Here is a 139,775-nt window from a genome sequence, read left to right on the forward strand (position 1 = left end):
CTGATGGCAGCCAGGCTGTTGAACCCCACTTGCTGGCTTGCTGCCCCATCCTCTCTCTGCTGCTGATGTCTCTTCCTGGGCATGGGTTTGATCTCAGCGCAGGTTTGATCTCGGCGGTGAGCCGCCCGACCATCCACGCTCTGTCTGTGCGAGTTCCTGAGAAATGAGGTATTTCGTGTTTGCCTGCTGAGCCCCCACTAAGCAGCAGCACGCTGAAGCTCAACCTGCACTATGACCCCCCACGCACCCCGCACTTCCCCTTTTCCAAGGGGTTTGTTTTCAGGGATGGCCAAATATTAAATGAGCCACGGGGCTGGGAGGCAGCGAGCCCATGCCCGAGCACCTGCGCATCACTCACCTGCACCGGGAATGCAGCCGTTCCCCTACCCGGGCTCCTGGGCCTGCGCCCGCAGCCCCTTGTGCCAGGCAGCCCCGGGGCAGCAGGGCCGGGGCTCGCTGCCCTCGGCCGGCCCCTGCTCTGCCGCAGCGCTTACGTGGGATCAAACAGCGCCCGTATGCCCCTGCAAAAGCCAAGGAGTGTTTGTATGTGTGAAGCTGGAAGCAGCTCGGTGTCCAGCTCCAGGGGGGTTACTGTAAATAAGGAGTGAAGCTGATTTGAGAAGGGATGCCAGCTCCCCGGGCCAGGTTCCAGAGCAGCTGGAGCAGCTGCGAGCAGGACTGGAGGGCCATCGATGGCTTCACTGGGTTTGTGCATGTCATTCCCTGGCCCCGGTAGGGTGGCACAGACTCCTGCAGCCCCACCACCTACAGGGCCCCGACTGCAGGCTCCTATGGAGATGTGGTCCCCTGGGGATGTCACGGATCTCCTTCTTCCCTGGGGTGACCCAGCATCTCCAGGGAGGAGGAATCCACTTGCGCCCCGAGAAAGCGTGCTCCGGGGTCGCCTGCTCTAGCTTTAAGCACTGCCCGGGCTCTCTGCTGCTTTGTTTATGGCTTTGTTTATGGCGTTGATAATTTTCTCGTGTCAGGTTTAGGCACAAGCATTCTTTCCACTGCTGCATAAGAAAGTAATTAGGTGAGGATGGAAAGGACATTCCTCTTCCTCAGAACAAAGAAACGAGCCATGGCTCTTATCGGGCACTGTTCACGGCATCCAGGGCCATGCAAGCTCCTGCCCAAGCCGTGGCTCTGCCCCGGCGGGGCGGGTGGGCAAGCTGATCGCGTCCCAGGAAGCACCACATCACCCGCTGGTATTTCCTCTGATGCTATGGCTCCCTAAGCCGGCTGCCAGCACCAAGGTCAAAGCCCAAACCCACTCAGCCCCGTCGCACTTGCTCACCTGCCAAGTTACCTTCCCTCTCCCTCGCTTGCAAGACCGCAGCCGGAGGGGATGTGCTGGGTCCTGCTCCGCTCCAGACCCAGCGTGCTTTCAGGGAATGCGTTCCCTGTGCTTCTGCTCCTTCCCCAGATCCTCTGCACCCCGGAGGGCACGCAGCAGTGCCCCAATGGGGTGGTGGCTGTAGTCCAAGAGGGTCTAAAAGTCAAAGGGCAGTGGGAAGAAGGGAGTTGGAGCCACTGGTTTCAAATGGGAGAGGCTTTAGGAGCACAACTACTGGAGGCTGGAGAGGAGGCACTAGGGGAGCTGGACCCCTCTGCCATGAAGCTTTTGGTAAGCGGATGGCTTGGTGAGGGCCAGGGGAGGTGGCACCTGCACTGGGAGAGCCTGGAGGGAGAGGAGCATCAGCGGGACAGGGTACTGTGAGGTGCTGTGGGAGCAGTGGGCATGGGAGGAGAGCAGCGCCGCATTAAAAGGGACGAAAGGAATTAGATAAATTCACAGGCTGATATGACAATTTGCCTTTTAAACGCAGCTGCTGAGCTGCAGCATCTGGCTGAAGGAACCCTTACCACACGGGCTGCTGGAAGATGTGAGGGTACATCCAAAGGATTGCCCTGTGTGCACGCAGAGCGCCTCGTGTTCTCCCGCAGGCATCCAGACGCAGCACCCAGGGTCGGGATGTCGAGTGAGGTGCACCTTTCGTCTGCCTGGGTTGGTATCACTGGCCACAGGACCTACTGCAGGGACCCACGCCAGCGAGCATCTCCTTCCCATGAGCAGTGCCTTCCTCTGCCTCCTTGCACCTAGAGACGTAGTGAGAGGTCTGTAACTACCCACCAAGTTCACAGCCACTGCTGTGGGCCAGAATAAGCCCACCCCAAATATTCTTTGTTGCTGGGCTGTGAGTGAGCCTGCACTCCTCTGGGAGGATTCGCTCCCTGCCTGAGATGGCCAAGGGCAGCAGAGATGTGGCAGAGGACAAGGCCAAGCTGATGTGTGTGGCTGAAAGGCGGTTTCTGTCCCCCTCTTCTCTCTCCTCCTACTCTCCCCAGTCTTTCTCAGTGCATACAAAGCAGTCATTTCAAGTCGTCCCTTGACCTCCAGGTGCCCACGCAGAGACAGATGGGGAGAGGGACAGACACCTACTCTAAGCTGGTGGGATACGTCTCCTGGAAGACCTCTCTTAGCTGAAAGACCTGGAGCTTTTAGGTGAGTGCTGTTCTAGCCTAGACCTATGCAAGTAAGAGTATAAAGCCCTGGGTTGGGTTTGAAGCCCTGAGTTGGGTTTGAGGAGATCCGAGAGCCCTGTAGCCAGGGTGGGATGGCAAGCAAGGCTCTCCCCATTGCCATGCCTTTCTCCTGGGAGATGTGATCAAGAGCATCAAGAGGGCTGATGCTGCTGACGCAGCTCCAGCCGTCCCCAGCTGCTGGGGGGTGGCGGTGTATTCCTCCGGCATCCGTGCCGCCGGCTCCCTGCGCCCCACACCCGCGCGGCTCCAGCCTCCCCGGGTGCTTCCAGCTGCGGCGGGGGCCGGCGGCCCGCTGCGGGCCGAGCGGCGGGGAGCGCTCCGGGGGCTGCACGTCGGCTCCCAGGCAGGCGGCGGATGGGTCTCCCCGGCCAGGCAGGGGTTAAGGCGTCTCTGTTGTAGTTTGTTTCCCTTTGCCAAAGTGGGTGTTGCTGGAATGTCTCCTCTCCTAAGGAGGGGGGCCGAGCCGTGTCCTCTGGAGAGGGGGGAATGTCAGCATCAAAAAGACACAAAAGGGGGAGGTTTCCAAAAATAAAACCCTCCATCCCCTCCAGGCGCTGCCAGTGCCAGAGGCAGGCGCGAAGGTGCTCGGAGCTGCCTGCGGAGCGCGGCAGCTCTCGCTGGCAGCCCGGCGAGCGGGGCCGGCCGCCTTCCTCCTCCTGCGGGAGCCGCTCGGCAGCCCGCGCCCCTGCCTCAGCCCCGCTGTCTGCGCCCCCGGCCCTGGTGGGCGGCAGGTCCCGGCGGAGCCCCGGAGTGGGATGGGGCGGTGAGCGGAGGGCGGAGAGCCGGCGGTCCCCGCTGCCCACCGGAGGATGCCGGCCGGGCGCTGAGCGCTCCGCGCCGCCCGCCTCCCCCCCGTCGCCACCGGCTGACACCATGCGGGCCGCCGCCGTCCGCCTCCTCCCGCTCACCTTTGCCGTCCTCCTGGGCTTCGCCGACTGCCGGCCGGACCCCGCGGCCAGGCCGGAGCCGGGGAGCGAGGGGGCGGCGCGGCCGCGGGGCCGAGGGGCTGCCCCAGGGGCGGCGGGCACGGCGCACAGCCTGTCCCCGGCGCCCGGACCCCCCCCACCGGCACGGCCCCTCCCCGCCGCCCTCCACGTGGACGGCGGCTCCGTGGGGAACCCGAGCGGCGGCGATGGCCGGAGGCAGCGGCCCGACAGCGGGCTGCCCGCGCCCCGGGGCCAGGCGGGCGATGCCGGACTCGGTCCCGGCCCCGGCCCGGGACAGAGGAACAGGCTGGAGCCCTCCCGCCAGCGGCAGGGCAGCGGGCTGAAAGCCCGGGTCGTGCCCCGGGCGAAGGAGCCCAGCGGCAGAGGGAGAATGGCGGGGTAAGTGCTGCGGCCGGCGAGGGGCCTTGCTGGGGGTGCGTACCGTGAGCCCGTGTGGTCCTGGGGGCCGGGGAGCCCCGGGCGGAGGGGCCGGATCCCGTCCCGAGTCCCGATGCGTCCCCCGCTTCCACCACCACGGGCGCCCCGGGCGCTGCCCCACCCGCGGCGGGACGCCGGCTGCCAGTGCCCGGGGGCGGTCGTGGAGGTGACGCGCGGGGGCCCGGCCGGGGCCGTGCTGCCCCTCGGCGGGCCCGGACCCCGGAGCAGCGCAGGAGCCCGCTCCGTGCTCACTCTCGTGCCGCGCGTCTGTCCCGCACGTGCGGCGGGCCGTTCGTGTCGACGCACGGTGGCCCACGCCACCCGTCGGCGTGTGCCCGTGTGCACGCGCGCGAGTGCGGGGCGGGCGGGCGGCGGCGCCGGGGCGCGTGTCCCAGGCGCGCGCGGGACGCGGTACCCGCCCGCCGTGCAGCGGTGCGACCCGCCGCTCCCCGCGGCGGCCCGCGGTGGGGGAGAGGCAGCGCGGCCACGGTACGTGGGCGGCGGGAGAGGCTCGCTTGGCTCGGCCGGCCGGAGCCGGGCTGCCGCCGCCCTTGCTGCAGGTACCTGGCCTCTTGGCTCCTTCCTCCCGTAACGGGCCCCTTGTAAGCGCTCCGCGCCGCCGCTTCCCATGGCTTCGGCTGGCTCAGCCGGGGGAGGCTTCCTCTGCCGTGCCTGGCAGGGTCGCTTCCAGCTCCAGTCTCTGGCTACAGCCCTGTGGAGGTGGAGAGGAGATCGTATGGCAAGTCCAGCTGCTCCGCTGGCAGGGGAGCCTGCAAGCGGGACGGGCCCAGCGCTGATGTACCCTTCAGGCCCGGGCCCCCTCCGCTGCAGCCCCCCCTCTGCTGCCCCATGGCCGATGCCCCTCGTTGACGGGCTGGGGAGGGCTGCTGGAGCTGTGGCGCAGGCAGCGTGACTGACCCATGTGGCAGCATGTGCCCGCACTCCGTGCCGCGGGGACACGGAGGGCAGGCGCTGGGCTTACTGCCCTCTGATGTGGGCAGAAACTTTTTCTGCTGACATCAGGTGGGGAGCTTCACTGGAATACAAAACGCATCTTAATCCCTGAGATTTTGTCTCTCCCGTACTTGCCTCCCTGCAAAATGTAAAGGCACAGATGTCTGCTCTGTGTGGTTTCCTACAACAAATTCTGCAGAAGCAGTAAACCCAGACTTGTTCTTCTTCCTGTTATGTTTGATACGGAAAGTATTTATCGCTAGAGGCTAGTCAGTGGCAGGTAGGTCTTGAGCAGTTTTGGCTTACCCAGTCCGTTAGCCTTGGTTTGTCGGCTGCCCAGAGGGAGAGTCTTGGGAAGATCCAGTCCTGCTCAGTCAGGTTTGGGCTTTTTTGGGCTCAGGAGGATTTTACCCTTTCTGCAGCCAGAGTGTTGTCAGCATTGCTTTGGGATCATGTGGCAGTTCAGTTGGATTTGAGTCATCTGAGATTTAGCCCGTTTCTTTTCAATGACCACCCTGAACATTCTCCACCAGGTTTTCAGGCTGCAGCTGCTTCTGGTGACAACAGCCGGCCCGCACCGCCGTCAGAAGTGGGTGGGTGGGCAGCCCCAAGGTTCCTGCTGTGTTCAGAAGAGCGCTGAAGCTCTTTGCAAGTAGCTTCCTTTTGTTCCTTAATCAAGGATGTAAGTGGGGATGGTTGGTCCAGCACTTTGACTCTGTTGACCTGTTATCAGCTAGATTTGGCTTCCTGGGGTGTGGGAGAGTGCTGTTGCCTCCAAGCTTAGAGGAAGAGCTGTGTTCCAGCACCAGAGCCTTGGTGCCGTGTTCCCTGTGTAGGCTGTGCTGCGCTCTCCACGTCCACTCTGCCCTGGAAGACAAGAGCTGGGGTTATGGGGCTTGCTCTGACTCCCAAGAACTTGAACTCCGGAATGTGCATGTAATGGCTTGTTGTCAGTAGCTTTCCGTTGTTCTGGAGTCCAAATCGGCACTTTTTAAACTTCTCTATGACCTACTGTCTTCGGAGCTTATGAGAAAGCCTAACTGAAATAACTGTCCGTGAGTAACCACATGGTGTTACTCCTGATGGAAAGCTAGCTGCTGCTGCCTCCAGCCATTCGGTGAGACTCTGTCCTTCCACCTCATCCATCTTCTTACGTCCCTTGCTGCACCGGACATGTTTCCATCCAGGAAACTCAGGGCCCCTAAAAACCATCATTTCATGATGTTTCATTTTTTTGCCAGGTGGGATATTTTCTGTTCTTCTATTTACACTGAACTCCCACTACTCTCTAATATGACAACCTTCATTTTCCTTAACTCAGGTAGCTCTGCGGGCTGCATTAAACCGCAGCGCTACTTATTTATACAGTTACTTTGGCTTAAAAAGCTCAACTCCTCGGTGGGTTGCCTTTCCTGATTCCCCAGTCAGAATCCTCTGCGGGTACCTCCAGGGGCCTCGCATAGTCCTGTGGTTGAAAAACCCATTTATTAGCACTGTATCCTTTTCTGGATAATTATTTTCTCACTTTGTTTGATAGCAGCATACCCAAAATTGACTTTTTTTCTTGGAAACCATTTGGATGTGTCTGCCACCCTGCTCACATCTGACCTTGTTGCAGGTGGGACCTGCTCACACCCTTCCATGAGTATGTCCAACCGCAAGTCTTGCAGGAGCTGGGTTCTTGTGTTTTCTCCTTGTGGCTCATTGTGAGGTGACCTTTGACACCACAGCAAATATTGCAGAAGATTACTGTGTCCTAACACTGAGTGAGAAAAACAGTCCAGACCCCAAAGCATCTCTGCTTTGCTGTGCTCTGCTTAACCTGCCTGTTTCCCCAGCCTCCCCAACCAGTTTGCAGACACACACCAGTCCCTGCTGCTGCAGATGAGGTATTTCTACCCAGTACCATGGGGCAGGTGACCTCCCAGTCCAGTCTGTTCAGTTTGATGTTTAAAGTGTTTATAGGTTTGTCATTGCAGCTTCTGGTCTGTGGAAAGATCTTCCTTCTGAGTGTCATGGGTAGGGAGCTCCCAAGCCCTGATGCATGCCAGCTCTGGCTGTACTCATGTGCTGGATGCATCTCTACTTTGTGTCCCCCATGATGTGACCCCCCCCTTGTTCCTCTGCCCCGTGCCTGGGAGGGTGGGTCCCAGTGATGATCCTCAGGTGATGTACACAAAATCAGAAGAAGGTGGGTAACAGGGCAGTGGTCTGGGGAAGCCTCCACTTCTGGGTACTTGCCTGGGCAATTTTCAGGGGCGTGTGAGGCTCCCCAGGTTACAGGCTGGGAGTCCCCCACTTTCTCCTTCTCCCTTCCACTTTCTTTTTGTGCATTCTGCAGCCCAGTTCTTGTTTAAATGCTGTTGTAGATACTGTCTGTGGCTATATAGTCCTGCTTTACCCAGGCTTTGTGGGATATAGGTTCTCACTGCAGCATGTGTATAGGACTGCTCAGGAGCGGAGGCAGTTAACGCTGATGTGGACTTGGCAGAAGATTTTCAGTGGCTCATCAGTGCCAGCAGCCTTTTGCTAATGTTCTTCATTGGGTCTGACTGCAAGTATTTCATATGCAGTTGGATGAAGTTCACTGTCCCGCAGTAGAAAGGCAGACCTGATGATCTAATGGTCCCCCTGGCCTTCTGCGAGGATGCTGTAAATGACCTGAATGGAGTCAGCATATCTGGCAGCCCAGAGTGGTGCATAAAGTTGAAAGATGATGCATAGATTGCTGTTAAAATAAATGGTGAAAAAAATGGTTCTACTGAATGCTTCAGGAAGAGTATGTTATCATCGCTGAGGCTGTGCACATGCTGAAACTATGGGAAGCCATGATCTTACTACTGTTTTCTTGTTTACCTTCCCCCTAGTGCTGGTTGCAGTTGCTTGTCTCTGGTTTCATATAACACTGCAAGATCTTGCAGGCTTGTATCATCCTGGGTACCACGTTGCACAGCGGGGGCCTGATCCTGACGGTGGCCTCTGGCTGCTGCAGCAAACCAGGTGGTGAAGGATGGTCTTGCTTGCAGCCCAAGTGGCAGGTTGTGCCAGTGCACCCGGTCAGGGCCGTGAATGGTACTTCTGGATGTAGGGAGGCTTCGTGGCACTGGCTTCAGCTCTGTGAGGGGTGTCAGGGAGATGCCTGTCCCAGAAAAGGAGCAGGCTAGTGAGTAGTACCTGACACCTCCTGTGCACCAAGCTCTCAGAACGTGCCAGCGACTATATCTGGGCACGGATGGTGCATGCTCGCTGAGGAGTGAGGAGCAAGCTTGGTTTGCAGTTGCTTGCTGCTGCCTGTGCTGTTTGGAGACCTCAGGGCATACCTGGCACTTGAGGCAGGGGCTGAGATGTGGATCCAGTGCCTTACCCTGCATTTTGCCAGAAAGGCAAACCCAGAGGCCTGTGTCTGCACTAGTGAGCTATGCCTTAGGGCTTTCTCTGGCACTGTGGCTATTCAGCTGTCTGAGCTGTTCAACCCCCTTTCTCTCCAAAAAGGGGAAACTGGCTATTGGAAGTGGTTGCTGTCTGCTCTGGTCTGAGCTGGTCTGGGAACTATTTTGGAAGGTGCTAAGTGGCCCATGAGCCCTGTAGCAGTCCAGTGTTACAGGCAATCAAGTCCCAGCGCCTGGGAACTTCCCCAGCAATGTTTCATTTCCTAGGAAAGACTGTGCTAGCTGACCTGGCTCTTGGGAAGATAAATACGTTAATTAACCTATTCCACTGGTAAGGAGACAAAGATAGGGAAGACAGATCATTTACCCAAAGCTTGTTTTGGCATCAACGGCAGGGCTGGGAATAGGGCATTGCTGTGCAGTATGTCCTGGTGTGAGCGTTCAGTGGGACTTCAGCTTGGGAGACCTGTGTGAGGACGTGTCTTCTGTTCTGCTCAGATCTGGGTCCCATGCGGCAAAGCCCCCATAGCTATTTTCCCACCGCTGCTTCCCTTGCTCACCTGACGCCCCATGCTATGTGAGGTCCTGCTTACTGGGCTTTCATTGGGAAATAATTGTGGTCCTTCTCTGCCCTCCAGTACTACCCACATGTTGCTCCTTTCAAGCGCTCACTTCCAGTCCTGGAGGTCCTCTCTACCTCCATCTCTGCCCATCCTCTCATCCAGGAAGTTGTAGAAGGTAGGGACATTTCTGTCCGAGTACTCCCTCTGCCCCTGCCTCTGAGGGCATCCTTGCCAGGTTGCTCCCCTCTGTGCTGGGATGTCCTCCCTCAAGGAGCATCGCCCGAGTGCTAGCATCTATGTTAATGAGAGGTTTGTGCTGAACCCAACAGGGGTTTCATGCCTTCAAGAGTGATCTTGTCTGCTCAGGCTTGGGTCCCTGTCTGTTTTAGTCTCATACCTTTCTTCCTACAGCATTTGGCTTGCTGTTGGCATTGAGAGCAGCTAGCAGCATGCTCCCTCCACAGCATGTGTGTGGGAGATGTAGATAAAACTTGAACTTTAATCCCATGAAGAACTAATAGCGTGATTCAAGGCCAAAACAGCTTCTCTGGAGAAGGTAGTTATTGTGCCTACAAGAAACAACCTCTGATGATGTCAGTAAGTTGAGGTAGGACAGACGGCTGAGTATGACTTGCAAGGTGTGTTTCAGCTGTGCCAAGGGAAGAATGGGAGCTGAGCCTTAGTAAAGATGCTTATGCTGCTACTTGGGGTGGAGTCGCTCAGCAGACCTTAATTACCTAAAGACCTAATCCAGTTCAGTGGTTTTCTCTCTTTACTGACCTGGACATCTTTAAAAAGTTTCAGGCCTTTTGTGGGGCCTTATGCAGTTAAGTAAAGGAAAGTTTGCTTTCCTTGGATTCTTTCTGGGGATGTCTTAAAGAAGAAACCGATAGATCTCTTTGGGTTGACAGACAAGGAGCTGTAAATCAGTGCTTTAGCCCAGCCAGAGCAGATGTGAGTGAATGAAAGAATTACTTTGGCTTGTTCTGTCTGCAGGAAGTCACACCAAGGGAATTTAAGTGCTTTCTCCCTGTAAAAATCTACCCAGGTTAATAAAATGTTGATCCTGAAGGGCTGGATAACACTTTACAAATGATGTGGCTTCTCAGACCACTTCCCCTTCCCATGTGGAGTGATTGTATCTCCACAGGCAGCTTCATTCATGAACAGCAGAACAATCCTTGGCATGCCTGCTACCCACCGTCTTTGGCTATCCTAAAACGTGAGCGCCACAGCTTGAGCTCTGGCACTTCTGGAGTCTCATCTCATGCCATGTGGATGCAGGAGTCATGAGGATGCCGGTTCAGAGCAGGATCATCTTCTGACCCCGCTGTGTTCATGTGAAAGTCAATCCAGAAGACAAACATGATTCCGTGGTTCCTGTAAATTCTGTCAGCAGCTCTGACTGCCTTGTCCAGCGTTAGAAATAAACCATGCTCCCTGCTCTGTTTCCACAGCTGTCAGGCTGCCTATTTCTATTTTTTTTATCTTTTGATGACTGTGCTCTCCCATCTACCTGCAGAAGAAGTTTACATATTCCCAAAACCTTCCATCCATGAGTAGATATGCTTGGAGAGCAATCTGCAACTTGTTGTTCTTTCTCCTGGTAGATGTGTAAATACGAGATGTGACCAGAGGAAGCAGGATTAGCTGCCTGCTTGGGCATTGCAGAGCACCTCTTGGAGGCACAGTGCTGTCTCTGATTGATAGCTGTATGTTGGCAGTGATCATTACCTGAAAACACATAATTAGGGAGAGATGGGGAGGACGTCGTTTATGCAAAGGCAGTCAAAAAGTTGTTGCAGCAAAGTGCTGGAATTAACCACCGTGGAAACGACGAGAGCATCCTGGAGTTAGTCTAGCACCGTGCATGTCAAGCAGGCATAAATCTCATAGCACCGGGGAGTCCCCAGCCCCCGGGGCTGCTGCACCAGAGGCAGGTAACAAGTGCGGGACTGGGGTGCTCGCGAAGGGAGAGCAAGCCGGGGAGCGGCCGACGCGGCTGCTGGCATGCCGTCCCTCCCGGGGTGGGGTTGAGCAATGAACAGCAACAGGCGGCAGCAGTAAGGCGGAGAATGATGCGTTGTCTTCGGCCGAAGCAGCTCAGGACACTTGCGGAGGCGAGATGCTATGACCAAAGTTGGAGTTGGGCCCGATTTACACCCCAGTACCACGAAGTGCTGTGAGATCTTTAATGATCGCAGGCTGCTGGCCTCCAATTGCTCTCAGGAGGAAAATGGTTCCTCTGAGCGCTCTGCCAGGAACCCAGCATAATGCCAGTTCAAAAGGGAGATACTCCCTGAGGGATCGCTCACACTGCAGCATTCACATAGTCCTTGGGGCTTTCTTTTCCAAGCACTTAAACAACTCAGCCCTTGTCCCATTGGTTTTGATCTCAGCTGCCGGTCCATCTGGAAGGAAATATCAGATGCTGCAGGAAATAATTTTACGGGTGACTCAGAGGTGCTGGCTGCAGAGAGACCTCAGCTTCCCCTCTCCTAACCGCGCTGCTTTGTCTCTCTGCTTAGGCCAAATGTCTGCGGCAGACAGTGTTGCCCAGGATGGACCACGGCTCCCAGCACAAACCGGTGCATCAAACGTGAGTATGACAGTCTCAGCCTGCGCAGGTCTCGCGATGCACCCCTAAAAAAGCGCTTGAGTGCTGCTGTGACCCCGCACACCCGCCCTGCGCTGTGCCAGGGCAGGAGATGGACCGTAGGGTCCCCGGAGGCAGCGCCGCAGCCTCCCCCTGGGACTGTGGGGCTGTGGGTCAGCTCTCCCCGCCTGCTGGAAGAAGTCTGAGCACGCTGAGCAATTGTGGCTTTACTTTATTATCGCTGTTGGTGCCCATCCTGAGCAGGGTCTTGTTGGGGCAGGGCGTTGCAACGGCGCATTTATGGGCGAGTTTCGAGCCCTGGGCTCTCATCGTCCTGCTTGGAGCAAAAGGCAGGTCTGTGAAAGTCCCAGCAGGTGGGAGCTGGCAGAGTGGGGCTGTGCTCACGTGGGCAAGCGTTGCTGATGCTGAGGGGGAAGTCAGGGCTGCAAATTATCTGAGTTTTATTAAGGAAAGCAATTAATGGAGTTGGCACAACGGCTGGGACGGGTGGGGCTGGAGCGTGGTGTAGCATGTGGGACATGTGAAGTGGCGGGGGGCTGCAAGGGCGCTTCTGCAGTGTGGAAACAGCCTGGCCAGGGCCATCCTGCCTGCCCGCAGCGGGGTTAATAAGGGCTCTGCTCCTCCAGATGGCCCTGACACAGCCCTGGAGGCTGAGATCATGTTGGGCTCCCCCACACAGCGCTGGAAGGGAAAGGGTTTGGGCAGGCACCAGTGCGACCCACGCCAGAGGCAGCTGCACTGTCATCTCCATCCCCAATAACTCTGCAACGACAGCCCAGCCCCTGCCGCGATCCCTGTCCCTAAACAGTGGGGCTACACCACCCAGCCCACCCATGGGCCTTCCCCGGGGACCGCCTGCCCCGTGCACCTGCCCGGTCCCAGGGAGGTGAGGGGCTGCCCGCAGCGCCCGGGCAGCCGGGAGGGCAGGGAGCACGCAGGCACCGGGCAGGCTTTCCGGGTGGGAACACCCTGCCCAGAATAGCCGAGAGCATCTGCCTTCACGCAGGTGGCAGCAGCTGCCCAGATGTTTAGCGGGGAAAGAGGCTCAGCGTTGTTTGCCGCGGGATCTCATGGCACTTGGGCCGCGCTGGGGTAATTGCATTAGCGATCGCTGTTTGGGAGCAAGGGGCCAAGGGCTGACTCACCTCCCTTCTCCCTCTCCCCCCCGCCGACAGAAGCCAAACGGTAGAGAGCGTGCTGTGCTGCCAGACAGCGCCTGTAAACACAGCGCGGGGCCAGCCATGGCAGCATCTTTCTCTCATTAGGGGTTTTTGTCGGAGCAGTAGATCTGGGCTCGCAGCCACGCGGGCTGTCTAGCGATTGCTCAGGTGCTGGGCCCTTGTTCTCAAGGTTTCATTAAAAGATACTGTCAACGTCATCGGGCCTGGTAGTATCCCCCTGACCGGGGATGGTAAATCTCAGGTCTTAGGTGGAGACCAGTGATGTGTAAACATAATTTCGTTCCCAGCTACCTCCCTTGCTGGGCTTTTCTGCTGGAGTTCAAGCTGCTGGGGAAGTTCAGCTGCTTTTAAGGCTGCCAAGGCAAGCTGGACAGTCCGTCCCAGTTAGTTTCTGCGCTGTAATACTGTTTAATGTCTGATCCTGTGGTCTCTGATGTGGGGCGTATCAGGGAAGTTAGCGGAGTAGAAATGCAGACAGAGGGAACCTCTTAGTGCAATGAAGCAGGGAAGAAATTGGCATTTGGGTCTTGGACAGGACCTTGGTTTTGATGGGTCTGGGTGCAGTAGAGAGGATAGGCCGAATTGTTGCCTTCATCTACTCCCTATCACCTACTGAGCATGGTGATTTCTCCCTTCTCCACCTATGCTTTTCCAGGGACTTTCCTCCTGCAATATCTCTGCATATGACATAACTCAAGCCATGGGCAGGCTTCTGTAGACTTTTGGTTTGTTCCAGCTTCGAGGACCAAAGCGCAGTGAGGACTTGGGGAGTTTTCAGAGAGTTAGTGACTGGGAAGATGAAAAGAGAAATCTCTCTCTTCAGGACACTGATGTTTCCTGGGAAAGTGGAAGTGAGCTAACGGAGTTTAGGTGGAAGATCTTGCCAGCTTGCAATGGGCTTGGTTTCTACCCACATGCTGCCAGGTCACCACACTGAACTGCATACAGGGCATCCTGTGGGGCTCCAGAGGTCTTCCTGCAGGAGGGGTTGTTAGGGATAATGAGCTACATCTGAACTTGGGCCTGATGAGTTCATCCAACCTCCTGCCTGTTTAACTTCATCCTGGGGTGAGACTCGGGGCTTTTATGTCCTCAGTTCAGTGAAGAAGAAACCTGTACACATAAGCTGGCCAGAAGCCCCCTTGCACTGCTCATATTTCAGGGGCTGCAGTGTGAACTTGTCAATAATTTAGCTGCTGCCTGTTAGCTCATCATCCTTCCCCTCTGCTTCAGAGCAGGGGAATCCTCTGGCTCAGCCTCCGTTCATCAATGTCTACTTTCATCAGCATTATTTGCCATGGCTCTCTGCTGCTTCCTAAGATAGGAGCCCCGGCTGGGCTGGTAATTCAGGGTGAGCTTTTTTCCTAACATGGATATTTTAAAGCTTAAAAGAAACATTTTTAATCAGCATGTTGGGAAGGGCTAAATAAATTCATGCACTTTCTAATCTCGTACAGATGGTCTTGCGGTTAAGATACTGGATGAAGGCGCAGGGATTCCAGGATGAGTTGCTGGCTCTACTGTGGTCTCACAGTGTGTTGTCAGACAGTCGCATTAGCACCTGGGGCTTTTCCACATCTGCAAAATGGAGATGACATTCATATGCTCTCTCCTTTTGTCTCTCTTCTGTACAGTGACTGTAGGGTTTTCTGAGCCTAGACTATTTTTCACTGATGTTCCCATTTTCCTCCCTGTTATTCCTGCGTTGTTGTTGATTTCCCTGCCTGTCAGCCTGCACAGATCTCTTACTTGTGTTAAATTGTCCGTTCCTTTCTGGCTTTGCTTACACAGTCAGACCTTTAAGTTAGAATGGAGATTACATATTGCTCAGCATCCATAAGCAAACTTTTCCAGGAGAAAGTGGACTAAATCACTCCAGTGGTACAAGTCCTTCAGCATCTTCCCAGTTTTCCTCTGGATGGACAGGTTCCCCCACATTTCAATGGGACTGAGCAGGAGCTGCTTACAGTGAGGCCTACACCACTCTTCTAGACCTAGGGCACACGCAGAGCAGCAGAGACACAGTAATTGAATGTCACCTTGCAATGTCATTGCTCAGTCCTGGGCCAGGCATGCCTGCAAAGCGATGGGAGGTTGGACTTGGTGACCTTCCCCTCTGACAGTCCTGCCAGCCTGGCCTAGGTGGGTGGTCAGAGTCATGCCGCCATCGTCCCTGCAGTGTGATCTTGCAGGGAGGGCTTACGTCATGCACTGAAGACCAGACAGCACCAGACTTGATCTGTGAGCGCACTGCTAGATGCTCTTGAACAAACTAGCATTGCTACTAATGATACTTCAGCAGTGCTCCAAACCTCATCCTTTTATTAAGAGTTTGGAGATGACTCTTTTTGCTATTTTGATTCCAAATATACTTTTTTTTTTTTTTAACTTTCTTGTTTCTTCTGTCAGTGTTATGGTTTTGGGGGCCTGATTCGTGATTTCACACACTTGGCGTTGGCAGTACTTCTACTGAATGCTCTGCTCTCCCTACATTGCATAGCTGGACTGAGTGAAAGCCAGTGACTTTTTAAAGCTCTTTCAACTTCTTCCTGAGTCTGCAAACGCAACCGGGAAGGGGCTTAATCCTAGAGCTGGAATATTTCAGCGAGGGCAGCTCCCCACTCACCCTGCACGAAGGGACCAGAAGACTAATCCCATTCCCTTCTTCCTCTTCTCTATATCAGCTGCCTTAGGGGCTTTTTAGAGTGCCTGGTCGCTTATCACTGCTTTCCTGCTGAAGGACACAGTCTAACGTGACTATGAACATTATTAGTGGGAAAGGTTGTGAGAACCATTGTGATGCCAGGTCCCGGCGTCGTGGCTCTGCAGTATTTCAGCACGTGAAGTGGTTGTTTTCAATGGCAGGCTTCCTGGTCTGGTGGTGTTTGTTAGAACAGGCATTTGTTGGGAGATAACAGTGGGGACTGGCAACCTATTTAAATCACAGCTGAGTTTTATATTATAAATTACATCAACTTTTGGAGTGCCAGACTTCCCAGAGATGGCTAATTCCTGCCTGACTAGGACCCTGTCTCTGTTCCAGAGTCTGCAGTGGTGGCTGATTTATTTTACTGCGGGATTTCATGAAACCCTGTGGCTTTAACCTATACAGTCCTGCGTGACTTGGGTTCTCCCTTTCCTTGAGGTTTCCCTCTCTTCCTGGGTGTTAACATGGTAATAAAGGTCAAAGGAAGCATTCCAGCCAACATATCCCTGATCTAGTTAGGAAAAGCTGATGGCAGTCCAGTTTTGGGGTGAGGGAAGGGTTGTGGGGGCTTATACTGCTGTGAAAGGACATCAGAACCTGTACAAGGACGATCCTCACTTGGCAACAGAGGGATGATGTGTGGATGGCACATGAGGCTAGAGCTCTCTGTGTGTTTGCTGCCCAGAAGCAGCATTTCTCACAGGCGTGCTTGGATCTTACAGGGATGGAGAGCACACCCAGAGGGGGAGGGATGTGCTTATGAAACCCCAGCAGCTGTGTGTGAAGGTGGTGGGATGTCAGATGCTCCTGCAGCCTGGGGCAGTCCTGGGGAAGGGGCCCTCAGCAGAAGTGGTGGCTGCATGTTTCAGCCCATCCACAGGGTTCCCGTGTGGCTGGAGTTTAATGTCCACCTTGTGTTGTCCAATGAGGTTTCATTACCCTTTGGCCAGCCGGCTCTTTCTTTGAGGGAGGGCACTGTTTTCCAGTGCCTTTTCAATTACTCTTGCTCAGAACAACGAACCCGGTCCTACCTGAGCAAGCTGTGGTTTCCTGGCTCTTGCTGACTGGGCTATAAACCCAATTTGGCATTTGTTGACTTGGGAAGTGTTAGGGTCCGGCATATAATTAATAGCACTTTCCTCCCGGGGCGCAAACTGAAGCTGATGTGTTGTAATTAGGAACACACACAGGCTCAGAGGGTGATTTGGGCATGAAGTTAATGAACTGTAAGTCCCTGTAACTGCGGAGGAATTTGAGTGCAGTGACTCCAAAATCAGCTGCGGAGGAAGAACTGGAAAGCTCTGGCGGGGACATCTGAGGGGACCATGCAAATCAGGCCCCGAAACGGTCTAAAGCAGGAAAGTAACACTCTCGTAAAGTAACAAAACTACTCCCAAGAAGCTGCAGTAGTGCATGGTTGTCTGTCTTCTCGTCTCCCCTTGCTCTGGGATTGAGGTCCTACTCCTGCTTGGAGAGCTATGGGCAGTGCTGGAGGCTGTATGCTCTCTGCAGACCTTGCTCTCATTTTTGAGCTTTCTGAAGTGAGTGTTCACAGAATCACAGAATCACTAAGGTTGGAAAGGACCATCAAGATCATCAAGTCCAACCATTAATCCAGCGCCACCATGTTCCCTAAACCATGTCCTGAAGCGCCACATCCACATGTTTTTTGAACACTTCCAGAGATGGCAACTCCACCACCTCCCTGGGCAGCCTGTTCCAATGCTTGACCACCCTCTCAGTAAAGAAATTTTTCCTAATATCCAATCTAAACCTCCCCTGGTGCAACTTGAGGCCGTTTCCTCTCGTCCTATCGCTGGTTACTTGGGAGAAGAGACCAACACCCTCGTGGCCACAGCCCCCTTTCAGGTAGTTGTAGAGAGCAATAAGGTCTCCCCTCAGCCTCCTCTTCTCTAGACTAAACAACCCCAGTTCCCTCAGCTGCTCCCCATAAGACTTGTGCTCCAGACCCCTCACCAGCTTTGTTGCCCTTCTCTGGACACACTCAAGCACCTCAGCATCCTTCTTGTAGTGAGGGGCCCAAAACTGAACACAGGATTCAAGGTGTGGCCTCACCAGTGCTGAGTACAGGGGTACAATCACTTCCCTACTCCTGCTGGCCACACTATTTATGATACAGGCCAGGATGCTGTTGGCCTTCTCGGCCACCTGGGCACACTGCCGGCTCATATTCAGCCGGCTGTCAACCAGCACCCCCAGGTCCTTTTCTGACGGGCAGCTCTCCAGCCACTCCTCCCCAAGCCTGTAGCGTTGCATGGGGTTGTTGTGGCCTCAGTGCAGGACCCTGCACTTGGCCTCATTAAACCTCATACAGTTGACCTCTGCCCATCGATCCAGCCTGTCCAGATCCCTCTGCAGAGCCCTCCTACCCTCCAGCAGATCAACACTCCCACCCAACTTGGTGTCATCTGCAAACTTACTGAGGGAGCACTCGATTCCCTCATCCAGATCATCAATAAAGATATTGAACAAGACCGGCCCCAGAACTGAGCCCTGGGGAACACTGTTTGTGACCGGCTGCCAGCTGGATTTAATGCCATTCACCATGACTCTCTGAGCTTGGCCGTCCAGCCAGTTCTTCACCCAGCGAAGAGTAAACCTGTCCAAGCCACGAGCCGCCAGTTTCTCCAGGAGAATGCTGTGGGAGACGCTGTCAAAGGCTTTACTAAAGTCCAGGTAGACAATGTCCACAGCCTTTCCCTCATCCACTAAGCATGTCACCTGGTCATAGAAGGGGATCAGGTTGGTCAAGCAGGACCTGCCTTTCATGAACCCATGCTGGCTGGGCCTGATCCCTTGGTTGTCCTGCACATGCCCTGTGAGCACTCTCAAGAAGAACCGCTCTGTGATCTTCCCCAGTACGGAGGTCAGGCTGACAGGCCTGTAGTTCCCAGGATCCTCCTTCCAGCCTTTCTTGTAGGTGAGCGTCACATTGGCAAACGTCCAGTCTTCTGGGACCTCCCCTGTGAACCAGGACTGCTGATAAATGATGGAGAGTGGCTTGGCAAGCTCCTCTGCCAGCTCCCTCAGTACTCTTGGGTGGATCCCATCAGGCCCCATAGCCTTGTGGGTGTCCAGGTTGCTTAGCAGGTCCTTAACTGCTTCGTCCTGGATTATGGGTGGGTTATTGTGCTCTCCATCCCCATCTTCCAGCTCAGGGGGCTGAATACCCTGTGGATACCTGGACTGGCTATTAAAGACTGAGGCAAAGAAGGCATTAAGTACCTCAACCTTGTCCTCCTCCTTGGAGACAATGTTCCCCGCCATATCCAGTAAGGGATGGAGATTCTCCTTGCCTCTCTTTTTGTTGTTAATATATTTGTGTTACTGGAGAAGAGCTCTCCAGAGACCAGTGGGGAGAAGTGGGAACAGAAACAAGTCTCTGATGGCAGTGACCTTATGTTAGGGACCCACAGCAGCAGTAACACTGAGACTTTGAAGGCCACATGCTCACAGAGGAGACATGGTGCTGCTTCGGTTGTGCTGTCCCAGCCATCTGCCACCAGTGTGGGTCTGAGAACGCTGCCAGGACCCCCGTGTCCACTAACCACCTTTCTGTGTCTCCCCAGCTGTCTGTGACCCACCGTGCCAGAACAAGGGCTCCTGCAGCCGTCCCCAGGTCTGTACCTGTCGCTCGGGCTTCCAGGGCTCCCGCTGCGAAGAAATTGTTCCTGAGCAGGAGTACCACCCACCTGGTGCCGCCGCCGCCTTCCAGCCCCCCACAAGCTCCCTCTGGAGGAGGACCAGCATGGCAGGGCGAGACACCTCCCTGCGAGGGGCTCAGGCGCCTGTCCCACGGCACCTCCCGGCTGTGTAAGTCAAACCTGGTTCCCAACAGCTAACGCCACGCTCGGTCGGGCCGCAGTCTTCATGAGACCGGGCAGCTCGGCTCCCGGTGGAGGCTCCTGCCCAGGCTGTGGGAGCTGACGGAAAGGGGTCGGGCTCTGCTGTCCCTCCAAGAGGCTCGGTTTTGCCCCAGCACTGTGTCATGGTCCCCAGGCGCATGCAGGAATGGGACGGGCTAGTGGCGGTCCCATGGTGAGGGAGGACTGTGAAGCTCAGCAGTTTGCCCTTGTCAAGTGGACGAGCCGTGTTAGCGGTAGAAGCAGGGTGGGTCGAGAAATGGGAGTTAAACCTCTTTCCCAAGAGGGCGTGTTTAGAGCAGTATGTCCAGGTAGTCCATGGGAGGGTACATAGATATGAGGCGTACTGATATGAGCAAAGTGCTGATACTTGGAGATATCTCCTGGCAGACTCTAGCCATTATTGGGCCTTTTGTTCCATATTTCTGTGTCACCCTGCTGTGGTGTGGGTCATTTTGGTACCCAGGCAGGCACCTGTATATTGGGTAAGGAAGCAAAGATGCAGCTGTTGGAGCTCACAGAGGTCCGTGCAGGAGAGACTCTTAACTCGTGTTAAGCTCAGACTGACAACTGTGGCATCATCTGGTCCTTTTGGGTGAGGAAGACCTTACGGCTTCAGCCCACCTGCCTCAGGTCAGTGCTGAGGTGCTCTTGTACCCGAGCTGCCACTCCTCCACAGTTCGTGTTTCGTGAAGTCCCTCTGGAGCTGTGGGTTTTCTGTTGAAGGAGGCAGTGAAGGTGGGAAAGGTGCCTTCCCTGACAAGCACCTCTGCGGTGCTGGCAGCTCAGCGGCAATGGAGCGGTGGGAATGGTGCCTGCTTGCTGTACAACCACCCACATGTTCGTTTCTTTTTTAAAAACCACCTCTACTTCTCTGTAAGAAAGAGCCCATGGACACGGGAGCAAAGTGTTAGACTGCACTATCCCTAAAGGCCCATGGTGTTCTTGCTGCTACTCACCCAGCTGCTGGGCCAGAAAGACTGGTTTTGTTGGTAGCCACCACAGCATGTGGCTACCAGCAGAAATCCCTCAGTTTCAAGAAGACATTGCAGCAAATTACAGGTGCCTAACCAGGAGGTAACTTCTGTTTCTCTTTTTCTTCTCTGAACTGTTTTGACTTTCTCTGTCAGCATCACTTAGAGCTGCCTGAGGAGAGGGCAGGTTGGCCTTTGTTTTTCTCTATTTCTGCAGGTTGTTTTTAAAGTGTTTGTTGCACTTAAGTAGCTGTTGCCTTTTTATCTCTTCTGAAGCAGAGGCAATGCAGGGGCTGGAGACGTTTCTTACTTACTCTTGGCCATCTGCAGTTTTGGAAGGGCTCAAATGACTGGTGAGAAATTGACTGAGACATGAAGTAGTTCACTGAAGCTGGCATATCTTGGTGTCCAAATGAAAGGCTATCTGATGGGAACCAAATTCAGGCAAGGCAGAGGTGATGCTGGCAGGTAGAAGTGGCCAAGCCCCTGTCGTCTCCCCCAAGAGAGGCTTGGTGCCCAAGCAAGCACGCAGCCCTTGCACGTGCCTGCAATCCTGGTCATTGCTGACAAGTTTCCCCACAGCGATGACTTCCTCCTATCCCTCCGTGCCACCGCTTAGCGCACAAGGACTGGAGGGGAGAGCAGTGCCCTTGGAGATACAGCACCTGTTGAAGGCTTTCCCAGTAAGGAAGATGACCTCAGGCTCTGTGCAGAGGACAGGGGCTGTGCAGGCACCGGCAGTGCATTCCTGTCCAGGCCGTCAGACACAGCGTCTAGCGATCACTGAGCTGGGATTGCTGAATGCCCAGCTGCCTGCTGTACCTTAAATCCCCTGGCGCTGTCCCAAGGAAATAGGACTCCATTAAGGACCGTGCCATGCCTTTCCTCCTTCCCTCCCCACCAAGGCTGTAGGACGTCACCTTATCCCACAAGATTTGGCAAGAGTATCTGACGTTCATCCTTTGTGATGGCCGCAGGTAGGACCCCAGGACACGGCCACCATTGAGTGCCTTCTGGAGCTGTCCTGTGCTGTGCCTTTCCTGCCCGGGCGCTGTGCAGCAGTGCTGTGCAGGCAGGTGTGGGGCTGCCTGCACCCTGGCATTGGTCTGCACTGAAACACCTCACTTCAGAAATGTATGGCATTTCCCCATACAATTCAGTTGCTTGTGTTTTGTCCGTGGAACATATAACATATGGCAGACAACTGGCATGACCTAAGAGTCTTGCTGCTGTTAGATGGATTGTTTCCCAAATATCTTTGAGTGTCCCCTTCAGCCTGACAACTTCTGGGCTAGCCGTGGAGCCTGTAAGAATGAATGTCTGCAGCCAAAGGCTCACTGCTGCTGCTGTTGCACCCGGCCGTGCCCTTCCACTGCTTCCCTTGCACTGGCATTGGTGCTCCTCTGGGTAAGCTGTCTCAACAGAAAACTAACACAGCAAAATTAAAGATAATTTGCTGCCACTTCAGTGGACTAAATTGATTTATTGAAAGATTACGTGAGGACTAGAAGGATTGGACAGAATTGCCAGGCTGGGATTGCAGGGAGAGGAAACGGGTGGGCTCCCCTTTTGGTGGAAGCCACTTAATAGGCTGGTCATTTGTCTCATGAAACCATGCTCTCTGGCTTGTCTGAACTTGGAGCCTGCTGCTTGCAGTTACAACATCATCTCTTTCTGCGCTACTGCTAAGTAGCAGTAGCACAGACTGCTTTACTTACTGCTAAATTTACTTACTGCTACATTACTTACTGTTAAAGTAATTTCTGTGCTTCTGCATCAGACTTTCTCCATATGATTGGACTATAGCAGCAAGAGCAAGAAGCATATTGGCCTTTGCAGAACTAGGTAGATCTTGCTTATATTTGCAAGTATGAGGATTGGTTCTTAGGCACTGCAAATTTGGGGTCACTTTCACTGAAGTTCAGTTCACTGTAAAGTCTGAGAGCAACCACTTGGGTGTTCCAGTCCTTGGTCTCTTCTTGGATAAGGATGCGTTGTGCTGGTGGGATGCCAACTTTTTCTAGTGAGCCCGACACAGCAGCTGGCTTGCTTGTCTGATCTGTTGATAAGGAAGATGTAGAAGAAGCTGTTGGGTTTCTCAGTGGAAAGAGGACACTGGTGGTTCCCGGTCAGTGGTTGGTTGTGAGAAGACTGTGGGATCCAGGACATACTACCAGTCCACAACCTTTTGCACATTTGCATTGCTAACAAGGAGTTGCACAAGAGCGGGAACTTATAGACTTCTAAGCCTCATCTTGCTATGCCAAGACAGGAAATCAATCCTCACAAGTGAATTTGCTTTCTCCTCTAGTTTATTTGTGTGTATATTGGCTTTATTTGTATTTGTTTGTATGGAGGTAGCAATCAAAAGCTCTGAAGTCATGCACTAGAACAATCCTGTATTAGGTGCTGTATAAATATGCAACAAAACCAATGAATCCTCCCCTGAGACCTGCTCGCTAAGCAGAGATGGGGTTGGTTTTGATTTCAGTGTGTTCTGAAGTGAGTCTTCAGGGAGAGATAGGAGAGCAGCCTCCTAGGTTATTCAGGAACTGCCTAGACCAAATATTCCCCACTTGGCTGAGTGGTAGGGCTGCTTTAAAATGATTTCTTATCCTCAGCTAGTTGGACTTGCTGCTTATGATAACCAACACCTTGCTGTGGAGAGTAGCCTGCTCTGGAGGTAGGAAGTCTTTGGGAGTCTGGAGGAGCCTATAAAACCTTGGCAAAAAGCATGATGAGGCAGCTGCCTGTTTTCATGGCCCTGTTTGAGAGATGTGCTCAGGATGTCAGAGTTCGTGCCTGGAAGCAGAAGCAGCAATGCCTTCTGCGGCTTCCCTGCCAGGAGAGCCCAGGAAGCATGACTGTGACAGCAGGAGGTAAGTTACCTTGGTGAGAAGTAGCAGCTCCTTGACCAACAAGGTTGCACCAGTCATATGCAACTGGTTGTGCTGATTGGTTTGTATTTGCACTCTGCAGATGTGAAGGTTAGCAAATGATTCTGTGGGTGTTTGCAGTGGAGCTGTCATAGATCCATTTCTGGGTGTGCTGGCAGTCCTTGGAAGATGGGGATGTGGATGTCAGCCAGGGCATTATGCTGAGTACAGGTGTCAGTGCTGCCATGTTACACGTAGCCATTGGTGCCTGTGTTTGGAGGGGTACCGAGGAAGAATCACAGCATCCTTGGCTTGCCCATATGGTGCACATTATCTCTTCTTCCTGGGACTAAAGACAACAACATACCCAGCCTTATCTAAGCTCAGCCCTTGCCCAGGGGAAGTCATGGCTAGGAGAAGGGCAGCTCTGGGTTTACTTTGCTGACACCAGAGCTGGGGATGCTTTCATCCCTTAAAATACAGGCTGAGCAATCACTTCCCAAGTCTCTTTGGCAGGCCATGGCTCCGCAGAGGTTTAGAGCCGGGCATCTGAGCGAGTCTGTGGGGACTTGCTAGCTGCTGCAGAAGCCGGGATGCCCCAGCGCTGTGCTCCTTGGAACAGGGAGTGCTCTGGAGAGCAAAATCCTGGGGGTGTTAGAGGCCTCCCCGGCATGGACTAGCTGCAAATCCTCCCTCTTCTTGATCTCAGCCTGAATCTCTGCCCGGAGAAGCAAAGCCCCGACGGATGATTGTGCGGGTGGAGCTGCACCTCAGCCCAGAAGCCAAGTTAAATGGAAACAGCTTTGTTTTCCTAAGGCTGGAGTATCAGCAGAATTCCTGTTTATTTAGCAGGGAGTGGAAAGGCCTTGTGCCCCTGCCCCTCGCCCTTGGGGTGGATAGCTAGCTGCCTCTGACTCCGGGCAGCGTGCGAGGGGGGTCATGCCACTGCCACCTGAGAAGGTTCCTCCTGCGGGAGTGCCGGGCATAAATCTGTAACCAGCATCCGTGCAAGGGAGCCATGCTGCCCAGATGGGGGGGAAGTGCTAGATGAGGCCTGCCTGGGAAGTAAGGCATCCCTCCTCTTCAAAGAAAAGAAGTGACTGGGACCTGCAAAGCATTTTCGGAGCAACGCAGGCAAGGGAGAAGGATGCAGCTGTGGTATAAGGTGCTGAGACACTGTGCAGAAGACAGCTTAATGCAGCTAAGCTCTTGAAGGCAGGGAGCTTCCTCTGAGAGGGCTCTGTTCAGGCAAGGCAGTTGCTGGGAGCTGCCTGGTGTTTTCAGGATGGAAAAGGAAGAAGGCTTAGTTGTGACATGCCTGCCCCACTGACGACTCATCCCAGAGACTCCTCTCCGGCACCCTGGAGGAGAGACCTCCTCTACCTGACGAGAGGAAGGGCTATGTGCAGCCCTTGAGGAACTGTGGCAAGTTCTCCTGGCCTGGGAACACCGAGAACCTGATGCCAGCAGGGAGGCTCTGCCAGGATCTCTGTTCTCTCTCCTGGAAGCAAAGGATGAGAACAGCAGGGAGCAAGCAGAAGGCAGGATCTTGGATGTGCGGCAGACGTTGCTGGATGGGGAAAGTGTACTCCCCCCTTTTGAAAATTGGCTGAAACCAGCTCCTGTTCTGGTGGCAGTCAAATGTCTAGCATGGTCCTTTGCAGAGGAGAGCGGAGCCCCTGGGTGGATGTAAAGCTCTCCACCCTGGGGTGGCCACTCAAAACATGTGGCTTGGCGAAATCAGCTTGATTAGCTTGTTGTCATTGAGGACTAGCAGATAAAACTTCATTGCAAGATCACTTGATTTTTCAAGATGCTGCTCCAAACAGAGACTGATTTGCCTTAATTGCTAAAGCAGGATCTGGAGCCTCCTGTCTTGCCAGCTTTGAACTTTCCACGTTTATGAGGAAAAGGGGAGCTTTCTTACTACTCTACTTGGGTTGCTGCTGGGTGTCCAGGACTGTTTGTGCACATATGGTGCTAGCCACGCATCTACTGATCACACCTCCTGCTCGCTTATGACGCTCACTCACTTTACGTTTACAAGGGTTACAATTTATTAATACCCAAATAGCAGAGAAAATAAAAGCTGACCCTGGCTGAGAAGCCCTTCTACCTAAGTGCATTCCCATGCCATGGGCTGTGGCAGGTTTCCTACTTTGCTTAGCATGGGACCAGCCCAGGAGTTCCATAGTGTGTGACGCTGAATTCCTGGGGTAAAACACTGGTGCCAACCTTGCCTTCCGCCACCGCAGCATGTTTATACATATTTTCCCAATGCAGATAAGTCCTAATTGCGTCTTTCTAAGGTGCTTCCCTTTGGCAATATAGTTTTCACAAGGTGGCCAAGCATTTACGTTCCTTGATCCAGAGCCAACGTTAGTAGATATCTGAGACCTTGTTAAAAAATTGAAACTAAAAAACCAGTGCCAGTCCGTGTGAGAATATGTGAAAAGAGATTCCACTCAGGGCAATGAGATCTCCATAAGCTCCAGATCTCGGCCCCTCTCCTGCTTTGACATAGCTGAAAGCCCTTGGCAAGCTGGCTGGGAAGGCTAAAGGAAAAACTCAAGCTACCCAAGAGGAGTGTAAATGTCATTTTTCTTATATAAAAATACTTCTATTTTTAAATTACACGATATACCTTCTCTAGCCTGGCACCAGATACAGTTGCTCTACTTTCTAGTGTTTTAAAGCTGTCAGCACCATTCTGGTTTATGTGTTTTATGTATTTACTTTCTAGGGGGTTGCATATGCTTCAGAGCAGCAGGAGGATAGCTGGCTTTTCAGGCTCCTTTTAAACTCCAAATATGGTCTTTGCATTAGGCCTGGTTCTTCTGCACCTCCTTGGGAGCCATTCCTATACCTTAATTGAGCCTCTAGGCTTTGGGAGAAATTGTTCAAATGCACTTTTCTTTCTAACTGAAAGAAAAATGCTGCTACTGTCAGCTTAGTCTGAGACTACATGCAAGGGTGCAGGGCAAATGAATTGTACATGTGGTAGGTGAGGTAGTACAGAAAATCCAGTTTATAGTCTATTTTATATACTATGCATATATCATTTGGGACATTTATGGCGATACAATTTATACAGCAGTTGTATAAAAAAGAAAGATGTTAGAAGAGTTCTAAGGCCACCTGATCCAACGCTGCAGAGTTTTTCCCTAATGCCTGAATTAGGATTGTCATCCAGCTTGCTTTCAGCTCCCTTGTGCATATGGATTATGCTGCAGTTTCTCATACCTGATCGTCTGCTGCCTTATTTGGTTTAAGCTGGTACTTAAGCAAAATCAAAGCTGTTCTCTTTGGTTTTGAGTGTTTTCTCTAAATCACCAAGTGCTGACAGGACACAAGGGATGAATTGAAGGTGATTTGGTACAAGGAGTGGTTGATATGAAGATGTAGAGGACTCCATATAAAACATGCTCGTTCTCCGTTCCTTTCTTCAGAAGTACCCTGAGAAGTGCTGCCCTGAGTGCCTAGTGCTGGATGGGATCAGTACCTAGCTCTCTGCCTCAACCCATTTTTGTCTCACTTGTGTGGAGGCTCTCTTCAGGGACATGCAGAAACTAGACATATAGGCACGAACTAAGAAGAGATTCAGGCTGGAAAAATATTGTCTGTTACAGCTGAAGGAAAAAAATCCTCCATGGGAGGAAGAAATCTGGAAGAAGGAGAGGCTGAGATTTTGCAGAGTAGGAGTGAACAGCAAATTAGGCAGCAGAGAGTAATGCAGTGTGGCCATGTACGAGAGATCGGCGGTGCTTAGAACTTTGGAGGCAAAAGACCCAAGTCGCATGGACTTTTTTCCTGCGCACCCTGGGGTCCTGCACTGAGTCAAGGTGTTCTTTATTGCCAGAAAAGATCTTGACAAATTGGAAAGAATTCTGAGAACTACAAAAGGAGGGAAGGGAGCCGAGGGGAATGGTTAACAGACCCACATCTGCAAAACTGAGCCAAACGCTGGCCTTGGAGGATGGGGAGCATACTCAGAGGCTGAGGCTATCTGGAGGGGGCAGGCAGGGTGTATTAGGTTGCCTGTAGCCTTGGCAGGGTGGCTGTGCTAATTTTTCAGCTACGAGGCTTTCTTACAACAGCAAAGTGCCAAACTCTTCCAGGGTTGTAATGACAGGTTGATAACGACACTGGAGCTCTGCCTTCTGCATTGCTTTGGAGCAGCTCTGCTGAGGAGCTGGAGCCCAGGCGCTGCCAAGGCAGGCGCAGCCTTTCTGCCTGTTCCAGAGCCCTTCCCAGTAGGGATGCCATGAAGCCTGCTCCTCCCCGCTGGTCCTTGGTATGGATATTGAAGGCCATGTGGGAGAGGTGTGAGAGCAGACTCGTGGTCATGGTACCCCTGGAAACACTGGCTTTGCCACCAGGCATGATGCATACATGGCCAGGAACACTCCTGGTCCTCAGCCAGGCTCTAGTCTACTGGCTACTGAGCAACTGGCGGGATGGAGCCAGGGCAGAACAGTACAGAATAAAATCACCAGGATGCTCGTTCCCCAATCCCTGGCAGGGCTGAGACTTTGAGAGCAGGCACCAAAGCAACACAGCTCTCATGGCTGGAGTGCTGCAGGTGAAGGAATCCTATGTGTGTCAGGGGATGGAGAGATGTGAGGAGACCTAACTACATCGAGCTAATAGATCCAAAGGCTAGGCATCCTGCCAGGTGTTCAACCATTATTTTAGATTAAAATATATCTTACATCCACAGTGTTCCCAGGATGAGTGGGAGACTTCCCAGCACCTCCTGCTGTAGATGAAGAGCCTACCCTTCTCTGGATGAGAGGACTATACCACATCTCCTCTCCACCCTGTTGCTCTCATGTCCTCAGTGTGTGTGTGCAGCCGCAGGCTCTTCACCCCACTCACATGCCTGGGATGAGAGAGGCTTTGCCCTCTCTGGGTTCTCTGTGAAGCGGGGGGCAGACAACTGGCTCCCCCCGCTCCCCGGGGGGTGTGTGGGTGCGAGGATGAATAGGCTAAAGTGTTTTTTTCAGGGCTTTGAAGTTGGCAGCCTGGTAGAGGGGGTGAATGTTGCTAGTCAACAAGATGGAAATGAAACTCAAGGGTGCTTGTTTTCTCCCACTGTATGGGGGAGATTGAGTGACCTCCCCATGGCCGGTGGTGAGCTGTTCTCTGGCAAACGCCTCTGCAGCAGGTTTCTTTAGACGGGGGCCAGGTCCTCAGCTCACAGCTGTTGTGTCTTGTGGAGGCAGAGCCCTTTGGGCTGGAGATCTCAGTGTGCTTGTGGGCACAAAGGCAGGTTGATATGTTGTCCTCTCCTTGTGTGTGCCGCTGCCCTAAATGCGGGTCCTTCTCCTGCCTGGCAGGACCCGACTGCTCACTGTACTGGGTGGCACAGGGAGGAGGAGAGGGGCAGTGGAAGTATTGCCGTGGTCAGTGGTGGTGGCTGAACCCCCTGTGGGGTGGTCATGTTGCACGGTGGACAACCCAGCTCTCCAGCTGTGCCAGCGTTGTTACACCTGGTTTTGTAATGGTGCAAAAGCTGTGGCCGTGGGGTGCCTGCAGTAAGATGGTGGCACTGACGGCGACCTTCATGTGACGACAGCTGTTAGGACACTTTTGGATGGGTCTCTTCTCACCAAGGCATGAGAGCAGCTGTGTGACTGCGTCTGGCAGCAGCGCTGCGCCTGTTGGTTGTGCTGCTGAACACCAGCTCCTGCATGCAGGCAGGGGGGCCAACGCCAGCAACTTTCTCACCACTTCAGCCCGAAGGAGCGTGCGGCTGAGCTGGGGAGGGGAGGGCTGCACAGCCACCCACCGCGCCTGCCACTCGCCGCACATGCCGCAGGCCAGCCCGTGCGGCTCTGCCAGGGAGGTGGTAGCTCGCCTGGACTCCCTCTCCCTATAAATCCCTGTTTTAGTCTACGGAGTGTGCAAGGTTTGGCTCAGATGTGGCATTTGTAATCGAGGAGCCTGGCCTGGTTCCTCTGCTGGCTCCTCTTGAAGCTCAGAGTGATTGCAGGCTGCATTTTGATTTTTCTGGGAGGCGTTGGCCCGCACTTCAGCTCTGGAGACAGGCAGGTTGCAAACAGCTCTTCATCACACTTGTCATTTGGAAATCATGGTTCTGGCCACTTTATGGGTCAGCATTAAGGTCTGAATGGATCCAACCAGGAGCATGATCTGGTCCTCCTGGTGACAGCCCGGTGCCGTGCCCTTGCGCAGGGCATGTTTCTGCAGCCTCGCTGGGCCAGGCAGGTGCTGTTCCCATGCTTGGAGAGCTGGACTGCTTCCAGGGAGTCAGTTGCTCACTCCCTAATACACGAGAGCAAAGACGAGCACTCGCAGAGTGGCAGGTGGCACATGTGGCAAGGGAAGGGCATTTAATGTCAGCGGAGAGCTGGGCGGAGACGTGTGAGCAGCCACTTTGGCTAAGGAGCAAATTAGACCCCCAGAGCCTGGTTAAAGAGAGCCTGTTCGCTGTCTATGTGCTTATAGAGGTTCACTTACGCGGTGTCTGGCAGCTCCTGAGCAGATAAAAATAGCGTTCACAGCCCATCTCCCCCCTCTTTGTTCTCATGCACTACATGGTGGGCTGGGAGCCAGCTCGGGTGGCTCTACAGCACCGACACTGCTTTGGGGGCCAGAGGACAGAAGATGCCAGGGTGGTGGTGGTGGAGGGACTGAGCTTGGTGGCATGGGGCAGTCACCTGGTGCCTTTGCTGCCCCATGGACTTGCACATCTGTTGCTGCGGTTTGTGCTGAGAGATACAAGAAATCTCAGCCGGCCCCTGGTGCATGTGTCAAGCGGGACAGGGTTATGGAGTTACCACTGCAAGACGGCACAGAAGAGAGCTCAAAACGAGAGCCGTGGTGAGGGGTAGTGGAGGCAGCGGGATGCCAGACTGACATGACTTCCTGGGCATGTGCGTGTGGGGCAGGGAGCCTGACCCTCGTTCCTGCCTGTGCAGCCTCACTTTGGCAGTGCTCTTTGTGCCCAAGGCAAAGGGTGTTGTTGGTGGCACCTCTGCCCACAGGAGCTCTCAAGGTCTCACAGTGGAGGGAGGATTTGGCTGACTCCCTTCCAGCTTGCCTGATGACCTGACTGTGTGTAAGCTGTGCCTGTGGCACTGCGAGGTGGCAGGTGAACATGCAAGGGGAAACCTTGGCAGCTGAAATCTGCTGTGGTAAGCAATAGGGTTGCCACTTGCCTTGATGTCCCCGTGACGGTCTAGGTCCTGCGCCTGGTGTGCCATCTGGCATGAGAACTGGCTGCAGGTGACTGTGAATAGGGCATGAAGGCACCGAGCTGGTTATTCCTGTGGCCTTCATGATACACAGGTCCTGCTGGGCTCAGCCAGGAAGGTCTCCTGCCTGGGGAGGGCTAGTGGCTTCTGGCCAGGAGAACTTTCCTTGCCTTCCACCAAACCCTGGGGAGCAGAGGACTTTGGTCTTTGGTGTCTCACTCACTTGCATGGGGGGTACCAGGGCTGAAGACAGCCGCAGGAGGGACAGTGGGAAGCCTGAAGCGGGCAGGTTGCAGAGCTATCTCTGCTGCTCGTGAGGCTATTAAACTGAGCCCGGATTTATGGACATAATGTGGGTGGGCTTGAAGTCAGGTGCCTTGTATAGTGTGGTTTCTCCCCCCCTCCCGGAGTCCTAACAGAGCTGTCTTCCTTGTCAGCATGTTTGTGAGCTAATTGATAATAAACTTAAGTGCTCTCTAAGCAATGCCTCCCCTGTGCTCCGGGGCCTGGAGCCTGAGCCATGAATCCCGTCTGCCTGCTGAGGAACCTGTTTGGAGTCCAAGAAAGGGGAAGTTTCTGGTCTGCGGTCAATTTGCTGCTTTCCAAGGCTGGCTGCTTCTCTCTTCTCCTGTAGACACAGACGCTGGTGTTGAGGCTGCCCATTCTTCTGCGATGCTTTAGTGGAAAATCGGCAACTGCCGAGCATTACAAAGGGGGAAGTGAATCACTGATTTTGGTCCCTGTGGCCGCAAGCGGGGCGGGCATCTAGCCAAAGGGACAGGCAGACGGACAAGACAGACACCGAGTATATTGTTCGGCGTTTAAAAACCAGGGGAGAACCCGCCTGTTGTCCTAGCAGGTTCTCAGGGGCTGAGCATGACTCAGCCCCCGTCCTGGCTGAGCCTTCTCACCTTGGAGCCGCGCGTGCAGGCTGTGGGCTGGAGGAGCTGGGGTGGGCTTGCCAGTGCTGCAGCAGCTCCCCTCCATGGGACCCTGCTCCCAGCCCTGCGGGCAGCACGCTGCCTCTCCGGGTGGCTGGAGGCAGCAGCTGCGTCCCAGGCAGCAGGCTGGTTGTAGTTGGAGAGATGGAGCTTGTTGAGCTCAGACCCTGGGATGGGGTTCCTGGACTCTGGGAAGATGGTTGCTTCTCTGACAGTTTCTCACCTTCAGTTTTGTTTTGGCCAGTGCTGTCCCACTCTGTTGTTGCCCTCCTGGGAATTGCTCTTTACGTCTCTACGGTCTCTATTATCTCTCCCTGACACTCAGCGGGGTGCAGATTTGTTTCCAGCTGGAGGAGTGACTTTCCAATCCTCATCTGGCCAGCTCTTGCCGTGTCTGGGGTTAGCACCCCTCCCTGATGACCGCAATGTCCAGGATTCACTCTCTCCACAGTGCCTCGGGCCATCCACCCTGCTATGGTCAGTCAGGCTTTGGCTGGGGAGAGGGCGAGGCACGCTGGATGAAAAAACAGTAATACTCTTGTGGCACTTGGCTCTGCATTTCCTTTACGCAAACGCAAAAAACGCCATTTCCCAGCTCACTAGCGATCTGGCCAAAGTCAACAGTTGTATGAAGAGCGGCCGATAGAAGCTAAATCCAGGAAAGACTGAGGTGTTGCTGCTGGGGAGAGGGAAGTGCTTTGAAGATTTTGCCACCTTTGCTTCCAGCCCCAAGGAGGATGCCTGGCCTTCGGTCACTAAGAGAAGCCACAGCTGTGTACCCACCTGGATTCCCTGTGATTCTGTGTACCTAATCTTGAAATTGCAGGCTTTTAAAAAAAATGTGATTGATTCAGAAAACATCAGTCCTCATGTTCATCTGTGTTGTTGCCGGGAGCCTGCCAGATCAGTCTGCTGTTTGCTGTCCTCAGCGGGGTGAGAGATAGCACTCACCTCCTCTGGGTAGGGATGGGACACCTTGCAGATTCATCTGGGACTGGGCAGGACTTCTCTAGCCTGATGTCTCTGAAGTAAATATAGAGCAGAGTGTAACCAGTGACAAAACCTATCTGAAATAAAGTGTTTATACACAGACAAAGGTGCAGTGGTAGGTGTTCAGTTCCCTTGCTAGACGTCATACAGTTGTCATTTGGATCCTGCAGGGATGTGTAGCACTAGAATGTAAGGGACCAGGTCTCCCTCAGTTCTCCTGACTTCTGGCATGTATCCTCAGGGGCTTATGGGGAGTCCAGATCCTTGACCCACACCTCAGAAGAGGGCAGCTACAAGTACTCGTTGGGTAGTTTTGTAGATGCGGGTAACCCTGCCCAGCTTCCTCCCATCCCAAGTCTCTTTTAATTTTGATTCGCAACTAGTACCTATAGGACTGAAACTTTCCATGTGCTGGTGGCGGAGGTCTCTCAGCCAGTGGAGCCACCAGCCTGGTAGAGATAGTAGGAGCACACACATCCATGCTCCTGGAAGGAGAACGCTGCTCCCTCTACCTCCCCTCCTTGACCTGTGTTTCCCCTGGACCACTGCTGCTGTTAGCCGGACACCGTAGAGGTGGGTGCCCCAAGACATCCCAGAAGAAGAGGTGTCCTAGGAGTCTGCATGCTGTTTCTGCCCCACAGGCTGTGCCTGACACAGAGAAAGCTGTCAGCAGCTCTGACGGATGAAGAGCAGGGAAACCAGCTGCTTGGCAGGCGGTCGCCTATAAAGGAAGAGACCACTGCCTCTTTGCAGAGATCTGTGCTGGCCCTGTGCCTGGCTGGAAGAGTGGAAGTGAGTAATACTGCATGGAGGGAGGCTGTAAGACTAAATGAATGTGAAGCCCTTGGACTTTAAACATCCCAGAACGTAGTCCTTGGGGTCTCAACCTCCTCTTCCTCTTCAGTGTCTCTTCCCTGAGCAGGTGGAGGCATGGAAAGTGGTAGCACAAGCTGCCCACTCTGCTGATCTGGAGCTGCCACATCTGTTTTCCATCCTCGCTCTTACCCTTAGGACAGCCACACCAGGGAGTGACCTTATGGCAATGCAGACCCCTGGGAAGCGGACAAGCTCTGGCTATATATATTAAGATCCACCAGATGCTTAGGGGTTGCTAATGCCTTCTGGCCAGGTCTGTACTAATGTGGTGAGCTCAGGTCTATTCCCTGAGACCTTTCAAAGCAAGCCAATCCCCATCTGCCCAGCATGGACTGACTCTGAAGTTTTGGAGGGGAGAAGCTCTGTTTTGTGTTCCCTGACCATGAGCCAGCTGCTCGGCGTGACTTGGGGATGGATTGGGACTGACTGACAGAGATGGAAAGACGCCCTTTGCCATTGATTTCTGTGGCCTGGGGTAGGATGGTGTTACTCAATTCAGTCTACAAATCCCAGAGCTCATCTGCCTAGAATAGAACCAAATAAACAAATTAATTCAAAGCAAATCTGCCTCCCCCCGCTGCGACACACACTGGAATGCTTTGCCAACAGGATCCCAGTAGGATGGCTTTTCCTCAAGTGTTGTAAGCCATGGAGTAATGTTCCTCCTCCATTCTTCTTTTGTGAAGTTGGCACTGCCCCTCACACTAAGTGCATATAATCCACTTTTCTTTGTAACTAACTGAAATGCTAATGATTATTTTATATAAAGCCCTTCACATTGTTGGTTTTTGGGGTTTTTTTTTGTTTTTTACAAAATCTGATGATCCTGGGAATGACAGGAGTTGTCCGTAAAGCCAAGGGGTGGAATTCCTTCAGGCAGGCAATGTGTAGCACCCAGGCAAGCCCTGCCACTTGCATGTAGCATGCTCCCTTCCTCAAGGATAGATATGATGTGAGTATTTTCAAGCACGAGAGCTGTTACTTCCCTGTCTTATGCCACTGGTCACCTTCACCCAGTGACTCTTCAAAACTTGGGGCTGAAGTTGTCCACAAGTGACCAGCACTAGGACAGTAAGCATTGCTGGGCTGGGGAACTCTGACCTCTTTTCCTTGGGGTGCTTCCATCTATGCAGTAAAAGACCTTGGAACCCCAGCCATGTTCACCCATAGGATTATGCTTGGGGTCTCTCACCAGAGATCAGAAAACAAATGTGCCTAAGCTTGCAGGGCTTGGTAGCCTCCCTAGAGCTCCATACAGCTTTTCCTTTGTCACTAATGAAAGCAGCAGTAGCACACCAGCTAACAAAGCAGTAGGTAACAGGCACCAGAAGTTCCTTCGCTGGCAGCAGGGCTGAATTAGTAGCTCAGAAATGTGTGGGCAGGTCATGCCTGGCCCCCGTGGTCATCAGGGGTAGGTGGTACTCTGCAGAATTTCAGGAGAGCTTCTGAAAGAGGCTGGTAGGGACTGAGGTAAGACTGAAATAAAGTTCACTTCTCTGCAATTATTGTGGTTAGCCTTGCTGGTTATTGAAAAACAAGCACTGTTTGCTGTCCTCACCTCAGTTTAGATTTTGATTTTAACAAGACAACAAATATTTTTATCAGCAGCTAACAATTTTGTTATCCATCTGTGCTCCTTGACCAATCCCTCTTGCTCTGTCTCCATCCCTGAATGACCTGTAGCCAGACTCTACTCCAAACAGTGTATGAACCTTCAGCCTGCAAAGCTGGGCAGACAGCCCAGCAGCATGGATTACCTGCACTGCATCTTCTCAGGACTCCTGTTCATGCCTCCTTCCAGCAGCTCAGCCACTCATTTTCAAGGTTTTCCTGCATTAGAAACAATTAGGTAATGAGTATTCAGACTGGGGACTTCTGTCTGTGGGATAAAACTGTTCATTCTTGGATTTCTACAGCTCAAGGCCAGAAATTATCAATAGATCAATAGATAGGCTAAAATCACCTCCAGGACAGCACAGATCATGCATCTTTACTTGGTTATATTTGCACCATTCCAGTGATATCTCACCTCCCAGCAGCACACTTTCGTCTCCTGAAGCGATGGTATCAGGAGTTGGGGAATCCACTACCGGTGTGTTTTTTGCAGAAAGAAAACAGCTATACCGCTGCATGTGGGCATGATTTCTAGGAGGGAATCATTTTGCTTCAGTTTGCAGATGTTGTTTCATGGTTTGCCTTTCTTGGTTAGATTACAAGGCTCTTTACACCTGGTGTTCTGTTCCTGTGGAACAAAACCTATGCCCTGTAATCACAGCACCTTTTAATCCTGTTTTTGTTAAATTGAAGAGATTGAACACCAGCCCTCAAATTACTTTTGTCATGTTTTTTCTTGTACGCTCTCCAGTTTTTCGACATCCCTTAGAAGATGTGACATATTTCACATCAGAACTAGATGTGATATTTTAGCATACATATTCCCTGCTGTGATGAGGATGTGTAAGGAGGCAAAAATACCTCCCTTTTCCTGCAGTGTTTCACTGCCCTGATGTCACGGCATTGAACTGACAGTTCATATTTAATTGCTTGTCATTACCCCTGAAATCTTTTCAGAATTGCTGGTTTCCAGGACCATCTCCTTCTATCTGCAGCTGCTGCCTGCATTCCTTCTTCCTAAAAGTGTAATTCTGCATTTGGCTCTATTAAAATCCCATATTGCTTGGATGAATTTGCCCTCCACAGTGATCCAAACTGCTCTGTGTGATTGCTCTGTTCTCATCACAATACACCACATTGCAAATTTTTGTGTCAGCAGCACACATTATCAATGTCGATCGTATGTTTATTTCGAAATAAAAATATTTACTTCCAGATGAAATCCTTGAATCATGCCAGGCCTCGTACTGATCACCCTGGAACCCATCTAATTCCCTCCCCAGTGACAACTGCTTCTTGTGTTCTGTCACACAGCCAGTTTGTTATTCATTTCACATGTGCCTGATTGACATCGTACTGCCCTGTTTATTTTTTTATCAGAATATCATGGGCTCTCAGCCTGTCAGTGTGCGTGTATGTAATTCTGGTGAATGATGAAAATGGACTCCTTTGACAAGAGTGGCTCTCCATAGACCCCGTTGACTTGACCTCACTTCTATATTCCTTTCCTTTAGTTCCCAGTTAATTGACCTGTTTGTCATCTTTTCCATTCTGTTGCTCAGGGCTGATTTTGGGCTCGCTGGCTGACAGTTACCTTGTGTATCGCGCTTGACCTGTTTGAATACCAGTGCAGTATTAGCTCCCTTTCCATCTCCCCAAATCTTGCTGTTATTTCAAGCTATCCAAGCCAAGGATATCAGTGAGCCAGAGCTGCTGTCAGCCAACTCTTGTTGGATCATGCAGTCCTGTTGGGTTTAGAAACACCTCCCCTGCGCCGACTGTGACTAGGAAGATGGAGACAACCATAAAGTGGGATGGGCATCTCTGGGCACTTTGGTGGGACAGAGCTAGTTTGCCCCAATCATTTGGTCAGAGGTGGAGGTGTTGGACAGGGTATGCAGAAGACCTGTCAGTGCTTAAGCTTGGTTGCAGAGGAATGCAAGGCATAGACTTTCAAAGAAACTCAAGGGGCATATGAACAGCCAGCCTGTTTTGGCCCCGGTGTACTAAAGCCTTTTTCCTTGCATGTGGTGCAGGCAAGACTGAGGGAGACATTTGCTGGTAAGCATAGGGAACCCTCTTGGAGGCTTAGTGCTGCCAGTCAGCAAAAGGGAATGTGCACCAGAGCAAGATGTGCTGTTCTGTCATTTTAATGCAAAGAGATCTGCCTAGTGGTCTATGTGGCTTTATCACAAAGTATAAGAAATGTGACCTTCTGTGCTGGATGGCTTCTTCATGCTTAGTCCCCAGAAAACACCAAAAGCCATAAATGCAGTTGTTGCAGAAAGTTGTAACTACGCTTACAGGAGTGAGTTCTTGGTCATTTTCTCTTATTTGTGACTCTTGTGGGCCAAGTTTTGCTTATTTGCTTATTTGCTTGCCTGGCTTCTCTTCTGACCACTTTGCTGGTTTTTCAGTGCTCATCTGGGGCTGGGAATACAGGTCCTGAAAAAGCTCCCACCATAAGAATGAACTGATTTGGAGCTGCTTGTATTTGCTGGGGGAGGGATGTGGTGGGGCAAGGAGCAGCCCTTGAGCATGACAGGCAAACAGAGGTGCTGCAAGGCAGCCCTGTGGTGGGGCAGCCTGATGTGATGGTACAGGGAGGGTATCCTGGTGAGCACTATGTCCTGCCAGGCTCAGGATGTGGGGCACAGTCCCTAGTGTGAAACAGTGCCATCGTGATGACTGAAAGCAGGTGAGGGACGCTGCTCAGGTAAGCAGGGCTCTGTGTCCTGGTAGTGGCTCAGGCAGCTCGGCAGTGAAGGTTGCTGCATGCCATCCTGGTGGACAGGCACTGTGGGTCAGTGCAGTTACTCGTGAGGAGTATCGGTTCATTTTTTCTCTTCCACAGGACTCAGAGCAGAATTGGCTCTCCTGTCTCCCCCCAGCACACAGGGCCATCACGGACTGTCCGGCGCTACCCAGCCAGCAATGGCCAACTCACCTCTAATGCACTCCCCAACGGGAATGGACATGAGCAGAGCAGCTCTGGGCCACACACGATTTCCCAGGAGCACACCGTATCTGCAAGGGGTAAGGGCTGCCACAAATCTCCAGGGCTGCCACTCTCTTGGGGCTTCTTGTTGGGGTGTCCTGGGGAAGGGCAATGGTGTGACTGAGGATGCCCAAGAAACCCTAGACTCCCAGGACTGTGCCGCTGAGTGGGATGGAGAGGGAAGGTCGGCATGGGCATTGCTAGGCTTGGTGAAGAAAGAGACCCTACTGGAGGAGAGGGGAGCAAAATGTTGACGGCAGGGGAGAGGAGACAGGGGGATGTGACAGATGCCTCCCAGAGGTGTTGAACATCACCCCAGCATGCTGTCCTGAAGGGGGGATTGCGTCGGTCTGTAGGAATGGTGTCTCCCAACTTTCTCATCAGCCTGAGCAGCCCTCGAGATCAGATTGTGCAACCAGCATCTAGTTCTTCCCGTTGGCTGCCCCCTTGATGCCTTCTGACATGAGCAGGGATCAGGCCAGGCTGCTGGGACGTGCAGTTGCGGAGGCAGAGCCTCAGCAGCTCCCCAGCTAGGACAGATGCAAGTTGTCTTTTGCAGCTTGGCCCCCGCTGAAGCCATGGTTCCCCAAGGAGGCACGATGTGGCATCTCAGCCCTTATGAGTAGGGCCGTGAGCCTGACTGAAGGTGTAATTGAAAGTGGGGACTGAAATGGGGAGAGTTGGGGGTGAGCACACCCAGGGGGACACCCACAGAAACAGCTGTCTCGCTGGGCAGGGGTGGAGGGCTATGGTGTCAAGCCAGCTGGTTACACAACAGTTCCGCCTGTTGCCCATTTTCTGCAAGCCCACAGGAGCTCTGAGTGCCATTTCTCCCCTTATCTAATGTGAGGATGGTGAGGAACCACAGGTAACTGCAGGAGGCCAGGGGACACTTACATGGAGACATTGATTTTCTCAAGCGCTGATGCTCTCTTTGATGGATACCAGTGTGGCTGTTTGTGTGGGAAGTCTTACAGTGGTTTAAGGGCAGCCTGTCTCCCTGCTGCTGACATGGCTTGAGGAGAAGTACTGTCTAAAGCAAAAGAACACTCTTTATACTGGAGTTAGCGCATGTGTGTCCCTTCACAGGAAATTATGCCGCCCCAGCTGGGCAGGCAGAGTATGCTGCTGGCCATTTTTCATGTGTTGATAAACCTTTAGTGATGCTGGAGCAGAGGCTGGAGTGAGCAAGGGGCAAGGAGACACACTGCCCCCGGGAGGGACACAGCCCCCTCCTTGCTCTGGGGATGCTTTGGAGCTTGAACTGCAGATTATCAGCCCCCTGGCCTGGCGATGCTGTTTCCACTTAGCACTATTTTTTTTTTCATAGGGGCCAACCTGACAGAGAAGATTAGGAAGATAAAAATTGTCTTCACACCCACCATCTGCAAACAGACGTGCCGGAGCGGACGCTGCTACAACAGCTGCGAGAAAGGAGACACCACCACTCTCTATAGCCAAGGGGGGCATGACCACGATCCCAAATCTGGCTTCCGCATCTGTGAGCACCCCAAGGCCCCTGGCCCATCTTCTTGTCTCCTACCCCCCTCTCTTACTTCTGCCTTTCCTGCCTCTACAGGCTGAGGGCTTGGGCTGCTATAGGGATGGGAGGAGATGGCCTCTCTCAGTGCCTTGGAAGATGCCTCCTGGGCTCTTTGGGGCTTATTCTGTCTCTGTGGGAGGAATACAGACCTTGCCTCATTGCTCTCTTTCCTGGACAAGCAACTTCTGTTTCCATCCCACCCCAGGTAGGGGAGATGTGTGTGTTTGAGTCAGGCCTGCAGCCAAGCCTCACCACGCCACCCCCTCCTTCTCAGAGCCAGCTCACTGCTTTCGTTGGCATCCAGTCTTGGGGCTGACTTTCATCACCTAATTTCCTCCTGTTCTCTCCTTTCACTCACGTGGCAGCAAGGGGAGCTGGCTGCATGTTGCAAGCTGTTTCTATAAACAGGGCTGCTGCTCACCTTTCAGAGATGCTGGGGTTGCTCATCAGGTCACTGGGATACCCAGCTGTGGGTTGCGCACATCCTCTTGGAGCCAGTTGGTGGGAGCAGTCCACAGGACCTGGTGGGACTCGTCCTCTGAAAGCCTCTGTAACTTTCAAGTTCTTCTAACACTGAGATAGTGCAAAGTCTGGCTGTTGTGGACACCGACAGATATGGGGTTCATGGGAATTTCTGCCTAGATCCCAGTCCAAAGATGTGTCTCCTCCCCCCAAAACTGGTTGTTGGGCACAAGCAAATGAACTCAGAGCAGGATGGGAGCTCCTCTCCTGGGATGAACCTAACAAGCCATCTGGGGATGTGCAGCGGCAGCGTCTCATCTCACACTGAAATGAGTCAGGATGATCTGTCAGGAAATCCCGTGCCTTGCCTGAGTGTCGCTCACACTGAGAGATGCAGTGGGTTGCTCCAAGTATCTGATGAGGCCAGAAAAGATGTGACTTCAGTTACATTTGTGGATGCTTTTTCCAAGCCTGTGCAGACAAATTGCTCCTAGTTCTTTTGTCCCACTCCACGCTTCTCCCACTTGAACTGCTGGCAGGGCCAGGGCTGGCCAGGAGACAGGCTCTGAGCACGTGGCTTTCTGCCGGTTCTCTCCTTCTGCCTCTCCCATCCCCACTGAGCTCCCTTCTGGGCTGGGAGTAAAAACCCTGCCAAGTGGGGAGGAGGCGATGCAGGAGAGAAGGAATTGTGCTGACTTGACCACATGTGGCTGCCATAGCTCCTGCCCCACTCCGAGGGATCCTGCTCTGCCAGTAACACCACCTTGGCCCTGGGGGGCTGCCCCACAGGGCATAGGTGCCCCAGGCTGGCTATGGCCCCAGAACCCAATGGAGGACTCATCATCCTCAACCCACAACTCCAACACTGAGCAGAGCTCAGGGAGGACCCCAGCTTCTCCACCTGCTGCCTGCTGGATGGTGGTGCACAGCAGGGACCCCCAGCTGCCTCCAGGCCACAAGTGCTGACCCCAGCCCAGTGCTGCATCTGCTACTTGGGCACCACGGGGCTAGTGCTGGCCCAGAGACAGGTGCCTGGCCTTGCCCAGCCGCCCCTTGGCTAGAGGCAGTGTCTCAGTTTCTCTGCTAAGCAAACCTCTCTTTGCCTTGCAGACTTCTGCCAGATCCCCTGCCTGAACGGAGGGCGCTGCGTGGGCCGGGACGAGTGCTGGTGTCCCTCCAACTCCACAGGGAAATTTTGCCACCTGCCTGTTCCCTCTCTGGAAAAGAAACAAGGAGGGAGAGCCCCAAAGACCCTGGCCAGTGGCTCTATGAAGCACTCCACCTACACCCTGCCCTTGTCCAACCAGCTGGGTGAGCGTGGCCGGGGGCTCCAGACCCCGCATTCCTCTGCCTGCTGAGGCATCTGGCATGGAAAAGGACGTTTGCCCCAGCACCTTGCTCTTGAAAAGCCGTGGGCTGACCCTCCTGGGACTGAAGGGCGGCTGGGGTGGTGGGTGTGGGAAGCAGGGAGAACGGGAGAAATGCTGTGGGGAGCAAGGGATGGATGGGGCTAGCACTGGACCAGGTGCAAGGGATGGGTGTCAAGTCAGAAGATGCTCTGAACTCCTAAACTCAGTGCTGGAATTAGGTTAAAAACAGTCACTCTCAGCACCATTTCCTGTGCCGGTGGCTCCCTGCTGGTGTTAGGTTCTTTTGCCAGAAGCCCAGGTCTCCCTTATGTTTCTGAGTACTCCTGCTTGGGTGCTCCTCAGATTTTCAGGGGAGCCATTAACAGGCCTGAGGAGGCCACTATCTCCTTATGCTTGCCTTTTCAGGCCAGGTTGTTAGCAAATTGGTTGCCTTAGTTTCTGAAGGCCTCAAGTTGCTGGGGAAAGTTTTTGGTATGTTTGTCCTGTTTTGGGGCCAGAGAATGGTTTTCTTTTAGATGCAATCTTCCTGTAGATTTCCTGGTGGGGTCAGTCTGCCTCTCCTCCATTGTGACTTTGTTGATGATGAGATGCTCTTCAGTTGCCAAACTGTCGCCAGATTGTCACAACTGTGGTATAAACTCATCTTCCAGCTTCCCTAAACCCTTCCCTGGTGAACGTCCACATCAACCACCCTCCAGAAGCCACCGTGCAGATTCATCAGGTGGCCAGGGTGCGGGGTGATGCAGAGATGTCAGAGGAGAACAGCGTGGAGGCAGTGCTGGTGCCTCAGCTGGCCGCCGTGCCCTGGTACACCTATGCCCATGGGAATGGCAACAGCATTGCCACAGAGAGTGGCCAGCAGCAGCAGAGAGCCCCAGGGCTGCTGGGGAGGTGCTTTCGGGAGGCTCTCCATGGGCAGGTAAGGCATCACCCATCAAGCATTGGAGGGCATGTGTGTAGATATGTTTCTTGTTCTGGGGAATGGGTGCACTGCCAGGGAGGGTGGCCTTTCATTGCGTGAAGCTTTTCGACATCAGCGTGGGCATCACCCAGGTGCCGTGGGCATGGGCAGCAATGTGTTAGAAGAAAATCCCTTCTTTTGGTCCAACAGGGAGACCTTACTTCCTTGCCCTGACCAGGCTGTGCCCTGGGGCAGCACAGCCCAGACTTGATGGCTTTCACACACAGTCTCGTTTAAAAAGGGTGCCCTATTTATAGCAACATTTACAGCCACACTCTGCGATTATTGTAGGAAACATATAAAACATAGGAAAATTCCTTTCCCTCTCAGACGATAAATGAAAGTCTGATTTCCATGGAGCGACGCCTTCCCGGGCAGCTTGGTTGGGGCTTGGGAAGCAAATGCACGTGAGGGGCTTTCTCACCCCTGTCCCGCAGTAATCATAATTTCTTATTTTGTCTTTCCCCATATGTTTTTCTTGCGTCACTGGAAAAGCATGGGAGGTTTTTGGCACCCACAGGAACACCTGTGAGCTCCCCTGGAGCAGCTCGCTCTCAGCAAGACCCCCTGGCTGGGCAGCCTGGGACTTGGCCCCCTCCCAACTGCTCCCCAGCCCTTTTGGGGGATTGCTCCCAGTTCCCATCCTGTCCTTCAGTTGCTCCCATCCAAGCCGTTTCTAGCAGAATATGTTCTCAGCCATTCCCTAGTGCAAAAATAAATGAGATCAGACCCTGGGGCTGGAAAAGCCCCACTCCTCCATGGGGAGACGGCAGCTCTCTGCCCCTGGGAACAGATGGTGATGCACTGAGATGCTCGCAGATGCCCGGAGAGGTTGCGGGAGATGCTCTGCGGGGGGCAAGGGGGGTGACGGCGGGTACCCTTGCAGCGCTTGCACCTCGCCCAGCCGGGGTGATGCTGTTCCCGGGAGAGGGCGAGGAGCCCAGCGGGGAGCGCTCGCCTCTCCCCGCTCAGCCGCAGCCGAGCCGATCGGTATGCGAGCGCTGGGCAGGCGGCCACGCGCGCCTGGACGGGGGCCAGCTCCGGCCTGTGGGCCATGGCGGCTCCGCTCTAATGGGGAAGCCTGTAATCCAGAGGGCCTTGCCGGGGGGGCAGGGGGGCGGGAAAAAGAGACTCATTAAGCAGAGGAAAGTGCCTGACCGCAAGCTCCCTGCGGGGCTGGAGTGGTGCACCCATTTCGCTGGCTAATCAGCCAGGCACGGGGCTGATCCCAGGGCTTTGCTGGGTGATATCATCTCTGGTTCGTCTCCTGCTCCGTTTGATGTCCCCTTCCCCTCCGAGGGGTGCAGCTGAGGGAGTCTCGTGTTTTTCTGTCTGCACAACTGTTTACTGTCTTAAACTGCATCCCTGGTCCCACCGTGTCCTGGTGGGAAGCTGTGCCAGGAGGACTGTGCCAGCTGCTGACCCCAAGCCATTGTCCCCCATGCTGGCTCTGCCACCGCCACCACGCCAGCTGGCCACAGCCGACAGGCGTGCATCCCCTCCCCGTCCCGCAGAAGCCTGACCCTCTGGTCCTCTCTTCGCAGTGCACCAACGCCCTGCCGGGGCTGACCAAGCTGGAGGACTGCTGCGGCAGCGTGGGGCTCTTCTGGGGCGCAGAGCAGTGCCTGGCCTGCCCGCCGCGGCCAGGTGAGTGCTTGCTGCCACGCGGGACAGCATGATGGACAGCCCGTACCCTCAGCAAGCAAAAATAGTCAGGCTGCCTCACACGGCTGAGGAGGTGTGTAGCAGAGCCACGGGTCCCTCGCTGCGTGGCTTTCCTTTGCCCAAGGCCTTCAGAGGCGGGCAGCGCGTCCAAGGCGGTGTGTGGGGCCATGCCTGCTCCACTGCTGCCTCCAGGCTCAGTGCTTTCTCCCCAAACCGCTGCTGCAAAACCCCAGTGCGGCCAGTGGTTCCTGCTGTCCCAGCCCCACTCGGAGGGAGAAACGGGAAAAGAGCGGCCGTGGTTTTAGGAGGTGCAGTCCCAGAGCGGTGGAGGAGGCTGCAGACTTGGTCCTATAGAGTTACGGGCTTGCTCTGGGCCCAGCACGGGCTTGGCAGGGGCTCTGGAAATAACACTACATCAAACAATTGGCAGGAGAGCACCCGGGGTCTGTTCCAGGGGCATGGGCGTCCAGCCCCGTTTCTGCTGCGCTCGGGAGCCGGACAGACTGATCCAGCGGGAGACGGGGATTCCTCGGCCACTTCGCTCGGGGTGCTCCATGATGGGCATGGCCTCTCATGCTGTGGCCCCATCCCCTATCCTGGGGGAGAGGCTGTGCTGAAGGACTCCTGGCTGGGGGGAGGCAGCCCTGTGGGCACAGTGGCTCCAGCAGCCGGTGCTGGCCGGGTCTGGTGCAGGGGCAAGGTGCATATGTCCTGTGCAATGTGGACTGGGAGCTGCTCGCCTCACCCCTGCCTGCCTGTCTGCCCCTTTTCATCTCTGCCTGGCTGCTCGTTCACATGCCTTCACTGGATTGAAGGACTAAATTAAACAGACCCCATGGTCCAGGAGACTTTGACCCCTGAGGAGAGCGGAGGTGTCCAAGGCGGCAGGTTTTGTGCAAGCCACTGTGGTGTTGGTGCCTTCTAGCACTGCCCAGGGGCTGTCCCGCTCACTCGCACGCACGCTCCCAAGAGCTGTTTGCATCTCATTGTCCTCCCTTGATTCAGTTCCTCCTCAGCCAGGGGTAGAGCAGTCTGGAGCCAAATTCCTCACAATCACAGACGAGGTTGTCAGCATCCTGGAACCCAGCGCAGATCTGGGGAGCTCTGATTGCTGTCATCTTCCTGCTCTGTACAGCTCTGCTGTGGCCCCAGGCCATGCTGCTGCATGCCTGCCCTCGTCTGCATGCCAGCCCCGAGGGAGCCTTGGGCTGGGGCATGGGGGTGACTGTGGGGTTGCCAGGCCCACCACAAACAAGGAAATGCTCCATATGGACCTCAGCCCCCTTCTTTTCATCCCCAACCTTTGTATCCCCAGTCACGGCTTTCTCCTCCCCATCTCGCAGCAGCCTCCCCGTTTCTCACCCGGTCTCTCTGATGCCTGCATTGGGAAGCAGGGGGGCCACTTAACGCTTCTGTTAGGCTGCAGGTCGCTGCAAAATCTCTGCACCTCCTTTCTCTTTCTCAATGCCAGGGTACTAGGTATCGCTTAGCGGCCAGAGCCGCAGCAGTGTCTGCTCTGCTGGACTTTGATCTTCAGGCTTCAGACTGCATCTGTAATCACAGGCTTCCAAGATGTGAAAGCAAGCACGAAATACCCCATTTGTTCCTTGCAGTCAGCCAGCCAGTAGACCAAATGCACTTAAATGCCTCCTAGCTGCCAGCAGGTCCCACTTCCACAGCTCAGCACATGCCCCGTGTCCCAGCAGCAGCTGAAACTCAAGGGAGGTTGCTGCTGCTGGTCTTCGTTGCATGGACAGATGCTTGTCTGGCTTTTTTTCAGATTAGTTCCATGGGGATATGAAAAATGTATCCCCGTGGGTCTTCTGTCTTCCTGTGCCACAAAAAAATCCCAGTCTCAGTCCCTCTGGCTTTGGGTGATAAAGTTCCCCGTTGGAGACCAAACGGCTCTTGTTGATTTTGGCAGGAATTCAGGATAGCTGAAGGGGCCATTTTCATCCTCTTTAATCGTGTGCAAGTATCTTCCTCCTTTGGCTACCTCTGATTGACTGCCCCATAACAACCCCACATGCAGGAGACCACACAGTGCAAGTGAAGGGAGCTGTAAGGCAGACACTCGATGGAGGCAGCCTAAGAGAGCCCAGCTGCTGTGAAGTGAGAAGCCTAGGTGGCTGGCATGCTTTTCTCTGGCGTGCTGTCTTCACACACCAGAGATCTCACCCCAGAGTGGAGCCAGGGAAACTGTCCTTCCTCCATGATCTGATGGTTCTAACAGAGCTATCAAGCACTGTAGACTCTAATCACCCTGTGCCTCCTCTGCCAGGGCTCCCAGGTCCATGCCTGTCCAGCATGAAGGCATCATGCCACATCATTTCTGCCTGTAGACCACATCCCACACTTACTTACATCCCTTCTGTCTCCTTGTCTTGCTGGCCTGTGTTGTGCTCACTCAGAGTCACAGGGCTGTAGTTCAGTGACCTGGCGTCTCGTGCACAGAGATAACATGTCCAGTGGATGTTTCCAGCTTTCTTCTTGGCACTGTGGTCTTCGGAGAGAACTTCTCCTTGTGCTCATGTGTCCCAGGGAGGCATGCACCACAGCAGACTTGACAGTGCTGGGAATTTAATTCCAGCAACCAGAGACAGAAATGGCAGAAGCTAGTTCAGTGTAAACACTTACAAATGTACAGAAGTGCAGCCAGGCAAGAGCTAGACAAATGGAGAGCTTGTTTGGATTGACTGTCTGCCCGAGACACTGATTGTTAGTAGAGTCTGGATATGTCCGGATGTCTCTGTCGACTGCAGCTTTCATGTTTAGTATGTGTTTGTGTGCGGAAAGACATCAGAGAAGAAGAATCAGAGGCAGGCATCTGTCCGAGCGAACCTGCCGTGACCAATCCCTGCTATTTTTTTGTGTTTTGCCCAGCATCAGAAAAGTCAAGGCACTTGAACACTTTGTCTGCATCCTAAGGAGACCATGTTAAAAGCTGAGTTCAGAATTAAGGTAGAGGTGGGCTTGATCTGGCCAGGACTCTCTGTAGTGGGTGTTTGTTACATTAGTCTCAGAGGTTTCCTTAGGCTCTGCTCAGGCTTTCGGCTGTCTAGTTTGCTGCTGGGAGGCTGTATATCATTAGGACCCTTCAGAGAAATGGACCCAGAGTTGACTTTTCAAGCAGGCTATAGTAGAAGTTGCTGGGAGTTTGCTGTTGCTTGTGTAAGTGAGAGCTGAAGACGGGATCCCCAGGGTATGTCAGAGAAAACCCTGGGGAGAAAGGCGAGGGCCAAGAGCTTGCTCTGTGAGCTGTTGGGGCAAAGGCTGTCACACAACCCATGAAAGAAGGAGATGAGCCAGAGGCAGGTCCCTGGAGAGTGGCAAGACACCTGCATGCTGTCATGAAGCTGCAGTCCTTCAGCTCTGTCTGGAGATGTCTGGATGAAATGTGCTTCTCTGCAAGATAGGATAAATCAGAGGGAGACATCCAGTGTCTCTCCTGGGTCTTCAGTACACGGAGGAGGTGCTGGAGCACATGCTGAAAGGCTAGAACAGAGAGGTAGGAGGATATGGGAGCTGGGAGGTAAAACTTGAAGACTGATAGTGGGGAAATGGAATCGGAGGCTGAGGAAGCAGCTGGTATAGAGACACTTGGATGTAGCTGGGAGGAAGCCCAAAGACCAGCAGGGTATTTGAACATTGCTGGTGAGGAAGCTGCACTGAAGCGATGTCCTGTCCCATGGCAAGCTCAGGATCCAGGGCTAGTAGCAGGCACACTGCTGGGCAGAGCCACTCCTGCTTACCTGCCAGACCGTATACTATTTTGGGGTATACAGTGCTCTGTGAGGAAGAACACACTGGAACAAGCTCAAGAGATGGTCGGTAGAAACTAAAACCAGCAAGACCCAAGCTGCAGGTCGACACAGACCCCAGGGAGGGTGTAGATTTGGACACTGGTTTCCCTGAAGCCTTGGCCCTCCTCAGGCACGTGGGGATGAAGGAAATTGGTAGCGGATAGTTTTTTCAGAAGGCAAGGCAAGGCACTCTGCCCAGAGGGGGTCACAGACCTCCTCTGCCACCTCCCTGATCCTGAGACCACACGCCTCTGTGACCATCAGCGCTCCAGGAGAAGCCCATACCGGTGACAGACACCCTCCCCTCTGCTGTGCAGGAGCTACAAGTCTCACCTTTCTGTGGGGCTTTGGGGGACTTTCTGGGTGCAGCAGTAAATCTGCGTCTTCTAGGTCTTGGTTCTTCACTGCCCGCTATCCCTTATTTCAGGCTGCAGTCAGCCTGAGCGTGGGCTGGGCTGCACACCCACCGGTTGTGCTCACTGTAGATCTTCCTGGGCTGCCTTCTCTCCTCCTGCCTATGAGTTTTAACTGCATTAAGAAACAAGTCTTTGAAGGCTATTGTTTTGTTTTTATTCCCACTCCCGGTGTTTTTTCAAGTTTTTTGTCCTAGAGAAAAGTCTGAATTTCACTGGAAAGTTGGATCTTGTAATGTCTGGCTTGGCATCCACAGCACTTCCCAAACAGACCTCCCACTGCGAGAGGGGTGGCAGCTCACCCATGGAGCTGTCGTCATCAGAAACGCCAAGCGGCTCCACAAGCTGCATGCTCCCCTGTGCTGTGCCTGCAGGCATTGAAACAGCCACAGGAAGCCCCCTGAAAATCAACCCCTTGGTCTGCTCTTGTTGCCATCAGATCAGGGAGGATACAGGGGAAAAAAAATGGAAATATGGGAAAGGAGGCTACGGAGGGGCTGGTTCTGCCACCGCTACACCATGTGCCACAGGGAGTCTGTCCAGTACAGTAAAGAAGGGCTGGAGGTGGGGAAAGAAGCTGAAACCTCTGCAAGATTGTGGCAGTACCACAGAGAGCAATACCTGGGAAAGCGCAGCATTTTCAGGACTGCCTTGTTCTGCAGAGTGTGCAGGATCCATGTGCAGGATTGTGGTCTCGGCACACAGCGGCACAGTGTTTTAAAAGTGGGATTTTTAAGGTACAGAGGTATTTTGTCCCAGCTGGAAGCCACTGTGTGAGCAGAATGAGGTTCTCTCTGTTAAAATGACCCCAAAAGCCAACAGTAATTACCAGAATCTTTTTTTCCTTCAAGCATCTTTTCCACCTTGAAGATCTTTATTGACCATGAGTAGAGCAAAGGGCTTAGTTTCGTATTGCACATCAGCACTGGTGCATGCCCTCCTCATCCCCTGCTATGGTAGCCTTTGTTGGGGCATTGGAGAAAGTCTTGCGGAATCCTGCCTACCACAGACCACCCAGAGGAGAAGAGAGTGGTCATGACAGATCTGGACTGAAGGATTCGTGTCCTTTCCCTCTTGTCCGTTCTGCCTGGGAACTCATCCTCACAGCCTACTTCTTGGTCTAGCATCTCCAGTATGTTTTCTCTCAGGATCTCCTATGAGGTTGGAGCTGCTCTGCTTTTCTGCCAGCAAGTTCAGCAGCTGAGGTCCTCTCTGCAGTAGAGGCTCATCTTCTTCACACTAAACCAAGCTGAGGTTTGAATGAGTCCACAACTCCAGATGCCACAAGACCATGCGCTCTGGCTCCTTTCATCTCCCACATGCTGGAAAACCCAGAACAAGCAGAGGCACCACAGCCACCCTCATGACTGCACACTCTGTGCCCACTGCGGGCATGGGGAGATGCCCAGGGTCCAGCCAGGGCTGGGGTTCTTCTGTGGAGCCAGTTCAGGGTCTCCAGAAATGTCTGTGAGTACTGAAAGTGGCAAAGGAGTTCAGCAAGGCAAGATTTCTCAAAGAGATAATGCCTTTTTTAGGATAAATGGAAAGAGTTGAAAGAAATGGGCTAGCTTTCAGCAGCCAAGCATTTCCTCACTTCTCATCTGACCTCAGGCTTGCCTTTTCCCTTTTTAACAAAGTGATATTGATGGCCTAAGGCAATGTATTATCTCATCCTACAAACCTTGCCTCACTCAGGCCCTTGGGGCTACCACCACTAGAAGTGGTTTGTTTCCATTTCACCATCAGCCTGAGCTGCTTCATGCTGTCTTCAGACAGTTCAGCCAGGGCCCTTGGGTAAAGCCTCTTCTCCTGGGAAGTGACAGACAACTTCTGAAGTGCACCTGGCTGTTTAAAATCATCCTGCTAGGCTGCAAAATACCTCTGACTGATTTCTGTGCATTCATTTCCCTTCTCATTCTGCTGTGCTTGAGTGTTGTTCTAGCTGGGGACAAATTTGACAAAGGTGCTGGTGGGAGTCCTGGGCTGTGGCTGCTTCATACTCACCTCCTCCTTTTTGGATCTGTGACCTTATTACACACATGCTCCTCTGTGAGAGCCCGGCCCTGCCAGGGATGCTCGGTGCCTGCAGAGCTTGCAGAAAGCAGCACCGGGCAGTGGGATGAAGCAGAGCTGGAGGGAGTGATGAGGAGAGCCAAGGGGAAGTCCTGGTGTGCAGGTACCTGGTGAGCACATTGCTTCGGTGCAGCACCCATGGGGCTGAAGTGCCCAAGAGATGAGGCTCCGAAATCACACCCTCAGCAAGCCTGAAATCCCTCTGCCTGACAGATGCATCTCAGCTGCTTTTGTCCCTGGCCTCAGGCTCTGGGCGCACCTCTTCCTGGAGAGAGCGCAGACAGACAGACAGACAGACACAGGAGGCTGGGACCCCTCTGGCTGTGGGTGCTGACAGATTTCTGCCCTCTTCGGTTGTCACGTTGGCTTTTTCCCAGGCGTTGCTCTTTGCTGGATTCCAGAGGAATGGCCTCGCACTCCTACTGCATGGGAGAGGGGTGGATGCTGATCCCCTTTGCAGTAAACTCAGATTTCCTAGACTGCTTTTTCAGGGGTTATTGGCTGTCTCTGCTGTAGTTCGGCAACATCAGAGCTCATGGAAGGAAATGGTCCTCTGCTCAAGTAACCAAGTACAAAGCTGAGAGTTAATAGCTTACATCCTCCTGCAGCCACACGCTGTCTTCCCTTGCGGCCAGGTCCTGGCAGAAAGAGAGCAGCCTCCATCCAGTAGTTCAGAAATTGTCTTGGTTCCCTTTGGTACAGAAAGATCTGCTCACATTACATTACAGTTATTCCTTCCAGGGAATGCGTGTTTCTTTGCAAAATTAAGACATTGATCCGCAGCCTCACGAGTGATTTGCTGCAATAATGAGCCACAGGTTTCTGCAGACTGGAGTTGTACAAGTGCTGAGGTGGCATGAGACCTGCACGCTCACCCCCCATCACTGGTATTTTCTGCCTTGCCCTCTGCCCAGCAGCATCTGGTGGAGTGATGCTGCAGGATCTGTTTCTCCGCAAAGGCTTTTTGGAGAGGGAGCTGACACGTCATCACTGTTTGATCTCTGGCATGCTTGGCTCCCCATCGGAGGGCTCGCGCATAACAATGCTGCTTCATTTGGGCGTCTGTTATCACATCGTCCTGAGGCTGACAGATGCTTCCAAGCACAGTTAATGCCTGTCGGCAGCCCCAAGGCCACAGGCTGTGGTGTGGGAGGACCTGGAATCCCATCAGGGCACTGAGCCTGGAGTCCGTGAGCCAGAGGTTGTTTTTCCCTTCCCAGAAGATTGGAAATGTACCCAGTGATACACAGTATCACCAGCAGCCCCCTTGCCCCTAACATCCAGATGTTTGTAAGCACCTCCTGCTTACAATTCATGATTGAACTGTTGAAGGAGGTGAAGAGATTTTTCACCTTATTCATCTAGCCACTGAGGATCTCTCTGCACCTGGAAAACCTTGTAACTTCATTTTATATACCTGGGGAAACCAGGCTTTCTATTCTCCTTCGTAGTACAGGCTGGTGAATGGCATCTTGTTCTCCCATCTTTTATTTCCCAAGCATCTTTACCCTAGGAGGCTGGTCCCTAACTTTTGCCTTTCAAGAAGTGTCCTAAAATAGCTTTAAACTGCATTATAGGGCCAAAGTGTCCAGGACAAAAAGTTATGGACATGCCTCTTCTCTGCCCCCAGCACGTGGTTTGTGTTCTTTAAACTTTGCAGGCTCTATCCCGACCATCTCCGACCTTGGTGATGGTCTCAGTTTGTCCCTGGTTCTTGAAAGCTGCAATGCATTAGGAATCTGCCAGATCCTCAATACGGCTATTGCTATGGAGGGCTTTCCATGTATGACACCAGGGTGTGAGCTACTGATGCCAGGCAGGAGGAATTTGAGTGGTGGGAATATGTTTGGGCAGTCACTTAGCTGTTACAGACACTTCTTGTTTCTGAACGTATGGTCCAGAAAATTAAAAAGAAACCCCACCCTGGGAAAATCCCAATTTTAGGCAAAGCACCCTTCTTCCTACCCCACCCCATGCTTACTCACTTCCCAACCCATGTCCTCCTGGATTCCCTTTCCCTTGCTCTAAAATATGGTGCCTAAATTTGTCCTCCTTGGTATATGTGGGCCACATTTTACTTGCCTTTAAAATATTTGGAAAGATTTAATTGGCTATGTTTATAGGCCATTTTGAACCCCACAAAACTATTTCAAGCAGCAGTTTGAAATTTTCTTTGATGAGAGTGATCGGGGCAGGAAATCACATGCAGTTAAAAAGAGGGAAAATGTAATAAACAGGCCCTGGGCTGTTATTTCAGCATCTTATCAAGGACCACTGCCATTCCTTTCACTCTGGTCCCCCTTGTCATGTGCTGCCTGGCTATCCAAGCTGGCCTCGGAGGAGCCGAGATGACACAGTGATAAATATGAAGCACAGGCAGCACCTCTGGGTCATAGAATCATAGAATAGTTTAGATTGGAAGGGACCTTTAAAGGTCATCTAGTCCAACCCTCCTGCAGTGACCAGGGTCATCTTCAACTAGATCAGGTTGCTCAGAGCCCTGTCCAACCTGTCCTTGAATGTTTCCAGGGATGGGGCATCTACCACCTCTCTGGGCAACCTGTTCCAGTGTTTCACCACCCTCATGGTGAAAAATTTCTTCCTTATATCTGGTCTAAATCTACCCTCTTTTAGTTTAAAAACATTACCCCTTGTCCTATCGCTAAAGGCCCTGCTAAAAAGTCTGTCCTCATCTTTCCTATAAGCCACCAACTGGAAGGCTGCAATAAGGTCTCCCCAGAGCCTTCTCTTTTGCAGGCTGAACAACCCCAAGTTTCTCAGCCTGTCCTCAGAGGAGAGGTGTTCCATCCCTCTGATCATTTTTGTGGCCTCCTCTGGACCTGCTCCAACAGGTCCATGTCTCTCCTGTGCTGAGGGCTCCAGAGCTGGACGCAGTGCTCCAGATGGGGTCTCACCAGAGCATAGTAGAGGGGCAGAATCACCTCACTCGACCTGCTGGCCATGCTTCTTTTGATCACCTTTGTCACCAGGTTGGCACCTGCCAAGCAGCAGAAGATACTGCTTGGGAAATGCTTCCACCTGTCCCTCTGCCTGGGTTTGTCCAAGGCAGACCTAGGGACCCCTCTCCCTTCCGCAAGGAGGGCAGAGAGAAGGTAGGATGCCAGTGGCTGGCTTTACTGCTGACATCCCACACTGTTTACTTTCTTCCCAGCACACCCTGTGATTGAGAATGGGCAGGTGGAGTGTCCCCAGGGATACAAGAGGCTGAACCGGAGCCACTGCCAAGGTAAGGATGCTGCTTTCATATCTCTCTCTCCTTCCCAGAGCCACTGCCAGAGCTGTAATTATTTGCACAAGTAAAATACAGTAATCTAACTCCCCAATACAGATCTACAAAGAAGGTGACATATTATAAAAATCCCTGTGCTTTCATCAAGAATGAAAAAAAATAGATGACACTGGACTACACGACTCAGCTGATAAACACAGTCAGCACATAGTTGGGCCAGCACAAGAAAACTCACCCACTAAGTCCTGCTGACCCAGTAAGGACCTATGTTGCTCCTCTGCTACGTGTGAGTGTTAAAACACTTCTCCCATCATCTGAAGCAACAGGAATTCTGTCACCTGAAAACATTTGGGAAGGTTGTTGGCTTGTTCAGTTAATTTTCAAGCGGGAGAGTGCCATAGAAGTGAGTCCTTCTGTTCCAAGTATGTCACTTGTCCCTGTTGCCAGGCTGCCCTGCCTGCCCCAACGCTGCTGGGGGACATTTCTCAGTCCCATGGTCCCTCAGCTCCATATGAGGAAGGCTCTATCTGTTTGCTTTTCTCTCCGGTTCATGTTTATTTGGCATCTCTTGGACCCATAGTGCTTGTATTTTTCCGTGCTCTGACTGAAGTGGAATTTTATGGTTCCCTTCTCGTGATTCATGATAAGCTGAGAGGTGTCATCTCAAAGATGCAGCAGGGAGCCTGGGCCCTGGCCATGCAAACCCAGGGCTGGCAATCCAATGACTCATCTCTTTTAGCTGGGACTTTCCACCATGCTTACTTAATTAATGATTCAACCTCCCCACATTGTCCTGGGGGAGAACTTTCAACAGCACAACGGCTTCTATTCTCCTTGGTGCTCAGACCTCATCCCCTGTGCGGCCACAGACAGTGCTACGGGTATGAGGAGCTACCCAGAGACATCGAATAGGAGTTGGCGGAGCAGAGCAGCTGGGGGGACTCATGTCAGCGAGCAGAGACCTGCAGTGCCTGCTCTGGGTTTGTGTCCCCTCTGGAGCAGGGAGAGGCTCAGAGGAGCAGAGGGAAATGGCAATGTGGAATTAGCTAGGAAGCTGTTTTTGCACAGGAAAAAGCATGAACCAGAGATTTGTGCCTCTTCATGCTTCTTTGTAAGCTAGGCTAGAGAAGTACTGTTCTGCAGACACTCTGCTGCCTCAGGGAGCTTTTCCCATCTCTGCTGTTGCAGCAGGATGTGTGTCAGGAAGCCCAGCACCTCACCTGGTGTCCAGAATGAGCAGTTTGGCATGGGGTCTTCTCTTGCCAGCCCAGGTAGAAGAGGAGCCAAGGAGCTGGACGAGGGCTGATGGTTCCTGAGGCCATTGGCTGCAAAAGAGGAGCTGAGCTGGGAAGGAGCTGAACTCTGCCTTTGCAGGCTGTTGTCAAAGCACAGATGAGTGACTTGAGGAGGGCCCTGACAGGAGCCCAAATTCCTCTGTTCTGTATGGACAGAAAGGGCTGTCTGTTGTGCCTTCCAGCGGAGGAACAAATGGCTCATCTCTGCAAGATCTCCCTTCTTTTCCTTGCCTTGCTGCATCCCGTTGAGCAGGAACAGGGCTGCAACAAGCCTGAGTTGAGAGTGCCTGGCAGACCCAGTCAGGAAACCTCCCGGTGCTGCTGGGACCAGCAAGAAGGATGGCCCTGGAAGGGATAACGTGGTTGCTAGACATAAGGCAAAGATTGTCTTGGAGGCTGCAGGTTGGAGACAGTGGTAGGGAAGTGTGCATGCACAGGGGTCACTGCATAGGATATACACCGGCACCTTGGTGTCCGTATATGCTTGGTGTCTGTTATGTCCTTGGTGTCCATATGTCCTTGGCGTCTGTATATACTTGGTGTCTGTTGCTGACTCGGGTACTTTCTGCTTGCCAAGCACGAGGGAAAACCAGCCTGCGCTTTTCCATCACCAGCTGCCTGACCCAGCATGGCCATTTCTGGCAGCCCTGCATAGGGTGGGAGGAAGCAGCTGGGACAGCGTACGGATCTCGGTCTGTGGTCCCCAAGGCCTCTTCTTGTGGGCCAGCCCTGTCCCCGGCATGCTGCAGGGTGTAGGAGTATGTGGCCCCAAGCGCGCCTGCCTGCTTCTGTTCCCTGTGGGGATTCCCACTGTGGGTGGGTCCTCTGCTGCCAGGGGAAGAGAGGAGGTTGGACTGAGGCCAGGACGTGGCCCTGTTTTAAATTAAGCTCATAAAGCCCAGCCCTTGGTGCTTGTTTGTTTTGTGCTCTCATTACTCTAATCCCTTCAACCCCTTTGCTTATACGGAGGCCAAACACTTCGTCCAGTTGGTGTGTTGGAATGACACGGTGCTCTGACCATGACAGGGATGAGCCCTGAGGCTCCTCTGGAGAGCCCAAGCCTCTTCTCTGAGTGGGATTCCCAGCACATTTGGGGTCCGGCCGCTGGTTTTTCTCATGCACTCTGCCCTGTGCTTGGTACGGAGCAGGGAACCATTACATTACACAGCCAAATCCTGCTTCTGCCTGGCCTGCTGCACATCCCTGTAGCGTTGGTACTTCCAATTGGCTGAACGTCATGGCGTGGTCTTGATGGCCCCTGTGTGTCTCAACCATGTATGGGGCAGCCAGTGGGGTGAACGGGGGAGTTTAAGAGCATAGGGCTGCAGAGGACCTCTCAGGTCATTAAGTCTGAACTCCTGCTGTCACAGTTGGCTGTGTGACACCCTCACTTCCACCAAGCAGTGATGTTTCAGCTCTGAGGAACAAGGTAGTGGTGGGAAAGCTGTTCCTGAGCCTAGCTGCTCTCAGTCAGGCTCTTCCAGTGTCTCCATTCTTCCGAGTGTCCCCGCAGCCTGCCTCTGCACCCCTCCCACCTTGAGACAGTCTCTAGAGCACCACCGGGTGCCCTCAGGGCATTAGGACTGCCCTGTGTCTTTGGAAAGTGTTTGGTGTGATGCTGTCTAGCATCACGTTGGCGTTTCTCAGCCTTGGCAGCTCGCAGCTGTCCTGTGAGCAGCGAGTGTGCCCAAGTCCCCCTCACTGCCTGCTCCCATCCCTTAGCTTGTAGCCTATGTTCCTGTGATTTGTCCTGGGGTGGTGCTGAGGTTCATCCCACTCCTGCTGCTCCATGCTCCCGTACAGGTGTTCCTGCACTGCTTGTGCCTCCCAACACAATATATTTCGTCAGCATGCTTACTTTTCTGGGCCAAGCCCTTTAGTGAAGATATAAAGCTGGATCAATGAATGAGGAGGGCTTCCTCCTCACTCTACACTGTGAAAGCTGCCCTCAGCTCTCCCTTACCCACCTTTTGCCAATCCCTGTCTTCTCTGGCTTAGCTCATACATTCCTGCATGGTGCTGTAGGAAAGGCTTTACTGCAGGCCAAATGGATGAGACCAACGGTGTTTCCCTGGGATAAGCCCAGCTCCCTTCCCAAAGATTGTGTCTGATGCTGTGTGCTAAGTCAGGGGCAGAGGCAGAGCTTGAGGCAGGGCTTGAGTTTGGCATCTTCCCACTCACTCAACCTGTTCTCAGAAGAAGACACTGCAGCGGTGAGCCACAGCCTGGCCCACTATTCCCTGTCTCTGGAGGGGATCAGTCACTGCCCTCCCTGCATGCTGGCACTGAGTTTCTCAGCAAGGATTACCTGCGTGGATGATGGCTCCAGACGAGCAGCACCAGCAGATGGATGAGAGGACAGGACTCACCAGTCCAGGCTTGCAAACAATAATTACGATGGCCATAAGAGTGACCCTGCCGGGGCTGCTCACCAGAGGAGCCACATCTGTTTTCCATGAGGACTGTGGAGCAGAGCAGTCATTCATGAGCCATCCCAGCAGCTGCAGAGAGCGATCTCTGTGCTGCAGGTGTAGGACTGCTGTCGCTGCAGAGGTCCCTACCACGCTGCTCGATGGCAGAGGCTGCCTTGGACACCAGCATGCCTGAGACTCCCTTGGTCTGTGGCACCTGAACTGGGGGGCACTGGGTAGGGTGTTCAGCTCAGCCTCAGCTTGCCCACATCTCACTGGGCTCTCTCCTCTCCACAGATATCAACGAGTGCTTGATGCAGGGCCTGTGCAAAGACGCCGAGTGTGTGAACACCCGTGGCAGCTTCCGCTGCACCTGCAAGCCTGGCACCATGCTGGACCCATCCCGTAGCCATTGCATCTGTAAGTTCTCCAGGGAACCCCTCAGTTTGGGTGGGGGCCTGAGCAGGACCCCATGGCTGAGTGGAAGCTGCAGCGTGCTTCCCACCTCTTGCAAGTGCGGTTGAGTTATGCTGTCCTGCAGGATGGGTCCCCATGCCTCAGGCCCCCTTCATCCATCATTCTTCTACATGGACATCTCATGGCCCCTGCGGAGCCTGGAAGGGACATGCCTGCGGTGCAGCAGCAGAGAACACAGCCTCCTGGGTTGAGAGAGCTCCCATGGGAGCTGGATTCACTTGGGGCTGGCACTGCTGGGGGGAAGGCCCAATGGCTGAAGGCCTGGGGGTGTTCTGGGGAGAGGATGGGACAGCCCTCAGGACAGGCTGGGAGGCATGGGCAAAGAAAGGCCTGATAGGGGGACGCTGAGCATCCCCAATTCTCTCTTTGGAGAGCATAGAGCTTGATCTCCAGGACTGACCCTGCCGTTGTGTTTCAGCGGACAAAGCAGTGTCGATGGAGCAGGGGCTGTGTTACCGCTCAGCAGCTGGAGGCGTGTGCTCCTTCCCCCTCTCCCACCGCATCACCCAACAGATCTGCTGCTGCAGCCGTGTCGGCAAGGGCTGGGGGAAGAACTGCGAGGAGTGCCCTGCACCCGGCTCAGGTGAGATGTGCCCGCTTTGGCTTTGCCTGCTCTGGTTAGACTGGGGCTTGGGCTTGCCTGAACTTGCTGCCGCACAGGTGGCTGCAGGACCCAGAGTGGTGGAAATGCTGGCCTGTGAGATGGGCACAGCAAGCCGGGGAGCAGAACTGGATAATACTGGGAGGATAGAGAAATCCCTGATGGGGAACTACTCTGTACTGGAGGGAGAGAGTAGCCATGTCTACTGTACATGTAGACTCTTACATGTCTCATGTAAGAGAGACAGCCCTTTTGTCTCTCTTACACCTTCTGCCAGGGTGAAAGCCAGGTGAGGACGAGTTCGGCATGTTTCAGCACGGGGTAGGGTGGAAGGGAAAGTGCAGAAATCCTCAGGGCTGGGAAGAATCTTCAGATAGTTTATGCAGAGCCTCCTGAGTGATATGCATAGTGCTCAGTGCCGGGATACCAGAGGTTCACTTTTATATGCTCCCTTGCTCAGCTTGGACCTTCCTGTGGCATGATCCCTTCCTAGCAGTACTGACTCACGGGAGGTATTTAGTCTGGGACTACCAGCCAGCACCTGTTAGAAACCCACCCTGCCCTGTAAGCAGATTCCTTCTGCTTGAAGCATCCACCCACTGCAGCCCAGATGTGTTTTAACCCTTAGATTTAATGCTTAGAAATCTCCAGAAAATTATAGGATGGGAAAAACTGGTATGTGCGTCCATATACATACCTGTACGTCTTCACTCCTTTCTTCCACTTGTCCCACCATCATGTCTGCGTGCTGTAAGCCATTTTTTTCTACTTGTGATCCCTGCACCACCCTCTTCCTTACAACCTCTGGCCTCTAAAGCTTTGGTTTGATTTTCTGTCACAGAAGCCTTCAAGGAGATTTGCCCAGCAGGACATGGGTACACCTACTCCAGCTCAGATATCCGCCTGTCGATGAGGAAGGCAGAGGCAGAAGAGCTGCCCCTCAGCTTGGAAGAGCAAGGGGAGAGCAGCAACTGGACGTTGGACTGGGCAGCAAGGAGACAGCAACTGCAGGACAGCCTGCGTGGGAGCATCCTGGAAGCATTCCCCCACCCTGGCACCTCGGCAGGAGAGGGTAATGTGGGATCTACTGCTTAAAGCTGCTCCAGCTGGGCCCCTAGCAAGGGTGGGCAAATTCCCAGGTCCTGCCATGCCCCCATGCATGGACTTCTAGCAGATAATGGCTTTACATCTGTATGAATATGCAAGGTGTTCTTCAGCCCTACCAGTGTTCCTGGGGCATGAGACACCATATCTTCAAGCCTTTGGAGAGGAGGTTGAGTGTTTCAGGCTCCTGCAACCTCATCTTTACGGTTGGTGCTGGCAGGCTGGGCTGCCTCCACGAGGACCTCAGGTCTGTGTGGTAGCCCTGGCACTGCAGTCCTTGGGCTTTTGTCCAGCCCAGCTGGAGGGGAGTGTGATCAACTGCTTGTGCTAGCATCTGCTGGAGCAGAAGCTCCCAGGGTCTGCACAGTGCCAGGAAAAGAGTCTGGGTGTGTCAGCTTTGGGAATAAGCTGTTTTGGAGAAGCGTGAAGGACTGAGAGGCAGTGGGGTGAAGTTAGGGCAGACAGGGTTTGAGGGGGATGCCTGCCTGCCTTGTCTCTACTCACCATGCACTGTTTCACTTTCCAGGTGAAGTTTCTCCTGCTGTGCAGGTGAGTAAGGTTTGTCTTGCTACGTCTGGGTGCATCCATGGTACCTTCATAGGCAGGAAGGGAGATGTTATACAAATAGGTGACAGAGAGGTATGAAATGTGGTCAGAGATAGCACTGAAGAGAGCAAGTAGCTGCTGCTGGAGGAAACAGCGTACAAACTGTAAACCCTACCACCCTGGCTGAGTTGATGTGGCTGAACGCGCTGTGCCTTGTGCCTACTCAGTCCTTGCTAAGGCTTACCAGCTCAAACTAACAGGAGCTGGGAGTTCTGCTGCACTAGTTCATGGTCAGTGTTGACTCCAGCTGGCATTTGCTGGGGCTGGGGTAGGAGCCCAGGCTGCTGTCAGCCTGGCCTGGCTGCGGGACTGGACAGGCAGAGGGGTGTGAATTCAGCCTGTCTGATGGGAGCAGCCTGGGGACTGGTTCTCTGCCAGGCTCTGACGGGACTGAGTTTCTTTATTACGAGTCTCACCTGAAAAATATATGTCTCGATCCCTGCTGTCAGTAGAGTTTGGACCATATCTCCTGAGCATCTCTGTGTGCCCCTTGCTATAGCAGCCGAGCCCTCAGAATGTACTTGCAGCCTCTCTGAGAGAGGGAACAGCACTGCCATTGCCACTGCTTCATAGACATGAAGTGACTTGCCCAATGACGAGTGAGAAATCTCAGGATAGGGCAGAAATTTGAACCAAAGCTTCCAAATTTAAAACAGAGCTAGGCTGGGACTTGTGTTGCTCAGCCGCCTGTTTTCTTCATCTGTTGTGGAAAGTTCCTCGGAGCGGAGGCCGAGGTTGTGCTCCAACATCTCCTTTGGCAGCCATGGGCTTGCCAGGAGGCAATGCTGAGAAAGAGCACTGAGCACCAAGCACCCTTCTAGTAGGTAATGCTCTAAGGCAGGTAGAAGCAGTGACCATCCCCAGCTCTCCAGAGCTGCTGGTGACAGTGGCAGTATTTACTGTGCCCGACTGCTCTTCCTGGCTGCCTTGTGGAGAAGCCTGCCCCATGGCAGTGCCCGGGGTCTCACCCACATGGTGTGCTGGCACAGCCCCCTGGACATGGCCAGGAGCTGTGTTTTGCTGGGGACAATGTGCTCAGGATAGAGTGGCCCTGCCAGCTGCACCCAGCCATGGCAGCTTCTCCTCCCAGCACAGAGTCTCAGGGAGGAAAAAGGAGCCTGGAGGTGGGTGGGAGAATGTCTCAGGGATGATGCATCCCAGGTACACACACGTGGATAGAGGCAGTCCTATGTTTCTGTCCCTCAGGGTGCTGCTGATGCCACCACAGAGCACACCAGGCGCAGAGGTGAGCGCCCGGCTGGCGGAAGGGCAGGGTGGTCATGGGGAAGAGGACAGGGCAGCGAGGAGGGAGCAGAGCGGGGAGGCTGAGAGCTGCACAGCCTCTGCACAGACCCCATCGCTAGGCTGGCTGGGCTGGCTGCGGGGCAGCGCGGGGGACCCCCGCCACACAGCGGTGGCTGGTGTGAGGCTGTAGGGGTGTGGAGAGGTGGTGGCTCCAGCGAGGTGGAGGAGGCTGTCTTAAATAATATGATGAGGTTACTGCAGCCACCCTGCGGCCCCTTCCCATGTGCTCTCTCAGGGGTGTGGATGCAGGGACACCCAGCACGGGTAAACCTTGGGTGGGCACCTGTGCCTGGGATCAGGGGCTGGACCTCACCTCTCTTCTTCTTCCTCAGCAGAGGAAGAGGAGTTCTGGCGTGGGCCTCCCCAGCCTGGCCCCACCACCATCTGGGATGCTGCTGCTCCAACACAGATGCCAGCGCAGGGCTCGGGTGTGTGTCCACCGCTCTTGGGGATTTCTCTCCTCTCTCTGCCTGGCATTATGGGGAAATCATGCCCTAAGCTCTGCCCGGGCACTCTCTCCCTTACCCAGCCTGCTTGTTTTCCCACATGCCCCATTTGACTTCACAAAGAAAAGTCCCTGCCCTACTACCCTGGGGTGTTGTCCCAGCCTGGCTCCAGTGGCTGCCAGCCAGGGAAAGACGGCCGGCCGTGGGGAGGCTCGAGAGCACTCCCGTATGGGGAGCAAAGTGTTTGGCTCTCCCGGTCCTTCCCTGCCTGCAGCTCGCTTGCCCGGCACAGCAGTGGCTGCTGGGCGAGGGGGATCACGCGCCCGCTCCGGTGGCTTTGGCCCCGTTCCCCTTGCGGCACGAGCTGACTCATCGGGAAGTGGGAGCGCAAGGGAAGGCGTGTGGCTCCTGGGGCCGCTTGTTTACTGCGCCGGAAACAAGGGCCCTCTTGTTCCAGGGTTGCTTAAGTGTCTGGGAGCGCGGCCCCTGCCCTCCGCCGGGGGCTGGAGCACCTTGGGGAGCAGGCCTGGCGGAGGCACCTTGCTGAGGAATGCATCTTCCTCAATAGCCTTTTGTTTGGGGTTGGGCTGGCCCCCTCTTCCCTGGCAGGCTGAATGCTGAGGGGTGTGCGATGCCCCACTGCTCCCCCCTTGCAACTGCCACCTGTGCCCCGCTTAGCAGGGCGGTGGGGGGCAGGGGGAAGGAGCCCTGCTGTTACCCCAAAAGGACCCCCCTCACAGGTGCCAGGCTCTGCTGCCAGCCCTCCTCCAAGGTGTGGGGCTGGCAGGCTTCCCCACCACCCTTTTGTGGGGCTGGGGCACAGGTGAGCAGTGCAGGGGACTGGGGCGTCCCAGCTGGGCTCAGGCCAGAGGCGGTGACAGGATCTGCCGTGTCCCCCTGCAGCCCTATGGGTGCGGGCTGCCTGAAGATGTAGAGGAGCAGGCTCAGCATCGCTCTCCAAGAAGGGAAAAAGCAGACTGCCCTGGCATGCTGCTGGGGACACAAGGCAGACACTAGACTCCCTGCACCCTTTTGGTGCTGACCCCAACCCTGTGTTGTCTCCTCCCAGGGATCAGCGGCTGTGCCTCTTCACCCCTCTCCTGCGGAGCCGGTGCTTGCGTGCTCACCCCAGAGGGATACCGTTGCTTGTGCCACCCCGGCTATGTGTTGGACCACAGCCACCTCCACTGCATCGGTAGGTTGGCACTTCCTCTGCCTGCCGGGCCTCGATGGACTGTTCAGTCCTTCAGGCTCCTGGGTTTTCTGGCAGCTCTGCTGAGTCCCTGCCCACCTGCTGCACCATGGGGCTGGTGTGGGGCTGGCAGGCAGCTGCGGGTGGTGATTGCCTGTCTTCCTTCCGTGCCTGGGCACAGATGAAGATGAGTGCCTGAAAGGTCCTTGTGCTGGAAAAGGTCGCTGCATCAACAGTGTGGGCTCCTATTTCTGCCTCTGCTACTCTGGGTACACCCTGGTTGTCTCGGAGGGCAAGCAGAGCTGTGAAGGTAAGTGGTGTCCATCTGGCACGGGGCTGCCACCTCCCCAGGGTCTTCCCAGTCCCCCGCCCTCGTGGTCTCTCATACACATGTACCCACATATGCGCTCATGCACACAGTGTGCACACACATGCACACCTGCACACCCCTGCACGCGCACATGCACATCGGCACACCCTCCCTCCCCAGAGGCCTGCCCACAGACAGCCTGATCCATGGGGATCACCCTCTCTTGCTCGCTGAGGGACAGGACCTTGCCCGTGGCAAGGGAGGGAGGCACGTGATGCCAGTCCTGATCACTGCTTCATGGCAAGGGGGTGCCAGGACAGATGGGGAATGGAGGAGAGCCCTGGCATGGGTCCCCTGCTGCAGGTGGAGCTGCTCCTCTCCTGCACACTGCCTTCCCCATACTGGAGGGGGAAGACTTCAGGACTGTCTCCCTGTGTGTTGCCAGATCGAGATGAATGCGGGCAGCCCTCTACCTGCCGGGGACAGCGATGCATTAACACCCCCGGCTCCTACCGCTGCGAGTGCAAGGAGGGCTTTGCCATGGGCCCCAGAGGACAGTGCGAAGGTGAAGCTTGCTGCTCCCTGTTCCCTTGCCCCTGCAACCCACCTTGTGCAGGGCTGAACACCTCCTTTCCTCACTGCTCAATGTCTCCTCTTGGACAGGAGGAAGGACCCCTCCATGTTTGTTGGCCCTGTGCCCTCCCTGAGGGCTACCTGTCCTCTCCTCTGCCCGCAGGAGGGACAAGCTTTCCTGGGTAGAGAGAGAGCACTTCTCCCAGGATCCTCTCCCACCTCCCCAGGGAGATCCCCCACGACCAGCCCATGGCAGCTTCCCATTCTGGGAGGAGATGCCCATCCATTTTCATGCCACCTTGACTCTGTCCGCAGACTCTCATGCTGGCAAGTGGACTGCAGGGAGGGCAAGCTGCAGAGAGGCAGCCCCCCTGTCCTCACAGCATCCCGCTCACATGACACGACCTGGGCCCTTCAGAGCATTTGACCTTGTGAACATACGATGTGCCTGATCAAAGATCCCCCTTTCTCAGTAGCTCATCTCCAAGAGAGTGTGGGAGACTATTTTAGGAGGCAGTACTGGAAACAGGGCATGCACAGAATGCTGCTCCCTCCGCGTGGCCTCCAGAAAGCTCTTGCCTTAAGGACTTCCTGAGCTGGAGGCTGCATCCTAATCATAGTTATGAAAGTCCCTGATGAAACAGGCCTGCACAGATGTTCTCTGATCTCTTTCTCTGCCCATGCACATTCCTGGCCTTGGCAATATCCTGCAGCAGTGAGTTTCGCTGCTGGATTATGTCAGCCCACAGGTGTGGGATCCTGAGTGGCAAGTGGGACTATAAGAAGCATTGCCCAAGCCCTGGCAAACTCGTCTCACCTCCTCTTGGGCACTGCTGTCCGCCGGAGGGGGACTCTGAGGATCCAGCTTGAGGGGACATCCTGGAGAAGGCTGCACTGTTCACCTTTGGGAGCCTGAAAGGAGTGTGTTTCTTGGCAGATGTCAACGAGTGCGTGGATCCCAGCCCTTGCCCCCGTGGGAATTGTGTCAATACGCTAGGCTCCTACAAGTGCGTCAGCTGCGGGGATGGCTACTGGCCCAAGAACGGGAGATGTGTTGGTGAGGAGTGAGACGGCACCCTTGCCCCCCTCAGCAGTGCTCCCTGCAAGCCTCAAAAGGAGCAGGGGCACAGGCAGCACGCTCCTCCAGCGGGCAGCCAGCCTGTGTGGCTAGGGCACAGTGCCCTCATGGCTTGGGTGGCAGGGATGGCCCTGAGCACCCTCCCATTCCATATTGCTCTCTGCTGTGTCACGCAGACGTGGACGAGTGTCTTGTGGAGGGGACGTGTGCTCACGGACGTTGTGTCAACCTAGATGGCTCCTTCCGCTGTTCCTGCTACCAGGGCTACGAGGTGACACCTGATGGGAAGAGCTGCCAAGGTACGGGGGAGTGGTGGTTCCGATGCTCTGAAGTGTCATGCACCCAGTCCAGAGGTTTCCCTAGGCTCTTCCTGAGTGCTTGGCTCTGCCTGAGTCCTGGCCACCATGTTGGCCAGTTCTAGCAACACATCTGCCCCTGGTCATGGTTACTCCACATCCTTCCCACTCATCCCACTCTCCCTTGTGTGCTTATGCAGATATCGATGAGTGCACGGCCCAGGCCGCCTGTCCTTCTGGACTCTGCCTCAACACTGAGGGCTCCTACTCCTGCATGGCTTGTGACACCGGCTATGCCATCTCCAGAGATGGTAGCACATGTGAAGGTATCCCTTTCCCAGGGACAGAGGAGTGGGTGCTGGAGAGAATGAGGGAAGAGACATTGCCGTAGTTGGGTTATTGGTGGGGCCTGAGGTCTTCTTTAGCCTCAGGGTCCTTCTCCAGCTCTTTTAGCTCTCTGATCAGCAGAGAGCGTGGGGGGCTGCAAGCGGATGTCACCTAAACCAGCAGGAAGGTGATCTTCCTCCTGCAGGAAAGAGATGGGGCGGGGGAGGACTCATTGATGAGACTCTTGGACTAATGATGACCTGGGGGATACTGACAAAGGCCAGAGGAATACAGGAGGCTTAGAAACATGGGCAGAGAGGAGTTGTGTGTGGTTCAGTTCAAAATTGTGTGCCTGAGAGTGCATGCGCCAAATGTAGGTCCTCAACAGAGGGGGAAACCTTGGGTCCACAGCCAGTGGAGAGACTGTGGACACCCAAGGTTCATCATTTTCCCCCAGACCCTAATGTAACTCAAACATGTTTAAAAAGGAAAGCTTAGTTCAAGGGCTCTGCTGTGCCAGGTATGCATGGCAGAGAGTTAATACCAGCATCAGTCTGTGTTGGTTGCATTACTGAGACATGAGAGCGCTCCATCCCAGCCTTGCATCCTGACTGCCCCAGCACACGGCAGGGAAACTCTCTCCCTGGTGGCTGCTCCCAGAGGATGTCTGGGGCTTGAGATGGCTTGATGCAAATTCCCTGTTTGGGGCAAGGGAAGGGAGTGGGCAGAGCTGGCAAAGCTATTTCTTGAAAGACTGGCCATGTGCTGTGAATTTCTCCCTGGAGCACTGCAGAGCTCTGCAGCCTGCACATAGCTGGCAAACAGAAGATCTTGCCATTGATGTGACTCTCAGAAGACCCTCTGCATGAGAGCCTCCAATGGCGAAGGAGAGGGAAGCTTTCCTCCCTCTATTCCCTTCTGTTTTGGTGTCTGAGAATGCCAGTGTGAAATAAACTTATTTTCCATCTGATTTTTGGGTAAAATGGAAGAACCATGGTTTGATCCCTTCCATCTGCCCTCCCTCTTTCCCAAGACTCCACGTGAGTCCCTTCTCAGCCACCTTGCCCCAGCTGTGTCATGAGGGCACCTTATCAGGGTTTGATACTGTTTGGGTCACACTGACCCCATGGCAGGATGGCATGTTCTTCCCTGCCTTGGTTGGTGGCCTTGTGTGTGGATCTGGGTTTCATATTTGAAAAATGATAAGGGTTTCATGATAGTTTTGTGATAAATAGACTAGGTTATGGTTCATCTCCAGAAGGATTCAAGAATATTGCTACTTGCAGCCCTTTGAGACTGAACAGCTGGGAATCCTGCCCTGAGGCGGTAGGGAGCGATGCTCATTTATGCCTACGGCATGCTTACTGCTCTGCGAAGGGGAAGAGAAGGTCCCTGCCCTCAGGAGCTGCAAGTCTCAGGGCTTTAGCTCCTGGCAGAGGAGAAGAGTGCAGCAGGACCTTCTCCATTAGCCTGTCTTCTGCTGCCTGTGCAACAGCCCATCCTTCTGATTAGCAGTGTCCTCCTATGCTTTCCTCTACCTCATGGGCCTGCAGATAAACAGCAGTCCGCTGGCATCTTGCAGCCCTCTGTTAGAAGGAAGGCACCCCTCTCCTCTGCTGTGAGCAAAACCCTCAGAGTGCCAGCAGGCTCTGGCCAAGGCCTGGAGGAATTTGTGGGGAGCCCTGCAGCTGGGTTAGAGCTGATGGAGGCCCCCAGCCAGCTTTGCCTTGAGAATGACGTTGCAGGCAAGTCTGGCAGGTAGAAAAGCAGAGCTGCAGAAGGTATGGCTGGTGCTGGGTTATTTTCCTGATGTTTGTTCTTGTGCGGTTGGCTGAAGGGAGGGTTTGTCAGCAACTGTGGCTCTGCACTGGCCTCTTGGTGGTTGTGGTAGCCAGTGCAGAGCTCTGCTGGAGGTGGACACTGGGGTTAGTAGTATCCCTGTGCTCACCAAATCACAGAATGGCTGAGGTTGGAAGGGACCTCTGGAAATCATCTTGTCCAACCCCCCTGCTCAAGCAGGGCCACCTAGAGCTGGTTGTCCCGGACCATGTTCAGATGGCTTCTGAATATCTCCTAGGAGGGAGACTCCACAACCTCTCTGGGCAACCTGTGCCAGTGCTCAGTAACCCTCACAGTAAACAAGTGTTTCCTGATGTTCAGACGGGACCTCCTGTGTGTCAGTTTGTGCTCATTGCCTCTGGTCTTGTTGCTGGGCACCACCGCGTTGGTGCTGGGATCCAGTTTATCTTGGTCCCTATGATGGAGGGGAGTGAAGAGTCTGGGCTCCCAGTAACAGGGAGTCTCTGCCCTCATCTCACTGTGACAGGATGGTCTGGGAGGGCAGCTCAAACCCACCTTGCAGACCAACAGCTGGGTGATGGCTTCTCTGGGTGGGGATCTTCTCCAGTGGTGGCAAGACTGCGGCCTCACTCTGTGCTGTGCCCTTCTGCTTGGCAGATATGGATGAGTGTGAGGACCCTGCTGTTCAGTGCCTGGGGGGAGAGTGCAGGAACACCCCAGGCTCCTATGTGTGCCACTGCCAGGCTGGCTTCGAGCTCGTCAACGGCACGGTGTGCGAAGGTAGGAACCCCATCCCTGCAGCCCTCTGGGTCCAGGACATACAGCCTCTCTATGGATGCCAGCAGGGAGGATGCCAGTGCCAAGGCAGGTGATGCCACCGTGCATGGCACATCCGTAAGGTTGTAGCTAAATGCAGGATCACCATGGAAAGGGAAGATCTCTGTCTGCATGGTGAGAAAACCAGGGGCCAGGAGCCCTGTGAGGGCTGCCTGTAAGAGCCTGGAGAGAAGGAATCCATGTGGCTTTGATGAAGGATGTCCCCCAGAGCTGGGTGCGTGGCCTTGACTCTGCTCCCTCTGCAGATGTGAACGAGTGCCTGAACAGCGAGATCTGCAGCCCCAATGGCGAGTGTCTCAACAGTCACGGATCCTATTTCTGCATTTGTGCCCCTGGCTTCTCGAATGCAGCTGGGGGAGTCAGCTGCCAAGGTGAGCTGGAGGATGGCAGGGACATACCTCCGGTCCTGCCCTCTGCTCCCTCCTCTGCTCTGAGATCCAGGTTGATGATTTTGGCCTGATTTTGTAGATGTAGATGAATGCGCAGACAAGTCCCGGTGCTCACAAGGCCAGTGCCTGAACACAGAAGGCTCCTACAGGTGTCTGTGTGAAAATGGATTCAAACACTCCCAGGAGACTGATGATTGCGTGGGTGAGAGCTCATTGTTGGGGAGATCAGCCCCCTGGGATATGGGGGGATGGATGCAGCCAGTGCAGGGTGAAGGGCAGTTCTGCTCCCAGCACCCAAAGTTGCTGGTGACTTGTAAGGAGGACTAACAATGGCTCAGGGCCTCTGGCCAACTGAACTTGACCCACGTGCTGCAGTGAGCAAGCAGAGGCCCCATCTGACTACCCGCATCCCCTTACCCTCCTCCCTGCAGACGTGGATGAGTGTAAAGAATACGGGGATGCCATCTGCAGCACATGGCGGTGCCAGAACAGCCTGGGCTCCTACCGTTGTATCATGGGCTGCCAACCCGGCTTCCACTGGACCCCCTTGGGTGACTGCATCGGTGAGTACAGCCCTGCATGTCCCTGTCCCTCCTCCTGGCAGGGACAGGGTGGCTGTGGGACATCTCTGCCAGGGACATGGGGGAGAAGGAGGAGGAGGAAGCGTGTGGCTGGTAGAGAGGCAGATAATGCTGAGAGTTTGTTTTCTTGGCTGAGCTGCCTGCTTGTGTCTAGACTTCTCTCTTCCTGGCATCTGGAACAGACACCGCATTGTGCTGCTTTCTGCTCGGGGAGAGTCCTGGGCAGGTTACAGCCATTCCAGGCTTGGGACTGGACCACAGCCCCCAGTAAGCTGTGCTTGCTGGGGCTGCTGCCTGTGCCAATCACCTGCCTGGCAGGGTTGGGTGAGGGGAAAGGCTGCTGGTACCACTATGTGCTAGGCTGGAGAGTCTGGGTTTGGAGTTCAGGCTCCAGCAAAGAAGAAAGAGCAAGGGGGTTTCTGCCCAGCTCAGGGAAGGCTGCAGCAAGGAGGAGCTGCTGCCAGCCACTGGGCTCAGGGCTGTGCCAGGACTCAGACTTAGCAGCACATGGAGCTGCTCCGGGCCTTGGGAGCAGCGGGGGCTGTGGGCACACGGCTGCTCTGGCCGCTCAAGGGAAATCTCCCCTGTGCAGTGGTAGGAGGGGAGTGGGATGCAGCCAGCAGGGCTGTAAACCTGCTCCCCGTAGGCAGAGAACCCAGTTGTCACTGTCCAGCCCTGCCGCGCTGCGGCAAGGCCGAGATTACTCCCTGGCACTATAGCAGTTGGAGAAGGACCAGGTCAAGGAGAACGGGTCAGGAGGGTATCATCCTAGATCTGTCTGCATTTGCCCCATGCACTTCAGCTGCGCCCTTGTATCTCCTGCGGATGTGAGCTCCTGGTGCCCTACCTGTGTGGCCTCTCTGCAGCTCTAGATATTGCAGGAAGCTTCTCTTAACACACACTCATAGCAGGGGAGTGAGCGGGGCAGCCAGACCCAGTCCCTTGGATCAAGGGAATGCCTGCCCTGATCTCCACGTTTTGGGGTCAGAGCAGAAGGGCCTGGGCAGGGGGCTCCACTGGGAGAGGTGGGGTCTGGGGTAATTCCTGCTCTCCACTCTGCTGCAGACATAGATGAGTGTGCCAACGAGACGCTGTGCGGGAGCCACGGCTTCTGCGAGAACTCGGATGGCTCCTTCCACTGCCTCTGTGACCGTGGCTATGAGAGCTCACCCTCCGGGCACTACTGCATGGTGAGTCTCCTGTGATTGCTCTGCCAGTTAGTGAGGGAGAGCCATTGGCAGATGCCATGGTGGTGTCCCCACTGTGTGACGGCTCCTGAGACATGGACGGGGACTGCATCCTTGTATGGAAGATCCCAGGCATGGACAGGGCAGCTCTTGGAGGCAGAACCCCTCTTGTGCTATTGCCTTAGCACAGAAGACCCTTGGGACTGCGAAAGAGCAGGGCTCCATAAAAAAGCAAGTGGCTCCCAGTGAACCTGAAGCCCTTCTCTGTGTAGATGGAAAGAAGTTGCTTGGGGGCTGGAGACACTGAAGGAGCTAGAGAGGTACTTTAATAAAAGCCTGAGAGAACAGGCAGAGTGTAACGTAAGGGAAAGCGTTTTCACCATGAAGACAGCCAGGCAGTGGAACAGATGCCCAGGATGGCTGTGCAATTGCCATCCTTGGAGGTTTTCAAGACACAGCTAGACAAAGCCCTGAGCAGCCTGGTGAGACCCCATAACTGACCCTGCTTTGAGCAGGGGGTTGGACTAGAAACCTCCAGCAGTCCCTTCAAACCTGGATGATCCTGTGATCCAGTGACTCACTGCAAGCTGGAGTTCAGGCTCCCCAGATTCCCTGAGAGCAGGGGGAAGCTCTTGCCAGACTTGTGTTGAGCCACGGTGTGAACAGAGCTCTCAGCTCATCCTTAGCAGCTTCCATCTCCCCGTTGAACGGTGACCCCATGTAGCAGACCATACACAAGGCTGCCCATGTAGAGGCAGGGCTCCAGCTGCCACCTTGCCTTGCAGATGTGAATGAATGTGAGCTGATGGTCGCTGTCTGTGGGACTGCGCTCTGCGAGAATGTGGAGGGATCCTTCCTCTGCCTGTGCCCCAGTGACCACGAGGAGTACGACACGGAGGCAGGGCAGTGCCAGCCCCGAGCAGCCATGGGTGAGTAGGCAGCTGGGCAGTAGTGTGGGTGGCAGCTAGGGCAGGAGTGTGGTAGCCCTGGTTGGGGTGAGATAAAGCTGAAGGGCTGCCAGGCTGTACAAGCCTGTGCAGGCATGGGAGAACTTTTGTTTGGGAGAGCCAAGGAGGCTGAAAGTGGGGACCCGTATGGGCCACGCTGACAGTGATGGGTGTGCTCTGAGACCTCCTGGTTGTGGGATGCTGCTTTGGGGTGCTACGAACCCCATCCCGTCCCTGCTCTGCTGTCTTCTAGAAGGCCCAGAGAGACACGCAGCCCACCTCTCTGACAGCGCAGAGCGCAAGCAGTGCTACTACCACATCAATGACGTTCGCCTGTGTGACAGTGTCCTGGCCAAGAACATCACCAAGGAGGAGTGCTGCTGTACTGTGGGGGCAGCCTGGGGTGACAACTGTGAGACTTACCCCTGCCCCATCCTGGGCACAGGTAGGACTGTGGCCTCACCACATCAAACAGGGTCAGCACTCTGCCCACCAGCTCGAGCTTGGTTGCACTAATAAGCTGTTTCTTTTCTTTGCATTTCCCCTTGGCATCTGCCTGCTGGCCAGCGGAATATCAAGAGATCTGCCCTCTCGGGAAGGGCTATGTTCCCCAGGAAGATCTACTCTCAGGAAAAGTCTCTTTCACAGGTACTAGCAGCATTTTCTCTCATTTTTTCCAGGGGAAAAAGGGAAGGCACTGTTCCAAGCCCTACATGGAGATGGATCCACAGAAATACCTCCCTTGGTCTGTGGTGGGGGATGCTAACATCCTGCTGCTGCATTCCTCCATCCAGAGAAATCCCAGATTACCAATGTCACTGAGGTGGAAGTGCCCCTTCCTCCAGTCCTGCCTCACTGCTGGCAGTGACTTTCTCGGTGCAAACCTCCCATGTCCACTTCGAACTAGGGATGGGTTCCAGTAAGACACAACCCTTCCAGTTACTGATCAGACCTCCCAGTGGCTGAGTGGCTCCATCTTTGGCACTTCACCTCCAGGGGTTTGTGCTCTAGACCTTCCAGAAATACACTGCATTTCCTATTTATGAAAGCATCCTGCTCAAAGAGCATCCCCATCATCCCTCCTCATGCTCTGCCTGTGGGTGCTTCCCTCTCTGCTCCCAGGCATGGGGCAGGTGGGAGAGGTGGGGGGCTTACTGGAGGACCTGCTGGTGATCTAGGCCAAGGTGCCATGCTAGCTTTCTGCGGGCACAGCACCCAGCCAGCCCTGCTTCCACGGCTCTGCTCTCTGAGACTCTCTCTCCCTCCATCCCTCTCTCAGACATGGACGAGTGTGAGACGTTTGGCTCTGAGTTCTGCCGCAATGGACAGTGTTTGAACACGGTACCGGGCTATAAGTGCTTCTGCCGTACAGGCTACTTCTATGACTCCGGCAGGCTTGAGTGTGTTGGTAAGATGACCTCAAAGAGCAGCAGGGACCCAGAGTGCACAGAGGGACAGCCATGCTGCCGCACCCAGAGTTGTCCCTGCTGCCCATGCTACAGGGCCAGGTCTGGGTGACAGGCTTCCTGGGACCCTCTTGGGGAATGAGAAGGGAGGTGGCAGGAGCCTCCGAGGTCCCTGTTTGGGTAAGGAAAGGGTCACATTGCCCATGTCTGCCAGCCTGAAACGTTGCTCTGTCCTTGTGTGTGGGCAGACCAGGACGAGTGTCAGAACGAAGTGTACTGCATCAATGGTGAGTGTCTGAACACGGATGGCTCCTACCACTGCTTCTGCAGCCTTCCTCTCGTGTTGGATGCCACCGGCAACCGATGTGTGAACCTCTCCAGCAGGGCAGGTGAGCCTGAGCCCCCGCTGCAGCACGCCTTCACCCCACACGTCCTGCCCCATAGCTGGACCCCCTGGGAGGGAGCAGCAGTGGGTGCTTGGTGTCAGGCTGAGGGGTGCCAGCACCAGCACAGTGTGCAGCCAGTGTTGTCCCTCTCAGGACAAGGGGGGTGGCACTCTCCTGAGTGATTTTCATGGCATCCTTTGCTCTTGCCACTCACAGATGCCCTGGAAGAGTACGAAATCCACCTGGACGTCTGCTGGCAGACCGTTGCCGACTACATCTGCCAAGACCTGCTGCGTGGCGAGCAGACCACGTACACTGAGTGCTGCTGCCGACTCGGCGAAGCCTGGGGCCAGAACTGCGCGCTCTGCCCACACAGGTCCTCCGGTGAGCGGGGCGGCGTGGGCAAGCATCCCCCGGCAGAGGCAGGAACGGGCTGGGCTGCTGCTGGTCGTGCCATGCAGGGTCGGCCACGTATGGCTGCAGTGAGGCCGTGCTCTTGTTTTCTGCATTGCTGAAGCCAGCCCAAGGAGTGGGTGAACCCCCCAATTCTCCAGGGCTGAGCTGCCCCAGTGGATAGGATGTACCTGAAACAATGTACCTGGGTACCTGTTTTGCAATGAGTCTGAGGTGTTTGAGGGGAGAGTTGCTCTGTGCATCCTACTGCTCCTGCTTAGCTTAGGAGAGGTGTGGCAGTGGCAGCCCAGGATGGGAGCACGGTGGGAACTGGGGTTCTCACTGCTCAAGGACTTGCTGGCCCTGGACAGGAGCTGATCTTCTCGAAGACGGGATCCAATCAGAAAACAACAGAGCTGCAGCATTGGAGGCCATTGAACGCCGTCCTGGCTCTGCTGGCCCCAGTGTGGACACACACTCTCTGGCCACAGCAGACCTACCTCTCCTGAGCCAGGCTGTACTGACCCTTCCTTTTCTCTCACCACTTGCAGCTGATTTTGCTTTCCTGTGTAACGGGGCCAGTGAAGACAGTGAGAGAGGGTCTGAGCTCCGAGAAAGACCTAGGTATGAGTATGGACCAGGCTTGGAAGACTCCCACTATGGCCTTCCCAGCCCAGATATGGGCCCCTACTACAACTATCTGGAGTCTGAATACGGAAACCCCGATGCTGGTTTCCCTCGGAGGGAAGCCAACAGTGAGTTTCGTGGCAGCCCTCTCCACCACGGCCCAGGGCGGTCCCCACCCCGCTACCTGCCCAGCCAAACTGGTGAGTACTGGGATACAGAGAGAGGTGCCTTCCCACCCAGCCCGTGTCCATGGGGACTGCCTGACAGCTCCCACCTTGGCCAGGATGTCCCAGGCTTGGAGCAAGCTCTGCTCCTGGCTGCTCTGAGTCGGCCCTGGCCCCACCAGCACCATCTTGCCACATGCCCGACGTCCCCTCTGCGGCTGTGCGGAGGGTCACCGTGCTCTGACACTACCTTGCCACCCTCCAGGCCTATACGAGGGCTTCGAGGGGCTGCAGGCTGAGGAGTGCGGGATCCTCAACGGCTGCGAGAACGGGCGCTGCGTGCGTGTCCGGGAGGGCTACACCTGCGACTGCTTTGACGGCTTCCAGCTGGACATGACTCACATGGCCTGCGTGGGTGAGTGGCGGCCGGGGCCAGCCCAGGGGACTGCCGGGTGCTGCAGCCGGGGCAGTGCGAGCAGCCTGGCCCCGGCATCCCTTGGCGGCTGCCGCTCTCTGGCGGTGCTGGCTGGGATGGCTGCCGGAGTCGTCCCGGCTCTCCCTCGTTCTTCCTTCCCGTGGAGCTGGGAGGACCTGCCTGGAGGTTCAGCCAGCCACTTTCTGCTGGCAGCAAGATCAGGGCACCTCTGGCCATCATGGGGAGCATCTGATCACTCCCTGCTTTGTGTAACATTCTTGTACATCACCAGCCACTGTTACTCTATCCCTGCTTACTTTGCTCTACATTCACCACTGCCCGGGTGAAATTCCTCAGTTTCCACCCTGCCCTACAAGACACAGTCTCTAAAGCCTCTCTCTGCATCTCCTCTACATTCCTACACCTTGTCACCATCCTTTTCACAGTGCAGCTCCCCAAGCCAGCTGAGGCCCCAGGCACTCAACAGAGCAAATGAAGACCCTCTCTTCCCTTGAGCACGGCACTTATTCCAGCTTCCAGCACCTTTAGTGCATCACAAGGTCATGTATCTTCTTCATACAGAGCCCCTGGCCTCTTCCTTCCCAAATGCTGCTGGGCAGAACAGCTGTCTGAGCTGTTATTGCCCCTTCTGCATTTGTGCACTCTGTTTGCCTTTCCTTGGCCACAGTACTTTGCACTTGCTGTCAGTGAATTTTGTCTGGTTGAATTTTGGACCACTTCTCTGCTTGATCAGAATGAGTCTGAACCCCATTTCCTCAGAGTGCAGGCATCACACACACATACATTTTGTAAGCATGGGGATTCTTTCTTCATCCACCTTAATGACAACATTTACTGGAGTAGGGGTCAGGACAGACCCCTGCAGGCTATGCTTTAAATGGCTTTTATTGCAACAGACAGGTATTGCTAATTATCTTTGGAGTGCAGCTTCGTAGCCCATTGTGCAATTGCTGCAGTTTCACCTAGGCTGTATTTTCTCAGTCTGCTGGAGTGTGTCATGTGAGAGCATGTTGAAATCCTCACCCTGGCCAAGGCACATCATATTCACCGCTTCTCCCTTATCTGACAGACCAGTTATCAGGTCAGCAAAGGGAACCAGAATGGCTTAACGTAATCAGGCCTTAACAGATCTGCCCTGAGTATTTAATAACCCTGATATCCTTTGGAGGGTTATGACCTAATCACTCACAAACCTGATCTGTTTAAGGGAATGGGGGTGCATAGTCTGCAATTCTGGATTCTCCCTTCTCTGTTTTCAATAGTTAACCTTCCTCGGGTCTCAGAGACCTCTTTTATCCTCTGTCTTAGAGGGAACTGCCAATTTTTCAGGGACTGCAGGAGCATTAAGATTTGAAGATGAGTTGCAGCAGGCCTTTAGCAATATGGATGTAACTGCTTTACCTATCTGATTGTTGAACCTTTCCATCACAGTATGGCCTTTCCCTCCCTGTGCTCCTGTACCCTCATTTAAACCCTTAAAACATGGTCCACACTCTATCCACGAGCATTTTTATGATGACTGGAACAAAGCCCACATTAGCTGCTCCAGCCAGCTCAGCGTTGGCTGGCTTTTGTTTCCTTCGCCGATAAGGACCAGACTAACATTCCCCATTGTTTCCTGCTAACATATTTATGGAGCCTTTGCTTGTTGCCTTTCATGTCCTGGCCTAACCAGCACTCATTTTACACTGGAGCCAGTCTTGGGTTTTTTTCCTTCAGTTCTCCTACGTGGTGCCTAGTCATCCCTATGTTTTTACCTTGCTGAGTTCAGGCCTTTAGAGGCTCTCAGGCTGGACCCCCCAGCAAGACTGCCTCCCCCCACTTCCCAGGCTGCGGAGTGCCTCTGGGGACTGCTCTTGCTTGATGCGCTGTCTCCTTGGGCTTCTGAGCAAGCCCATCCCATCCATGGCAATGTTCTGATCCCGAGGGTTAGTCCAAGCCCACAGTGCCTGTCCAGCCATTTCTTTGGCTGTGGTACGAAGGCTGCCGTATGAAGGCTGCCTTGTTCCCCAAGCTCTTTCATCTCACGTTTCCCCTCTCCTTCTTCTTCCTCCCATGACTGCTGTGCTTCCTTCCCACTGCACCTGGAGGTTTTGCTTTCAGCCTCTGTCCCTCGGGTTGCATTTACCTTTCTTTGCCAGATGGCCCCCTCCACCTGTGCTGGGGATAACCCAAGGTCCCCGGGGCATCGGAGCTTTGCAGTCCTCTCGGAGTCCATTGGTCACTGCCAGGGCCTTCGCTGTCCTTTGGGTGGCTGGCTGAACCCATCAGCGGCTCCCCACTCCTGCTCCCTGACAATCTGCAGGGGCTGAGGCTGGAGTTTGTGGTCAGAGGGGTTGGACCTGCCTTGGCAGGTGAGGATTTGGGCTCTGGAGGTCCTGTGCGTGCAAACAAGGGCTCTGCGGTGCACAGGGATGCTCTGCCCAGCTGTTGGCCCCACCACAAGTCGGGGTAGCTCAGGCAGGGTGTCCAGGGAAGTGCATTTAGCAGAGCAGATCTGTCAGCAGCCGCCGTAGGGTTTGTGTGCACGCTCTAGCCCAGTGGCGAGCCAGCTGAGTGAGCCCTTTGGCACAGTCTGCAGGTTAGTAAAACAAGCCCTTGTTTGCGCAGCACAAGGTCCCTCTGTGTTCTGGTCCTGGAGGTGATAATCAGTCTCTCAGGGCCACCATCATCTGCCTCCTTGGCCTTGTCGGATCAGGAAAGGGCATTTTCCAGGGCTAGAGGTGGCCTTTCTCCCAGATCTTACGCTAGCACAACTTACGAGCAGGAAGCTGCTAATCCGGGAGTGTCACCAGCTGCAGAGCATGGAGGGGCCCTTATCTGGTGTGCATTGCTGGTGGGGGGGCTCCCTCCTATACTGGGGAATGCCAAATGCTGGGGATGTCACCCTTGGAGACTGAGGGGGCTCTGTGGATGTGCTGAGGAGTGTGGAAGGCTGGTGGGGTCATGGTGGGCATCCTGGAGGTGCTGGGGGGGGCATGGGGCACCTGGCAGGGGCACAAGGAGATGTAGGCTGCAGGCTGGGACTGCTTGCTGTGCCACCAGCTCACCCCTGTCCTTCTCCCCCTTGCAGACATCAACGAGTGCGAGGAGGTGGGCGTCCCTGAGCCCCTGTGCCAGGGCGGCACCTGCGAGAACACAGAGGGCTCCTACCGCTGCCACTGCTTGCCGGGCTACGTGGCCCTGGCCCGGCCCCACCACTGTGTACCCCAGACAGCCCAGAGCCCAGCAGCAGCGTAGCTCTAGGGGAGTGAGGGTGAGGGTGCTCCCCTCTAGCACGCAGCTCTGGCACCCGGCAGCACGGAGAAAGGCCCCCCTGGAGCTGCAGGTGCTTTGAGGCTTTTCGCTCCTTCCCCTCCGAAGCGCACAACTTCTCCGCCACCTCTACGGGCCAGGGCTGAGCTCCCAGCCTCTGCACCCCCCTCCGCCCTGCCAGCCCCTGCTCCTGCCACAGCAGAGCCCACCCCTGCAGGCCCCCAGCACCCGTGGCAAGGCCCCACGCTGCAGAGGCTCACGGGACGCCTTCCCCTGCCACGCAGACCCTGCCTCCCCACCTCGCCCTGCCGAGAAAGGAGGTTCATCTCCCCACCACCACTGCACTGACCTAGCGACAAGCCTCACCCATGCTGTGGGTGCTGGCCCCACTCCCCATGAAGCATCCAGGCCCCAGGCCAGAGCTTTGAGGGGGGGGGGTCTACCCCAGCTTTCTAAAGCTGCGTCGTAACCTTGGGGCATGATGGAGGGGCCCCAGGGCCAGCTCTCCTTGCAGCCAGCCCAGGCACATCCCTTAGCCCTGTACTTTGCCTTCGTGCCCCACGCTTGGTGGGCATGGGGTCAGGGGGGACAAGTCCAGCTTCCTTTCTGTAAAGTTGTTGGTGACTTTTTTTTTTTTTTTTTTTACCAAGTCTGCTGGAAACTTCTCTCATGTTGTTAAATAAAACATTTATTTTGGGCCCTGCGGCTCAAGACACTGGGGCTGGTCAGAACTGTGCTTGTCTTGCCTCTGGCAAGGTGTACTAGAGCTGAGTCCTCCCTGCAGGTCCAGCCTGGCAAGGCCACCCCATTCTTATAAGCCAACTCCTACCCTTGCCATGCTGGCACCCAGCCTCCTCCTGCTCCTGAGCCAGAGCAGAGACCCTTGCCAGGCCAAATACTTGCTTAATCTCCCCAGCCCAGTGCCAACTGCAGGAGCCAACTCCAGCCCCCCAACAGCACAGCAGTTGTGGCTGCTCACACCCTGCCTCAGCCACACGTGAGGGGGCTGCAGTTTAAGCCCCAGTTTCGGTATGTTCCTGCAGTTGGCAAGAGCCCTTGGGCAGGTCTGGGAGCTGCTTTTCCAGCTGCACACCCCTCACTAGAAAGGCCTCTACCCATGCTGCAGCAAGCAAGGCCACCACCTCCTCAGGCAGCCTTTGCACAATTTCAGGCCAGCACAGGACCAGCAAAGCAGAAGCACAGCCAGACACGGCCAGCTGGACACCCTGGCAGCCAGCAGCAGAGATGCCTGGCTGCTCACAGGTCAGGCACACTCAGGCCAGCATACCACCTCCATCCATGCCTTCAGCTGAGAAATAAGACCGGCCCACCACCAACTAGAAGATGCCCAGCCACTCTGCTTTTCCTTCTGCTCCTCTCTACTCACAGAAGACAACACAAGCAGATTACGTCTAGCCTTTATTAAAAGGAAAGTTATAAAAAGAGGTTCAGGAGCTCCCAGCAGCTCCACGTTAGTAGTAGTGCAAACCATTGGTTAGAGAAAGAATCATTCCTGCAGAGATGTCGAACGCCATTTGGCTTTGCATCCACAAAAAGGACATTTTCCCAGCTGCGGTCCCGCCGTCTCGAGCAGCGGCCCAGGGCAGAGCAGACTGCCAGCCCAGAGAAAGTCTCCTCTCCGTCAGCTGCATGGATGGCAAACGCAGGTCCCAGGGGCATCCCGGTCATGACGGAGCAGAGGCACAGGAGGGTGGATACAGCTGGCATTCTAGAAGAGGCACTGAAGGATTACCAGGTAGCAGCTCAGACACTAGCCATGTTCATCAAGAGAAATTCCTTTGTGAGGACAGATAGCTCCATTTCAAACTAGAGAGTCTCCACAGAGCAGCTGGAGGATGACACTCAGTCACTCCTGCAGCAGACACTGCTCCCCCTTGAGCTGCTGTGAGAACACCCCAGGGGGCTCTAAATGGGGTAAAAGCCCTCTGCCCACAGTTGACCTTGCGGCTGCTCAGAGGCTGCAGAGCTCTGAAGGAAGCAGTAAGAAATGCTTATTATATAAAAGAATTTGGCCTGTGTTTTCTTCTGTTTTTCCCCCTCCCCAGGCCCTACTAATGGCAGGGCTCCTCAGCTGGTAATCTGCACAGGTATCTTCCAGCAGAACAACAACTGGTCCTGGTCATCCACCAGCTCCCACTTCACAATGAGTTTAATCTAAAAGAGAGAGAAGAGCAGAGGGAAATGAGAGTGTTCAGGAAAGGCAAGGACACGGGGAGGGGAGTTATCGCTTCTGTGGAGCAAGGAGGTCCTGGGAGCTCTGTGCAAAGAGGACAGAGCTGGGGCATTGCTCCCACTGCAGCAGGTGGGCCATGCTCATGCAGTGACTCCTGGAATATCTTACACAGATGGAGGGTTCAGTTGTGTGACATCGGAGACCTCCACACATCACACTGGGATCCCCACTCTCTGAGTAAGCAGAGAGTGGAAACACCCTGCAGCCTCCTGGCTGAACTGCACTCTGGAGCCGAGCACCCCCAGTTTGGGAGCATTTGGCCGAACACAGCAGGCTCTACAGGCAGGCATAGCACAGGAGGATACGTGGGCAGCTGAGGCCACTTCTTAGCAGCTGGAGGCAGGCCACTTCCTCTGCTGGGTCTGTCCCAAAGTGGGACCTTGAAACAAGAGTCAGGCTCACAGCAGAAGTGCCACCAGATAGTCCAAGGAGTTTTCTCACCTCTTCCCCCCCACCACAGGACCTTAAAGACAGGTGGTGGGACTGTCCCAGGAAGGGCAGCTGCTCTGAGGAGCAGACCAGCTGCCTGCTTACTTACACTGGGGTACTCGCTCTTCACAGGGAGTTTATTCAGGTAGCTGTAGGAATGGCCCTTCTGAATGGGGCACTGGATCCCGGACTTGCATCCATCAGGCTCAGGAATGGGAAAGGGTATGTCCACATGCAGCATCTCACCGTACACCCTCGCTTTGCTGCCCTGGCTCTCGATCTCTGCAGAATACAGAAGCATGAGCACGGCACCGGGGCGGGGAACACATTCCTACCCTACGCCCTCCCCTCCACACACTCTGGAGGCTGCGAGAACACAACTAAGGGACAGACTTCCTCCTCCAGCCATTTCTTCATACCCAGACCCCTCTCCAGCCACCCTTCCCCACTTGTCTCCAAGCAGTGGGATGCAGAGGTCACCACCCCCCGGCACCCCAGCCGGGGAAGCGATGCTTACTGCTGGCGAAGGTGACGTTGATGCTGTAGGATGTCCCTTTGTGGAGCTGGCAGGGCTGCGTGGGGCAGGGGCTCACGTTCACCTCTTGGATGCTGCCGTCTTTGGAACCTGCAAGGAAGAGCCGGGCTTACCGGGCCTTCTCCGCCTGCTGAGCCCCCTCCGCACCCCCCGCTGCCTCCCGCCCCTCACCACAGTCGACGAAGCGGAGAGGCTCGGCCAGAGCGGAGGCGGCAGCGCCCAGCGCCAGGAGCAGGGCGAGCGGAGACGGCACCATGGCGGCGGCGGCAAGAGCGGGAGCGACAGCAGCAGCGGCTCCTCCGCGGTGTCACATGAACGCGGCCTCCCCACCCGCCGGTCAGCTGGGCCGCGCCCCGCCCGCGGGGACGGGCCGGGGGCGGGGGCTCGGCCGGGGCCGCCCCGTTCACCGCCCCGGGGCGGAGGCGTTCTCAGGAGTCGGGCGGCCGGAGCGCGCTCCCCTGCCGCCGGGAGGGGCGCGGGGCCGGGCCCGGGTCGCGGCCTGGAAGCGGGCAGCGGCGGCGCGGCCGTGACCGCTCCGGGCGAGGCGACGGTGCTGGCGCTGCGGCGCTTGGGCCGACAGACGCCCTCTGCAGTAGTGCTGCTGGGCCGTCCTGGCGCGTCCAGTGCGGAGGGGCAGCAGCCGGAGGACACGCTTGAAGGGAGGAAAAGGCACAAGCCAAGAAGCCAGCGCAGCAGACGGTCCCGCAGACTCATGTTCTGCATGTTGAAAGCTGTCTGTGCATCCCTCCGAGCGCCCAGCGCTACAGCTGCCGCGTAGTGGCTACGATTGCTGCCTTCCGCAGCACGTACAAGTTAGTGCCGCTTCTCAAACTGTGAAATGCTGGAGGCTCCCAGCTTGCACTGTGGCTGCCGAGACGAACCAGAGGGTGATTAAGACGCTGCGGGAAGCGTTTGAACCAAGCGAACGTTTACAGCTTTTCACCAGTTTCACATGGTAGCAGGTGTTACCCTTAACAGGGTCACGTCGGGAATATAATGAAGATAAAGGCACACGAGCGCTGATTTGGTAGGAAGGCGCAGGCAGAGCTGACGCAGCTTTCCCCCTTCAGACCTCTGTCCCAGTGAGGTGTCTGCCTACGCAGCTTCAGCTGCGCTGCCAAGGGACTCAGAGGCAAAACCCCCACGCCTTGCTCAGGCTTTCCACAGAGGGTGTCACACCAGAAGCCCCAGAGCTGTCAGCAGGACTGAGCAGGACTCGCTCCCGTGTGTCTCTGCCAAGCAGTTTCGCTCTTCAGAAAAAAGAGGGGTCCCTTCCTTCAGGGGGGAGAGTGGTGCTTTCACTATTTTTTATTCTGAATAAGCATTCAGTTTGCAGAGGCCTCAAGCAAGCCAACCAGGGTGCTTAGAGCAACCCTATCCAAAAAAAAAAAAAAGACCCTGCCAAGACTAAGCCATATATCTAAGCCCACCTAGCACACTTCATAACCAACCCAGGTACAGTCTTCTCCTTGCACATGAGAATTCGTGCCCTTAGACAGGCTTTCCTTTTCCCCATCCTTCAAGTCTTACAGAGGATAAAGCAAGCTGCCTCTCTGACTGCTGGGAACAGAAGCACGGTCAGGTCAGAGGAGCACCATAAACCACTGTCACACATTCACAGGATCAGCAGCATCATGCTTGGGAGCAAATTCCACAATACATGAAATCAGGATGCCTCTCCGTGAAACAGCTCTCCAGATGCCTTTGCTTGGCAGATGCTTTTGCACAATAGTAGCGACTACATACACACAAGGCTACACATATTTCAAAGGCTTTGAACTGAAAAAATCATTGAATCTAGAATTAGAATTAATACATGTCTACTCCCCTCCAGATCTGGATTAAAAAAAGCCTGATAAGTGTAAAACTACAGCCAAGGCTATTACACAAGAAATAAGCAGAAACCTTCTGCCCAAGGTTTTTTAGCTGGTGTCACGCATTATACCATCATGCCAGTTTTGCAGTAATACCACTAAAGCTTAAACTTCCCAAGGGCAGCATAACCATCACAGGCCTGACTGACCTTGCTTTCAGGCATGTGCCACTTTCAACACTTGATACAAGACATGGACCTCCAGGTCACCTTGGAACCCAACATTTCACCAAAATACTTCAGAAATAGTCAGTGCAACTTTAGGTTGGTCTCGTTATTTTGCAAACAGGCCAGCAGGGCTCCTACCAGATTACCAACATCACGGGGAACTTGTGCTAAGGTGCAGAAACACCAGGAGAAAAGGCTAAGAAAGCCAACGGATAAAGTGGGCATGGTGGTGTTGGGTTGGCGGATGGACTTGATGATCTTACATGTCTTTTCCAACCTTAATGATTCTGTGATTCTAAGACCTGATACTCAAGTTCTTAATTTCTGTAATTCAACCAACTCTATTACATGAGGAAAAAGTCTACAGTTCCACTTTATGAGCTAGCTACACCCAACGAATCCAAATCCCTCTAACAGCATTGCACTTGCAGCTCGGTAAACAGATGCACCTGCAGGCCCTACAGGAGCAGTGAATACAGAAGTCAGGTTCTCAGGAAAATCCACATACAGAGACTAATCAATTTGACTGTTTTCAGCCAGAACATGCTCCTTTTGATACAGATCATCAGAATTCACATGAAAACGTACCACATACCACTCTTGCATTCAACACCATGCTAGAGGTTTGATTATCACCAGTTTCTGAAGCACCGAATCAAGCCCAGTTTTCCACCAAAACAGGTACAAGGTGATTTAAGCATACACATCACAGAGGAGAATAGAGCAAAACATCTAGAGAATTCAACTCATAGATAAATCTCTTCAATACAGTGTGCCTAAAGAGAGCTAAGGGAACTCCCCAAACCCAGATACCACAGACCAGAATAAGAAGGGGAAAACAAAACACAACCAAACCTAAAAACAGGTTACATCAAGCTATCAGGAACAAAACGACCAACAAAAATCACAGCCCAGAAAGGAAAAAAATCCTACACCATAATTCCAGATGAGAGAAAAACACCACTAGACCACATAGCTGGCAGAAGGAAAAAGCAGCCAGTGATAAGAAAGAGGTGCAAAGTAGCTGTTCTCTTTAATTACACCCACCTCTCCTAGCTGCTCAGAAAATTTTGCTGGCAGCACCTGAGCCACTCATCAGCGTAGTGGATTATTAATTAGATTAAATTAACTCTGACTGAGGCCAGCTGGCCTCTTTCTCATTATTCCAGCCTGCAGTAGCCATCTGAGCAACATCCTGAAATGCCTGGAGGGTACTTGTCACACTTCTGACACTTAATGCTGGTAAAAATGAAGGCAGTTAGAATGTAGAAGTGTCTGGGGTGGGGGGGCTATATCCATTCCCCAAAAGGTGTTTGCAAATGAATACAGTCACAACACGGGGAAAAGCAGCGGGAATCTCCTGCCTAATACACCCTGCAGGAGAGCACAGGAAGGCCAGTGTGATATGGGAAGCAGGCATGATCCCCCCTCCTGTTCTCCCAGGAGTTCTTGATTTGCTCCTCCAAAGTTGTCTGCTTTTGGGACACCATGTTGATAATAACTGGAGAAACACCCCCATATGTTTTTAAAAACATCAAATATTGTGATATGCCTGATTTGAGGATTCATCCACCGTTGCAGGTAACTGCATTAATACCAGCTTCCCCTAGGATGCTGCCTATGATACTTTCCTGGCTTTATCCTAACATAGTTAGAGTTAACCCCAGGGCAAACAGAAGTAAACCGCTCAAACCAGTCTTTATTTACATGCACAAGGTGGGAGAAATAAGCAAAAGCACATGGCTGCATAAACAACGCCTGGCTTGGAGCAGGATGGTGAGAAAGCAAACAATCACAGGGTCCTGATGTCCCCTGACATTAAATCATCACCTCCTGCTGGGATGACTGGTTTTCCTCCACCATCCCACTGTGTTGACTCTCCACAAGCCTGGCCTGGGGTGAGGAACAGGTCTCCTCCCCCAGAAGCACATGAGGAAGAAAGAGAGAAAGGCTCTTTTAACTGCGGGCGCCTCTGCGAGCGACCCACCAGACTGCCATCACATGTCAGATGATCAGGAGGAGATGAAACCATGGAGGGAAACGTGCCTCAAGCAGCTATAGAGGAGGCCGCCGGGCTTGCCCGGTGCCGTGGGGCTTGCTCCGGCAGGAGGGAAGCCAGGAGCTGGAGGGGAGGGATGGCGGCGGTGCAAGGGGGGCTGAGCACGTGTCTGCAGCGCCAGGGCCACAAACACCCACCTGAAGGAAAACCAGCCTCTGCAGTGATTTCCCAGCTCAGCCCCCGCCTGATAAAGAGGAGCAAACCAGAAAAGCCAGGATCAGGGAAAAACCCTAAAAAACCTTTCAGCCCAGCCCCATGTTTGCTCCTCTGCTTGCCTAGCCCCCCGCCCCTGCGACGACACCTTGATCCCTCTCGGGGTGGATGGGTTCTGCTCAGCATAAACAACCCTCACAGCTAATTCCAGGGCAAACACGCTCTTCCAGACAGCGCTGCGTTATTTATTTTATTAATCCTTACTGTTTTATTGCTGTTTATTTCCTTCCATGAGCATCGCCACTTGTGCAAGCAAGCAGCCCCAAGGACGAACGGCGGCTTTATGACTTTGTGTGACGCTCCAGCGGCTTTGCTGGCTTTACCGAGCCAGCAGCCGAGCTCTGCCCGCGAAGAGACGCTGCCTCCAGGAGCATACCGCGCAGCCCGGCCGGGCCGGCCCGCCCGGTGGAGGTGCCACCAACGCCGGGCCGGTGGGGCGGGCAGCGCGTTGCCTAGCAACACCCGCCGGCTCCGTACTTCCGCCTCGGCGGGCGCCATGGCGGCCCTCACCGGAAGCGGCAGCGGCAGGCAGCCAATGGGCAGGCGGGGGCGGGGTGCTGAGGAGGACGTGAGGGGGCAGCATGGCGGCGCTGAGGCGCTGGTGGAGGTTGGCGCTGGGCAGCCGGACGAGGTACCGCTCCGCGGCGGCAGGCTCGCTCGGTCCCCCTGCCCCGTCGGGGGGTGTTGAGCGTCCCCGTGTGTCGCCTCTCTGCGGCAGGGGGTGGCGGCGGCTTCGGGGGTGGGGGCCGAGCGCGCCGCCCAATGCGGGGATCGGGACGGCTGCTCTCGGCGGGGACGCTTCTGAGGCTCCCCCTTTCCTCCCCTCTCCCTGAGGCAGCTGGTATCCCGCTCCGCTGTGCGGGGGACCAGCGGTACTCCGGCCCCCGTCGGCTCCGGCCTGCCCGCTGGGCAGCCCGCTGCGGTGTGCATCGTCCTTCTCCCCGCCGGGCCCGACGGAGAATGACCCCAGCGAGGGACAGGTCTTCCTCAGCGAGAGTTGCGTGAAGGTAGGGACCCCGGGAGGCAGCTCGAGTGCCTCTGGGAGGGATTTCCAAACTGCTTGGCCTGCCCTGGGCACAGAGAGGGGAGACACTTGAGTGTTTGCCAGTTTGTTCAGCAGGTCTGTAAATCATCTTCCTTTTCTTTTTTGCAGAGGCTGCTGGAGATCACAGAAGGCTCAGAGTTTCTCAGGCTGCAGGTGGAAGGAGGTGGCTGCTCTGGATTCCAGTACAAGTTTTCCTTGGACACAGTTATCAATCCTGATGACAGGCAAGGGCAAAGGGGTGTAGTGGTGGTCAGGTGTGACTGTTCTTTGCAAAGGTTACCAGAAGGGTGTGCGTGACATGATAGTATCTTGCACTGGAGGGAAGAAGCCTGTGAGATAAGGAAGGTGCACAGGCTGTGCTTCTTTGTTGGGGCTGCAGCACAGTTAATGGTTAAATATGCTGCTTTTCTGCAGGGTGTTTGAACAAGGTGGTGCCCGTGTCGTTGTGGATGTGGACAGCCTGGCCTTCCTGAAAGGTTCCATGGTGGACTTTAGCCAGGAGCTGATTCGCAGCTCCTTCCAGGTGGTGAGCAACCCCCAGGCAGAGAAGGGTTGCTCGTGTGGGACTTCCTTCTCTGTCAAATTCTGACTGGACTTCCCATGGATGGACACGTGTCTGCAGACACTTCCTCTCTGTCTTCAGAGGGTTTTTGCTTGTTCTTTCCCCAGCTGTTCCCTCTCATCTCTTACCCTGTAACACAGCTGTTACATATGACTCCAGCTGCGTGTGTGTCTGCATTGAGCCTATCTCCAAGATAGACTTGTTGGCCTTCCCTTCAGAAACATGAAGTAGCCATCAACACACACACGGGAGCATTTTCAGCGTCTTTGTGAACCACCAGCCAGGTGGTGCTGACTCACCTACCCTGTCCTGAATATGGAGCAACCTAACTGCTTGTCTCTGCAAGAGATGGCTGTATACGTGTGTGTGTGTGTGTTTATTGAAAGTTCTTACTAAAAACAAAAAGGTCTTTGTGATCGATTATATTGCTTGTGCATTCCCATGTGGGTAGAATCTGGGTTCTTTCAGGCTGCTGCTGCTTATTGCTGCTGAATGGGACTCAGAGTCTCTCTCCTGTACACCTCCCAGTGTTGCTGCCTCTCCCCAACTCACAGTGGGCATTTTCAGATACATCACTCTTCTCTTACCTAGCAGGCATCTTACAGTTCCAGTGGTTTTGTTGTCAGTCCCTGGGATGAAAGTTTTTACTTGTTCAGAATAAGTGAAGCTAAAAAATTGAGGTCGGAAGACTTAATAGTTTATTTCTTTACTTAAAGAAGAAAAAGCTTGTGTATGTATAAACATAAAATACACAGCCCTTCATCCCCCAGTGCTATTTTAGGCTGTTCTTAAACCTGACTTGGAATTTTAGGTCACGCAAACTCTCTGGTTTCATAGTGTGTCTGCTGTCTTCCCTTGCCAGCAGGAGGGAAGTTCAGGTGACGCAGGCAGAGGAGGATCTGGAGTACTATTTAACAGTCCTCAAGTCCTTTTGACTTAGTTGTCTGAGAATCTTTTCCATAACTTGCTTCAATGTTTAATCTCTGTCTAACTTGTACCTGGTTTGGTGAAAGAGTGAAATAGCTCCTTTCCTTTCTGAAACTTCCATGGAATGGAAATCCAGAAGTTTCTAGAATACCATCCCTTCAAATAGTTGTTTTCTGCAGTTTTTTATCTGCCACTAGATGCCTTTTAAATCGCAGTGATTCACCTGTTTCTGGGTGAAAGGAGGGATGGGGAAGCTATTTTTGTTTCCTTTCTTGTGTTTTATCTGATCACAACCAAATTGTCTAAAACTTGAGTCTTTCACGTGAGTGTGGGAGCACTGCATGACTTTGGTCTCAAGGAAACTGCTTATGGCAAACCATGAGCTTTTTAAAACTCTGTGCCACAGGCATTTTTGTTGTTAAGCTTCCCAAATGCCTTTCTAAACTAATCAGCAGTGCATACGTACAGTGCTGATTTGCCTGATGATTTCTAGGTCTCAGAGTTGGTGGTCAGCTAGTTTCAGTTTCATCTGTAGATGTTACAGGAGTTCATATGTGATCTGCTCTGACTGTCGCATGGGGAATATGGATGGGATTTGGAGCAGCAGCTCTTTTCATGTAGCCTTTTCCATTTCTGTTTCCTGCAGTCAACAAGTTCTATCTAGTTACGTTGCTTTCAGAGGGAGCTGGATGTAGCACTGTCCCATTTTGTAAAAGGGTGTAAAAGGATGTGATTAAAAGACTTGTCTAAACCCCTGCAGGATGTTTTGGCCCTACCCTTATGCTCTCAGAGCTTGAATGTGATGTCAGGCAGAACTGTCTTTGAAAAGTGTAAGACCTAAAACCTTGTGTAGGTAGAATATATTAGATAAACTCAATTTCTTTCAGCTGGGATAACTGAGCAATGAAAGTTGGTAGGAGGAACTGCTTTCTGAACCAGTACAGCTCCATTCTTGATCCGTTTCACAGAGTCTGACCTTCGTCAAGTCTCTTTTGGGATCTTTTATGGGAAATAAAAGTGCAGCAGTAGGGCTGGGGAGGTAGCAAACCAGCAGCTACCAAGGCTTTTTTTCCCCTAAACTAAAGCCTGCCTTCAGCCACTGTAAGCATGCAGCCTTCATTTTGTATTACTGTTCTTACTAAATGAAAATGTGCCGTGTCTGTTCAGCCTGCCTTCTCTCACTCTACACTGATGAAGTAAATCAAGCAAGTGCTGTCCATGAGGAATGCCACCCTTTTCAGAGAATTTGTCTCAGAGGGTGAGGCTTTGGGTCCCCACCAGCATCGCCGGCAGCTATGCTGTGCTCGCAGGGGAAGCTTGCATGTGTGGCTTGCTGTGCCTGCGGTTCTGGCAGTACTGCTCTAACTGCACTAGGTGGACCCCTTACTCCTTGGGAATCGCTGTGATGGACATGCATGGATATTTCGACTTCTGTCTGGGGTGAGGCTGGATCTGCTCCTTGCAGGACCTAGGCAAGAACAAAAGTTTCTTTGCAGCTGCCTGTTTTGGAGGCAGGCTGGAGCTGAATTCATCTGGTATTGCAGCAGTGTGGTCTTTAGATCAGAGAAATCGCTAGGAGCTGTATACGTTGCTCTTGGCTTCCTAGTCCCGCTTCCTGGGAGCGGCTATAATCTGCTGGCCAAAGCTACTAGGCTTGCAGGTTCCAATAGGGAATGGGTGCAAAGGGCTGTCTGTCACCTCCAGAGTCTTCCTGACTCTTAAAAAAGCCTGTCAGTACATTCGAAACTGAAAACTTCTGTCTATGTCTAGGAATTCAGCAAAGCGGGCTGTGTTAGCAGAGGAGGGGTGAAGGGGACCTTGGTGAATTTTGGCTGTGTAGGCAGAAAAGGCTAGATCCTGGCTCCTATGGAAGAAAAAAAAAACCCCCAAACTGTCAAGATTTGTACAGTGAATAGCCTTAGGGGGCAATGGTGGCACTCAGTAGACTGTGGGGCAAAACCAATGGTGCCAAGAGGATTAGATGGGGAATTCTGTTCTGCCTGAGCTGTGAGGGGCTGCCAAAGCACGCCTGTGAGATGCCTACAGTGTGGGAATAGATGGGAGCCCTTGTACTGAATGACCGAGAAAAAGCAGGAGTACGGAGCTGGAGGTGCCGCCTTGACTTCACTGCAAATGAGAAACTGCAGTGGAAAATCTTTCTCTGCTCCCACATGAAGAAGGAGGATTCTCTCAGTTCACCCACCTGACAATGAATGATCAAGAAAGATATTTATGGAAACCTATGTTAAGACGAAACTTCAAGGGAAAAGGGCACAATCATCAGTGTCACTGACAGGCAGGTAGAAGAGGATGGAATAGAAATCCTCGCTTTGGTGAGGGCTTGTTGGAGCTCTGCAGGGACTTGTTAGTAGATGACCAGCATATCCTCAGCCTGTGACTCTGGCTCTGTTCTTCAAATTGGGTATCTACCAATCTATCTACCATCGCCTATTAACTGTGGGTTCCTCTTCCAAGTTTCAAGCCAGGCAGTGGTAAAGAAATGGCAGTTTTTTGTCATGCCCCTTTTCTCATGGTTTAAGGATATGCATGGGAATACCATGCTCACCTTGGTGGACTTCTGTGTGGTATTAGTTGCTACAAAGAGCATTTGGGGGTGAGTGGCTCCTATAAGACCAAGGGCCAGCATAGGGTGGATGTTAGGGGAACAACTGCCCCTCTCACCCCAAGATTTTAATCTGCAAAATTTTTTAAGCTCAGTCCTTTCCCTTGTGAAATTCTATGTCTGTACAGAGCTGTTGAGTGAGTCAGGAAGATAGCTAGGGGTGAGGAGCTAGTACCCCCGGATGACACCCACTGGGGCTTCTGCTGCTCCCACGCAGCAGTATGTTTTCCTGCTTTTGTAGGGCTTGCCTAAATCCAGCATTTGGGGGAAGAATCACTGAATGGTGGAGGAGGCAATAACAGGAAGGCAGAAGTGCATGAAAGAAGGCTTCTCTTGTCTGTGTCCCATACTGTGAAGGCAACTGCTTTTGTATCAAGACTGTCTTCAGCCTTGCAAGCGTTTTGAACATCCACTGGCAGCTGGAAGTAAAAAAGAGTGGTATAAACCCCACCATTCACACCCATAGCTGGGACTGGCCAGAGGAGTTTATTGAATTTGGAGCAAGCAGGCTATAGGTCCAGGATGAGCTGCTGCAACACATTCTTGAGGACCAAACCACACACGCTCTTGGCCAGAAAACACAACAGTTGGGTTCATTAGCAGAGGGTGTGATAGGACGTGCACCATTTTGATGCTTCGTTCTCATTGCCTGTTTTCAGGCACACCAGCCCAAATGCTCACCCAGCGTTCACCGTGCTCCTCTGGAATGGGCCGTAGCCGCCGGAGAGACTGGCAGCAGAGCAAGGGATAACATTGCGTATGGTGTGTTTGATAGGACTGTCAGCCTGCCTGGAAAAAGGACCACGATTCAAGGAGACCGCATTGGTGAGAAGAACCTGCAGCCACCTGTATTGTATCAAACTCTTCCATTTGGGTAATCTTTTTATTGCCTTTTTTTTTTAAAGAGGATGAATCCTTGAACCAAATGCTGTTAGGGGCTAGGTATAGGATTAATGGTGCAGTTTGGATTTTGCTGGGTTCTGAGGAATATGTTTGCTCAGTGTGGTTTCCAGGATTAGGCTGCAACTGCCAGATACCTGCCCAGGAAACAGCTCAGTAGATCATGGACTTGCAGTGGGTTTAGCATCCAGCTGTGGACAGAAATGAAGCTGTTCACAACAGCAATATGGGCCATTACTCCAAGGCTGTGATTCCTTGCCCTGTGGGGAACAGTTTGTGTGCAGTGCTTCCTGCTTCTGGCCCTCCCAGCACTTGTACAGCTCTTAATATTTCCTGCTTGAGCAATAAGAGTTTATGGCCCTAGTCTTTGTGGTTGATTAGAGCCCAAGTTTGTGCCCCTGTTTTAATCAGTGCTCATTTACCTTTGGCATCCTTCAGAGGAACAGAATGGTATGTCTTTCAGTTGCCATGGAAACAGTGAGACTAAATGCACATTTCCATGGCAACCTGCCATTATCTTCAGCTCTATCTGTGGGTCTCATTTTCTGACCATGGGGGTGGGGTGGTGAAAATGGAACTTCATATCTTAAAAAAAAAAAAAAAAAAAAATTAAAGAAAAAAAAAGATGCTTACCATCACCACCACCCCCTTTCCTCCTCTGGCTCAGGCTTGGGGCCAAGAGAGGCCTGTGACTACTGCCGCCATCCTGTGCACTGGGGCTCTGAGGTATTGTCTTCAGCTCCTTCTCTCCTTCCCCCTTCTAAAAATAGAGACATTCAGAACAATTTGATGACAATGTTCCAGCACTTCTCTGTGCTCTTTGTTTCCTCAACTAACGCTCCCAGAAAAGGCCCTTGAAGTTAATTGAACTTTCCAATGGTTTCCAAAGGTCAACGCATCCCAGCTCCTTTTGGTCCAAAGGGCCAAGGGTTAATTACAGGGTCTAAGACTGTCGAGGAGAAGCCTTTGTCTGCTGGGACCTGAGGCGCCAGGGCAAGTCACATTAACCTCAGGAGCGAGAGACCTTCTTGCACGGGGGGGGGGGGCAGCTTGGACTGCTCCAGGAGATCATGCCCGTCAGAGAGCTAGGGATCAAAGGTGATGCTTACCCATTTAATGTGCCATTCAGGGGATGCAGGGCAGAGAAACCAGGTGTTTGCTGTATGATGGGTCTTGCAGCATCCCGGACAGAAGTGCTCTTGGCCACTGCTAACATCTCTGTCTCTCCCAGCCCCTGAGTCAAAAAGAGGACAGAATCTGCTGTACTTTGAGCAATTGCACACAGCTGTTCCTTAAGCCTGTGTTCATTATTCTTGTTCTAGCTGGCTTGACCTTTAGCTAATTCCTCTTACTCACAGTCTAATCTTGGTTACTGAGGGAAAAAGCTTGTGTCTTGCACTGTTCTAGCCTGATGCAATAGAGTCATCCTTGCACAGGATGTGGTAGAGCTGTCCTTCCACATCTGCCCCACTAGCCTTTCACTGGTGGTGAAGCAGAGGACAATAAAGCTGTCTGCTTAGGATTTAGCATGGAGGCAGATGTGGTCTTCAGAACAGGTGAGGCAGGTGCTGCTCAAGCACAACTCTCTTCCTTGCTGCAGTCTACCACAGCACTGATTGCACATGACAGTCAGCCTGGGTTTGTGTTGCCTCATCAAGGAGAGAACAATAGACCAGAGAGTGATGTATGTTGCTGAAATTGCAGGATTTTGCGCTGGGAGAATTACTGCCTGGACATACTGTCAGGGGTTGGTTGGGAGCTATCGCTTGGAAGACACCGAGAATGGTCTCTGAGATGTGGTGTCCTCACTCTTGAGCTGAGGTGCTGAGCACTGGGACAAACTCTGCATGGCTTGCATGGGCAGAAGTTTGCCAGAGGATGTGCTCCTGGTGCCAGACTGCGCTGGCTTGGCTCTGTGAGGCGCTGTTGTAGTGAGTATAGAGGAAGGTTTGCTGTATGTGCCCATGTGTGAAATTGTGGCTGCCCTTCAGCTGCTGTGGGTAGCAGTGTGCCCTGCAGACCTGCTGCATGGCAGCCTGAGAGCAGGGACATCGACTACTGCAGGCTGGCAGGCTTGTGCCGTGGGCTAGAACCGTAAGGAGGGTTGCCTGTGGGCTCAGTTGTAGCCCTGCTGCAGTGGCTCACAGAGCTGCACAGCCAGGGTGGCTTTAGGCTCTTCCCCTTGTGTCCATAGCAGCTGAGCAGGCGTTGACTGAGGGAGCGACACAGCCCCTTGTTCAACCTCTCCTGGTACACAGGGTCACTTCTTACCGGCATCCTGTGCTGCGTCTAGGCAAGGGTGGCCATGATCTGGCCAGTGTGTCCAGCAGACTGCGTGGCAGGCTTCCCCTTACCTCCCTGCCTACCCACACACACTTGCCGCAAACTTCAGACCTGGAAGATTTGTGTTAAATATAGAAAGTTTTCAGGGAAGAGCTAATAGCATTTGGAAAAGAGAATTCAGTTCAGAATTTCTGCCAGAAGTGGAAATAATGGGGCAATGCTATTGTTAGCAGAACTTTATCTACCAGTGCCTGCAAGAGCTTAGTGGGGAGCAGGGAAGCAGTGGGACCGCCTGGCAGATCCTCCGGCCTCAATAGAACACTTCTCTCTGCTGCCGCTGTCCTGTGTTCCCAGATAACGGGCACAGGCCAGAAATAGGACTGCCGTGGTGAAAGAAGTTACTTAATCCTCTTCAAGCTAAGCAAAAAGGTATCAGTGCAGAGCCAATTCACAGGGCAGAGCTGAATTACACAGGAGAAAATTGTGTCTGCAAATCAAATGGAATTCTAGCACCGTGAGAGAGCAAAGACAAAATGGGCTGGTATGGGAGAAGGGTAAACAGCCCAGTGAGATGCTCAGGGCTGTAAGGCAACAGGAGGTGTGTGCTGAGGCTCCCCCCCAGCTCCGCCACTGAAGCACACGTTTGCGGATGGATGTGGCTGTCAGAAGGCAGGAGGGCATTTACAGCTGTCCAGGTATCATGAGAGGCAAAAGAATCTGACGAGACCTGGGACAAGAATTGTTGAAGGGATGGGGTGTAGGTCATGTAGAGAAAAGTGAACAAGATGGAGGAACAGGGAGTGGGCAGCCACTGCCCAGGAACAGGGGATGCTGAGTACGTGCCCATGGTCATGTCCACTGGGCAGCTGTCCCCATGAGGTACAGCTGTGGGGGTGCCAGATCCATGAAGCCACTGACCTGCTCTGCTTTGCACTGGCAGAACTTTGGATGGCGACAGCCTGCAGGGAAGGACCCTCAAGCAAACAGAAAGTGCCGAAGTTTCAGAGGTGAAAACCAGACCTGCCAAAGGACTGAAAAATTACCTGCTTTTCAAGGACTGGGCCCCGCTGGCTGGGAGAAAAGGCCGTGGATCTGACAAGCAAGGGTGTAGAGAGCTCCTTGGTGAGTGTATTACATGCTTAGGAGCATAGGCTAGTTTTCCAAACGAGTAAAGGCTTCTGTTGAAAAGAGGGACAGACTTCTGCTGCTTGAGGATGCCCTCTTCCACAATATGGTGGGCATTGCAGGTTGATGTCCTCTTGATCTGTGCTGGATGTGATAATTTTACAGGGCAGATGAGACCACTAGAAGTGTCAGGTTGGAAGGGCTTCCTAAAGATGGGACTTGGGCAGGGGGGGAAAGGGGAGTCCTAGCCCCCCTGGGGCTGGTCCAAACACAAAGTAGTTCAGGAGAAGGACTGCTTATTGAGTTGTTTATCTCAAGACAAAATGAGGGCACACCTTGCCCAGCGTACGTTACGTTGGGCAGGGAGAGGTCTTGCTCACTGGCTAAGCTCCTCGCCTAATGCTCAGGTGTGAAGGGCTTGCTATACTTGACCCTGCAAGCTTCTTGTGGCCCAGGGGACCCTGATAGCATCCTCCCACAGATGCTGATTTGTGTCGCTTGCTTTGGAGTCTGTGCTCACTTTGCCCCCTCCCCTCCTGCTCATGTTTTCCGGATGCATTTGATTTATACATACTCATTCCCTTCCTCACAGGAATGAGTTTTGGTGCGTGTCAGTTGCGTGAGAGAAAAATTGATGGTGCAGGCAGCAGAGCAAAGCAGCTGGGATCTTTCTTAGGAGAGCCGCAGTCGTTAATTATAGGAGTCTAACAACCCTGGCTCAGGCAAGAAGCATATTCTACATCTCCCCCCTTTCTTTTGTACCTCCCTGCACAGGTTGTCACATCAAAGCCAGGATTCGGGGACGAGTCAAAATGACACCCACCTTTTTGAATAAAAATGGGGTGCTGAGTGCCAGGGAGCAGCTCCCTTTCTGGCTTCCTACTCTCCCAGACTGGTGCCAGGGGCACCACACCTCCCCATAGCAAGGGCTGCAGGCAGCATTTGTCCATCCCTGGGGCTTGCTCCCGCTTCTTCCCTGCCTCAGGCAGCGTGGTGAGTCAGCTCCTGCCTCACTAAAGCCTCTCGGGTCTGATCTGAGCACCAGCCTCCTCTCCCCAGCTCGGGTCTGTGCAGCTGCCCGGCCAGTACCTTGGCATGGCAGGTTCCCTGGGGGTCCATTTTATTAGCAGTCACCGCAGAGCTGGGTATTCTGGTCACAAGCAGCCTCATGTGTGCATCACGGGCAGAGCCAGCAGCACTGGAAAGGATTTTCTCTGTATGAATTTATCCTAGAGAAAGGAGAGTAAGGGAAGCAGGGGTGGGGAACATAACCTGGATGGCCTTAAAAGCTTAATACTCCCTCTGCGTGTGCCTCTCCGATATGTTTCTGGCTGATGATGCCAGTACAGGCCATGCAATTGCCCTGTTTCAGAGACTGCCTACACAGATAACCTCATCTTAACATTACTGGCCTGCTCACAACCTTTGCTCATGTCACTTCATGACCTGTAATACCAAGATAAGAGCACTTGCTGCAGCAGTCGTCTGCCTGCATTAACAGCTAAGCGATATGAAGAGGAAAGAGGGCTATGAACATACCTAGGGTAGATAAAGCTGGTTTGGTCTCTTTGCAGAAGAAAGTTGTATGTGTTTTCCTCAAAGTTTCACGGGGCTGCCAGGAGATACGTGTGCCTAGCCAAGGGAGGTACTGCCATCAGAGGCAGATTTCGGTGCCCCAGATGGATGCTCCTGGCCTTTTGCTGGGGTCTGGGCAGGGAGAGAAAGGAAGCAGGGCACCAGCTTGCTAATTAAGGTAATTTCTCTCTCTGCTGCCTTTCTGCTGCTCAGAGGGGGAGGCAGAACTGGTGACTGATGAGAGCCTCTCGCTCGTTCTGGGACTCCTCTTAAAAGCTGCTAAACATTTAAAAAAAAAAAAAAAAATCTGCAAGCACTTTGATAGTCCTCACAAGAAAGTGAAACAGAAGAGCCTTTGAGCTGCATGTATTAAGAACAAACCTCTGTATGTCGTTGAGGGAAGAAAGGCTGGTGGAGCCGAAATCTGGCAACGGTCCCCAGCTGGCGAGGGAGGTGCTTTTCTGCCGCGAGCTCTTGTCACAACTGCTGCAGAGACAGAGAGGAAAAGCACAGGATCCTCTGTAGGCAATAACTGGCACCTCAGACCCGCTGGGGTGCTCAGTGGGATGGGGAGGGTGAGCAGACACTTGTTCTTTGCCTCTGCACAGGGACTTGGCCCTGGGCTCACCCCAGCAGAGGCACCCAGCCTCACCACATCACCCTTCCTCCTGTGAGACCCCTTCCCGGGGGTGGTGGGAGCCTCCCAGCCGGGCAGAGTCCCCTGTTCCACATCCCCTGGGTTTCCATAGCAATCGGCAGTGTCAGCTGCACTGGGAAGCTGATGGAGGGAAATGCAGGTTTCTCCCCATCCTGGGCCAGTGGTGGGGTGGGAGAAGAAGACGAGCATCCTGATGCTCCTGATGGAGGTACCAAGCACCCGGGCTGCCCTGGTTGACCCCCAGCCAGGCCAGGGCATGAGGGTGTGATTGAGAGTGTGTAGTCCCCCAGGGGCTCTACAGGGTTTTGGGGGACTGGATGTACCCCAGAGCCAGCCCCACACACCCCCTTGCCCTGCCAGGGCAGCCTCTGGGGGCTACTGATACCGAACAGACAGACCCCTGATTTTGTGTCCCCTCTTCCTGCAGCCTGCATCTCTTTCTTCCACAGCCTGCTCCATTTTTCCCCCCTTGGGACATTGTCAGTCACTGAAGTCAGAAATTAATCTTTGGCATGAATGGAAAATGTGGTGTGGGGGCCAGAGAGGCACAGGCAGCCTTGAAAGCACCACTTTTATTCCCAGGATGGGGGAACAGGGCACTGGAGTAAAACCCCAGGGAGGGATAGGGGTCAGGCAATGGAGGGGAGTGCGGGTATCCAAGGCAGTGTCCCAGCAAGGAGAGGAGAGTCCTGGGAGAGCTCCCTGAACTCCTGGCACAACGTGGAGAATGGATTTCATCACCTGCTAACCATCCCCACACAGACAGGGGGAAGGGGGAGACCTGCCCTTTCAAACCAAATGGAAAACTTGGGGGATACTTTCAGAAAATAAAATAAAAATGTCAATTCGAACCCCAAACGTTTCATATTATTTAGCATTTAAAAAAAATTTAAAAGATACGTTAGCTTTGAGATGAAACTGTCATGTTGAAAGCCAAGCTACTTCATTTAGAAAATGTCTAAACAAAATGTCTTGAAGTTTTCAGGAAAAAATTATATACATTTTCGGACAAAACTTGCTAACAAATGTGCCTGAAAAGTTTGGCGTCCTGAAAACTGCATTTTGAGGCAAGCTTGGCATGTGCCAAGCATGCTTCATATGCTTCTGGGCACAACCCAGGCATCCGAAGCTCAGCGGTGCTGGGCAGAGCCCGGAGAGCTGCCCGGGGAGCGGAGCTGCCCAGGGATGCTCGGCGCAGGCTGGGCAGGTCCCGGCCATGCCCAGGGCAGCTCCACGTGGCTGCCTTAGGGTCTCACCCTGCTCCAGCCCCTGCCAGAACCTCTCTGCCTGTGGTGGGAAGGATGGAACAGGTACCCACGGATCGATGTGCCTGCTCCTGCCTTTGGCTCAAGCTACGGCTCTCTGTAAGTGTGAAAACTTGGGCCCTGATCATTTCTAGTGTGTGATGGTGGGGAAAGGAAGTATAAATAAGCCAGAGCCGTCCTTCAATGGCTTGTACAGCGTGGGGAAGAGAAACATGGAGGTTTCTGGCATAATCACATTCTCAAGAGGAGGCTCTTGGAGAGCCTGAGTGCATGATTTCCCGATCGGAGAGAGATGAGGAGGCACAGAATACTGTATCCCCACCGAGCCTATTCACATGTGTACGTGCTTTTCAGCTGTGAGATTAGATGTCAAGAGGAAATTGCCATTTACAACGCAGCGTCCCGTTGTACACCGAGACCTCTGGTCTCACGCAGCACCTCCGCTCCGGGCACCAGCTGTGGTACGGCTTCAGCCACCCAGACCCCTCTCCCCAATTCCAACCCCAGGCCCCTGGCACACTAGAAAGACTTGTGCTAAGGGCACATGTCGGGGGGGTATTTCCTAATTGCCCATGCCAGGCAGGGCTGGGCTGTCTGGGGTTGTTCTGAGCTCGACAAAGCAGACCTTTACAAGGTATGCCCTTGTGCCAGGAGGGTGACCAAAGCTGGTGCTAGCCAGGACCCTCTTGCGTTACTTCATGGCTTAAATAGCTTAATGCTCACCTATCTCAACAACCTATTCTGGTGCACTGGGAGACCTGAGAGTCTCTGACCTATTTCCATGAATTCAGCATTTTCCCATCTTCACCACTTCTGCTCCCACAGCCCGGAGGAGGGAAGGAGGGGCTTGGCAGAGGAAGTGTGAGGAAAAATGCATCTGCAAAGGTAAGAGAGAAAAAAAGCAAGCAGCAGATGTGACTCGAGCTGTCTGCAAATCCCCAGAGGGACTGGAGGACTGCCGAAACCAACTCCTCCAAAGCAGTTCGCTCCTGGGAATGCCTCGTCTCGCTGCAACAGGCTTGACACCAGCGCTCCCAAACCAGTTGCTGCGGAAGGCAGTGGAGCGCAACATGTGCCCTGAGGACCTCTCAGCCCTGACAGCTGCCAGGGACTTTTTCCTGAAGTCAAAGCAGGCTTCAGGGTTAACATCCTGCCCCTTCTGGGGGGCTGATACATCCCCCAGGGCCCGGCTGCTCCAAACTAAGCCATACATAGCAGCAGGAGATAGTGGTAGAGCTTCACCCTGGGGCACAGGTCTTCTCTCTGTAGCTACTCCTGCTTTAATAGAAAATCGCCCAAGAAATAAAGCCGGCCCCTGCCGTGGGCAGGAGGCTGTGGGCTGGGCCGAGGCTTCTTGCAGCAGCCGAGGACGAGGGCTCGGTACGAGATGGCAGAGGTGCAGAGGGATGGAGAGGCAGAGCAGCTGCACCCACTGCCCGCCTGGCTCCCAGCGCCGCTGCCTGCAAAGCCTTGCGGAAGAAAACACTGTTTGTTCTGACATTTAGAATAGATTAAAAATCATTACAGGCTCTTCTGGAACATTTTCGAAGGTGAAGCTATTGATTTAAAAACTCAACATCAGTTTTGAGGGAGAGGTGAAATCTCCCTGGCTTCCTCCTGTGAACACCAACGCCTGGTCCTGCCTGACAGCAGGAGGATGTTTATCACTGCATTGCCCTCCATCCCTGGTTCATCTCTCCCCCATGCCTTGTGCAGGGTTGTATGAGGGGGCACTCAATTCCCCAAAAGCCTCTCAGTATGCGGAGGATGCTTAATCTCTTCCATTTTGTGGTTCCGTTAGGGATTGGTGGTGTTTTTAGGCATTTCACGTGCCTAAAAACACCACCACGTGAACCTGCCGCTCCTCGCCGCCTGCTGCTGGCCACGTTGCAGATGTTCCTGAGTCTCAAGGACGCGCCACCTTAGCCAAAACCACCGTTGCCCTTTCCTTCACAAGGATTGCCCATGATGCAAGATGTAGCCCTGCCAATGCCCTCCAGTTGCACAGTCCCAGCTTATGCTCCAACAGGCTGGAAATTATTTTTATTTTGAAAATATTGAAAAATATATGAAAAATATTTTTATTTTCAGCTCATGGAAACATTCCTGTAGACACTGGGTCCCGTGGAGGGGTGTCAAGCCCTGAGCTTAGCAATGAAGTTGTGAGGGCTGACAGCACTGTCTGCGTGCCAAGTGTTCATGCCATCAGGGAACCAGTGGCCCAGTCCTCAGTGCCCCACATGTCTCCTCCTCCCCTCTCCCCTGGCTTTTTGCACACTGAGGACCCTGTGTTCAGGCAGCAACTTCACACCCACTGTCATTTATATCTCCTCCTGACTTTTCCGCCTCAACCTCAGATGCCATTTCCCTCGGCACAGTGTAGCATCCTGCTCTGGCTCATCCTGCTCTGGCTCATCCTGCTGATGGCAATTGGTAACTTCACTGGTGGCAATTAGTAATTTTACTGGTTTACTGGTCGTCCTCTTCATGCCTCCTCTTCATACCTGCACTCTCACCTGCTTCAGCTTTGGTTGCAAGGTTGGAGAGATGCCCCAATTTTCCCCGTTTAAGCTTTGCCCTGTCAGCTGCCAGGACTTCCAGAACCTCTTCTTTCACACAGAATCACATAGAATCGTTAAGGTTGGAAAAGACCTTCAGGATCATCAAGTCCAACCATCAACCCAACACCACCATGCCAGCCTCTTTGGGAGATGAGGGACATCCAGCCTGCCTTGGTGAGCACACGGACTTACTGGGTCCCTCCTATGCCTGCTGAGGACAGAGGTGCTCAAGCACGTGTGTCCCTGCTGCGATATGGGTCTGTGTCCCGGCCCATCAGCAAGAGCTGGCTGTGCTGTGGCACAGCCCACTTCGCATGGCCCTGTGGCAGCAGGACAGCCAGAAAGCAGGGCAACCGGTGGGGTCCTCCTGAGGGACCTGAGGGATTTAGGCAATACTTCTAGGGAAGACCTTTTGCCATGCTGAGATGGGGCACCAAAGACACTACAGCAGTGCTACACCCAACACAGGGTGACAGCCAAGCTGTGCCAGCTTAGAGACACCCATGTGCCATGATGGCTTCAGCTTGACTGACTTTATTATCAGTCTGTGTGTTTTGCACTTGCGATGAAGGAGCAGAGGCGGTGAGGCGCCGGGTACCACCGGCACAGGCAGTGAGGCCTCGGGACCCCCTGGCCCTCCAGGTGCTGAGCGGGAGGATGAGCATCTCGTGCCCGCCCTGAGCCCCCACGCTGTGCTTGCCACCAGATGCCAGCCAGCTGGGCTTGGGCGCGGTGTGGGGCTCACTGGGGGCACGGTGCCTCCCCGGCCGAGTTCCTCAGAGCATCTGCATGCCTGCCAGGATCAGGGACGTCCCCTCTGTGGCAGGAGGCAGGACATTAATGCAGCAAACTGTGGTGGTGCTCAGCCCCTCAAACTTCTTCCCCCATCAGCAGAAGAGAAATGAAATTACCTCCACTGCTGGCTCCAGAGTGAGCTCATATCTTTTGGCCCCTGACCGAGGCAGGTATGAAATTTCTTGTCTGTTAAGTAAAATGGTGCTGCACTTCAATCCATCCAATTATTTTTTCCACTAAGTGCGAGTGAGGGGGCTGGCGGGGCTGGCCGCGGGAACTCGTACAGTCAGCAGAGTGCTGGTGGCCGGGTAGCCCTATCCCAGCGGGCACCTCAACCCAGAACCCTGCACAGAACAAGCCACAATCATGCCAAAGCACATGTTCTCCTGGCCGGCACCACCCAGAAAGAGGCCTGGGGTGGGGGCCTGTGGGCGCCAGGCTGGCAGGCAGGACCTTTGCAGCTTGCTGCCCACCAAGGTCACGTACAGGATTTCCCCCCGATGTGGCCGCAGGATGGTCCCCCTGCTTTGGCCCAGAGTGGGGGCACCGCAGGCTGCGGGCACTCTGGTCCGCACTTGCAAAGTGGAGATAACAGGTTCTCCGTCAAACATCGGTCCAAAGGAGACCCATCCACCTCCAAAGAGGGGCCTGTGCTCAGCCCCAGAGCCTGGGGACCACCTCCAGCGAGCACTCAGCCAAGACCACGGGAGCTAAGCCAAGAGAGACTGCAAAAGCCGATGGCAATGAAAGGACTTTCCTATCCTGGGTCAGAACTGAGCCCTGTCCAACAGCATCCGATGCCTGGATCACCCAGCTCCAGCGTTTCTCCATTCCCAGCAAGGCAGCTGTCCATCTCTCCTCTTCCTTGCCCCTTGGAAGTCAGTGATGGTGTGGTTAATTTTGAGGGAGGATCAGAAAAGCTGGCCTGGACACTTGTGCCGTTGATGTGTGGGCATCTGGAAGCTCTGGATGGGGCTGGGGGCACAGAGGCAAGGGAGGCGGCAGAGGAGGAGGGAGAAAGATGGGAGAAGGTGGGAGAAGGGACACAGGAGTCCTGCAGAAAGGAGAAAAGGGAGGAGGAGCTCTTGAAGAAGTGACAGGGGAAGGTAGCAAGAGAGAGATAAAAATGAGACAAACGGAGCCATCCCAGAAGACTCCTCACTGCATCGTCCTGCTTGCAGTCATGCTGAGGAACAGCACCTGATCTACCGGGTGCTGCAATGGCTGCAGCCCCCCGCCATTACCCCTGTAGTCGTCCCTGCGCCCCAAGGCACTGGCCGGGGGGGAGTAAGGCCTCCTTGCTTTGGCCCTTCTCTGCAGGCTGAGCAAGCTCCCTGGAAGGGGTGCCCAGAACTCAGGCTCCCGCAGCGCTGGGGCTAAAGACGGGGTCGGGGACATCACCGCCAGCCACCTGGGACTTGGGTGCTCCATAGGTGCTCACAGCATCGCTGATCAGGTTCAAACAGGCACCGAAGCCCCTCTCTTGTGGCAGCGGGAGCGGGCACCGGCTATGGCTTTCGCGGCTAAACTCTGTGTTTCCAAGCAGGTGACGGTGGAGGCTGCAGCGCGCCGTAAGCCAGGGACATCCCCTGCGACAGCAGCTCCTACGGCGAGTGCCTTCACTGGCTGCCGCGCCAGCGGCAGAGAAAGGGCGTTCAGACAGAGCGAGGGAAACAGCCCTTGCCAGCTCTGCCGCCCTCCCCGAGCCACTGGGCTCCATGCCACCTTCACAGGGTCCGTGCGGTTTGCCCGGGAGCAGCCAAAACACTGGGAACATAGAAGCCAAGCCTCAGCTTCGCGAGATGACAGGTTTGGGGTTTTTCTCCCACCTCAACCTTTTAATAATGCCAGTAAAAAGTGCAAAATAGCTCAATGCACTTTCAGCAGTTAAGATGCGTAGAGTCATCAGTTAATTGGGAAACCATTTTCGGGGAGGGATTTGCAAGCTTCTGCGTTAGCAGGAGAAGAAAGAGAAACCTGTTCATTTAGGGCAGAAAAAGTTGATCTCTATCTCATTGATAGAAATAGTGATTGACAGGTTTTTTCTCTAATCTTCTGACTTCAAGTGAAATATGGAGTCTTTCCCTTCCAACTGAAGTTGTGTGAAAGGTTTTGGGGAAAAACCCAACATCTTTGCTCTCTGACATAAGGCAGGAGGGTAGGAACTCTGCCCTGGACCAGCAGCTCCAATGGGATGCTCGGCACCTACCCTGAGCTGGCCCCAGCATTAAATACCCGTTGGACCCAGGGACCAGGTGTGTGAGCACCAGGACATCACCCTGGAAAGGCAGCCTTGTTCCTGGGAAAAGCAACACCAGGCGATGAAGACTTTCTCCGAGGTGGTTCCCACCATTTTCCAGAAGGTTTTCTCTATTTAAATGTTAGCTGCAAAAATGGATTTGCTCTTGAATCCTCTGACTGAGCAGTGGGGAAATTACTACAATAAAAATGTAGCTATATAGAGCAGTTCTCTGCTGACCTCTCAGCCTTCCTCTGATGGTAGGCTTTGAGTCTGAATAGGATTAATTGGGTTTCCTTCCCCATTAAAGAGGCAGCTTCTGCTGACCCCCTGCCCGCTTACGGCTGAGCCGAGCTTACGCCATGTCCCGCCTAACACCACCAGCACTGCCTGGGTGGAAACAACAGGCTGGGGAAAATCTAGTTTTGGGGAATAGGTGGCTCCTGATTTTCTGTGATCAAATTCCAGCCTGGGGGGCTCATTTGGACCCAGGGTCACGCAGCATCCCTTGTCCTTTAATACCACTGGATACTTCACCAAAGCACCTCGCAGAGAGGAAGGGTTTTCTGGGAGGAAGGAGCGAGGTGCTAATACCTGTCTTTAATATCTGAGTCACAAGATGGACTTAAGCATTTCTTTTTCCCTCTTTTTTTTTTTTTCATTACTTTGTGACCCATTATTAGAGCAAAAATACCTGTGAATAAAAGAGAGGGATTCAATACCTTGAAACCTTAGGCCAGTCCTCTGGCGGAAGAGCACTTTAAATGCTAAGGGGACTATCCCATGTACTGGCTTCATTTCAGATGGAAACCCCATACACATTATCAAAAGTAACCGAACAGGTATAAACTGGCTTGGCCCACGGAAAACAGACACAAAGTGAGGCAGACAGCCTATTCCCCCAATAGACCAGCCCCTAAAAACAGCTGAAACACACACGTGTTGCCAAAACATCTTTTTCGCACACAGTGCTTGCTGGTGAAGGTCCCTCTGACGTGACATTTCAAACAGTTGCATTTTAGACCAGCCTGGCTCAAGAGCACCTTAAAAAAGGAGGTTTAATGAGAAAGAATTTTATTTAATAAAAATAAAATAAAAAAAAAGAGGTGACATCTGGCTGGTGGCCACTCCCAAGTAACGCCCAGATGAGGGAGCCCATGGGCCTGATGCTCCACGCCGAGTCCTCTCCTGCCACGCGTGGGCACATTCTTCCAAAACGCGGGGTGCAGACGTGGCGGACAGCCACACCACGCTGACAGTCTTTACCCCTCACCAACCGAAGAAGCCCTCGGCGAGGTGGCTGGGGCAGAGCAGCCACCTCGGGAGCCGCTCACCCTCCACAGCGACCTGCGTCCCATCCCGGCTGGCATGGGGGGTAATCCCTTTTCCTGAGTGGGGGCAGCGCTCCTCCTGCTGCTTACAGGCACGCCGGGGTCTGGGGAAATGCTACCCGCTGGCTTGTCGCTTTGACAGCAACGTTTTCTTGACAGCCTGTCAACTGCTGATAACAGCAACATCCCCATGCTTAGGAGCACACGTCCCAGCATAATAAATCCCACACTTTTGTCTAAGGTTGAGTGGCGGAGAGCGATGAAATTGGGTCATTGCTGCCGCAGATTTGTCAGCCAAGTTGGGGGTGCGTTCAGCAGAAGGCTGGTGGCTTGTGAAGGCTCTAATCCCACGGCTTTGACGGGCCTCACAACAGTGCCGCGGCACGGAGGAGCTGCTGGGCTGGGGCAGCGAGGTGTGCAAATCTCTGACGGCAAAAAGCAGGGAGGAAAGTGCAAATGTCGGTGTCCTCTAACGGGAGCGCAGAGGAGGGACCGCTTCTTCAGTTGCCGCGATGGCGGGTCAAGAGGCACTGGGTTTGGCGCAAACTGCTGGAAAGCAGATCCAGGTAATGCATCCGCATGCCCCAAGGAAATGGTCTCAGGAAAGGATGGTTCCTGCCCTGGGGGTAGAGGCGGAATCAGGAAAGCCGGTGAAGAACGCACCCCCCTGCCTCCTGCACCACAGAGCCGGGGGGAATCAGTGCAGTGAAGGGCAACCTGGTCATATACATTTTCACAGCATCGGGGGCTTCCCAAGGATTCAGGGTAATTCTGCTTTTGGAAAGGCAATGGCTTTGACCAGACACGGCTTTCAGAGTACGCTGTGTCCTACCTGATGAACCTCTTTGCCTGTTAAGGCCGTTTCACCCATGTGCAAGGGAAACCAATTCGTCAGAAGATGCCCGTGGACACAGAACTTAATTTTCTGAAAATGGCTGAGGGTGCGTTTTCAGGGCTGGGAGATAAGTAGTCCAACCAGCCCTGGAGCTCCACCACCAATCCTAATCGAGTCATCTGTTGCTGCTGCAGAATCCAGAAGTAAAAATCTCTGGGCTAGTGTGCCCCACTTTAGCCCGTCCCCAGCTTCAGACACCCCTCTTTCTACTATACTGGTCCACCCCAGGCTGGCAAGGGTTAAATAAATTGTTTTATGTGACAGACATGTCTTTTTCTACCTGCATGTTTCAGAGGAAATCCAGAGACCGCACAGTCTCTGATGGTCTATATGGACTTTAAATCTTATGGGCTGTGATTGATAATAAGGGCTCTGAATCAGAGAGCTGTTCCCACTGTGTACGTAGGCTATTTTGTCTCCTTATAATTGTTTCCTGCGCCCCATGATGTCCATCACTGAGTTCACATCTGAATTTGTTTTGATAGCCAGAAGACTACCAGGAATAAATACAGCATCCCAGGAAGAGAAATGGGCTGAATAACTAGAGCTTTGGGTGCATAACCTTGAAGAAAAACGGATTGGGTTATAACTTCATACACTCTGCACGCTTGTACCAAAAAAAAAAAAAAAAAAGAGATGGTGTAAGAGCTGTAGAGATTTTGGAGAGACTGGAGAGGAGAATAACTAGGAGAATATTCCAGGAGAATAACCTCTTTTTTATACGTTGGTGTGCTCTACTTCTCTGCAAGTAGCCAGGATTTCAGCTGGCTAAGCCTAGGAGCGAGAGCCCAGGGAGCCAGCAGCACAGGTCTGTGCTGTCGTGGTGTTGTCCTTGATGTATAAAGCTTTGAGCAAGAGGCTGAACAAGAGTGAATGTGTTAATAAATGCTAGAGCCTGCCAGATATAAAACAAGAGTCCTGAGAGCCTGGGTGCCCGCAGACCCCATGTGAAGAGCTGTAGCTTTTACAGTCACAAGCACAAGTATCAATTTATCAACTTTATTATATAGAGAATTAGATCCATATGAATGAGGCCACTGAGCCTCCAAACTCCAGTGTTTGCTCTCATTCCAGAAATGCAGGTCATTTTGGAATACACTCTTTTTTCACAGGGATTCCTGAAATAAATAAAAAAAGTCTTGGAAGTTTTGCACTATTTCATTCCTCCCTACGAAAATCAGGACAAGGCTGACTGAAACTATACCACATGGTAGAGCCAGCACTGACCTGCTTTTTTGAGTTGGTCCTCTTGAGAAGACACTGAATTGCTCACTCCATTACTGGAGGTGGCTGGTGGTTCTAGGTGTGCCTCCTTGGCAGAGTCTCCACACCCTTGGGCCACTGCCATGAAGATGACCCGTCATATGCATGTCACGCCGCATCCTTGCAGAGAGCTGCGTGTGCTTTCCAGAGAGGATAGAAAACAGAGGACTGGCCTACGTGCTCCTCAGAGCCAACAGGACAATGACCACTGGCTTTGTGGGTCTCGCATGCGGTGGCCAGATGCCCAGTGGCCTTGCAGGAGGAGTGCTGGGGAGGCATTGAAACAAGGAGTGCGTGGTGGCCTCCTGGACCAGCTCCTGGACCATCGGTTTCCTTTCCATCCACTGAAGGCACTGGCTGGGAGGTGTGCCTGACTCAGCCAAAACAGCCCGTGGGTGACGGCAGACCTCAGTTTGTAGCGCCCAACTTGGAAACTGTTATGAAGACGAATGGTACGTGTCACCTCAAATCAGCGCCTTAGCAGCTAGCAGCGGCTTAGCAGAAAAATTTGTTCAAACAATGAAGCGAGCCCTGTGTTCTTCAGAAGGAAGAGCATCTGTTCATGAACGCTTGACTAATTTCTCATTATCTTATTGAAACAGCTTATACCACTGGAAAAGCATCTCGAGCACGGCTAATGTTCAGCCAACAGTTGGCTACCTGCTTTGATTTACTGAGATCATCAAGAATGACACATGCGATGTAGGAACAGGCGCAGGTATTTCAAGAGGAGAGACAAGTAAAAGCCAGTCCTTTAAAGTGAGGACAAAGAATGAGCAGGAGCAGAGCTGGTGGCTCTGTGGGGCCTGACCTGTAGCCATGGCCAAGGTGACATGCTGGGCTGGGTTTGTCCAGGGGCTGCTTGGATCAACTTCCAATAAATGTACCTGCTCCCTGGGGTCTGGGTAAGGTGAAGGTGGGCATTTCTGTGTGGGGCTGTGTGGGCTATACCTGTCTCTCATGGCCTTGCTATACCATTGTCATACCCACCACTGCATTCTTCTGCTCTGTTGGCTTCCCCTCAAGAGGGCTGCTCCCCTCAGCCTTCCCCGGCACACTGCGTGCCGCCGCTGAGGCGCAGCCTCTGCAGCCGCTCCCTGCGAGTCCGTCCCCTGCCGCCTCAACAGTGGGCTGGAGGCAGAGGGGTGTCAAACTTTGGGCTGAATTTTGCATCGCAGACTCCAGATCTGCAGTGAAATGGTTTGTTACTGCTGCCACCGGGAGAGTCAAGCTCAATGGCGGCTGGTCCCTGGAGCCAGTCCCCTTCAGTGATATTTTCCTTCTAAGCAATAAAGCAGGGGGGACACGCAGTCTGCTGGTGTCCCTCTCGCTCATTACAGAGCCCAGTGATTTGTTTCAGCTTCTCCATCTGTGTCAAAGAGATAAAGCGATTTGCCTATCGCTGCTGAGCACTTGGCGACGGCCGGGTGGAAAGCACTCCGAGAGCCAGCCCTCACCTTGCTCCAGCTGTAACATAACCGCTCCCCGAAGCAGCTTAGCCGGGGGAGTCGGCCCTTTCTGCTGTCCTTCATCACTTTTGCCTCTGCTGGCACGACGCGGATGCTCTGGGAGCACGCTGGAGCTCTGCTGCTCTAGCTGCAGGAGAGCCGGAAAGATGAAATATGCCCAGGTTGTGAGGGGAGGAGGGAAGGGGCAGGGAGGGAACTGGCACCTGCGATTTCCACATCTTGGGTCTTTCATCATCATTACAGTTGTAAATTATAGTATACAATTTACCGAGCAGGTAGAAGTAAGGAGGAAGCAGAGGGGAGAGGCTGGAAGAAGAAATGGAGACGAGGTAACAGAAATATGGGCTTAGTTTAGGGAAATAAACCCACAAGCACAAGGAAGAGCAGTGCCAGCCTTTGGAAACCACGGCAGGACAAGGGAGGGACGGAGAGAAACAGGACCTGGCAGGGCAACAGGGGAGACAGGAGAACGGTTCTTCAGGAATTAACTGGAAGAGGTGGAAGCTGGCCGCTTCCCTGGTGCTCAGGAGTACTGGTGGCTTATTGATCGAGTGAACTTAATCTATTTCATCCAGCAATATGTCGTGCTGGGAAAGGCAGCTGAGGTTTGGGAGGAGAGGGAGTAGGGGCTTTTGGCAACCTGCCTCTGGCTTCAGGCAGCAGTGGCACTCACAGGGTTAAATCTGGGTTGCAGAATGCAGAGGGAGAGGACAGGGATTTAGCAGTCACCCAGCCTGACGGGACAGCTTTTAGAAATAAAAATAAAGGAATTAACAGATGCAGAGAAACACAAGGGACAGAGAAAAATCATTTGTCTAACGTGTGGCAGAGCAGGGCTTCTCACAGAGGTTGAGCAACCACCTAAAGCTGCAGCCTGTGAAAAATGCACTGATACTTGTTTGATGAAGAAATATGTTTCATTTATATAAGCCTCATGAAAACACATACAAAATCATGGCAAATGCAGGCAGAGAATATAAGATGCCTGCATTGAAATTAAAGTGACATAAAGGACAGACCCAGGGCACCCTGGTTCACATCTGAAGGTCAGAAAATACTATGGTATCTGGGGTTCAGCTCCCCAATTGAGGGGATTCATTAGCTTTTTTGCCAAGTGCCAGGCTGTGTCGGAGACAGAGGGTCTCATTAGGTGAAGTGCAGAACCAGGGCTGGTTTTCTTCCGGAATATGGTGGCCTCTGGGGGACTTGGGGCAGCTTAGGTGCCCTCCTGCCACACAAGCAGAGGCCAAAGGGCCGCGAAGGGGAAGGAGCTGCACATGGCTGCTTAGCACGCTGCTTGAAGCCAGGCCGCCAGAAGTGCTGGAGGACGGTGGGCAGCAGCCGCCCAGGATGGCTCCCACGTTTGCCTGCCACCCTCATCCTCTTTTCACCCGGGCAGCGAGGCCTGCTGGCAGCCTGCAAGCTGGATCCAGTCTCCGGGATGCTTCCAGCCTGGAGGAGTCTTGGGAGGCCGAGCACCAGCCCGGCTCCCTGGGCAGGTGTTGCGGTATCCCGGTGTCAGGGATGCAGCTGGGGTCCTCGGGAGGGACACCTGTGGCAGCCCCCACAGCTGGTAAGGTGCTGGGGTAGCTCGCTCACGTGCACAAGGCATGTTCTCCTTTGCACCCCCAGCCTCCGAAAGCAGGGAAGGCTGGATGATCGCCACCGGACCCCCGGCCGAGCGGAGCTGTTGGCTTCTCCCCGCCCCGTGCAGGACAAGGCGGCGGCTGCTCCCCGCTGATGGCTGCGCACCTCCGAGGCCTTTCTAGGGAGAGGTTTTGGGGGATGGTGGGGATGGCAAGGACGAGACCTGCAGGGTCACAAGGACCAGACTGCCCTGCGACCGCAGCATGGCTGTGGGCCGAGCTGCTGGGGACGGCGGGCGGGGAGGCACCCGCAGGCAGGGGCGAGCCTGTGTCTGGGTCAGTGCGTGAAGGTGGCTGGAGGGAGGGGAGAGGGTGAAGCAAGGGCGTTAGCTGGGCCCTCCGCAGCAGCTGTAGCTCCATGCTGCCTGCTTCGCCAGCCCTCCTCTGCCTCAGCACTGGGACCCTGAGTGGAGGGGGCCCCGCCAGCTCCACTGCCCCCCGCACCCTGGGCGCTCGTGTCCCACTTCTTCGGCCTGGCCTTAAATTGGTGGCATTCCTCAGCCTCTGCAATGAGACACTTTTCCTGACCGTGGTCCTTTGCGCCGGCTTTTTCTACAACTCTTAATGGATTTCAAGGTTTGCCTCTTGTAGGGCCTGGATTAAACAGAATTTTAATGAATATTAAGAGTAATACCTTTAATCAAAAGATAGCCTCCATCTGAGGCGAAATCTTGGCTCCGCAGGAGTCGGTGAGAAGCTTGCCAATAACTCGCCTGAGCCAGGATTGTACCCATGAGCATTCAGGGCAATGTCAGGGCTCTAGCTTGTTCACAGGTTTAAAGAGAAAACGCCACAATTTGTTGCAACAACCCAGCTCACTTTAATGAGCAAATTAAAGGAAGGTGGTGCAGAGCAGGAGCAAAAAATGGGACGGCGAGGAGAATGCTACAAACCTACCTACCAGTGGGGTGACCTTCTTCCTGTGATGCTCCTCTCCCTGCGACCCAAGCTTGAAGTCAGTGTGAGCACCTTCATCCAGCCTCCATCCCTCACCCTGCACACCCAACCCATGTCCAAGACTTACCAATCTGTTGTGCCTGGCTTCCCTAGGTTCTGGCTTGCCCCACCGCGTGGACAACCCTAGCTCTAACCCAGGTGCTGGTCAAAGTCATGTCCTGACAGCCCCTGCTCTGCAGCCCCCAACCATGTTCCTTTATCTCTGCCTCCTTCAGCCCATGCCCAATGGCACCTGCTTCTGTCACCATGATGTGGCATCGATGGCTTTCTCTCTGTTGGCTCTTCTTGAATCAGATTTAAACTTCTCATCTGCACCTCCCTAACTTTATCCTTCCTCTCTTTTCTGTTTAGCTTCTGACTGCCCTTCCTGATCTCCTGACCACTTTAGCTCCAAGCTCTCCCGAAGGCACTCCTGCTGCAGCTGGTTTTGTGCCGTTACGTGCAGCATTCCAGTTATGTACCCCACATTTCCCTCTTTTGCGTCCATGCAACACCTGCTGCCAGCGTATTGCCTGTCACTGGCACGTCCATGTGTTAGCAAATGGTATTTACTGAAGTCCACATTGCAGCCAGGTGAGAAACAAGAATAATACCAGCAGTGCAGCATCTTCCAGGCCCAAACCTTCTTACTCTATAGTAGCACTGCTGAAGGAACAGAGTCAGCTAAGGTGAGGACAGAGGTTTGACGAGAAGATTTGGCAGGCAGTTCCTGAGCGGATGGGATACAGGACTTTAGGACATCCATAATAAACATTGGTGAAGGCTTTAAGGACTGGTGAGGCCAAGTCAGCCAATCCAGTGCTTTAAAGGCAGCAGAAGTGAAGATATGGTCAATGCAGCTCCAGCCAGCAAGCCAGCGTGCTGCTGCTTCCAGAACAACCTGCAAGGTGCGATGGAGAAGCCCTGCGGAGAGGGAATTACAATAATTAAACCAAATGGCCATGTGGGTGTTTACTGCTCTCGCAAGGTCATCAGGGGGTGCAGTAAATCAGAGTAAAGCCTGTGCAAATTGTGCAGCTAGGGGAAAAAAACAGACTGCTCTTCGGTACCTCACCCCCCCGGTTTCCCGGGCCGGCAGAGCGGCTCCAGGACCCCCACGCTTCGAAAGCACACTAGGGTGGCGTGCAGCGCAGGGGAGGGATACCTGGCTCTGAAGAGCAACTTTGCAAAGTTGGCACATTGGTCTGGAGCAGAAGCTCATTTTTAAAGTTACGGGACCTTCGGACAGCTGGGAGATGCGGCGGTTGGGAACAATGTCCAGCCACGCGTCCTGGACATGCTGCTATGAGGCGACCCTGGCTGGGACACCTCAATCCAGAAGCTATGTGGTCATTTTGGTCTTCAGCTGTGGCCCTGAGCCCACAGGGCTGCACATGTGGGTCCCTCCCGGCTGGTGCAGGGAGGTGGAGGAAAAGGGCAGGCAGGCAGGCAAGCCCCTTCAGGACAGCTGTGATGCTATTTGTGCTGATGGGCTTGACATGCTGTGTTAGAAACGCGTCAATGGCTTTTGGAGAGACAGAGAGGCTTGTAAAACATTTTTATTTTGTATTCTCACCTTTTAGAAATGTGCTTTCGAGTTTGCATCTTTAACTGCCTCACAGGTAACAGTCCCTCTCACAGGTAGCTATTACCATTTATGTCGTAGCCTGGCACACTCAACACTTGAAATACTTTCCTGTTTATAAGTGATCTCTAGTCTGAGGTTGAGGCAGTTATCGGTACAGCTAAATCTATAAACCTGAGAAGGGACCCAAATAAAAAACAAGCAGCTGCACAGACTTCATGCACAGTTGGCTGTTACAGCTGAGCATCCACAAGAAAACAAATATATTGGCTACTTCTCCTTAGATTAAAGCTCCCCACCACGGCCTGCCTGCTTGCAAAAGTACCTCAGAGCTAGTCTGAGTCAGTGTGGTACCAAAATGGTTGCAGATGCTGTCCTTGTCACAGGTCCAGCTCGGGGGCTGTCCTGGGGTTAGAGAGGCAAAGCTGAATGGGCAATTTATGTGACCGTTGTTTCCCTCTGAACCCCGCTGCTGTTGTATTTTTGTCTCTGCCTCCCAGCAATCTCACCTCCCAGGGTTTGTAAGACACTTCCTCCTGTTAATCTAGCTCCTACAAGGTATTCAGCAGCTGATGTGAATGGTTATTGGCCTGCTATGGATTTCAGACGGTGCCTCAGTGCCACCCATGATTGCTCTTCAGCAGGGAGAGCACTGTCCTTCTGCTGCAATGATCGAGAGGGAGCTTCAATTACAAGCGCTTGTTTTTGGTAGTTCATCTCTTTCCGTACAAATGCTACCCTTTGAGACGTATTTCCTCTTGCTTCCTTCAGCCCATAGGTGGTATGTTTTGTAAAGTTTGATAAAAATCTGTATTATTCAGATAGGAGGTGGGTAAAGTGGTTTTAGCACCGCAGATATCTCCCAGATTGTGTTTTTTCTCTTCCTGCAGTTTGATACGGTAACTCCAGCATATCCCTCAGCTACTCGGCTCACACCCAGGCCCAGCGCTATCGTTATGCTGGAGGACAATTTGGTTACGAAGAGCAGTTTAAGGTGATGGCACAAGCTTTATCAGGGCCTAGAGCCTGGAGGAGCCATTTCTCTGAGAACATGAGACTCTGCGGATGTCCATAGGAAGTCACGTTTGCTATAAGCACATCTGCCGCTGCTCCGCACCAGGGCTTCCCTCCCATCATGGACCAAGCTCTCCGGAGCCTTATCACAAGGCAGGTCGGAGCAGGAGGGGTGACTCCCAGCCACGCAGAGGAGTTTGCACAACCTCTTGTGGCACCCAGCTGGTCACCTTCTGCAGGCTCCAGCAGTCGCTTTAGGCACCGCTCCTTGCAATCCCCCACGGAGGGCTCCAGCCCTGAGTGGGTGCAGTAGCTCTACCAGCACTGAAACAAGGCAACCACGGCCAAGTAGTGACATCGGTTGTGCTTCAAAGCCCATGGTGGTCCTCTGGGAAGCGGAGTTATGCTACCACCAAAACATAACTGTGGCATAGGAGCCTGAAACCGTCTCCCTGCCAGCTCAGCTCGTACCCCAGAGCTGCATCTCTCCCATTTTTCCCTATGACAGGTTGTTCCTGGGAGTCTCCTCACCTTCACCTCCTGTTTCCTGGCACAAGTTTCCTCCCATCAGTCGTCAATTTTCAATATAATCTGAGCATTTTGTCATCGGAGCAGAGGCGATAGTCCATGAGCACTGCCGCGGGTGGGCTCGCCGCACTCCAGCCCCCTGCCTCCAGCAGACTGAAAGCAAATCCCAAAGTAGCCTGACCGAGCTCACAGGGCAGCTGCAAGGCTGGAGAAGGTTGGCCTGGCCAGGGAAGGTGGCATTGTCCCAGAGCCTTGCCACCTCCCCTGGCTAGGTGCAATGGTCAGATCCCACAAAAGTTGCAGCTGCTGCCCTCAAAAAAATTGAGACTGTCCTCAATTAGTTGCCACTGATCCATTCCCTGACTCCCCCTGCAGTTCTCCCTCCCTGATTCATCCACCCTTGTATTGCGTCTCTTGCTCGCTGTTACCCCTCCACCTCTGTCACCCCAAACTCCTCCAGCCTCCAAGACCCCTGTTTCAAAGGGCGAAGGGTCAGTGCTAGCCCTGGTCCCTGGCAAGTTTGGGCAAACCAAGAGGCTTGGTGCGACACGGGCTGGTCTGGGTGATGCTGATCGAGTGGCTCGGGCTGCAAGAGCTGGCATCTGTGTCTTGCTAGCGGGGATTTGCACAGATCAAAAGATTTGTTGGGAGGATGCTGTGGGGGCCATAGGGTTATTGAAAAGGAATCCAAGGTCTTTCTGTGGAGAGACAAAAATAGAAATTTTGACCTTGTCTGAAGATCAGAAATGGGCTGCAGAGCCCAGTTTGACGTTAATGAGCTGAAAGCAGAAGAAGGGCCTCTCTGGAGGTGCCTGCCCTCAATTTATCCCTTTTCTCCCTATTAAAACCACGGCACTCCTTGGGGATGGCAGCTCCAAAACCCATCTCATTTTGTCATTTGAATGAAGTGTTTGATCTGAGAATTATTATTATTATTTAATATTTGACAGCTGATAATGCTTTGGCACTCAGCCAGAGCATACGGGCAAGACAAGTCCCCGGCCCAAGACTTTAGGACCACAATTCCAGCTTCCAGTTAGTCACAGGACACCAGAATGCTGCTCTTAATGAAAAACGATGTGACGCATATGTGGTATGAGTCATTATAATGTTAACTACTGTTACTTCAAGCCCAGACATCGCCAGGATCGCTTTCCTCCCCGAAGATGATTCATGTGCCTCATGCGTGACAGTTCAGCCATTTTTTTGCTTATTCAAGCGAATTTCAATATTTTTTAAGTGTTCAGGGGGCAAAGACCTTCTGTTCCTGTTTGCCGAGCTGAATTTCCTTAAAATGTTCACAACTGTTTTCCCAGACGCTTGATACCAGGAAGGAGAATAAAGGGGAAGCCCCGAGATCTGCAGGTCTCTCTGCGGGGGTCTTTGCAACAGGCGGCTCCCCCGGGAACAAGGTCCGCTCCTCACCTCAGCCACGAAACGGAGGGAGCACAAGCCCCCGGGAAAGGGCAGGGGGATGCTGGAGGGTCTGCAGGGGGATGCTGGAGGGTCTGCAGGAGGCTGCGGCATCCCGCAGACAGGGATGCAGCCCACCGCTGCCTCTCGCTCTGCGCCAGCAAGGGACTGAGCACGAATGGGGAAGGTCCCTGTGGTGCTCGCACAGCTGCACCTTGATATCTTCTTCCTAACCCTGCTGCCTGCCTTTCGGCTCGGGCTGCTGAAGCTTCGTTTCCAGAGGCTCAGGCTGCCTTGTGAAGCTTCGTTTCCAGAGGCTTTGCCTCCTGCCTATAGCTGAGTGAGGAGGTCCCCAGGGCTCAGCCTGCCAGCCTCTAAAGGCGCTTTATTCAGCAATTAATTAGTGGGGGACCTGCTTTCACGCAGGTGACTGCCACGGCAGGTAGTCACTGTCTTTGCTGGGGTCGGACTGAAATCCTCTGCGGCCACGGCACAGCATGGAGGCAGCCTGAGAGCCCCCAGCCGCTGTGGCTGCCCGCATCCCCATGCACACAGGCTTGGGACACGTCCTCGCTCAACACGGGCTTTTTGGGCAGAGCAGAACGACTCTGAATGATGAGAGGGAGGAGAAAAAAAAAGTAGATGAACCTTTGAGGAAGTGAAACATCACAGATCAGGCCCTTGAGGGATTACAGGATGGAACCCTGTTGGCTCAAAGACAGCTGTGGGACATGGGGAGTTCACTCTCTGTCATCTCCTCTCAAAATACAGCTCAGTCCTGCTATTTTCTTCTTGCCCTCCAAGGCCCTGGGGACTAGCGGCTGCACTCTGTACCAGCAGCAGAGCCAGCCTTGGTAGCAGGAAGGCTGAATCATGTCCGTCAGCCATTGACCTCACTTCCATCCTGATTGGAGCTGGGCAAGGTTTGCCAGGCAAGCACATGTCACAGACTTCTATTCTTGGGAAGAATTATGTCAGAGTGAAGTCTTCTATTTATGCCCTAAATTCAACATAGTAGGATGCAGAAGTGCACAGGCAGGTCTCAAACACTCTGCCCTGGCCCAAAAACATCTACATTTTTCACAGCTGAAGCTCCCTGAGCTTTTTTGGTACAGGCTATGTGGGAGTACAGGTTTGGGGTTACGTGGCTTTTTCCCCTTGATTCTCTTCATAACTCGGAGTCTCACCTTCAACAGCAATCTCGGCTCTGCCATCCAGTGACACCATCCAAGCACTACATGGCTGCTGAATCAGAGCGCATCAGGCTGGAAGGACCGTACCGAGACCATCCACGGCAGGCAGGTAGTCCCACCAGCTCAGCTTTCTTTTTTTGGGGGACCGTTATCTTTCATGGCCAGATTTACCACAAGGCTGTGGCTGCAGACAAAAGCAGCCAAAGCATATGGACCAGCTATTCTGGGTTTAGAGTTGCTTTGCTTTGCCAGTGCAATGCAAAACAGCTAGACAGCACTTCCCTGTCCCGCTCGTCCTCCAGATGTCCGCTATTTGCCCAAACACATCCCCTACATGACATGCGTGCACCCACCATACAAGCCACCTCTTCCTCCCTACTTGCTCCCCACTTTCCTACCGCTTGGCTGGCTCTGGTCCAGGAGCATCAGCTCTGAAGGGGACATTTGGAATTCATGGAGGTCTCTTGCCCTCATGAGGGCTTGCCCCTTTCCATAATGACCTCCATGTCCTGTCATCCCAAGTGGGATGGGCATCCAAGCGACTTGTCTGGGAGGATGGGAACTTCCTGTGCTGTGAGGAACCAGAGGTGCTGCCACATACTTTAGGCATCCAAGAAGGCTCCCTAGCTGAAGTGAGGGAAAGGTCTCACCGAAGAGCTATTCACAGCATGTGAGCTTAACTACTGCAGAATTCGGGCGCCCTGAAGAGCTTTCCAAAGGCACCTGCCTTCCCCCATCCATCACCTGTCAAAGGAAGTGCCTGGCACTGGGCAGCCTGAATACTGCACCATCACCGCTGACAAAGGGAAGAAGAGGAGACCCCCGCTCTGACATGGCCGTGCAAGACACTGTCGGGGGCATGGGTGATGTGGGGGCAAGGGGTGTGTGGGTAACAAGGTATTTCCCCGTGGATTTTTATGCACTGAAGCATTTTAGTCTTCAGCCTCCTCAGAAACCAACATTTACTGAGAGGGAAGAAAACGACACTAATCCCAGAAGGATGCTATTCAAATATATTGCAGACACGGGCTCCTCAAGAGCTTCAGCTACGCATTAGGTTGGAGACATTTGTGTTATCAGGTGCTAATCATATCAGAGGCATGACAAAATCTGATGCTGGGTGCTATGTTTCGTAAGGGACCTGCAGCTTATGCCTTGCTTACTGCTGCCTCCTAAACGGACAGATTTCCTCGTAAACGCTTAAAAATTTCATTCTGCGCTCCAGGGCTTGGCATTTCACTTTTACGGAGGACTTTATTTTTTTAACTGTATTTTTCACAATAAATGATCTGAATCTGTCTTCTAATTGAAAAACCTCTACTTATCTGTAACAGCTGAGTCACTACCAACACGGTACTGTAATATTTTTATTATTTTCTGTATCCCTCTATGAAAGCAATCTGACAGCATGTTGGGTTTTTTTCCCTCACCACTGTACATTAACCAGATGGTTTTCGCTCTATTGTCCACATACACACCCACATCTTTTTTCATGCTCCCAGTTAATTTAGAAATCACTAGTGATAATGAAGAGTTGAAGTCGTTCCTTCCAATATGCTTTACCTTCTCCTTGTGTACGCTTAATTTCTGCCATCACGCTGCCCAATTAATTAGCTTTGGTTGATCCCTCTGAAGCTTCCCTCTCATCCCTAGATTTCACTAATCTGATCATTTTTAATAGATGCAAATATAACTTTAATCTGTCCAGTGCTCCCCCCAGTCATCATAAGTAGGTACTTCAAATCCCCCCACTTATTTTGCCGGCGCAAGGGGCACCGAGAGCCTCTGACGAGCAGGTCCTGCCCGATGTCCCCTGGTCCTGCTGATGCAGCCGCCCGAGCGGCAGTGGCCGGTCGCCTCGAGAGTGATTCATTCCGCTTTCATTGTGTCTCTGCTCTCTGTTTCTGCTTCTTTGAGGATGCTCTGCAGCCAAGTCCTCACCTTCACGGAGGTCTTCCAGTTACCGGGGGTTTTAGTAGTTTCTGTCCCTTTCTGGCACGAAATCTCTCACCTCAGCTCCCCGCGTGCGACGATTTGGCAGGAGTTCAGGCTTTCAGTCTCGAGTGATCTGGGGGGTTTTTTGGCCATCAATAAAGCAATGTTACCAAATTTGCCATGGCATATTTATCTGTTGCTATGTCTGTAGTTAGATGAAGCATGTGAAGCTCAGGACATATTGGCAGGGAGTTTTTAATGTTTGAGGGAACATAATCAAACACAAAAACCCACCTTCCCATGTAAGGCAGCCCTGAAACACAAGCACGGCCTTTTCCTTACATATTTTATGTCTATGACAATATTTTTTCTAATTATTTTTTGAAGAGGGGCATCATTTAGCTGGTATAACAAGTCCAGGGTGATAGTCTGTCAGCTAATATTTAATGTCATGAGATGTCATTTCCTTCCGCTGGATGGGCTCATGCCAGAAGTCCCCCTTGCAGGTGAGAGCAAAGGGCCATTTCGACATCTATTTTCCTTTCATACATCCCAGCGGATGCATAAATGTGACACGGAGTTTCAGTGGAGCAGGAGGCTCTGTGCATTTTGCTGCATTCCCTTTGGAGCCTGTCCCTTTTCCTTCTCTGGGCAGAAAAGTTTCCGACCGGCAGCTTCCCCTCAGTGCTCCAGAGGTGGTTCATCTCTGGCTGACTCTTCCAGGTCACGCAACCCTTTTGCCTCATGTCCTCTCCCAGGGACACTGCCTCTCTCTAATCTGGATAAAAGCAAACCGGTTATAAAAGCAAAGCCCCAGACCACACCGCTCAGGCTGGTTTTCACCATACCTCCATAAGCGCTAGCACCTACATATAATATATGTGCATGCATACATTTTTCTCTGAGCTGCATGAGGTCGGGGAGGCTTTGATTTGGGATGCTAATGTTGCCTTATCATCGTTAAAACAGGAGAAACAGTGCTGCAGCTCTGCCGCTAAGCAGTGTATCTGTAAAAGTCGGCGCGGGAAAATCCCTGGCCCCGCCGGGCAACCGCAGCGCCTACGTGCTATGCCAGCGACGTGTGCGGCCCTGGTGAAGGACGGAGTGGCCACCCCAGGCTGAGGAAAGCAGCCGGCGGGGACTGTACGGAGCAGCTGTGGCGGAGGTGACCAGGCACACCGCGGCAGCAGTGCCGCCTCCGTCAGCCGTCCTCCCCACTTGCCTGCGCTTGGCCCCGTGGCACAGTGTAGAGCCAAGGCAGCTCTCTGCCCCTCGGCAAGCCACGGGTGAAGATGCTTCATCCAGTGACCGAGTTTTTCTTTCAGGCTGCCCCGTGGCATGGAGAGAAGGGGTTTTGAGCCCACGTCTCACTTTCCTTCACCTCCACAGCCCCTCCAGCCTTGCCAAAATGCTGTCCGTGTGTAACGAGGGCAATGCATGTTGTTTGCCTTTAACTAGAACGTGCTGGTGGACAGGACTGCACGGGGTCTGATAACTGAGGCAAACAACAGGACCGGGAAAGCGGGCAGCCGGTGGTGGGCTGCGCTCCAGGGAGTGCGGCCAACATCTCCACAGGCTCCCGGGGACACAAGCAGGACCCTTACAGGGACTTTCACCTTTGGAAGGCAATTGCCACCAAACCTCCTTGTTCCCAGCCATGCAATGGCAAGTCCCACTGCCTCCCCTGCTTCCTCGCAGGGCTGCAGCTCATCCCGCGCCCACGCAGGGCTGGGCACCTGGGCTCTGCTTGCAAACACCCCAGCACCCTGGGGTGTGCAGGGCTGGGGCTTTGCCTCACACCCATCAGGAGTTCGGCTGAGTTGGAGTCGCCGGAGCTGGAGGGACCACTACAAGTCATCTGCTCCATCCCTCCGCCCCGAGGCAGAGTGTCACGTGCCAAAACCCTTTCCAAAGGATGTCTCCGACTGGACCGTCAGACCTCGGATGATGGAAATGCCAAAGCTCCTTTGCTGCATCCCAAGCCCTTTCTCATCTGTCCCACTCCCTATGGGAAGTGGAGGATGGAACATGGGGATGGACTATTCCCTTCTCAGCTCCCCCTCAAGCTGTGCTGGCTGGGTCTGGCCAACAGGGACACCTTTTCCCTGGGGATCGTTCTGTTCATACCAGCAGTTCTGCTGAGGGCACCAGCCTGGGGCTGGCATTTTGGGCTTGCATCCTTCCCAGGCCTGCTGGAGGATGCCGACAGCGGGACACATGGATCACCCCCAGGGAGGGAAAGCTGGCCACCCATCACTGGTCCTTTGAGGAACGCAGGCGCTTCAGTCCTGTCATTAGCCCACATAATCCAGCCCTGTTGGTTTTGCACAAGGATCTCGCTGCTGCTACTGGAAAGACATGGACCCCTCTGGGAGCCGGAGCAGAGGAGAGGTTGCCCTGCCATCTCCTCCCGCAGCCAGAGCCCAGCCCCTCTGGGAATGTGACCTCGGGACCCACTTGCCCTGACACATAACCTGTCACCCCTCAGTTCAGCACCTGGAAGAAGTTGGGTGGTGTTAGAGACAAGTCTGGACCTCCGGAAAAAGGCACGATGTGCTGAGAAGCCACAGTGTGGTCCCGAGGGGACCGTGGTGCAGGCTGCGAGGGACGACCGCTGGGTAGCGTGGGTGGTGGGCACGGGTGGCTGTGGGTCACACCTGGGTCTGCCCGGCGCGGTCTGCTCCTGGCAGCGCGGCTCTGGGGATGGGCGAGGGCAGGCAGCTCTCTGCCCACGCTCGAGCACGTCCCCCCGACTGGACCAGGCTCCAGCTGTGTGCGTCCCTGCTAGCAGTCCTCCGGTGCTGGGTGCTCCTGAGCTGGGGGGAGCCACTGGGGGGGCACTCGGGGATGTTAGGAACAAGAGGGGGGAGCAGCACCGGCTCCCTGGGGCATTACCTGAGCCGGGGGGGTGCAGGAAGGATGGGCTGTGGGGGCTGCTGTGTCAACTCCCACTGTGCTGGTGCAAATTCAGGTTAACTCCACTAACGGGAGTGATGCCCAGGTGTGTGTGAGGTAAATCAACGTCCCACCTGGGTCCTTATGGAGCAGGGCGGAAAGATACCTGGCTGAGCCAGCAAACCAGCTGCCTGCCCCTGGGATGCAGCCCCCAGGCTGGGCTGCCTAACCCCTCAGCACTGGCTCCGGTAGTGAGAAATCTCATTTATCCTTTTCCTTTAAACTCTGCTTGCTGGCGCTGGGTCTCTCCCTTGCTGGGGGAGTGGGAAGGGCTGCGCCCTGGGAAATGCAGCAAGCAGAAGAGAAAGGAGAGAGTTTCTGCCTTGTTATCTAAACCAGCAGGAGAAGAAATCACGTTGGGAGAAGAGGAGCGGCGACGATGCACCGCTCTCATTAGCGAGCCTTAGGTGATACCGCAGCCAGCGTGCGAGAGCGAGCCAGCCAGCCAGCCAGCGAGCGCGGGGTCTCTGGACACGACCGTGAAGTAGGGTTTTGCTGCAGCTAGAGGGCTTTGCCGCTGCTGCACAGCCCCGCGCGCTGCCTGGTGCGCTGCCGCACACCCCGGCGTCGGCTGGGGCTCCGCCGCGCCGCTCCCCACCGCTCCCGCCAGCCCACGGCCAGGCCCACCGCAGGGCCGCCGGACGCCCGCCCGGGTGACGGGCCGCGGCATTCCCGCAGCCAAGGCGCTGCCGGCCGCGGTCATGCCTGCCGCCGACGCTCCGCTTCTGCCGCCCACGCTCCAACTTGGCGGGTGAGCCCTTCCTCGCCACGCAGGTAAGGACCCGCGCGCCGCTCTCGGAGGGGGACGTCTCTGCCCGCAGGCAGGCGGGTGGCTTTCCTGGGGGGTCTGGGTGCTCGTCCCCAGCGACCCCAGGCTGTTCCCGTGGGGCGGCAGTGGGTCCCCGGGGAAAGCCAGCCCGGCACCAAGCTCAGGTTGGCCCCAGGGGCATCAGAAAATGTGTTGGGGGCTGTACAGCTGAAAGGCTGCAACCTGGAGAAACCAGGACAAAATTACCTGGTCAAAGGCTCTGGAGCGGGTGAAATGTAAAGGTTTCAGCAAAAGTTTTGGAGGCCAGATATGTTAGAGCAACTGCAGTGGCACCTTGCACCCGGACAGCCATCGGGGCTCCCTCTCTGGGAGGCAGCTCAGCTGCTGGCTGAAGTTTGGGGGTTATTTTCCTTCTGCTGAGCAGCTTCAGCAGCTGACGGGAGCCACCCCGGGGTGTGCATCCCCGGGAGGCACCTGGGCAGGGGAATGGTCCGAGGACCTCGGTCGAGAGGGCTACTGCCAGTGCAATTCATTGTGCCAAGGGAACGACTCGCCTGAACAGCACCGTCTCCCTGCCGCCCTGCAGATGCCCTCCTGGCTTGTGTCTGGAGGAAGAGCCGCACGTTCAGGAGTTTTGAAGGGAAGAGCTTTCTATTTGTGGCCGGCACCTGTTTATAATTCCTTCTCTGAAGCTGCTGCGGGTTTCACAAAAGCTGCTTTCCCCAAACCCACTTTACCAGGCTGCCTGCTTTGCTTCTGAATAAATAAATTCCCTTTTCATGAGCTCAGGATCTGCCACCAGTAGAAACCTTTTTCCCAGGAGGAAGGTAGTGCTATGTAAATACTAGGGATAGCCAGAGAAGCGGGGTCTTAGCCTGCCTGCAACACACAAGGGAAAAAAAAAAAAAAGCCTTGGTCTCTGTGGGATAATGGCTGGTTACTTTGTAGCCTGTCAGGAGAAGGAATTACCCAAGCCAAAATGTAGTGACTGCATTTCTCCGGCAAAAGTTTCTTGTGTCATGAAAATGGCTGGCAGAAGTAAAGCTTTGGGGAGCTGAATCTGCTTCACTTTGGCTCCCTGAACCACCATCAGAGGCAGGTAATAAATACCATTATTAAAAAATGAGTAATTTACTGCAGATCTGACACAATGAATTTGTACAAGCAGATCCCTGCTTTTGCATGGTACCCAACCCTAAGCCCAGCCTGCAGACATCACCATCGCTTGTGGAGAGGTGACCAAATGGTTGGCAAAAACTTGCCCATTAAAATCCCCCTCTGCCATCCGCAAGCCTGGCAGAGCAAGCCCCAGAGGGGCCAGTCCTGCCTGCCCCAGCAGCCTGCAGCAGAGCAGTCTGGGGGCTGTAGGGAATGGCCCCCCAGCACAGGCATGGGCGCTTCAGGCCCTCGTGGCTCAGCTGCCCCCTTCACAGCCCCCCCTTGTGGGATGGGATGCGCTCACAGCTTCACGGGAGCATCCTTGACCTTGATGGGCAGCCCAAAGCTCTGCCCTTCCTGCTCCCCGCTGCGTGCCCCTGGTGCCACCCCGTCCCCATCAGCGTTAGACCGCAGACACTGGTGCACCATGCCCCTTCTGAAAGTCTCTCTTACCTCTTCTTGACTCCATTGCCCTCCCTCCCATTTAATATCCATGCTTGGAGTTGTTTTCCAGCTCCCTTGCAAGCATGGTCCCTGAATCAGGCAGATTTTGGCTCTTTTCTGCCTATATTCTAAAGCCCTGTACCCAAGCCTGGGACTGCCAGGCACCACTCACAGAATGGGGCTCTGCTGCTGCTTTCAGAGGGTAATTTCAGGCAAGGTCTTCAGCCAGTATTTCTCTATCTGTAGAATTAGAGATGGGCAAATGATTGACTTTTCCAGCTGAAGGGCCAAACCACAGCATTAGAGAGGGGAAAAAGAAGTCCATTATAGATTTCCTTCAAATCGTCTTTCTGTCGCTGCTTCTCTGTCAAGTGAAAAAGGCAGCAAAAGCGTCCAAACACTTTGCTCAGCCTGGAAGGGGAGGCTCCACTGATCCCCAGCGTTGTTCAGGTGCATCACTTAAACCAGCTTTCTTTTGGAGTGAAACACTTCAGGTATCTTTTGAAAAGCAGAGCTGGTCACAGGATTGGTCTCCAAGCTCTACGTCTGGAGACTCCACTGTTGACATGAAAAATTGGCCCGGGGCATGTGTGCACCAGCTTGGGGATGCAACGCCGTATGTGGCGGCCACACTGGTGCTGCGCCTGAGCTGGGCAGATGTTTCTCCAAAAACCCTCCCAGCCCCCGAGGTGGGAGGGCAAGGCGAGATGGAGGGACACGCTGAGGGGGAAGCGCCATGAGCAGGATGTCCCCGCTCAGCCCGCATGGACCCACCGATGCTGCTGACCCACAGCAGAGCCACATCCTGCGACATGCTACGACACCGGATGGGCACAAGCAGCCTGAGCTCACGCTGGGGAAGGGCTGGTCTAAATCCAGTGGGGTTGTGGGCAGGGAAGAGAAATGGGCCAGGAAGAGAGGGGGAGCATCCAGTCGGCAGAGGCAGGAGCAGCCCAGAGTGCCCCTCAACCAGGCATGGTCGGGACTTGACAGCGCCATGGAAAAGAAAATGTGACATCATTTTGTAGCATCTCTTTCTATACCATATGGAAGATAATTTAGCATCATCCTCTGCATGCCCCTGGCCCTCCAGGACTGCGGGACAAGAGCCATGGGAAGGCTGGGGGCAGCTGCTGCCTTTCCTCTCGCAGTATTCCTGAAGACGGAATAAATCTCTCCTATAGCGAGAACTGCATCTCCTTAAACACAGAGGGCACATCTCCACCTGAGGGTTCAATTTCTTTGGCAAAAACAAATATTAAAGAGAAGCTCAACATTTGGTTTGGATTGCATCTATTGACCCAGGTAAAAATTTAACACCTTGAAGTTTGTCTCGGGCTGTGGATGTTGGCCAGAGTGGAAGAGAGTGATCCACGTATTCACTGGACCAGGAGATCGGCTTACTGCTGATAAATACAGGCTGTGTTTGGAAACTTAGTGTTTGGAAAAGTAAGCTAGAAAGGTGTCACGTTCACAGTGTAAGTTCATTTTAAAGAGTGAGCAGATCATTGGCAAATGAATTAAACATCTGAACTGTAGAAGAGCCCTGTGAATCCCCAGGAGGATCACGCCACAGTAAGCAAAGTGGAAATAGCCCTGAGCTGAAGGAATGCAGACGGTGGATAAAATAAACAGGACGGCGGGGAAAGGAGGGTGCCGGCATGCGCTAGCCTTCAGGGTGGTTATGAATCATTTGAGTAGGGATATGTTTTAAACAGAGACAAATGAGCAGTCCTTAACAGCCGCTTTACATTGCCAGCTTCGATTGATAGGAGGGGGATTTGCGGAAAGATGCGAGGACGGAGGTAGGTGCTGCAGCTAAGCTGCTCTATCAGCAAGGCACAGCTGCGAAGGCGAGGACGTCTCTCCGTCCCCCCGATGCCGGCTGCCAGCCACGTGCTGTGTGCCCGTCCTCATCCTGGTCTCGGCTGGTGCAGGTCTCTCACCTGGAAGAAAGCCAGGTCATATTTGCCAGATCACTTTCACACTGGGTGACAGGCCGTGGCAGGGAGAGTGTCCCCGGGGTGCGGACCCTGAGGCAGGCTGGGCTGGAGGGCTGAGGGGCGCAGGGCTGGTCCCGGAGGGGAGCATGAGGCTCAGGTCTGCTCCAGCGCAGGGTACAGGGTATCACTGCTCCCTGTGGGTGATGCTCTTCTTGTGCCACGGGACCAGGTGGCCCAGAGCAATCTATGGGGAGGGAGTAGTGGGGAGGGTGGGGATGCAGGGTCCAAGGACAACATCAACCACAGGAGAAAAGCCTTGAAGTAAAGGTGATGGGACTAAAGCAAAGGTTATGGGTGAAACAGGGGAAGCTGGGAGAAGAGTTTGGAGCCTTCTAGGATACCCACTGTGTTCAGTTCAATACTGGGTATAAATAGCAATGGAGAAAACCTGACGTGAAATTGAGGGCTGTAACCATTAGCATAGGAAAATCAGCCATGAACAAAATTACAATCCACAAGCATGAGCTTCTGTGCATCTTCCAGCAGCAATGGGAATGTCTTGGTAACAAATGCATCTTGGGGGACCTCTGTGAGATGCTCCTGACAGCACAAGCTTGGTGTCCATATGGGCACCCTGGGCAGGGAGCCTGGTCTCGGCAAGGGATGGGACCACCTCAGTGCTGGAAGCATTCGTGTTTCCCAGAGCCTGTGCATTCAGTGAGTTTTGCTCCAAGTAGCTCTACAGGCATGGACATTTCTAAGCAGGCTTTCTGCACTGAGGGTAGGGTGCCTATGCCCCTCTGCCCAGACAGCTTTGCGTGCAGCAGCCTTAGGACATTTCCTTAGGGTGGTCCTGAGCTGAGGAAGAGGAGGTTGAACTTCCCAGTCTGAGCTCACGTTTCCCCAGGCCAGTGATTTGGATGCTGCAGCAGACAGGGGAATTCACTCACCCCTGCCCCTGGGCTGGCATCTTGTGGCTGCGATGAGCAGTCAGAGCCTGACAGCTTCCCAGGCTCATCTCGCTGGCTGATGCCTCTAAGGGCTGGAGATGCTGAGGGACAGCCCCAGCGGCCTCCCCGTGTGGGAGTCATCGCCCTGGCTCCCACTTCCTCCCAACAACCCTGCTGGGTCCCCAAACAGGAATGTGAAGAAGCCTCCAGTGAGAGCTATCGATCAGTTTTGGTTGGCATCATGTGCTCCTTTAAAGGGGCTTGTTGTTAAGGGTCCTGCAGGGCTGAAGGTTGTCTGGGTGCAAATCCAGCAGGAGCACCCCAGGGTTGGGAAGATAGCCCCAGAGTGGCTGCTGGCACCTCCAGAGCTTTCCCATCTCTGATCCCATCCTGGCCTACTTCCCTGGCACAATGCTGCTGGCCAGTTCGCCCTCTCTGCTCCGCCTTAGCTGGCTGCCCCGTGGCCACCCTGCTGCCCTCCAGCACCGGGGCAGCCCCCCGGAGCAGCCACCCCTCGTGTTGCCCCCTCTCCTCCCTGATCCCATACACCCAGGAGACCCACATCCAGGAGAACCTGCGGAAATTCCTGACAGCCACCTTATTTACTTGTTTTCATCTCCAGCTAAAAAAAGGATGCTGAGAGAGTCCAAACCTGCTAATTATACACCTACCCACCCACACAACCATGTGTTTTATTACCGTCACCCTCCATGCTCCCTCCTTCCCCCCTTGCCAGCTCAGTGAGCCCTTTCCCGCTCTCCCTTGCATGAGGGGTACAGAGGGGGGCATCCCAATGGGGCACGTCCTGTGGCCGCATCCGTGGCCATCAGCTCCGACCCCGGGAAGGTGCTGGACTCACACCAGCAAGGCCAACGCCAGCCATGGGGCGTTGGGGTGGTGTAGCCGTACCCAATGACTTGGACATATAGGTGGTGGGTTCAGCCTGTGCGTGTAGGCTCCGTCCCGGCCCCGTGGTGCTGTGGGGTGCTCGGGCGGGTCCCCCCGTGCTCCGTGGGCCCGGGGCGGTGTGGCGGCCGGAGCGGCAGCCTGCGCTGCGTGGAGTGCCTGGGACATCTAGTGGCCACCTTTCCAAGTACCGGGCCCTGCCGCGGGTGGATGCCGGGCCCTGCCGCCAGTGGGTGCCGGGCTGGGGGTGCCCGCCCGGGCATGGGGAACACGGTGGCAGCGGGCCGTAAAGCGCCCCGCCAGCCCCGCAGCCCCTGGTGCCACAGCTGGAGGCTGACAGTGACGAGCATGTCTTTCCAGTGTTTGGAGGCGATGGAGTTCACGCTGCTCCCCTGCTGATGCTCACGGGCAGCGTGCCCGGCTCGCTGGCACCGGGGCTGGGGACGGGGCCGTGGGGGAGCCCGCAGCCCCGCCGGGCCCCTGGCGCGGCTCCTTCAGAAGCAGCCCGGCTCCTCCCTGCCAGCCCCGGGGATGGATTTGCTGTTTCTTACCATTAGGAGCAATGCCTTAGCTCTGAGCGCAGCTGGGTCGAAACACTGCTGCAGAGAAACATTTTTATCAGGGAGAATAAAGACTCGATTTCCACCTGGAAATTGCCCAATTTGACTTGCGAATCTTGAAAAGCAGCCCATTGCATCCCAATTCTCAGAGCAATTTAGTCTCTGTTGGAGCCGGGAGCCCATTGCCGAGGCACTGGCTCTCCACCTGTCAGGAGATCAGAACATGCGCTTTATTCACTCCTTTCCAGCGCTATCAAACCGGCTGCATCAAAGTTGTGAATTACACATTCTACACCACGAACGCCTCAGCTGTCCTCCCTCTAATCTGTGTCCACGGGCTCTGTGTCACCTTCTTCCTCCCCTCCTGGTCCTCACAAACTCTTTGCCCTCCAGCAGCTCCACAGTCCCTTTCTTCTCCATCCCGGCAGCCAGGGCCCAGCTGTCTGCCAGGCTCAGACGTCACTTTGCTTCTCCTGCCCCGTGCCTCTTGCTCACCATTTCCCTTCCCACTGCTGCCCCTACTGTGCCCCTCTGCTTTCTGGGTACCACCTCTGCCAGCCCCATTAGGGCTGTCACACCCCACTGCCCGCCCCTCCTGCCCCACGCCACGACCTGCCTCTCCCACCCCACCCCATTGCCCCTTCCACCCCACCCCATTGCCCCTTCCACCCTCCAGCCACCTTCTCACCTGATACTCTGGCCACAGCAACCTTTCCCAGGACTGGTGAAGGCTTCATTACACCCCAAGGATGAACAGCCCCCCACGCTGCAGGCTGGTGCTGCGCCCGAGGAGGGAGCAGCAGTTTGAGGACAGGCACCCGCAGGAGGGCACGTTGGCCAGAGCGACGAGTGCTTTCTGCAGCCATGGCTGCAGGGCTGATGAAAGCCCGTCCTTCTCCCCTTGAGCTGCACTTCACCCTGTGAGGCTCAGGGCTGGGATGTGGCGGGTATCCACGCTGCTGTGCAGGCTCCTAGGGCTGAGAAAGGGCTTGGTCCGCCCCTGGCAGACACATTGTCCATGAGCTCTCACAGCTCTTCCTTCATCCCCATGTTTCCTCTCCAAAACGCCAACTTCCCTCCCTGCGATGCTTTGCCTTTGCTTCTCAGCAGCCTTTGTTTTTCGACCTGGCAGAATTGCAAGCTTGGATGCCCAGAGGCAGAGGTACTGCGCCCTGGCAGGATTTGGGCCTCTGCCTAGAAGCCACAAAGCACCTCCTGAGGGCTTCCAGGAGGGCCTGGGCTCTGGGAAGGGTGCTAGCTGCCCTCATCTCCTGCGCTTTCCTCTCCATCAGGAGCGGGCCCAACCTGTCCTGGGACTATGTGGCTGTACCTGGTCATGATGCTGCTTCCCATCAGCCGTGTCAGGAACAGGCATTCGCACTGTCCCCTGCCCTCAGACCGGCCAGGGCTTGGCAGTGCAGCAGGGCACTGCTCCCCGGGGGCACCGGCCCCCCCGGGTGCTGTCCTGAAGGGGAAAGCCTTTGGCCAGGGTGGGCTAACCTTGCTCGGGAGTCTGGGGACATGCAACGCAGTCGCAACCCACTAATGAGCCCGGGAAGCAAGGCAGAGTGTTTGCTTGATGGGGAAATTAATTGATGATTGATTCTTGGAACCGCTACTTAATTCATCATTAACTGGGCTTATTGTAGCCAGCGTCTGTGCTGAGGGTCCCTCCGAGGGCTGCGCTGCTGCCGGGGGGGCAGCCAGCGACCTGAGCCCCTCTCACGTACGGGGGGAAACACTCAGGATGGTCCCAAGGGGACCTGGACTGCCCCAGGGGATGTGGCGTGGAGGTGAGATCCACGAAGCACAAAGCTAAATTCGCTGCCCCTATTATTTTCATGCCTTATTTTGTCTCCTTTTTGTCCAGTACTCGCCCTGAGAAGCTGAGAGTACAGGACGCAGTTGTGTGTTTCCCGCTCCGCTGCGGACCGCTGCAGCCGGCCTGGGGAGCGCGGGGGGCCCTGCCCCGCAGGGTGGTTACGGGAGCAGCCGAGCCGCTCGTTAGGGAGCCAGCAGCCGGCAGTCTCGGCTGTGGGGGTGCGGCAACGCTCCAGCTCAGTCAGGGCACTGGAGTTCGCCTCCTCCCAGCCGTGCCCTCCCACTGGGCTCACGCTGTGCACGTACGCGCGAACGCGTGCATCCTCCCTGTGCACCTAACAGCATCGCTCCGCCGCTACCTGCTGCCAGTACTGCCCAGACGAGCCCCGCGGGGCTGAGCGATATGCACGCTACCCGCTCGCACTGGTAATGAGGATGGAGAATGGCCACTCTTCGCCAATTTTGTCTTTTACAGCTTTCTTGCTTTCATCTGCTGGCTTCATCCCTCTTCCCCCAAGCCTGGTTATTACCAAGCTTACTTTATTACTAGGCTGACTTTATTACTAGGCTTACTTTATTAAGTCTCTGTGTGGCTAAATTCACTGTAGGATCCAAATAATTCCAGTGGGGGTTGGGGATGACAGCAGGGCTGGTTTGGCTCTGTCCTTCCCTGCGCGTGAGCACACGAGGCTGGTCCTCACACTCCCTGTCATTCCCTGTCTGATGCCATCTCTAGCGGTACCATGGCCCTCGGCTCCACCTGCAAACTCAGACCGTTCGGCTCACGCAAGCGCGCGTGCTTGCGCACGCAGACGTGGTCCCTGTGCGACGCGGTGACCTTGGTGAGTAAGGAGCAGGAAGCATCTCTAACCTCTCCGGCACTGGGACTCTTCCCATCCGCTGTCAGAGGGGCGGTTTCGGCCTGGCTGCTTTCCAGCGGGGCTGAGCACGCTGCCGCAGGTGTGCCGACGCTGCTGACGAGCGCCAGGACTGAGTGCTAGGGCTGCGCTCGGTGGTCCCTTTGCCTATTTATGAGAAGCGCAGTGAGATCTCCTTCTGCACTTTTCCCCTCGTCCCTGCAGCCCTGTTGTTGCCCCGGCCTGCTCCCAGGGAGAGCATCGTCCCCAGCTCCCGAGAGTGGAAGGCAGCAAGGAAAACAGAGTTTAGTACAGGTAATCTTTTATAATCCCAGAGGGTACAAGACTAGCATGGACTGAAATCTAGCTGTAGGCCTGCCCTGTCCACGCTTTGTGCTCTAGGGACATCTCCAGGGCAGTCTGAGGGACCAGAGAGGTTTGGGGTCTCCCTGCTCCGCCAGGGCAAAGCCTTCAGCCCTGCCCAGCCCATGTTCGCCGAGACTTTCCCGTGTTTCAGTGGTGTTTTCCTGCGGTTTCTTTTGCTGCCCACACCATTACTCTTCCAAGGTGTGCTCACCCTGGGTTATTTGCTACCTGCAAGCCCTCCCTGCCTCTTCCCCCCAGCCCAGGTCCGCCAGCCATCTCCCACCAGCCGGCCCCTTTAGCATCCTTCGGGATGCCCAAAGTCAGCAGAGTCCGTGTCCGGCCGCAGTCCAGCTGCAGAGACGCGCTCCTCCCAGCCCGGTCTGTGCTACCTGCCGCCTCCTAAGCTGCCTTTTAGGTTTCCAATTCCTCCCGGCCCCTCTCCCGTCGTTCCCCCGCCACGCTCCGAGTGTTTCCCAGCGTTCGCTGCTGTGAACACACGGCTTTGCCGCACGGCTCTCCCCCTCCTCTAACCCGCTGCTGAAGACCTGAAGTGAGCAGAGCAGCAACCTCCACGCCGGCAGCGCTTGCTGCCCGGTGGCCGGCAGCCTGCCCGCAGCCCGTCTGCCAGCGATTCTCATAGCATTTGGAGCCGGCTCCTTCCAGCAGCTCCCAGCAAGATCCCATCCCTCCCTGCCCTAACTTGTTGCCAGAAAGGTTTCTTGAGATGAGCGTGGATGCCCTGCCGAAACGGTCAACTTTCTCTTGCTAGAGCTGGGCTGCTGCTCCTGCTTGGGCTGCCGTTCTCAAATGACACTCGGTGACTGGTCTCTCCTTACTGTTTTGTTAAAAAGCAAGACAATTTATTGGAAACCTAATTTGCTTGTTGAGGTAAGCAAAGAAGAGGTTCATGCTTTCTTTGCCTGAAAACTGGGATGAAGCTTTTGTGCTTCTCTGGGTCTGTGCAGGAAATAAAACCGTCTGTGCTACAAATATGCATCTCCCTTAAATATTTTGAAAATTCTTAATGGCCATCTGCCACACAAGCCATAACAGGCTTTATTAGTAAGGTGGGAGACTGCAGAAAGCAGAGAATGGTTTTGGGGAGGGAGAAGTGGAGGGCATTCACCAAAACATGCAGTGTTTTAGCAGCACGGAAGTGCTTTTGAACGGCTCCATTTTCCTGAGCAGCTTTCCAAAATGTGACGACCGCTGCCAGAACAAAGCCCATCGACAGGGCCATTTAAAACCCGGTACACACTCAAACCTGTGCAGTACGGCAGAGTTTGGCCAAGAGGAAGGAACCACTTGGCCTTTTCACTCTCTGGAGTCTTCAGCTCCAGCTTCTTAATTTGTATTTTCTTCTTGAGGATTTAAACCCAAGGTGATGTGCTTTCTATCAGTGCGCCTTGGGGAACCCTACAGCAGGTGGAAGCGTGTCTCTGCTACACAGCATCCTGCAGAGGAGGCAGTGACGGAGGTCTCTGAAGGGGACAGGAACATTTGGGGTTGCAAGGCAGTAAGGTGGCACGGTCTCGGAGCTGGGAATGTGCTAGAGAGCAGCTGTAAAACATGGGGCTCGGGTTCTGAAGAGCGCAAAGTAATTGTTTCTCTCTCCTGGGGAACGCTGATATTTCACCACATGTTTTCTTTGTGCCAAGGTGGGTTGGGAAGCCAATATAGCAAATGCTCCTCTGAAGAAAAGGGGTTGAAATATTTAATCTTGAAATTTTTGGGGCGGGGGGGGGGGGGGAAGCAGCACAAGGTTTCAGCACTCTGAAATGGAGGAAGGGGGAGAGGGGTGAATTTTCCTGAGGAAGAAACCCATGTTGACATTTGCAGCTGAGGATCCCGTTTGGACTTGGCATTTTCTGAAGCCTGTGGCCCAGAGCCAGGGCTGCACGGCTGCCAGCTGTACCCAGGGGTGGAGCTGGTTTAAACAGAGGTCTGATGTGACGGGTGGTTTACTTAAATTGTTGTAATTTCCGTTACGACACCACCAAGCCCTGTGGTGTCTCTCCTTTAACCTCTGCATCCCTCCATTCCTCTGCACAGCCGGCTGAGCGTCCAACATGTCCCCAGCCTAAACGCCACCCCCGTGCCCCCACAGCAGCCTCCTGGCTTCCCTCGATGCCCAGCTACTCTCGCCCCAGCCCCAGCTCAGCCTTGAAAGAGCCCTAGAAAACCTCCCAGGTACCCGAAAGCCAGTCAGGTGCATGCGTAATGCCCGGAGGGCTGTAATTCACCGCCCGACCTTTTGCTTTGGGAAGACGGGGAGGCCCCTCAAGTGGCTGTCGGCATCTTACCTACTTCTGCGCTGCCTGTTCGGCTTTGTCGCAGCACACGTTATGAACCGGCAGAAAAGATGCAGTAGGTCCTTTCCCGTCAGGCTGCACGTGGCCATCTCGAGATGCATTATAGATACAGCAAATCCTCATCTTAATCCAGCCTGAATCAGATCATCTTGTTGCAGGGCTGCATCCTTATCGTACTACCAGCTGGGGAGAGACGGCTCGGCTCAGTTCGCGGAGATAGCATTCAAGCTGTGGAGAGAGGGGGAGGGCTCTTGTTCTCTCCAGCGTTGCCAAATCTTTCTGTTCCCGCTAGCCTTGTCTTGACATCAGCTCTGCATGGGCGAGAGGATTTTCTGCTCCCTTGCCTTGCTGAAAGAACAGCCTCCTCCCTCCCACTCTCTCTACTCCCGCAGGATCGCTCCCCCCACCGCCGGCAGCATGGAGAGCGTGCGTGAGCTCCAAAACCCGCTCTTGGCCAAGGCCAACGGGCACCTTCGCAGCAGCTATTCTTACCACCAGCATCACAGCCAGGACTACCCCAGTCACCGCTGCCAAGGGAAACTGTATTCCTACATCTTCCAAAACACGGGCAGTGCCAGGACTCACCAGTTGCTGGATGCCAGCTCCTTGCAGCTGGCTGTTGAAGCCTTGTACGGCCCTAATTTCATCCTCGTGAAGGATGAGACCTCTCTCAAGGCCAAGGACAGCAAGATGGAAAGCTGCGAGACCACTTTTATGGAAAGCAAGGAGGCTCCATCCGAAGGTCCCGACGGACACGAGGCGCAAGGGTCCTGCCGGGTAGACAGCGACATCCGCATCCAAACTGTGTCCTACGAGGTGGAGGAAGAGGAGCTCCAGGAGTACGAGGTGAGCTTTGCCTGCTGGGATGGCACCAAACTCTTCCTCTGGTAACTCTGGCCATCAGCCCAAATTCTTGGTCATTTATTGTCCCTTCTTTCCCCAGAGCTTCCCCCACCCCACGCCGAGACCCTACCATCTCCTGCCTCACCAGCCTCTCCCTGTGCACCCAACATTTCTTCTTCCTCCTTAGCATTTCTGCTCCCTTTTCCTCACCGCAGACCTCAGAAGGAGGTCAGCTTCCCTGAGGGCAGCCTGGCTGGGAGCCAAGGGGAGGTGGGCCCGTCTCTGCAGGACCCTGGGGACATGGGGACCCTTCGGCAAGGGCAGCCTGCCGCCGCTGTGGCACTCGAGCTGACGGGGAAAAAGCAATCCCTGCCTAACTGCAAAATTCGCATGCCTGGCGGCAGTAACCGAGAGAAAGCTTAATATAAAAAGGCAGGATGAGTCTCGCAAAGGAAGAACGAGAGCTGGCGAAGCAGCCTCACGCTGCGCTCTCTGCCCCACCACAGCTCGAGTGGTGGTGCAGAGGTTGGGAACATCATCCAGGACCTTGAGAGGTGGGAGCGGGTCCCCAGAGCCTGCTGGAGCTGACGTCTGATGACCCAGCACGGCTCTGCTGCTTTCGGTGCCGGTGGGGGGGCCGCGGTGTCCCCGCGTCTGCGTGCCTTCCCCAACAAGACACATCACTTCCAGGCCTGTCTGCGGCTGGTCAAGCGGTGCCCGAAGGCGGGAGGGCTCTGAGCAACGCGCTCGCTAAGGGGACAGGACACGTCGCCCCTGTGATGGAGGTTCCAATTCAGCCGTTTTCCCTCACTTGCTAAATTAGTTTAGCAGGATATCGATCTCCTAGACCCTAATGGGGATAAGGCACTTTAAGTTTGTTTAAGCTGACAAACAGCCAGTTCTGCCAAAGCTCGGGATATTTCAGTTTAAGACTATCTATCTCCCAGGGAAATCCCAGACCCCCAGCAAGTGAGCTCAGCATTTGCTCTGGCAGGGAGCCGAGAATCCACTCTGCTCCTGAATTTGCTGCGCTGCATTTTTTCTCATCAAATTGGGCTGAGGAAACTAAAATAGTTTTGAAACTCACTTCTTGAATTTGCAGGTGGGAAATGCGTGAGAATATGTGATGGGGCCAGGAGAGAGCAGGAGCTGGGAGGAGAGGGGCTGCGACGTAGCCTGCAGGACAGCACGGGGAGGTGGGCATGTGCTGAATCCGTCTGGTTTTGCAGAGCGACTCCTCCAGCGACAGCGAAAGTGAGGATCATTTCCTGATGCTTCCCCCCCGGGACCACCTGGGCTTGGCCCTTTTCTCCATGCTGTGCTGCTTCTGGCCCCTGGGGATTGCTGCCTTCTACTTCTCCCAAGGGGTAAGAGATGCCTTGGCTCGCCTGCGTGCACTGAGTGCTGGAGCAAGGACCCTGCAAGCCACAGCAGCCCTCAGAGGGCACTGGGCACCTTTCTGGCTCTAAGGCTCCTCTCTGTGCCATGCCCAGACCCCTGAGGGCTGAGGCAAAGGGTGCTCCTGGCTCCTGGATGTCTCCACAACTGCAGTGGGGTTGCAAGCCCTCCAAGCTCTTGTGTGGGTTACTGGAGATCAGGCTTCTTCCTTTGGGTCTTTTGTGTCTTATTTAAGGAACTGGGGCTCCCCTTGGCCCCTTGCCCAAGTCCTCACCCTTCACTTAGGCTCAGGAAAACGGCATTTCCCCACCTGCCCTCCCATTCTCCAGTAGTGTGGAGGTCCTACACCATGACCCAGTCGGAGGCAGCTCAGGCCCCGGGGGTCAGGCTGCTCTGGAACCTGCACTCAACAGGGAGCCCGGTCTCCATGTCACGCTTCAGCTCCCCCATTGCACTTGCTTCTGACAGGCTGTGTGAGCCAACACCAGGCTGGCAGAGGCTGCAGAGGGTGGTGGCCCTCGGGCTGCACCAGCTCAGAGGAGCTGCTGCCTTCTTGAGGGCTTATCCCAGAGCCTGGGCTCACTTGCATCACTTTTTCACCCAGAAAAATTCATACAGGGCCAAGGGATTTACGTTTGCACAGATGCTGCTGTACCGAGAATAGATGGGGGGGAGGCATTAAGAAGTTAAATCAAGATGATAGAGACAGAAATGGAAAAGTATATGACATGAGTACCCAGCACAGAGGCGGTGAGAGGCAGGGGAAGCTTTAACTGATTAGGACCCTGAGGAGTGGCTGATTCCACATTTTTCCACGTGGTGCATGGTAGCACGGTGCACTCTCCACGTGATGATGTACTTGGTGCAATTTAAATTTAGCTCCAATTGCTATAACTACCACTTTCGTTCACTCACTGAGGCAACGACCATCTCTTTATTCGGTGTCTGTGCACAGTGGGTGCCTCTGATCTCCACATGGCAACTCAAACACAAATATTAGGTAATACTAAGAGCAGCTCTGAAGGTGCCCGGAGCACTCGGGGAAGCTGGAAGTCACCAGCCCAGAGAGCCAACACTCATACTTGCCTCCGTCGTTGGCTCCCTCAGCCCTTCTATGGCAAATACCAAGTGGCAGCACAGCCAGACCAAGGGGCTGTGCTGTCTGAAGTCAGCTCCCTGAGACGAGGCAGTAGCCATTATATATATGTATAGGGTAGATTTGTATCTCGTTGGTACCACGCAACCATCGCTCCTGTGCACTGACCATCTGCCTGGGCTTACGAGGGTCCAGTCACCCACTCACAGCTCTGGCTGAGGACCAGGATGACTGGGGCTTTCAGACAAACAGCCAAAGCCCACGCTTCCCATGGAGGCAAAATCCACGGGGAAACGGGTGTAAGGTGGCACTGCTGTGCTGAGCCCTCCCGGACTGACGGACGCCTTGCTGTCTGTCCCCAGCCTCCCTGGGGTGCAGTGGCCGGGGAAGGGGGACTGACTCAGTAGTGAAAGGACTGCACGCAGGCTAAAAGGTCAGGTTGGTACAGCTGTGAGCAATGAGCGTTTCTTCTCCTTCCAGACCAGCAAGGCTGTCTCCAAAGGAGATTTCCATCTGGCCAGTTCAGCTTCCCGCCGAGCTCTCTTCCTCGCTGCTCTCTCCATAACCATCGGCACGGGCGTGTACGTCGGGGTGGTGGTAGCGCTGATCGCTTATCTCTCCAAAGGGGGCCACGTATAGCTGCCACCTGCACGTCAGCACCGTCCCCGGCTGCCAGACCCCCTGGGATCGAGCTCTCCTGCGGGGCACAGGGTGCCAGTGCCTGCAAGGGCTGCTTGCACGGCAGGACCGTGGCACGGATGCCCCGCGCAAGCTCCTTCCCCTTTCTGACAAACATTGGACCCCCATTCTCCCCGAGGCTGCGGGGTGCCACCATCCAACAGCAGGGAACCGGGCACCAGCCTGGCCGCTGGGACCAGGAGGAACACATTTGCCTGGAAGAAGATGTTCGGGAAAGACGCTGCGTGATGCTGCTGGGCTGGTGCCATCACCCCTGCCCCGAGGCCACGGCTTCCCCTCCCCGCCCCACAGCCAGGAGATCCACCGGGCTGCCCAGGTTTGGCCCATGAAAGGGGCACACAGGGAGGAGAGGAGAGACGGTGCTGGAGAATGACCAGTCTTTCTTCTGGGAAGCTGGGGTCCTGGTGCGACCTCCGGACTCCCGTGACGGGGACAACATCCTCATTTCAGTGCCATGGGGCAGCACCTGGCCCCTCAACTGCAGTGAAGTAGGACGTGGCCGCATGGACATGACCAAAGGGCATGCTCTCCGCATCCCGCTGCAGACAGACCCCTGATCCAGGGGACATCCCAGTTGCTGGCCTGTCCCAGGCAAGAAACAAGGAGGGAGGCAGGCTGGTGGTTGGACACCGTCACTGCCATTGTTGGAGCAAGCTGGCAAAGACAGCAAGGTTTTCTCCGCGTTAATAATGTCATGATAATTGCAAGCTGGAGCCCCCCTAAGGGGGGGCCTGAAGGACTCCACTCTTGGCACTAGGTCAGGGCCTCACACACAGAGAACGATGGAAAGAAAAGGCCGACATGACACGCAGAGCCCAGGGTGGGAGTACTGTTTGTGAGAGGATGAGATCCAGAGAGGGGGAAGACTTGGAGGGAGCCTGAGACATAGGGGTGACCCCAACACACTCCTTCCCATGCCTCGGAGAGGGGTATCTCCATCCAGCTAGAGGCTTACATCTTATTTTTGCTAATTCCTATAGCATCAGCGACACATCAAGTGCTTCAGAGGTGGGTGTGAAGGCAACGACTGCCCCAAAAGGCTGGTGTTAAAAGGCCTTGCCTCGCTCCCCGCCCCCAGCATCCGTCCTGACCCTCCCTCGCCCTGACCATGGCTCCCCTGCCGCCTCCTTCCCCCATGTGCCGGGGGCTGCAGGCAGGCTCTGGGCGCCTATCAGCCCCTTCCCGGGGTTTCTGGGCAGGCTGCAGCCGGCTCTGCAAGAGGCACAGCATGTTCCTCCAGCTGGGTGTCATTCAAATGTACATTTCATCCTAAAGCAGCATGTTAATGTCTGCGATTGCTGTTGTACTTGAGCCATAAAAGAGAGAAGCACATCAGAGACCTGTTCAGAAGCCGGTCTGAAAGTTCCCATTACCTTTTATAACATGGAAGAGCTAATAAAAAAAAGCAGGAAAAAAGACTGCTTATAAGGACAGGGAGCTGGCTAGCGAAGAGGTGAGCTTTGCAGGAGTGCTGAGCTCACTTAAACCTGGAGGTGTTTAGCGGTTCCCGAAGGAAGCCATAATCCAGCCGGTGTCGGGGCCACCCGGAGGGATATGCACTGCGATGTAGATCACAGCGAGCAGCTAGCGCTGGGAGCGGGATGGTGATGCAGGCTTTTTGCCATGTGTGGATGGACAAGAATTAGGGAGAGAGAGAAAGAGACTGGAGCATCATGTTAAGGCTGCTCTGTGTGTAGTAGAAGCATAAAATAAAACGTGCTTGAAGAGAGGCAG

The 139,775-nt window shown here is 54.2% G+C and overlaps 4 protein-coding genes across 4 annotated transcripts; 3 read left to right on the plus strand and 1 right to left on the minus strand.

The window, feature by feature from the left end:
- Positions 1-3,259: 3,259 nt before the first annotated feature.
- Positions 3,260-78,576, plus strand: LTBP2 (latent transforming growth factor beta binding protein 2). The gene is made up of 35 exons (XM_082000036.1): positions 3,260-3,875; positions 11,349-11,419; positions 18,916-19,159; positions 37,555-37,736; positions 39,029-39,199; positions 40,814-41,014; positions 41,724-41,992; positions 43,579-43,681; positions 53,161-53,235; positions 57,242-57,364; positions 57,840-58,004; positions 58,864-59,094; positions 59,653-59,675; positions 60,939-60,978; positions 61,370-61,465; positions 62,553-62,678; positions 62,857-62,985; positions 63,431-63,550; positions 64,496-64,615; positions 64,813-64,935; positions 65,133-65,258; positions 67,717-67,839; positions 68,142-68,267; positions 68,365-68,487; positions 68,717-68,848; positions 69,932-70,056; positions 70,838-70,982; positions 71,254-71,445; positions 71,568-71,648; positions 72,280-72,408; positions 72,655-72,795; positions 73,009-73,176; positions 73,737-74,012; positions 74,242-74,391; positions 77,486-78,576. The coding sequence occupies exons 1-35, from the start codon at positions 3,424-3,426 to the stop codon at positions 77,650-77,652; spliced, it is 5,268 nt and encodes a 1,755-aa protein (XP_081856162.1). The 5' UTR covers positions 3,260-3,423; the 3' UTR covers positions 77,653-78,576.
- Positions 78,577-79,539: 963 nt separating this feature from the next.
- NPC2 (NPC intracellular cholesterol transporter 2) lies at positions 79,540-81,141 on the minus strand (the record flags this gene model as incomplete). Its single annotated transcript, XM_082000092.1, has 4 exons — positions 79,540-79,842; positions 80,460-80,632; positions 80,868-80,975; positions 81,057-81,141. The coding sequence occupies 4 exons, from the start codon at positions 81,139-81,141 to the stop codon at positions 79,756-79,758; spliced, it is 453 nt and encodes a 150-aa protein (XP_081856218.1). The 3' UTR covers positions 79,540-79,755.
- A 4,638-nt stretch (positions 81,142-85,779) lies between these two features.
- ISCA2 (iron-sulfur cluster assembly 2) lies at positions 85,780-87,210 on the plus strand (the record flags this gene model as incomplete). Its single annotated transcript, XM_082000829.1, has 5 exons — positions 85,780-85,829; positions 86,037-86,205; positions 86,352-86,467; positions 86,658-86,769; positions 86,866-87,210. 5 exons carry the CDS (start codon positions 85,780-85,782, stop codon positions 86,938-86,940), a joined length of 522 nt encoding a protein of 173 aa, XP_081856955.1. The 3' UTR covers positions 86,941-87,210.
- A 47,212-nt stretch (positions 87,211-134,422) lies between these two features.
- SYNDIG1L (synapse differentiation inducing 1 like) lies at positions 134,423-137,987 on the plus strand (the record flags this gene model as incomplete). The annotated part of the gene is made up of 3 exons (XM_082000553.1): positions 134,423-134,851; positions 136,078-136,215; positions 137,823-137,987. The coding sequence occupies 3 exons, from the start codon at positions 134,423-134,425 to the stop codon at positions 137,979-137,981; spliced, it is 726 nt and encodes a 241-aa protein (XP_081856679.1). The 3' UTR covers positions 137,982-137,987.
- Positions 137,988-139,775: the final 1,788 nt, after the last annotated feature.

Source organism: Phaethon aethereus (assembly GCF_964289735.1).
Source record: "Phaethon aethereus genome assembly, chromosome: 5".
Classification (NCBI taxonomy): Eukaryota; Metazoa; Chordata; class Aves; order Phaethontiformes; family Phaethontidae; genus Phaethon; species Phaethon aethereus.

Coding starts and splice junctions, on each gene's coding strand:
- LTBP2 (XM_082000036.1), top strand. CDS start 3,424: ATGCGGGCCGCCGCCGTCCGCCTCCTCCCGCTCACCTTTGCCGTCCTC. Junction 41,015..41,723: donor GCCCTTGTCCAACCAGCTGG/GTGAGCGTGGCC, acceptor CTCATCTTCCAG/CTTCCCTAAACCCTTCCCTG. Junction 63,551..64,495: donor CCCCAGAGGACAGTGCGAAG/GTGAAGCTTGCT, acceptor GTTTCTTGGCAG/ATGTCAACGAGTGCGTGGAT.